Below are 144179 nucleotides of genomic sequence, written 5' to 3'. Positions count from 1 at the left end.
ACAGTAACAAGGGTTGATTTGTAATTACATTTTTTGGGGACACAAATGTTCTTTCATCGTTCCCATTAAATGTGTCTGTAACATTAATATTCTATGTTCTGAGAACATGGCAATCACGTGCTGTGTATGTTTGGTGGGACGTTGATGGAATATTCTCCTAACCCCTCAGAAAACTGGACACATGAATATTCTTGCAACGTTCACAAGAAACGTGTCTAGAACTTTAATGTCTTATATTCTGAGAACATGGCAACCATGTTCTGTTTTGGTGTGATGTTGGTGGAATATTATCCCAACCCTCAGAAAACAGGATATGTGAATGTTCTTGCAACCTTAACATGAAATCTGTCTAGAATATTAATATTGCACAGAAAAAAAAGGGAAAAAGAAGGAAGGGAAGCGTTGCTAAGGTACACAATAGTCGGTTTTGCTAGACAGAAGGTGCTCTTTGGTAAAAGGGGTAAATTGGTTATTGAAAAGAAAGGAGGACCAAGGCACTCAATTAATTGAAATGCCTTTATTTGTATGGCATGATCAATGGAAAAAAAGCTGAAAAATTCTGATGCGTTTCGGCTACATGGCCTTCGTCAGGGACTACATGATAATACAATGTCCTCTTTTGAACAGCTTTTTCCAATCAACCCTATTTTGAAGAGGGAGTGGTTACAGATTTCATTGGACAACACCTAGTATGCAATACTATACACATTAAAAAGTGAAATACTGTAGATATGTTATTAAAAATGCTAATCAACGCTAGAAGCATCAGAACCCCAAGAAAGGTACTTCTAACCTTGAATATGACTGGGCAAAGTTGTAAGAAAAGGAGAGCCATCTATTTTACAGTATACTAGATCACAGCAAACATGGGCTCCCGAGTGATGCAGCGGTCTAAGGCACTGTATCTCAGTGCTTGAGGCGACACTACAGACACCCTGGTTCGATTCCAAGCTGTATCACAACCGGCTGTGATTGGGAGTCCCATAGGGCGGCGCACAATTGGCCCAGAGTCGTCCGGGTTTGGCCGGTGTAGGCCGTCATTGTAAATAAGAATTTGTTCTTAACTGGCTTGCCTAGTTGAATAAAGGTTAAATAAAAAATAAAAAAAAATAAACATGGTCCACAAGAGTCTAAACATGGCTGAGGGCAATAGAGCAATATGGCCACTAGATGACAGCAAAGGGACTTCTCACGACCCTACAGGAAAGGTGAGAAGTCCATATGTTCATTTAAACCAGGATACTTAGTGTTCTGTAGTTTATAAGTCCCAAAACGTTCCCTTTGGTTTAGCTGTTTAAGATGGTCCCCTGATCTAATTGAGGCCTGAACATGATCAAAACCTATAGCTTGTAGGGAGGCTGGGATGCCATCGTTTAAGGACTGCCTTGCCATAGGGTAGTCTTCATTGCCTACCCATATGGTATACTTGTGTTCCGCTAAGCGGTCTTGGAGGCGTCTCTTTGTTCATCCAATGTAGAACACCTTGCACTGTGGACATTCCAATCTGTAGATGACATGAGTGGATTTGCAGTTAATGAAATGCTTGACTTGAAACTACATTTTAGAAGCTGTCAAAAAAAAAAATATATTCATTATTTCTGCAGTGGTTGCACTGGTAGCATTTAAAAGAGCCCCTGGGTTTGTTGTCTAGCCAAATTTTTTGAGAATCACCAGGAAGATAGCTGTTGACTAAATTATAATTTAGGGTTGGACATCTCATAAAGCTTATGACGGTGGCTCTGGGAAGACTTTGCGTAGTAGCGTATCACTGGATGATGCACCAATTATTTATTATGATTATTTTAATGTTCTCTGCTTCAATGCTGTATTTTGTAACAAAGTACACTCTTTCTGGTGCATCACAAAGCACTCCCCTTTGCAACAAGTCTTCTCTGTCAAGTGCGGTGGCAAATTTCAGCATGTACATCTTGGTGGGGAAAAAAATGCAATAAGTGGGATGCATGCAAGTAAAGCCACTACACAACACAACACTAAACAATATATTAATTGCACTACAACGGTGGCAAACGGTGCCCACAAACTGTTAGGGCCTACATAAAGCTATCCAAACAGCAGTCCCAATATCTTGCCACTGTTACACCTGGCTATCAGCGGACCCTTGTTAATTCAGCCTCATTTACTGCCTTCAAAAAATATATAGCTGACTTTCTTAAACAAACGTGGTTTCTAATGACAATTGAGATGTACAAACTATGGCATGGGGGGGGGGGGGGACGACAAGCGGATAAGAGGCAATCCGTAATTTCGATTAAGACATTAATGAGCGAGTTAGGACGAAGATAGTCTATATAACTATTTGTTTAGCACTTTTGAAATGTACAGCGACAGAATATTGGCTGTTCTTACAGTGTTTTCCCTGTACACCAAGTCAGAACCATAGGATAAATAAAGGGGGAATAAAAGCAGACAATGAAAGCCCTTACAAAATTTGATGTTTACATTTCTAAAACAGGTTATATGTGCACCACCAAGTCAGAACAGTAGGCGAAATTAAAAGGAGTAAATAGACCAAATGATTAGGGTGAGGCATATGGGCAACTATCAGCTTACTACACAACATACACTTAGTATAACTTTATTAACTACAGTATACATATCTCCCTGGTATATTACGTAATTTATTCAGCAGCATACAAGATATTTTTGCACACCTTGTTGTGCTGTACTCACTTGAACAAGAAGGTGGTACGTGTCACGGCTGTCTGAAGGATCGGACCAAAATGCAGCGTGTTCGTAGTTCCACATATTTATTTATTCCGTGAAACTAAATGCAATACATAAAATACTTGAAATACAAAAATCAAACCGTGACGCAGAGAGGATAACACACTACTCAAAATTAATCACCCACAAAAACAGGTGGGACAAACATCAACTTAAATATGACCTCCAATTAGAGGTAACGAGGATCAGCTGCCTCCAATTGGAGATCAACCCAACCACCAACATAGAAATACAAAACTAGAAACTGAACATAGAAATACAAAAACAGACAAACACCCCCTGTCACGCCCTGACCTACTCTACCATAGAAAATAACAACTTACTATGGTCAGGACGTGAAAGTACCCCCCCCAAAGGTGCAGACTCCGACCGCACCTAAACCCCCCCCCAACAACAACTCCCCCCAACAACAAAACACAAAGGGGGGGGGGGGGGTAGGGTGGGCGACTAATGTCTATGGTAGAGGTTCTGGGCTGTTGGCCGCCGCTGAAGGCTCCGGGCCACCGTCGGAGCCGCCGGGCTGGGGAGCGTCGCTGGAGGCTCCGGACTGAGGAGCGTCGCTTGAGGCTCCGGACTGAGGAGCGTCGCTGGAGGTCTGATGCGTGGGGCTGGCATAGGAGGCGCCAGACTAGTAACACGCACCTCAGGGTGAGTGAGAGGAGGCACAGGACGTACTGGGCTTTGGAGGCGCACTGGAGGTTTGGAGCTTAGGGCTGGCACACCCCGTCCTGGCTGGATGGTTATTTGAGCCCAGCAAGGGCAGAGCGCTGACACAGGACGAACTGGCCTGTGCTGGTGAACGAGGGGTACTTTGCGTAGAGCAGGCGCAGGATAACCTGGGCTGTAGAGACGCACTGGAGACCAGAAACGCTGAGCCGGCGCACTTCTTCCTGGCTGACGGCAAACTCTAGCATGGCAACGGTGAGGAGCTTGTACCGAGCGCACCGGGCTGTGAGTGCACATTGGCAACACAGTGCGCATCACCGCATACCACGGTGCTTGTTCCGTCACTTGCTCCCCACAGTGAGCACGGGGAGTTGGCTCAGGTCTTAAAACCGCCTTCACCAATCTACCCGTGTGCCCCCCCAAAATGTTTTAGCCGCTGCCTCTCGGGCCTCCGTTGTTGCCTTGCCTGTTGATCTCGTCGCTGTACCTCCCTCGCTGCTTCCACCTGTTCCCATGGGAGGCGATCCCTTCAGGCCTGGTTCTCCTCCCACATCCAGGATCCTTTTCCATCCAGGATGTCCTCCCATGTCCAGTTCATCGGCCCACGCTGCTTGGTCCTTTGGTGGTGGGTGATTGTGTCACGGCTGTCTGAAGGATCGGACCAAAATGCAGCGTGTTCGTAGTTCCACATATTAATTTATTCCGTGAAACTAAATGCAATACATACAATTCTTGAAACACAAAAAACAACAAACCCTGACGCAGAGAGGAAAACACACTACTCAAAATTAATCACCCACAAAAACAAGTGGGACAAACATCAACTTAAATATGACCTCCAATTAGAGGTAACGAGGATCAGCTGTCTCCAATTGGAGATCAACCCAAACAACAGCAACATAGAAATACAAAACTAGAAACGGAACATAGAAATACAAAAACAGACAAACACCCCCTGTCACGCCCTGACCTACTCTACCATAGAAAATAACAACTTACTATGGTCAGGACGTGACAGCACGGCGGTCCTTCGTGGGCAAATTGGGTCATCAAAGTCCGGCATTCTTTGGATTTATGGTGCTTTCAAGACAACTGAGAACTTTGAAATAAACAAGGTTGAATTATGATGACGTCATTGATCTTCCGGTCGAAAGAGTTCCTGACTTACATTTCAGAGTAGGATGACCGTTCAAAACGTATTTCCCAGTCGGAGCTCGTTTTTTTCCAGAATTCCCTGTTGTCTTGAACTCACTGAAGTCAAGTTTTCTCAATTCCAAGTTAACAGTTGTTTTTAGCGCGACACAAATCATGCTTCATTGACAGCATGGCCAATGTTGAATGTTAATCATTTTAAACTTGGAAAAGAGACACTTATTCCCAGATTTGGGACCACACAGCCGCACCACTGTATAGCAGGTAAGTGATTGCTTTGCCATGCTTGCAGTTAGCCACTGTCACTGATTCCTTCCAAACTACTCATTGTTTGGCAGTGAAACAGTTCATTCAGCCTCCTTTTCTGCCTTTAAAAAAAACATAGCTGATATGGCTTACTATATGGCTTGCTAAAACAAGTGTGGTCTCTACAGACAATTGAGATGTACAAACTATGGCATAAGGGGACGACGAGCGGATTAGAGGCAATCCGTAATTTCGATTAAGACAGCCCCCCGCACCTCTCTGATTCAGAGGGGTTGGGTTAAATGCAGAAGACACATTTCAGTTGAATGCATTTAGTTGTACAACTGACTAGGTACCCCCTCCCTCCCATTTCTGTCTTTTCTGTAAATGTTATATAGGTATTGTCTAAGTGAGTGTCAGAGATAGTCAGAATATTAATGTCATCTTTTATTAATTTCATTAACCTTGTTTCTTAAGCTACATATATAAATTGGACTATTGTGGGATGATTGCTTGTTTCATTGCTTTACTCTGAAGCTTAATAGGGCACACCGCCTCAGTGCTAACAGCATAAATCTGGTTCATAGGCACATGATTGTGCATACAATAGCTGTAGGATCAGCAGAGGCATTAAGGGAAGTTAGAGGGACATAAAATAGGTTACCTACATTGTGTCTACCAATGCCCCTGGTATAATGTACATTTGTTAAAGCATTGCTTTAACAAAAAGCATTGCTTTCATTCCAAACCACTCATTGTTGAGTTTGCGATTTCCAAGTTGTTGTGTAATGTTTATGTCCAATGGCCAATGAGTACCAATACTTTTTATCTATAATTTCTCTTCATTATTTATCTTCATATGACAAGGACTAAAAATGATTTGCCAGTAGATTGTCGACTTGATTCATTATGATGACTGCTAGCTAAGATTTGGAAAGTATTATGTTGATATGATCAGTCCAATCAAAGCTACTGTAGATATAACGTGACTTGACGCCATTGATTTGACCTTGGTCTTCTTGGATGGGCACTTCTAATGTAACTCTAAGGGGCTTGAATTGAATAACTCAAGCCAAGGGGTTTTAATTTTCAAGGTCTACCCTTAGACTTGGCAGTGACGTACTGTCCGCATGAGTGACAGAACACTGAGCTAATCATGACGCAACTAGAGAAGATTACCAACACCTACGCTCCGTATTTTCCGCTGGCTGACCCACCACCACAGAAATCACTGAGCTAAGCTGAAACGCCTGCATTTTAGAGCTGCCTTACTCAAGCAAAAAAGAGACCATGTTTGTATGCGGCTTTATTAACTCATTAATACATTTTTTATTTTTACATTGTTTGCAAACTGATATGTGACAAGTATTAATGCCAAAATAACATGAAAAACAGGTAAGCCCATGTGGGACTCAAATGTGGGGATCAAAACAGGTGGAGCTCTGCCCCACCTGCCCTGAATGACGGGTCGCCATTGGTCAAGTCGTCCGGCCCTTATACCTTCATCTTTCAGGTCCTGAGCGCTGTATCCCCGATTCTAGAAGCGATTCTCCAATTCAGCAGATTTTGCACTGTAGTCTGTTTCCTGATCGCATATTCTGCGGACTCTTTGGATTTGGCCATATGGAATGTTCTCTTTTAGCCTTGTGGGGTGGAAGCTGTCTGCCCTCAGAATGGTATTCCCATCTGTAAGCTTCCTAAAGATCGATGTGTGCAAACAACCTTTGCTATTTTTACTGATGTCAAGGTCCAAAAAATGTATGTTATCCTTGTTGTACTCCATAGTTAGTTTGATGTTAGGGTTAATGCTGTTAAGGTATTGGTGGATGGAAATACGTTCATCTTCTGGGCCAGTCCAGAGCAGGCAAACATCATCAATATAGGGTCCCCACCATATAATCCGGTCCAAGAACTGGTTTTTAGAAGGATCCAAAAATAAGTCATTTTCCAATACTGCTTCTGCTAACAGATCCCTCTGTGCATATTACATTATAGTTTTTCATTCTGTTGCTGAGTTAATAGTAGTTAATGTATGGAGGCTAATTGTAAAGCTAAGAGGCTATATTTTTGAAGATCGACTGAGGTGAATGAAGATACAGCAACCAATGTGATAATAGCGGGATCATTTTTGCTTGTTTTTGCTATTCTCCAAATTTGTTGTTTAAGTGGACCTCACTAAAACTTAGACCCTGGCAATCCCAGTTAGTCTCGTGGGGTTTTAGACTACAAGGCTGTGATTTGTATATGAAACACAAGGTGGGGTTAGATCATTGGCAACCAGCTGTGCCTTGTTGAGATGTTGTTTACTTCACCACTAAGCCATGAGCAGAATAGGTGTAGCAGTAATAGTTATTTTAATAAATTAAATCATAAATAACTTGAGCTTTTTATAAGACTAATATATTGCATGTAAATGGGTTGTGAATAATCAAGGGTTTCACAGTTTCAGTTATTGGTATAAAATTGGGTGTGACATTAGTAAATCATGTAATGGATTAAAAAATAATTAGTAGATTGTTTATGTTTTACTGTGGTTATAGCAAATTACCTAATTGATACCTAGGTTTATGTAGTGCATTATGAGGTAAACATTTGGCAGATGCAGACCTGCCCTTTCTAAATATCTGGAATGTGAACGTGACAGAAAAATAGCTAAGACATGGTTGGAGATTACTTCATCCATGGTTTTCCCTGCAAAGCTGACAAACATATGGTGGAAGTTGAAACAGAAAGAGAACAACTTCAACAGGCAGGGATGAGGATTAGCTCGGCTGCAAGTTCATTCTCCGCCAATTTAATTTGCATGAATTTCTCAAAAGGCAGAAAATATTTGTCGTTAGATGACTGTGTTGATAGGGGAAAACGTTACACAAACCATTATACAGTGTACTCGGAAAGTATTCAGACGCATTGACTTTTTCCACATTTTGTTACGTTACAGCCTTATTCTAAAATGGATGAAATTGTTTTTTCCCTCATCAATCTACACACAATACTTCATAATGACAAAGCAAAAACAGGTTTTTAGAAATGTTATCAAAGTTGTTAAAAATAAAAAGCTGAAATATCACATTTACATACGTTTTCAGGGTCTGAATACTTTCCGAATGCACTGTATGTATGAATCTAATTCCAGTAGCCCTTTCCTGCAGTCAAATGACCAAACAGCCCTCTAGTGGCCTCAGGTGGAATGTTATTCATATTTTTCAAAATGTCATAATCATTTTTTGGGGGTGGGTCCGGTGTTTCTATGTTCAATGGTTTTGTTATAGTTCAGTCTTTTGTGATGTATATAAAGTGTAATATTGGGATGCAAACTGAAAATTGAACACATTTCAACTCTATATGTGACATGGTACATGTGTCTTATTTTTCTTAAGCCCATAACCATGTGTGTGAAGTGTATACTTTTGTTTCAAAGTACATTTGTTTAAGACTACCAAGAAACAGTCGGTGTGACACTGATTTAGCCCACTGCAGAAAATTAAACAAACAAACAGTTTTAAGCAGGACTCAGTTTTCAGCTATGGTCCAACAAGAATAAGCAGTGAGTGTGAGCCACCATTGGGTTCTGTTGTGGTTGGTGGTGCTGAAGGACAGCTCCTGGTACAGAGGTCACACACAGAACTCATCAAGGACACAATTCAAGAGGCCAACCAATGGAAACCAATACCCACACATTCCGAACTGAATACTGTATTATAGCAAGTCTAAATATTTTGCTGCATTTACAAATATACCATATGCTCCATGCACCATTGAAATTAGCAACATTTTAATTTGAGGCATTTTAATTTGCAGGCAGCAGATGTTTGGGAAGAAAATATAATTGAATGCAACAGATGGCCAGAGGTACACAGTGCACATTATATCCAAGGCCACCAGACCCCATTCAGCTAAGTTTCCTTGACAACCAAGGATGACACGTCAATGGTCTCCTCAACTGTTCCTGTCTCCCTGGTGATTACCGCTCTCTGCTATTAGTGGCCTACATTTAAGCATAATAACGGAAAGGGGCAATTCCATGGACTTGGAATTACGCTGAGATTCATATTGTTCACAAAATGTTGCCAAACAAAAACCATAGATTTTTGCACAAGGACTAATTTTAACAATTTAACTGAACATTTTACAAAAAAACATTTACTGGAGGAACTGTGCATGGTAACAGAATTGTGATAAAATTACCCTCAGTTTTTTATGTGACCTGTTTTCCAAAAAGATCAAAGATCTCTACAGAAAGAATCGGGTGTCAGCTATGACATGACACCTTGACTTTTGAACTACAGTAAGTGAAGAGGATTTACGTACTACATCCGGTAACAAAATGACACATGATTCCATATATATATATGGCAAGTCAGTTAGGACATCTGTATATATATATAGACTCTTAGTTTTTATTTGACACACTGTTTGACATACATGCTCCTATGAACTTCACATGTTGGTGCTCATGGGTCCTTTTACATGGAAATGCCCAAAGCACAACAATGAAAATTGGAGTTATTTACTCGTATCCAAAAAGAAAAAGAGACATTTTCCATTTTCTATCTTGACCTTCCTTGAATGAGCACTTTAGGACAGCTTCCTGGCTTCTGTCAGGCTTTTCAAACAGTTGCCCGTTGTTGATTTTTATTTATTTATTCAAGTCCCCCTGCAAAAGTGCAGCCTGGAGGGTCCATAGCTCTGCTGTGAGGATGATGTCACAGTTACAGTGTGAGTAGAGACAGATGTGTTGAAGACAGAGTCTGTCATGAATGTGGACACGGTCAGAGAAAAAGACTCTACTGTACTGCAGCACTGAAAGCCTCCTCAGTCCGCTCATAGACGGCGCATTCACATCTCAAAGTGTATGTATATACAAAGAGCATGATGTCTGAGGGTGTTGTAGGGTGGTGTGTTATATTACTGTAATTGTGTTATAATGTTGTTCAGCGTAAACGTAACATAGTAAATGTAAATCGGAGACACTCAAATTAGTATGATATGTTACATTTGGTATGGTTGCATAAGACAGAAGGCTAATTAAGGCAAAAAGGAAAGTGGTTGGTTGGGGTGGATAAGTAGGCATATACCGCAAACGTCTAGCAACCCAAAAGTTGCGTGTTAGAATCTCATCAGGGACAATTTTTGCATATTAGCAACTTTGCAACTACACTATATATACAAAAGTATGTGAACACTTTCAAATTAATGGATTTGGCTATTTTAGCCACACCCATTGCTGAAAGGTGTATAAAATTGAGCACACAGCCATGCAATCGCCATAGACAAACATTGGCAGTAGAATGGCCTAACTGAAGAGCCCAGTGACTTTCTACGTGGCACCGTCATAGGATGCCACCTTTTCCAACAAGTCAGTTTATCAAATTTCTGCCCTGCTGTTATTGTGAAGCGGAAACCTCTAGGAGAAACAATGGCTCAGCTGGAAAGTGTTGTGTGGTTTTATTGTTGTGTAGACCCATAGGGAGTTGGTGTGTCTATCTGAAGACGTTGTGTCTCTCCAACCTCTTTCTCAGCGTTTCCTGTTCTACGAAACACAGCAACAGGTACACACACATACAATTAACTGTATTAGTCCATTCAATTTATTAGTCCATTCAAATAATTAGTCCATTCAACAATCCAGTTATTTATAATAGCGACATAATGAGTTCACAATGCTAAGATGACCAGACATCCCAGAATCTTCAGGGACAGTCCCTGATGTTGATGTCCTGTCCCCAGCTAGACCTGTCCCATGACAATGTCTCCAATTAGCTTAGCCTTCAGAAAGAAAAAAGCAACTCTGTCTCTGAAGTTAAATTGAGGCTGATATTAATAATCAAACACTGTATGCAATCAGATTTGATGGCTATTCCTGTACAAAAACTAGTTTGCAGACCTTAAATAAGAACGTTTGATCAGTATGCATTGTAAACATTGTATGAACAACCATTCCCATGGCCAGAAAGTACATGGGCTAACAAACTTGGGCGATTCTAAAATGACTAGATAGGCTAAGATTAGGGAAACTGTGGAGGGGTAATGCATTTCTGTGTTATAATTAATACAAGTATTTGAAAGGACTATAGTGAAAGGACTATAGAAGAATATAGTTCGATGTCATTTTTTAAATATATTCGCTTAGCTACACCCAGATTTTAATTTCCAAAATCTGGTCACCTTACACCCCAATGGGCAAAAACTGGTTCAATCAACGTTGTTTCAATGTAATTTCAACAAAAGAATGATATGTGATGACGTTGAATCAACATGGAAAACTGAAAACTCAACATAAGATTATTTCTTTCTTTTTTTTCACCCAACTGTTAACCTAAATCCAATGACATGGTGATTTTTTTTTGATTTTCCGTTGAATTCAGATTAGTTGACAAATCAACCAACTAGACATTGAGCTGACGTCTTTGCCCAGTGGGACAATACTAGCATTGCCGCTAGTATCAATTAATCAACCAATGTATGTCTCCTGCTAAGAACTCCTAACAATGACCTCATGTGCAGTCTTAAAATATACTGCTTTCACTCAGCAAAAAATATACTGGCCAGTGCTGGTATCAGGGCTGAAACCAAGTCAAAGACACCGTAAACCCTACATCTAGAGTTCCACTTCCGAACCAAACCCCACACCCTGACCCCAGTGCTGCTCCTGCCACTCTTGCCACTCACTCATAGAGACCCCCCCCCCCCCCCCCCCCAAAACCCTGCAGCAGACAGAGGCCTCCCTGTCGCCCACAACAGAGCAACCAGTGTCACCCCGGGCCCTAGTGCAGACTGTGACTCCAGTAAGACCCCCAATATAGCTCCACCTGCTGCCAGCGCTCCTATGGTGCGTATCCCTGCTCCCAACTCCTTCTCACCAGGTCGACAGGACAACTCCACCTTCACCTCCAGCCCTAACCAGACTCATCCCTAAAAACACAATTCCCATAGCACCATCTTCTTTTATGCCCTCAACATCTCATCCCACTGGGCACAAACTGGTTGAATCAACATTGTTACCATGTAATTTCAACAACAACAAAAATTATGTGATGACGTAGAATCAACATGAAAACTGATTGGATTTGCAAAAAGTCATCAACGTAAAGGAATTTTGGGAACCTAAATTCAATGATATGGTACATATTTTTGTTGATTTCACTTTGAAAACACTTTAGTTGACAACTCAATCAAACGTAAATTAAAACTTAATGTTGAACTGGTATATGTTGGATAGCTCTGTCCTGATTTTAAAAACACACCTACTTCATTATCAACTATCACATTGCCTTAAAACCTGTAGCTATATTACAGTCCTTCCTGGTACATAACAATGATTTAATCTTCAACGTAAATAACTCAACTGTGAGGTGTCAAAAGGTGTCAGATAGTGTTATGCCATGATGTATACAGGAGCTATATGTGGGGAAGCTACAGTAGGCTAGGCCATCTTGAGACATGTTTAGTGGCAGGGATCAGCTTATCCAGGAGTCATAAGTAATGACCTTACAAGGAAACGTAGTGATTGGCATTTGAGGAAACCCCTGTCATGACGTGGCCCTCTTTGGGTATAACGAGTGCCTTCCCCCTCTCTCCTCTCCTACACCCAGGTTCTCTTATCTCAGGTCGTAAATTCCTGGAGGAGACTCTCTCCCCCTGGTCATGCAGAAAGAGACACATAGAGAGAACAAAGGAACTTCTTCTACCTCACAGAACTTGAGAACTGAACATTCTCCATGTTTTGCAGAATGTGTAAATGGTCGGTGGAGAAGCCAGCTTCGACCCGATCCGTTTTGTTTCATGTTTGTGACCTCATGAAAGACAATACAGCCACATTACCATAACTCTGTTTATACAGGTGCCCCCATTATGAGGTTTGCGTCTAATTATTGTATAAAATGAATGAGTTAAGATGAAACTATTTGTGAAATGATGTAATGATGTTAATGTGAGAGAATTGTATTCCCTTTAAAGTTTAACTAAGTCATTGGCCCACCCCCATGAGCACAGACATTGATCTGGCGTCATGGGACAGCTCTTTTCTACTGTTCCGAATAAAACCCCCACCTGAAGAAATCCTCTTCAGACCATGCATACCTCAGTCAGCAGGTTTGAGTAGAGACCCCAAAAACCTCAGTTTAAGCTAAGGTTGTAATGGTTGATGAACACTTAACCATACCACGTGGAGCATTGGCTACACGGTGGAAATGGTTAAACTCTGAGACTATCGATCCCGACAGAATAAGAGCAAATCTTCGATACTAATTACTAGTCTGCAGCTAGAAATTATGTGAACCTGGGATGCGAAGACCGACAACCGCCGAAACATCTATTCTATCAGAACATTTCTGAATGGTACTCTGAAGTATCCATCCTAACCACAAAAGACTTCAGGGAAGCAGAGAGAGAGACGTGCGGATGAACTTTCCAACAGAAAGACGGACGATTCCAACAGAGATCACGACGACACACTGAGCGTAAATATATATTGATTGCAGTTATTCCCGAATGAATGAGCGTTCATGTGCAAAGGATTAGCATTTCAATTAATATAATTATCAACTGTGTAGTGTGTCTTTTGTCTTTCCCGCTCTTCTCAGTCCACACCCACTTCCCTTTGTCCACCAAGCCGTCATATCGGCTTAGCCCACTAGGAAACCTCCCTTATCATTTCCTTGTAACCATATCTACTGTTTGTTTGTTTATGCATTTCTGTGATTATTTAGTTAGTTAGTAAATAAATGATTAAGACAATTGGTGTATGGATGATTCATAGTAAAGGCTGGGTTCGTGCAGATAACCAACAATTTACAATGTTTGGAATGAGACTAACATGAGATAAAGAATAATTCATTAATTAGAAGACTAATTGATCAGATATTAAAATATCTGAAGAGTTATATTAGGAAAATTATAACTTTGTAATCTGAAGATTTTCCTGGGTGCCCCAACTTCCTAGTTAATTACATTTACATTTACACTGAGTAAACCAAACACTCCTCCCCTTCATCTTTTACATTTTATTTAACCTTTATTTAACTAGGCAAGTCAGTTAAGAATTTTTATTTATTTACAATGACGGCCTACCCCGGCCAAACCTGGACGATGCTGGGCCAATTGTGCGCCTGGTGTCTGGTGTGACCACCATTTGCCTTATGCAGTGCGACACAACTCCTTCGCATAGAGTTGATCAGACTGTTGACTCTGGCCTGTGGAATGTTGTCCCACTCCTCTTCAATGGCTGTTCGATGTTGCTGGATATTGACAGGAACTCGAACATGCTCTCATACACGTCGATCCAGAGCATCCCAAACGTGTTCAATGGGTGATATGTCTGGTGAGTATGCAGGTCATGCATGGAAGAACTGGGACATTTTCAGCTTCCAGGAATTGTGTATATCCTTGCATTATCATACTGAACAAACAAAATTATCTCCACAGTACAGACGGCTATATCAGTCCGCTAATACAGGACTGGTAAAGGACCAGTGCTTTTGTAAAAAAAAAAAATTATAATGAAATGTTTCATTTGATTAATATACAGTATTTGTTTAATTCTTCCCGTGGCTATAGTGCTTTTCAACGGGGTAGGGTAGCAGGAGCCAGGCCAGGCACACTGGTTAGTGTCTGCAACGGTGCTGTTTTTTTCATGCTCAACAGTTTCCCATGTGTATCAAGAATGGTCCACCACCTAAAGGACATCTAGCCAACTTGACACAACTGTGGGAAGCATTGGAGTCAACATGGGCCAGCATGCCTGTTGAATGCTTTCAACACCTTGTAGACTATAGCACATGGTTACTAACAGGCTACCTAACATAGACTACAGTACACACAGTGCAGATTAAAGATGAGCAACAGCACCATAACAGAGACAATTAATTGGAACACCGAAAGGCATAATTGGTGACTATTGGAAAAACGAGGCATCAAACGGTGCTCTGTGCACACTAAAAAGTGAATCATTTATATTAAAATAAAATACTTCGTAAAAAGTTTGATGTAGCAAAGAACATAGCTATTCATTAATTTGTTTACGTTCTAGCGATGCTCATTTGGGTTATCAATGAGAACAATAACACCAGGAAACACACATTATATCGCTACAGAGGGTATGTAGAGTTACAACTAGCTCTGACACATGGAACAAATAACAGTCTACAGTAGGAGGACACCTCATCACCATGGTGACATGTTGCTTTATCTAATGTAACACCACCAGCCTCACTGCTGTGTGTGTGTGTGTGTGTGTGTGTGTGTGTGTGTGTGTGTGTGTGTGTGTGTGTGTGTGTGTGTGTGTGTGTGTGTGTGTGTGTGTGTGTGTGTGTGTGTGTAAGCGTGTGTGTAAACTTGTTTGTATTTAGCCGTGCACAGCTGCCAACCAGATTTGACATGGCCTTCACGTCGTCGTCTGCTTTATTTGACTGTGGGTCAGAGCCAATGACAACATCCGTTACTGTCGGGAAAATCAATAGTTTGGAGTAAATTGTCCCTTATCTTGTTATACACTGACTTTGAAAATACACCACTGGTTCACCCAGATGTATATTATAAACTACAGAAGACACACAGATATTATTTGACATTATATACACACAGTATCTGGTCGTTTTTCTACATTAAATGTTTTCAAGCTTTGTTTCTGTTCCCCGATTATACAATTAAGTATGTGTTTAATATTAGCCTGTACTGAATGATAAGTACTATAGGCTGTCTGCCTCCTGACTTTACACACAATTACACTGAACTCTATGTGTACTCATGTAGGAGTTGTATGTGGAATATGTAAGGTATTGCACCTGACTGGACGACAGGCAGATATTGTTATCATAACAGACACCACACTCAAATACAAGCCTATATTTTGTTAGGATTCCTCAGTTAAGTATTTGGGTACTGAATTGGAGAGAATGTCAAAATATCACATTACCTCAAGAGCAACTGTCACTGCTAGTGACGCATAAACCAAGCTCTGTGAAGCATTAAGTAACACATTCAGGACTAGTTACTCTCGTCCTGTTCCTCAATGGCCCCCAGGCAGTCAGTGACAGTACTTACTATTTAATACATTCAGTTCATTAGTACGGCTTGCTAGAAACATCATTCAAACTTTAAGACGAGCAGAGCGGTCAGGACCAGTGGGCTTGCATACAACTTTTTATTATATATTATACTTTTTAAATGATTAAACTTTTTGTCCATCTTCATTCACTCTCATCGGATTTCTTCAACATTCTAAAGGTCCCATTGTGACATAATCAACTCCCAGACTTCCAAATTCCATTCTAATAAAATACAATTGTATTTGTCACATGCTACATAAACAACAGGTGTAGACTAACAGTGAAATGCTTACTTATGAGCCCTTCCCAACAATGCAGAGAAAAAGAAAATTGAGAAAAAAATAAAAGTAATAACAAATACACAATAAGTAATGATATCTTGGCTATATACCAATACCGAGTCGATGTGCAGGGTACGAGGTAGTTGAAGTAGATATGTATATATAACTAGGAATAAAGTGACTAGGCAACAGGATAGATAATAAACAGAGCAGCAGCATATGTGATGAGTCAAAAAAGGGTGTGCAAAAGGGTCAATACAGATAATCCAGGTAGCTGTTTGGTCAACTATTTAACAAATTATTTTGCAGTCTTATGACTTGGGGGTAGAAGCTGTTCGGGGTCCTGTTGGTTACAGACTTGGTGCATAGGTACCGCTTGCCGTGTGGTAGCACAGAGAACAGTATATGATTTGGGTGGCTGGAGTCTTTGACAATTTTAGAGCCTTCCTCTGACACCGCCTGGTATAGAGGTCCTGGATGGCTTGATGTACTGAACAGTATGCATTACCCTCTGTAGAGCCTTGCGGTTGGATGCCAAGCAGTTGCCACACCAAGCGGTGATGCAGCCAGTGAAGATTCTCTCAGTGGTGCAGCTGTATAACCTTTTGAGGATCTGAGGGCCCATGACAAATCTTTTCAGCTTCCTGAGGAGAAAGACGCGTTATCGTGCCCTTTTCATGACTATGTTTCTGTGTGGGGCTTTCGACCCACTCTACTACAGCCCCATCGATATGAATGGGGGCGTGCTCGGCCCTGCGTTACCTGTAGTTCACGATCAGCTCCTTTGTTTTACTGAAATTGAGAGAGAGGTTGTTTCCCTGGCACCACAATAACAGGCCTCCTCCCTATAGGCTGCATCATCGTTGTCAGTGATCAGGCCTACCACTGTCATGTTGTTTGCAAACTTAATGATGGTGTAGGAGTCGTGCCCAGCCACACAGTCATGGGTGAACAGGGAGTACGGGAGGGGATTAAGCACACACCCCTGAGGGGTCCCGTGTTGAGGGTCAGCGAGTGTTGATCCTACCCTCACCACCTGGGGAGGTACAGGATCCAGTTCCAGAGGGAGGTATTCAGTCTCAGGGCCCTTAGCTTAGTGATGAGCTTGGAGAGCACTATAGTGTTGAATGCTGAACTGTAGTCAATGAACAGCATTTTCACATAGGTGTTCCTCTTGTCCAGGTGGGAGAGAGCAGTGTGGAGTGCAATAGAGATTGTGTCATCTGTGGATCGGTTGGGATGGTATGTGATTTGGAGTGGGTTTAGGGTATCTGGGATGATGGTGTTGATGTGAGCCACGACCAGCCATTCAAAGCATTTCATGGCTACACATGTGGGTGCTACAGGGCACAGGGACTATGGTCTGCTTGAAATATATAGGTATTACAGACTTGGTCAGGGAGAGGTTGAAAATGTCAGTGAAGACCCTTGCCTGCTGGTCAGCGCATGCTTTGAATGCATATCCTGGTAATCCATCTGGCCCTGCGGCCTTGTGAATGTTAACCTGTTTATTAAAGGTCTTACTCATATCAGCAACAGAGAGCGTGATCACACAGTGGTCCAGAACAGCTGGTGCTCTCATGCATGGTTCAGTGTTGCTTGCCTTGAAGTGAGTATAGAATGCATTTAGCTCTTCCAGTAGGCTCGTGTCACTGCGCAGCTCACGGCTGGGTTTACCTTTGTAATCCGTGATAGTTTGCAAGTCCTGCCGCATCCGACAAGTGTCAATTTAAAGGATTTGATTTTAGTCCTGTATTGATGCTTTGCCTGTTTGATGGCGCAGAGGTCGTAGTGGGATTTCTTATAAGCGTCCAGATTAGTGTACTGCTCTTTGGACGCGGCAGCTCTAGCCTTTAGCCTACTGCGGATGTTGCCTTTAATCCATGGCTTCTGGTTGGGTCACTGTGAGGACAACGTCGTCTATGCGCTTATTAATGAAGCCGATGACTGATGGGATAATCTCCTCTATGCCATCGGATGAATCCCGGAACACATTCCAGTCTGTGCTAGTGAAACAGTCTTGTAGCTTAGCATCCATTTCATCGACCCACTTCCGTATTGAGTGCATCACTGGTCCTTCCTGTTTGATCATAACTCTATCAGGAGGATAGAGTTATGGTCAGATTTGCCAAATGGAGGGCGAGGGAGAGCTTTGTATGCTTTTCTCTATCTGGAGTAAAGGTGATCTAGAGTTTTGTCGCTGCTAGTTTCACAGGTGACATGCTGGCAGAAATTTGGTAAGACGGATTTCAGTTTCCCTGCTTTGAAATCACCGGCCACTAGGAGCACTGCCCCTGGATGAGCATTTTCTTGTTTGCTTATGGCCCTATACAGCTTGTTGAGTGTGGTCTTAGTGCCAGCATCGGCTTGTGGTTGTAAATAAGACAGCTACAATATAGATGAAAACTCTCTTGGTAAATAATATGGTCTATAGCTTATCATGAGGTATTCTAACTCCGTCCTTAACATTAGAGATCGCTCACCAGCTGTTGTTAACAAAGAAAAACACACCTCCCTCTTGAGCTTATCTGAGGGTACCGTTCGATCATGCCAATGCATAGAAAAACCAGCTAGATGTACTATATATTATCCATGTCTTTGTTCAGCCACGACTCAGAGAACATAGTTTAATACAGTTGTTCAGGTCCCGTTGATAGTATAGTCGGAGCTCGTCCAGTTTGTTCTCCAGTGATTGTATGTTCGCCAATAGAATGGAGGATAGAGACGGTTTACTCGCCGACATAGTTTCATCATGGTGCATGTTCGTCGGCCTCTCTTATGAAGGTGGTCAATTACCTTTTGATGGCGTCAGACCAAGGCTCTGCATCTGTCCTCGAGCTCCTAGACCTTAGTGCTGCTTTTGATACCATCGATCACCACATTCTTTTGGAGAGATTGGAAACCCAAATTGATCTACACAGACAAGTTCTGGCCTGGTTTAGATCTTATCTGTCGGAAAGATATCAGTTTCTCTCTGTGGATGGTTTGTCTTCTGACAAATCAACTGTACATTTTGGTGTTCCTCAAGGTTCGTTTTAGGTTCACTATTGTTTTCACTATATATTTTACCTCTTGGTGATGTCATTCGGAAACATAATGTTAACTTTCACTGCTATGCGGATGACACATAGCTGTACATTTCGATGAAACATGGTGAAGCCCCAAAATTGCCCTCCCTGGAAGCCTGGGAAAGAAGAAGAAACGCTGATGCGCTTTCTGACTGAGTGACAGCAAATGTGTCTGCCCCACTGCAAGTTGAGGACAGGGTACACAGACACAGTCACACACACCCACCTCCGCCCGCTGCTCCTAATCTGCAACTTTTTGTCTATAAACCTGCAGGGAGATAGGTATCTACTTAGGCATAACAAACACTTAAATTTGTCTGGTAATTTACGGATACAATTATGAAAATGAGTATAGTCAGGTTGTCACACCCCTAATAACAACAAAGTAGATTCATCTGATAAGTAGGCTAAAAGGGAAAACCATATCTTAGTTGTTGTTTTCTTGCATGTGAAAACTTCAGACTTCAAGGCATTTTTCTGAAACAGGACAGGAATGCTCCTGTCGTGTGTAAGTGTGGTCCGCACTATTAGGATCAGTCAAAGGTTTGGACACACCTACTCATTCAAGGGTTTTCTTTATTTTTACTATTTTCTACATTGTAGAATATTAGTGAAGACATCAAAAGTATGAAATAACACATATGGAATCATGTAGAAACCAAAAAAGTGTTAAACAAATCAAAATGTATTTAATATTTGAGATTCTTCAAAGTAGCCACCCTTTGCCTTGATGACAGCTTTGCACACTCTTGGCATTCTCTCAATCAGCTTCACCTGGAATGCTTTTCCAACAGTCTTGAAGGAGTTCCCACACATGCTGAGCACTTGTTGGCTGCTTTTCCTTTACTCTGCGGTCCAACTCATCCCAAACCATCTCAATTGGGTTGAGGTCGGGTGATTGTGGAGGCCAGGTCATCTGATGCAGCACTCCATCGCTCTCCTTCTTGGTCAAATAGCCCTTACACAGCCTGGAGGTGTGTTTTGGGTCATTGTCCTGTTGAAAAACAAATGATAGTCTCTCTAAGCGCAAACCAAATGGGATGGCTTATCGCTGCATAATGATGTGGTAGCCTTGCTGGTAATTTTATTTTAGTTATTATTTAACCTTTATTTAACTAGGCTAGTCAGTTAAGAACAAATTCTTATTTACAATATCGGCCTACCCTGGCCAAATCTAGATGACGCTGGGCCAATTGTGCACCGTCCTGTGGGACTCCCAGATGTGATGCAGCCTGGATTTGAACCAGGGACTGCGGTGACCCCTCTTGCACTAAGATGACCCCTCTTGCACTGAGTGCCTTAGACCGCTTTTCCACTCGGGAGCCCGAGTGGTTATGTGTGCCTTGAATTCTAAATAAATCACTGACAGTGTCACCAGCAAAGCACTCCCACACCATCACACGTTCTTCTCCATGCTTCACGGTGGGAACCACAAATGTGGAGATCATCCATTCATCTAGTCTGCATCTCACAAAGACAGTGGTTGGAACCAAAAATCTCAAATTTTGACTCATCAAACCAGAGGACAGATTTCCACCGGTCTAATGTCCATTGCTTGTATTTCTTGGCCCAAGCAAATCTCTTATTATTATTGGTGTCCTTTAGTAATGGTTTCTTTGCAGCAATTCGACCATGAAGGCCTGATTCACGCAGTCTCCTCTGAACAGTTGATGTTGAGATGTGTCTGTTATTTGAACTCTGTGAAGCATTTATTTGGGCTGCAATTTCTGATGCTGGTAACTCTAATGAACTTATCCTCTGCGGTAGAGGAAACTCTGGGTCTTCCTTTCCTGTGGCAGTCCTCACGAGAGCCAGTTTCATCATAGGACTTGATGGATCTTGCAACTGTACTTGTAGAAACTTTCAACGTTTTTTACATTTTTCGCATTGACTGATCTTCATGTCTTAAAGTAATGATGGATTGTCATTTCTCTTTGCTTATTTGAGCTGTTCTTTCCATAATATGGACTTGGTCTTTTACCAAATAGGGCTATCTTCTGTATACCAACCCTACCTTGTCACAACACAACTGATTGGCTGAAATGTGTTAAGAAGGAAAGAAATTCCACAAATTAACATTTGACAATGCACACCTGTTAATTGGAATGCATTCCAGAAAAATCCTTGAATGAGTAGGTGTGTCTAAACTTTTGACTGGTAGTGTATGTCTACACTTGTGTGTCCCCTCTGGGGGAAGAGGTGCTCTGAGGCAAGGGGATCCCCCTTTCCGGCCTGTAGTCCCTCTTCCCACTAATCCCCCTCTCTAGTCCAGAGAGGACTTCATTATCATCCCACTGTCATCTAAATACATATATATATATTTAAATATTCAACAATGCCTTGTATTCTGTACTCTATTATTACAATTTGAATATACTGTGGTATTCTAGTAGGAGAGTGTATAAAAGTGTAGTAGTCAGTGTGTAGTTATTTCTGATGAAATGTGTGATCTAACTGTCCAACAATCCATAGTAATAAGGTTGATATAGTAGTCTATCAAAGTAATCAGACCAATTATTTTACTACATTAAACTTTGACTATATTTAACTGCTTGGCTTAAGAAAATGTTTTAAACTTCTTCCACTACCACAATTTTTTGGGGGAGTTAAAGCAAGTCCCACAATAGTTACTATGTAATAACTAATGATGTGTCGACATCAATCAAGCAGTTACAATGTAGGAGTAGGACTCATTAGTAATTAATTACCTCGAGCCTCAACAGTGCTGGTTGAACCCATCATTACTAACCCTTGTAGCTTTTACATGTGCATTATGAGTTTACCTAGAGTACTTTAATTCTGCATTAAACCAAGCTAGATGGGACCATGTAAAGTATTTATTGATCGTAAATGTCATATTTCATTTGCCTGATTTATTGCCCTTGTGCTTTTAGCTGTGGTTAACCTTCAGACGCGTTTGAAGACAAATGTTTGGACATGTTTTGCATGCTCTATACTCACTGTTGGCATAGTGTTAAACAGTTTATAATCTTGATCAGCAAGGGTAGATGGATTGTTAATACAGTGCTACACTTCCATGCATTCCCCACGTGGCACTAACATGTTTGTGGGATTGGAGGTTAAGGAAGGGAAAAACCTCAGAGGATTACGTAGACCACTGTCTCCTAGTTTCACCTCTGTCAATCAAACAACATAGTTAATTTGTTCAGTGTGCTTATATGTGTTAACCATCCTCAAGAGATTTTTTGGTCAGGCCAAAGACAAAGCCGCCCATACTGGGGAATAAGAATGATTATAGAGACTAAACAAAATGATTCATAGTGAGGCCATCTGATATGAATACAGTTTTCCACAGTGATCCTTCAGAACCAGCATTGGGAGATTACTATCAGGTTTAGGGGAAACTGGCATGCGCTTTTCGTTGGCTGGAGACCTACCTCGGTATACTTCATTTCCTATTCCATCTCATTCACTTCCTCATTGGCTGAATGAATCTAGCTACTGTATGGGGAGGCGGAGGTTGTGCTGGTACTATCTGGCTTGTTTTCTTGCATCATGGCCTACATGTACGTTGAGTGGATGGAAACATCTGCAGAGTGGACGGCACTCTAGCTGAACTGCACTGAACCATGCTATCTCTCAGGAGTTCGCTTTATGACAGCCTAACACTTAGACACGTTCTCAAAAGAGAAGAGACCAAAATAAAATAATGTATTAGAGTATTTTGTTCTTCTAAAGATTTTTCATTGTAATTTGGACCACTTTATAGGAATGCATATTAATAATGAAAGTATTTGACAAATGTTTGACATACCTGTACAGGAGTCAGTCCCTATCCTGCCTTACTTTTTGTCATTCCGAACTTGTTGAAAACCTTACAATTTCAAAAGTGATCACAGCAATGAATATGTACTAACTGATAGTGTGGAAAACATCATGTTTAATTGCCTTAAAGTATATTGCCAAAATAATGGAAACACTTGAGTAAATGAAGGATACAAAGTATATTGAAAGCAGGTGCTTTCACACATCCCATCATGCTTGGGTCATGTATAAAAATGCTGGGCAGGCCATTATTTTGGTCATTGTTTTGTCTACCAGGGCTATGCCCCCATAGGATGACAATGCCCCCATTCACAGGGCACAAGTGGTCAATTGAGTCATTTGATGAGCATGACAGCAATGCTAACCATATGCCATGGCTCAGTCACCAGATCTCAACCTAATTGCAGACTTATGGGAGATTCAGGAATGGCACTTGACACAGCATTTTCCACCATCATCAACAAAACACCAAATTAAGGAATTTCTCATGAAAGAATGGTGTCTCATCGCTCCAATAGAGTTCCAGACACTTGTAGAATCTGTACCAAGGTGCATTGAAGCTGTTCTGGCTCGTGGTGGCCCAACACCCTGTTAAGACACTCTTTGTTGGTGTTTAATTTATTTTGGCAGTTACCTGTAGATACAAATACCGCTCAAATCTGAACGAACTATACTTGACATTGGACGTTGGACTAACACTACTATAGTGACTATTTTAAAGCATAATTAATCAAAACATTTATTTTCAATGCAGAAGAATTACAGGTTCCTTTTAGAGATAATTACTAATTGATGTGGCTTTTAATAGGACACCTTGTTCCATTTAAATCATGGACAAAAGTTCAAGGACTGTGTTTCAGGGGAGACATATGGTACACAGACAGCTATTTAAGTGCTGGCAAATAAATGTTCGGAAAGAATATGCAGCCATTGCAAAACTGCTTTGACACTAATGAACTGAACACAAATAAGATCACAGGGCCAGTCCTGCATTGCACAGGACATATCGTTAACCATCTGCTTCCTAGTAATCACTTTGACATTGTGTTATCTCAAAGATGCTACATCTAGACTTTAGTCCTTGTTCCAGTCATGCTGTTCAAGCAAGAATGAAAACTATAGAAGACTGGATTTGGGCAGATTCTAAAATGAATCAGTTTCAAAACGACAGGCATTTTACAAGTATTTCAAGACTTTCTGAATATTTATTTTAGGTGATTCTCATCCATCTAAGCGAGAGACAAACTTGTGTGTCTCATGACGTGATGTTGGCTTAATAATAAGTTAAAAGTGTACCGAAATCATTCCAAGTGCATAGCCCTTTAGGTGCTGACAACCACTTTTGAAACCACTGAAAACATTTCACATAGCTGAACATAGCTGCCATAACAAATGAGCACCAAAGTCCTCACTTAAGAACATCTCCTCAAAGTCCTATTACTTGCACTGCAAAACAGAGCCACAGTGAAACCTAAACCATATGTTGCTTGTGTGGAGTGTACTGTACAGTACCGCCTAGTTTATAATGAGAGCCATGCTGGACGTCTTCTGGACATGAACATGAAGACATGGCAGAACAGGAGGGTCGTCTGCAAAGGCCTTAGTGAGAAATGAAAGATTGTACTTTCAAGCAGCAAAGTCACCAGGGGTTGTGTGTCTAATAAGTATCCCACTCCAGCTTCAGGGATGGGACACGTTGATATGACAATCCAACACGCTCTAACAATTCGTGTGATGGATAACATTGGGGGAAAAAAGTTTCAAATGAAAAGCCTTCTCCTTTTGCCACAATACTGACAACAATGACCTGGTAACAAGTAGTTGCTGAATGACAAAACTGTCAAATGTATTTAAAAAAGGTAGTCTATGGCCTTGCATTCCATTCAATTCCAGAAAGTGGTGTATTTGGCCTGTTGTATTTAACCTAGTGGCTGACATGGAGAGAAGTGTTGACTATCAAATACTCTGTTGCTTGTCCTCCATCTAAATATTTTGACGTTGCAACCTAGATCTACTCTCTGGTCCTGGGTTCCAGTTACCTTACAAGGAATGCCTCGATCCTGGGCAAGAAGTGAGCGCATATAAGCCACATTTGTTGACCTTTGTCACATGTGAATTGTAAAAAATAGACTGTAATAATTCTCAGGGCTGTTTACAGTGGCTACAGGAGAGACTCTAGGAGGTGTTAAATCTGTCAGTGATGTTATTGATTAGGCACATTAAAGCAAACCTTCCCACCAATCACACTGGTTGCAAACTTCCACTGTTCAATGTTCTTGAATGTAACCTAACTGTAGTTCCTTTTTCCAGCCCTACATTTCCAGTTTGTCTTTCAGACAATGCAAGACACTTAGGATATATTTAGGAAGTATTTACATTCAGTCTTGCCTGCCTTCTAATATTTTTATATCTGGAAAGAGATGGGCCTCCGCTAGTGCATGAGTCATGCCACAGTCCCTCAGTTCATTACCCACATCTCCATTCCATTGATGATCCATCGTTCCTACATTCTCTAGCCCACTGCACAGCATCAAAGGCCAGACTAGATGAAGACTAAACTGGATTAATAAAGCGATTAAAGTCTTGAGTTAGAGAGGCGGCCATAGTGCCAAAATATTCAAAGCATGACAATTGTGAACTAAAGTGATGAAAAAAACCAAGATGGGTGAGCGCTCAGTGAGCGAGAGTTCAATGTGAGGGAGTTCAGATGTAAAGTGGTGTTTGCCACAACAAAACAAAGATGAACACTTGACTTGTGAAAAAGTCAACATTAGTATATGAACACACTGTAAGTCGTATTTCACAAGTCAGTTACTGCAACAATGACGAGCAAAATAGAATCTTTGGAAAGCATTGACACAGCCCTGTTTTCACTTGAATGTGCCTTAGGATGATTCCACAAACATCTAACGGTTTTCCTGTAACCTTGTGAGTGTATGGGTGTTTTGGGGACTACAGTTCTGTGGGGCCTCAATATCATTCAACAGGGACTGTTAACTCCTATTTCTCACCATAATTTGGCTGGAGGGATGGAGTGATATTTGACTATCTCCTGTTGAGGATCATATGATGCTCTTCTGTTTCTTTGTAATGTTTTGCACATGGCCACAGGACCAGGGTCCAAACACTTGGCTGAATGGTGTGTTTGTTCACCCTGGTCCCTGCAAAACAGGCACATGGCTCTCTCAGTCAATGCTGTCAAGATGTCCTCGGAAGGCCTCTCACCAACACACCCTACTTGGCAGCTGTTGCCAGTCTCTATTCAACAAATAATCTACTGGAGAGGGAGGTGTCAGTCAGTGCTGTCAGTGCTGTATTTACAGCCCTATACGTAAGAAAAAGGAAGAGATGCACCCTAAAATCTAGGGACATCTTTGGACTGGACTGTGGCTGAGGCATAGTGGCACTCTAATGTTTCTCCTCTCAAGGCAAAATCGTTGTTTTACAGATCATGTATAATTCAATACATGTCTCCTTGTGGATAACATCTGTGTAATGTCATACATTATACAGCATTATTCTATGCTAGTTTTAAGGGTATCTATTCTGAGGAGCTGAAATGGTCCAACCACACAGACACTGTGCGGACACTGTGGTGAAGGCACGACAGCGACTCTTCAACCTCAGGAGGCTGAAGAAATGTGCGGCCTGTCCCAGAGGGCCCTCACAGTGTTCTACAGGAGCACCACTGAGAGCATTCAGTCGGGCTGCATCACAGCCTGGTACAGCAACTCCACCGCCGCTGACCGCAAGGCACTACAGAGGGTGGTACGCTCAGCCGAACGCACCATTGGGTGCACACTGCCTGCCCTCCAGGACACCTACAACATGAGGTGTCGCAGGAAGGCCAAGATCACCAGGGACCTCCCCCCCCCTTACCCCCTCCCCTAAATAAAAAATAAACAGGTTATTTTTTTTAATTTATACTTGTTGTTGACTGATGCAGTCCCTTTCAAAAGCGTGCCTAAACCACATGCTGTACAGAGAGAGTTATTCCACTCCAGGCCATGCTGTTCTACATGTTTACAACACTCCTCCTGTTATCAGAAAACGCCCAATCATATTTTCCAAGCCAAGTGATCAGGTGGCCTGTAGCACCGTTAATAATAAATGTAATAGCCACAGGGGGTCTCCATCATAGATGAAAACATCCTCCAAGTGCGCTGTTATTCTCTTTGTATTCCTATTTCCTGAGCCAAAAGTGTTTTTGTCAATTTTCCTATCAATAAACTGTCCAATCCATCATCAGAAATGTAGTTTTTATGCTTTAAAGATCTAATAAATTGTACATTTTGTCAAGTAAAGGCTGCTGTCATTTTTCTCTGATTTCCATTCTGTCATTGTGCTTGGGATCACTAGTGACAGAAACAGCTGACAACAACTGGACAAGCAGAGACGGCTAAAGAATGGCTGTTTTAAACAAACTCGCCTGTCAGTCAAACACGTGTCTAGTTAACCAGTATGGCTTCAAACAGTGTATTATTAACACCAATGCTCTTAGCCAAGCTACGTATCTGACAGCCGGCTTGTGACATGCATTATGTAACAAGGAAGGTGATAAGGAAAATTCTGAGAGGTTGCCCATTGGGAGCTGAGGCTATGATGATGCCATCTTGGCATGGCTGGACCCAGACACTGCTGAGCAGACCTACACTGTAACAAGTGGCTCGTTTGCATGTCAAATAAAACCAACAAAGAACTACCATTTTCTTTGGGTAAAAATGGAAGCCAGTGCTCATCATTCCTACATTGAATGATAAAAGTCTACAAAAGCACGTGTTTGTAGCTTTTGTTTCACCCCTCACTTCACCTGTAGTCAAGTGTGGTAGTCTACAAACGTGCTTTCGTAGACTTTTATCCTTCAATAAGCTCCCAATGGGCACCTCTGCTGTCTTGGCATCCTCAATGAATTTCTTCAGCTCCGGCCAATGGGCATCTTAGTTGCTCCGCAGTCAAACCTTTCAAAATACATCAGTGTTCAAAATTGGCTCTTATGAGCATAGCAAAACCCAATTGGTTTTTGCTATACTCATGAGAGCCAATTTTGAACAAACACAGTCATAGAGATATTGTTATCCACGTCGGCACCAACGATGTTAGGATGAAACAGTCAGAGGTCACCAAGCGCAACATAGCTTCAGCGTGTAAATCAGCTAGAAAGATGTGTCGGCATCGATTAATTGTCTCTGGCCCCCTCCCAGTTAGGGGGAGTGATGAGCTCTACAGCAGAGTCTCACAACTCAATCGCTGGTTGAAAACTGTTTTCTGCCCCTCCCAAAAGATAGAATTTGTAGATAATTGGCACTCTTTCTGGGACTCACCCACAAACAGGACCAAGCCTGGCCTGTTGAGGAGTGACGGACTCCATCCTAGCTGGAGGGGTGCTCTCATCTTATCTACGAACATAGACAGGGCTCTAACTCCTCTAGCTCCACAATGAAATAGGGTGCAGGCCAGGCAGCAGGCTGTTAGCCTGCAGTATTGAGAATTTTGAAAAAAATATGTGCCCATTTTTAACTGCCTCCTACACCAACTCAGAAGCTAGGATATGCATATTATTACCAGATTTGGATAGAAAACACTCTGAATTTTCTAAAACTGTTTGAATGGTGTCTGTAAGTATAACAAAACTCATATGGCAGGCAAAAACCTGAGAAAAAAAAATAATTTTGTGGCTGTACTATTTATTTTTTGTCATTGTTATTAGATACCACAGTGAGAAATGTTTCATTTCGCACTTCCTACGGCTTCCACTAGATGTCAACGATCTTTATAAACTTGTTTGAAGCGTCTATGATGAACAGAGACCGGATGACAAGGAAGAGAAGTTGACCTCCCTGGGATGTCGTCACTTCATTATTGGCTGCACCTGCGTAATCATGTGATGCGATACATTTTTCAAAGACGTTTTTCAAGACACAGGAGAGGTCGGGTTGAAACAGTACTGATGTTTCACGTTAAAAATGGCTCTAAAGATTGATGCTAAACAACGTTTGACATGTTTGAACGAACGTACATAGATTATTTTTTTTACTTTTCGCCGCGACTCCCCCCCCCCCCCGCGCTACTTTTTAGTAGCCTACCGAAGCGCTAACAACTTGGAGTTATTTGGACATCAATTATGAACTTTGTTGAAATAAACCACATTTGTAGTGGACCTGGGATGCCTGGAAGTGCCAATGGATGAAGATAATCAAAGGTAAGGGAATATTGACAATAGTAATTTTGATATTACATGGTTACAAGATGGTGCTAAGCAGTATAGCCTAGCCTATTGTTCTTAGCACAGCACCCGGTTTATTGCAAATTGTGATTTCCCAGTAAAGTTATTTTGAAATCTGGCAATGCAGTAGCATTTACGAAATGTTAAACTATGAATATTTGAATGACAATATTATAATTTACCAATGTTATCGAATAGTAATTTTGTAATTTGTAACGTTGTTCACCGGAAGCATTTGAGAGAAGAAAAAAAATCAGATTTTCACCGCTTCGGTAAAATGCTGTTTTTGGATATAAATATGAACTTGATGGAACAAAAAATGCATGTATTGTGTAACATAATGTCTTAGGAGTGTCATCTGTGGAAGATTGTGAAAGGTTAGTGCATAATTCTAGCTGGTTATCCGCTTTTGGTGACGCCTGTCTTTGAATTGACAAAACATTACACACAGCTATTTTCAATGTACTCTCCTAACATAACCTAACTTTATGCTTTCGCCGTAAAGCCTCTTTGAAATCGGACAATGTGGTTGGATTTAGGAGATGTTTATCTTTCAAATTGTGAGAAATAGTTGATTGTTTGAGAAATTGAAATTATTAGATTCTTGCAGTTTTGAATTTCCCGCCATGGTCTCTTGACAATGAATCCCTATACCGGGATAACATCCCCAACAGGTTTTAACATTCACATGGAAAAGTCCACAGACCCACTCCAAAAGGCTTTCGGAGCCATCATCGACTCAGTGGGTTTTGTCCAACATGTCTCTGGACCTACTCACTGCCACAGTCATACTCTGGACCTAGTTTTGTCCCATGGAATAAATGTTGTGGATCTTAATGTTTTTCCTCATAATCCTGGACTATCGGACCACCATTTTATTACGTTTGCAATTGCAACAAATAATCTGCTCAGACCCCAACCAAGGAGCATTAAAAGTCGTGCTATAAATTCTCAGACAACCCAAAGATTCCTTGATGCCCTTCCAGACTGCCTCTGCCTACCCAAGGACGTCAGAGGACAAAAATCAGTTAACCACCTAACCGAGGAACTCAATTTAACCTTGCGCAATACCCTAGATGCAGTTGCACCCCTAAAAATTAAAAACATCTGTCCTAAGAAACTAGCTCACTGGTATACAGAAAATACACGAGCTCTGAAGCAAGCTTCCAGAAAATTGGAACGGAAATGGCGCCACACCAAACTGGAAGTCTTCCGGCTAGCTTGGAAAGACAGTACCATGCAGTATCGAAGAGCCCTCACTGCTGCTCGATCATCCTATTTTTCCAACTTAATTGAGGAAAATAAGAACAATCCGAAATTTCTTTTTGATACTGTCGCAAAGCTAACTAAAAAGCAGCCTTCGCAAATGGAGGATGGCTTTCACTTCAGCAGTAATACATTCATGAACTTCTTTGAGGAAAAGATCATGATCATTAGAAAGCAAATTACAGACTCCTCTTTAAATCTGGGTATTCCTCCAAAGCTCCATTGTCCTGAGTCTACACAACTCTGCCAGGACCTAGGATCAAGGGAGATACTAAAGTGTTTTAGTACTATATCTCTTGACACAATGATGAAAATAATCATGGCCTCCAAACCCTCAAGCTGCATACTGGACCCCATTCCAACTAAACTACTGAAAGAGCTGCTTCCTGTGCTTGGCCCTCCTATGTTGAACATAATAAACGGCTCTCTATCCACCGGATGTGTACCAAGCTCACTAAAAGTGGAAGTAATAAAGCCTCTCTTGAAAAAGCCGAATCTTGATCCAGAAATTATAAAAAACTTTCGGCCTATATCGAATCTTCCATTCCTCTCAAAAATTTTAGAAAAAGCTGTTGCACAGCAACTCACTGCCTTCCTGAAGACAAACAATGTATACAAAACGCTTCAGTCTGGTTTTAGACCCCATCATAGCACTGAGACTGCACTTGTGAAGGTGGTAAATGACCTTTTAATGACGTCAGACCGAGGCTCTGCATCTGTCCTCGTGCTCCTAGATCTTAGTGCCGCTTTTGATACCATTGATCACCACATTCTTTTGGAGAGATTGGAAACCCAAATTGGTCTCCATGGACAAGTTCTGGCCTGGTTTAGATCTTATCTGTCGGAAAGATATCAGTTTGTCTCTGTGAATGGTTTGTCCTCTGACAAATCAATTGTAAATTTCGGTGTTCCTCAAGGTTCCGTTTTAGGACCACTATTGTTTTAACTATATCTTTTACCTCTTGGGGATGTCATTCGAAAACATAATGTTAAATTTCACTGCTATGCGGACGACACACAGCTGTACATTTCAATGAAACATGGTGAAGCCCCAAAATTGCCCTCGCTAGAAGCCTGTGTTTCAGACATAAAGAAGTGGATGGCTGCAAACTTTCTACTTTTAAACTCGGACAAAACAGAGATGCTTGTTCTAGGTCCCAAGAAACAAAGAGATCTTCTGTTGAATCTGACAATTAATCTGGATGGTTGTACAGTCGTCTCAAATAAAACTGTGAAGGACCTCGGCGTTACTCTGGACCCTGATCTCTCTTTTGAAATATCAAGACTGTTTCAAGGACAGCTTTTTTCCATCTACGTAACATTGCAAAAATCAGAAATTTTCTGTCCAAAAATGACGCAGAAAAATTTATCCATGCTTTTGTTAGTTCTAGGCTGGACTACTGCAATGCTCTACTTTCCGGCTACCCGGATAAAGCACTAAATAAACTTCAGTTAGTGCTAAATACGGCTGCTATAATCCTGACTAGAACCAAAACATTTGATCATATTACTCCAGTGCTAGCCTCCCTACACTGGCTTCCTGTTAAGGCAAGGGCTGATTTCAAGGTTTTACTGCTAACCTACAAAGCATTACATGGGCTTGCTCCTACCTATCTTTCCGATTTGGTCCTGCCGTACATACCTACACGTACGCTACGGTCACAAGACGCAGGCCTCCTAATTGTCCCTAGAATTTCTAAGCAAACGGCTGGAGGTAGGGCTTTCTCCTATAGAGCTCAATTTTTATGGAATGGTCTGCCTACCAATGTGAGAGACGCAGACTCAGTCTCAACCTTTAAGTCTTTACTGAAGACTTATCTCTTCAGTAGGTCCTATGATTAAGTATAGTCTGGCCCAGGAGTGTGAAGGTGAACGGAAAGGCTGGAGCAACGAACCGCCCTTGCTGTCTCTGCCTTGCCCGTTCCCCTCTTTCCACTGGGATTCTCTGCCTCTAACCCTTTTACAGGGGCTGAGTCACTGGCTTACTGGTGTTCTTCCAGGCCGTCCATGGGAGGGGTGCGTCACTTGAGTGGGTTGAGTCACTGACGTGGTCTTCCTGTCTGGGTTGGCGCCCCCCCTTGGGTTGTGCCATGGCGGAGATCGTTGTGGGCTATACTCGGCCTTGTCTTAGGACGGTAAGTTGGTGGTTGGAGACATCCCTCTAGTGGTGTGGGGGCTGTGCTTTGGCAAAGTGGGTGGGGTTATATCCTGCCTGTTTGGCCCTGTCCGGGGGTATCATCGGATGGGGCCACAGTGTCTTCTGATCCCTCCTGTCTCAGCCTCCAGTATTTATGCTGCAGTAGTTTATGTGTCGGGGGGCTAGGGTCAGTCTGTTACATCTGGAGTATTTCTCGTCTTATCCGGTGTCCTGTGTGAATTTAAATATGCTCTCTCTAATTCTCTCTTTCTCTCTTTCTGTCTTTCTCTCGGAGGACCTGAGCCCTAGGACCATGCCTCAGGACTACCTGGTATGATGACTCCTTGCTGTCCCCAGTCCACCTGGCCATGCTGCTGCTCCAGTTTCAACTGTTCTGCCTGCGGCTATGGAACCCTGACCTGTTCACCGGACGTGCTTGTTGCACCCTCGACAACTACTATGATTATTATTATTTGACCATGCTGGTCATTTATGAACATTTTAACATTTTAACATCTTGACCATGTTCTGTTATAATATCCACCCTGCACAGCCAGAAGAGGACTGGCCACCCCTCATAGCCTGGTTCCTCTCTAGGTTTCTTCCTAGGTTTTTGGCCTTTCTAGGGAGTTTTTCCTAGGGAGTTTTTCCTAGCCACCGTGCTTCTTTCACATGCTTTGCTTGCTGTTTGGGGTTTTAGGCTGGGTTTCTGTACAGCACTTTGAGATATCAGCTGATGTACGAAGGCCTATATAAAAATAAATTTGATTTGATTCAAAATTGTGCACATATGTACACAATTTTGAATGACAGCGTTTCTTCAGTCTACCAACGGATAATTTGTACCATGCTATATATAGACTAGGCCTACCTGACACCAGTGGTGTAAAATACATAAGTAAAAATACTTTTAAGTACTACTTAAGTAGTTATTTTGAGTATCTGTACTTTACTTTACTATTTGACTCCTTTTACATTTACTTTACATTCCTTAAGAAAATATTGTACTGGTTACACCATACATTTTCCTTGACACCGAAAAGTAATCGTTACATTTTGAATGCTTAGCGGGACAGTAAAATAGTTAAATTCACACACTTATCAACAGAACATCCCTGGTCATCCCTACTGCCTCTGATCTGGCGGAATCACTAAACCGACATGCTTTGTTTGTAAATTATGTCTGAGTGTTGGAGTGTGCCCCTGGCTTTCATTAAATAAAAAAAACAAGAAAATGGTGCCATCTGGTTTGCTTAATATAAAGTATATAAAAATATATTTGCTTCAAATTTTAAATGATTTATACTTAAGTATATTTAAACCAAATACTTTTAGACTTCTACTCAAGTAGAATTTTACTGGGTGACTTTTACTTGAGTCATTTTCTATTAAAGTATCTTTACTTTCACTCAAGTATGACAGTTGGATACTTTTTCCACTTGTCAGGTTGTGCGCTACTGGTATAGAAGTCAGGTGCAGGAGAGCAGAGAATTGTGATCAGGCGCACACTTTATTTGGCAGAAGCAACAACAGACGGACGCAACTGCGTCAAAAAACCTCCAGCCAATGGCAAAAGTGAAAAGCGCGACAACAGTCACAATGATGCAAATGTTTAACAATTAAACATACTTCGGGTTAAACACGGTACCCGGGGAAAAACCAGCCTGGCGCTTCACACAAAACACGTAACAAAACAATTCCACACAAAGACATGGGGGGGATCAGAGGGAATATATACTATATGTAGTGTGATTAGGGAATGTAAACCAGGTGTGCGAGGAAACAAGACAAAACACATGGAACACTGAAAAGTGGAGCGGCGATGGCTAGAAGACCGGTGACGTCAACCGCCGAACGCCGCAAGGAGAGGAGCCGACATCAGCGGAAGTCGTGACAAACCGCGGACCCAGCTTCCGGCAGGGCAGGCGGAGGGGCAGGTTTCGGGTCGAGAGCCAGACCCAGTCCCCCGGTGCGAACACCGGGGCCTCACTGTGTTGACGGTCCGCGCTGTTTTTATTGGGCGCGGCTCGCTGGAGGTGAACATGGGCGGCTTCCCATGTCTCCTCCGTGCGCCTGAACCAGTCGTCCACCGCAGGAGCCTCGGTCTGACTCTGATGCCTCGGTCTGACCCTGATGCCATGGTACCCCAATATGCACTGGAAGGGGGAGAGGTTGGTGGAGGAGTGGCAGAGCGAGTTCTGCACCATCTCTGCCCAGGGCACGAACGCTGCCCCCGGCTGGTCCTGGCAATATGACCGCAGAAACCTGCCCACATCCTGGTTTACTCTCTCCACCTGCCCGTTACTCTCGGGGTGAAAACCTGAGGTAAGGTTGATCGAGACCCCCAGACGTTCCATGAACACCCTCCAGACTCTCGAAGTGAACTGGGGACCTCGATCAGACACTATATCCTCAGGCACCCCGTAGTGCCGGAAGACGTGTGTAAACAAGGCCTCCGCAGTCTGTGGGGCCGTAGGGAGACCGGGCAGAGGGAGGAGACGACAGGACTTAGAGAAATGATCCACAACGACCAGGATCGTGGTGTTTCCCTGTGAGGGAGGAAGAACGGTCAGAAAATCCACCGACAGGTGTGACCAAGGCCGTTGTGGAACGGGTAAGGGATGTAGCTTCCCTCTGAGCAGGTGTCTAGGAGCCTTACACTGGGCTCAAACCGAGCAGGAGGAAACATAAACCCTCACGTCCTTTGCCATGGTAGGCCACCAGTACTTCCCACTCAGACAGCGCACCGTCCGACCGATCCCCGGATGAACAGAGGAGGGTGACGTGTGGGCCCAATAGATCAACTGGTCACGGACAGCAGACGGAACGTACCGATGCCCGACGGGACACTCGAGGGGAGCGGGCTCTGTACTTAACGCCTGCTCAATGTCCCACACGACCGGCGCTACCAGGCAGGAGGCCGGGAGTATGGGAGTCTGATCTATGGGCCTCTCCTCTGTGTCATACAGCCGGGACAGTGCGTCTGCCTTCACATTTTGGGAACCTGGTCTGTAAGACAGGTTGAACTCAAAACAGGTAAAAAACATGGCCCACCTTGCCTGACGAAGATTCAGTCTCCTCGCTGCCCGGATGTACTCCAGGTTGCGGTGGTCAGTCCAGATGAGAAAAGGGTGTTTAGCCCCCTCAAGCCAATGTCTCCACGCCTTCAAAGCCTTAACCACAGCCAACAGCTCCCGGTCCCCCACATCATAGTTCCGCTTCGCCGGGCTGAGCTTCTTCGAGAAGACAGCATAGGGGCGGAGCTTCGGTGACGTGCCTGAGCGCTGAGAGAGCACAGCTCCTATCCCAGCCTCGGACGCATCCACCTCCACTATGAACGCCAAAGAGGGATCCGGATGGGCCAGCACGGGAGCCGAGGTAAACAGAGCCCTTAGGTGCCCAAAAGCCCTGTCCGCCTCAGCCGACCACTGCAAACGTACATGACCACCCTTCAGCAGTGAAGTAATGGGAGCCGCCACCTGGCCAAAACCCCAGATAAATCTCCGGTAGTAATTGGCAAACCCTGAAAATCGCTGCACCTCCTTTACCGTGGTGGGAGTCAGCCAATTACACACGGCTGCAATGCGGTCACTCTCCATCTCCACCCCTGATGTGGAAATGTGATACCTTAGGAAGGAGACGGCCTGCTGAAAGAACGAGCATTTCTCAGCCTTGACGTACAGGTCATGCTCCAACAGTCATCCAAGCACCCTGTGCACCAGGCACACATGCTCGGCGCGTGTAGCGGAGTATATCAGAATGTCATTGATATACACCACTACACCCTGCCCGTGCAGGTCCCTGAAAATCTCATCTACAAAGGATTGGAAGACTGATGGAGCATTCATCAACCCGTATAGCATGACGAGGTACTCATAATGTCCTGAGGTGGTACTGAACGCCGTCTTCCAATCGTCTCCCTCCCGGATACGCACCAGGTTGTAAGCGCTCCTGAGATCCAGTTCAGTGAAGAAGCGCGCCCCGTGCATTGACTCAATCGCCTTGGCGATGAGAGGTAGCGGGTAACTGTACCTCACCGTGATTTGATTCAGACCTCAATAGTCAATACACGGGTGTAGACCTCTCTCCTTCTTCTTCACAAAAAAGAAACTCGAGGAGGCGGATGAAGTGGAGGACCGAATGTACCCCTGACGCAGGGATTCAGAGACATATGTCTCCATAGCCGCCGTCTCCACTTGTGACAGGGGATACACATGACTCCTGGGAAGTGCGGCGTCTGCCAGGAGATTTATCACACAATCCCCCCCGTCGATGGGGTGGTAATTGAGTCGCCTTCTTTTTGGAGAAGGCAAGAGCCAAATCGGCATATTCAGAGGGGATGCGCACGATGGAGACCTAGTCTGGACTTTCCACCGTGGTAGCACCAACGGAAACCCCTAAACACCTCCCGAGCACTCTCGCGACCACACTGTGAAAGCCCTCTGTTGCCATGAAATAGTGGGGTCATGATGAGCTAACCAGGGAAGGCCTAGTACCACGGGAAACGCAGGAGAGTCAATGAGGAAAAGACTGATTCTCTCCTTGTGACCCCCCTGTGTCACCATGCCCAGGGAGATGGTGGCTTCCCTAATTAACCCGGACCCTAATGGTCAACTATCCAGAGCGTGTACCAGGAAGGGTCTAACCACAGGAACAATGGGGATCCCTAAACTAAGGGCGAATGCTCTGTCGATAAAATTCACAGCCGCGCCTGAATCGATGAGTGCCTTATGCTGGGAATGCGGGGAAAACTCAGGAAAAAAACATGCACAAACAGGTGAACAACAGAGGGCTCTGGATGAGAGTGGTGCAGACTCACCTGGGGTGACGCCAGAGAGCCCTGCCTGCTGCCTCGACTCCCAGAGGCACCAACCCGGCACCGACCGGCAGTGTGCCCTCTGCGGTCACAGATGGTGCACGTGAAGGCCCTTCCTCCGGCCTCCCTGAGCGCAGCCCCTCCCAGCTCCATTGGCACTGGAGCAGAGGTGCTGGAAGCGGGAACCGACAGAGCCCTCTCTGGATGTCTGCGGGTGACCAGCAGGTTATCCAACCGAATGGACAGATACACCAGCTGGTCAAAGGTGATGGTGGCATCCCTGCAGACCAATTCCTGATGGACATCCTTGCGCAGGCTGCATTGGTAGTGGTCGATGAGGGCCCTGTTGTTCCATCCTGCTCCGGCGGCCAAGGTCCGGAATTCCAGGGCGAACTCCTCGTCCCCTTCCTCAGGGTGAACTCCTCGAAGTGGTCCAACGCCGCATCTCCTTTTCCCCACACGGCATTTACCCACTCCAGAGCTCTCCCCGAGAGGCACAAGACGAGGGCGGACACCCTCTCCCTTCCTGAGGGAGCCGGGTGAACGGTGGCCAGGTATAGGTCCAGCTGTAATAGGAACCCCTGGCACCGTGCTGCCGTCCCATCATACTCCCTGGGAAGAACGAGACGCATCCCACTGGGACCGGATACAGGAGGGACGGGTAGTGGTAACCCCGGTTGTGCTGGTCGAGGCGCTGGAGAGACTCCCTGTCTATCCTAGCGGTCCATGGTCTGGACAACGCAATCCATCGTGGCGCCGAGATGTTGCAGCATCGCCGAGTGTTCTCGGACGTGCTCCTCGACCCCTCAGACCGGGGTACCTGCTCCTGCTGACTCCATGGTGGGTGTGGAATTCTGTCAGGTTGTGCGCTACTGGTATAGAAGTCAGGTGCAGGAGAGCAGAGAGTTGTGATCAGACGCACACTTTATTTGGCAGAAGCAACAACAGACGGACGCAACTGCGTCAAAAAACCTCCAGCCAATGGCAAAAGTGAAAAGCGCGACAACAGTCACAATGATGCAAATGTTTAACAATTAAACATACTTCGGGTTAAACACGGTACCCAGGGAAAAATCAGCCTGGCTCGTCACACAAAAGACGTAACAAAACAATTCCACACAAAGATATGGGGGGGAACAGAGGGAATATATATGTAGTGTGATTAGGGAATTTAAGCCAGGTGTGCGGGGAAACAAAACAAAACACATGGAACACTGAAAAGTGGAGCGGCGATGGCTAGAAGACCGGTGACGTCGACCGCCGAACGCCGCCCGAACAAGGAGAGGAGCCGACTTCGGCGAAAGTCGTGACACCACCACTGACTGACAGTGAAAGTGCAACCAAAATCAGAAGTTGTGCGTACTGTAGGCCTACTGTAAACTGAAATTAACAACTGGTGCAGGTTTATATTTACACTGATATCATTAATTCATATCTTATTAATAAATATCTACCTATTAGGATAGGCACAATGAGAATTGCAATACAGAAAAAACACAGGGAAAGTAAATGATCATAGCACATCCATCTGGTGAAATTTTTCTTTACTTGAATGTAGCATTTGGGGAAGAAGAGCTCCCCAGCTTGTAGTCCTAAAAAAATGTATTAGTTATCTCAGCCTTTCCTATGGGGAAAATGAATGGGGAGAGAATAGGGTTTTGGGATAAATGCTGAAAATAAGGTCTGAGGTTAACACAGGTTTAGGAGATCTTATACATTTTGTTCTATGAGATATCAGTCAGTTAACATGACCTTTACGTGCATTATGTGTTTTGTTATTACTTAAATGCTTCAAACTTCACAAAAAGTTACATTAGTTGATGAAGATTATCTCATAGAACAAAATGTATAAGATCTCCTAAGTCTGTTTACCACAGACCTTATTTTTGGCATTTATCAAAAAACCCTACAAAAACTCAATTAATTTCCCCATAGGCTTTGTCCAACGAACCATAGCGAAGTTAGTGCCTACAAAAATACATCATTAATATAACTCTCTATTGACAATTGACCATAAACATTAAAACCAATTGACATACACTACATGACCAAAAGTATGTGGACACCTGCTCATTGAACATCTCAATCTAAAATCATGGGCATTAATATGGAGTTGGTCCCCCCCCTTTGCTGCTATAACAGCCTCCACTCTTCTGGGAAGGCCTTCCACTAGATGTTGGAACACTGCTGCGGGGACTTGCTTCCATTCAGCCACAAGAGAATTAGTGAGGTCGGGCACTGATGTTGGGCGATAGGCCTGGCTCGCAGTCGGCGTTACAAATCAACCCAAAGGTGTTCGATGAGGTGGAGGTCAGGGCTCCTTGCAGGCCAGTCAATTTCTTCCACACCAATCTTGACAAACCATTTCTGTATGGACCTCGTTTTGTACACAGGGGCATTGTCATGCTGAAACAGGAAAGGGTCTTCCCCAAACTGTTGCCACAAAGTTGGAAGCACAGAGTTGTCTAGAATGTCATTGTATGTTGTAGCATTAAGATTTCCCTTCACTGGATCTAAGGGGCATTGCCCGAACCATGAAAACCAGCCCCAGACCATTATTCCTCCTCCACCAAACTTTACAGTTGGCATTATGCATTCAGGCAGGTAGTGTTTTCCTGGCATCGGCCAAACCCAGATTTGTCCGTCGGACTGCCAGACGGTGAAGCGTGATTCATCACTCCAGAGAACGTGTTTCCAATGCTCCAGAGTCCAATGGAGGCCAGCTTTACACCACTCCAGTTGACGCTTGGCATAGCACATGGTGATTTTAGGCTTGTGTGCGGCTACTCGGCCATGGAAACCCATTTCATGAAGCTCCCAACTAACAGTTATTGTGCTGACGTTGCTTCTAGAGGCAGTTTGAAACTCGGTAGTGAGTGGTGCAACCGAGAACAGACAATTTTTATGCGGTACGTGCTTCAGCACTCAGCGTTCTCGTTTTGTGAGCTTGTGTGGCCTTCCACTTCACGACTGAGCCGTTGTTGCTCCTAGACATCTCCACTTCACAATAACAGCACTTACATTTGACTGGGGCAGATCTACTGTAACAGGGCATAAATTTGACGAACTGACTTGTTGGAAAGGTAGCATCCTATGACCGTGCCACGTTGAAAGTCACTGAGCTCTTCAGTAAGGCCCTATCTACTGCCAATGTTTCGCCATGGAGATTGTATGTATGCGTGCTCAATTTTATACACCTGTCATCAATGGGTGTGGCTGAAAAAGCCAAATCCACTCATTTGAAGGGGCGTCCACATATTTTGTATATATAGTGTAGATTGCAGATGATTTTAGCTATTAAATTTAAGCTGTATTCACACAGGCAGCCCAATTCTGATATTTTTCCACTAATTTGTCTTTTGACCAATCACATCAGATCTTTTCAAAAGTCCAATTAGTGAAAAAATAAATGCATAATTTGGCTGCCTGTGTAAATGCATCCTAAGGTAGCTACAAGTAAATTGGTGGAATTTCCCCGCATTTGCAAAACTATGTACACCGTTCAGATTTCCTGTAGCTGGTTTCCTCTCAGTGCATGCTGGTTTTGGGCGCGCTAGGATTGTTTACCGAAAAATGCGGTCATTTAGGCTATTGTCGACTTCAAAAGAAGAAAAGTTGGAAGGCACCTTCCTCGGTAGTATCGACAGTGTTAATGGTTATTCTTGAAGCTCCACCTCCACTTCCACCTTTTATGTTAATGTCAACGTTATTCTGCGCTGCGTGTGGGACTGCTTTGTAGCCTATCTGCCGCGGTCCAATGTAAATCGGCTTGGACAGCCACCAACTACACTGAGGGTAAACGGTGTTTGGAGAGAACGAAATCGTGATTATCTGATTATGTTGACAGCCAAGGAGCGCATGTCTGTGAATATTTTATCTAACAAAACCAGAGAAGAGGAACTCACCTTGTATTTAAACATGGGAGGTCAGATAACAAGACATACCTTGTACGGTAAGGATATTTTACTTTTGGGGGGGAGGGGGTAGCCTATATTCGATTATTGATTGCGTATATTTAGCAATAATAAAAACGTTGCTGATGGGATATGCTACAATGAAAACCTAGAGGCAAAAATTGCATAATTTGAGGATGATTCTAAATTGATTAAGTGTCAGTTTATCCTTCACAGAAAGAAATTAGTCAGCAAGAAAATGAGTTAAAGTATTATGAATGCTCTAGCTATGACTTGTGTGCTTTTTTTATGTTAGATGCATGCTAACGTTCAAACACAATTATAACGTTGCAATATTCTGTTATGTGCAGCAACATGAATGTTCAAGAATTAACTTCGTGTTTGCATAGTTGCAAATTGTCTGATGGTATTTATATCTCTTATTTTTTATTTGCTACATATTTTCTTCAGATGACAACTTATGGTTAAGTATATGTGGGATGATTGAGCCAAATAACTGGACTTTGAAACTGGATTTTGAAGTTATCAATGTGGAGAAATTGTGTTCCTTAATTATTATTATTTAAATCGTTTACCTTGCCTAGTATTTGTAAACAGTGTGCCTCTCATTGACTGGCCAAGTGTCCAATCAGTTGTCTGATTCTCCACAAGACCATATGCATTGACATAACTAATCTAATTAATCATGTTATATTACTCTAAATTAATGCATGTAGTCTGCAGTTCTACTCTGATTATTTTTTATTTTAACTAGGCAAGTCAGTTAAGAACAAATTCTTATTTACAATTGACAGCCTCATAGTGTAATACATTGTATTTGTTTTTTCTGCCCTTTTTGTCCCTTGTCAGATAGATCTCTATGATGAGGCAATAATAAGAGGTTCTAAACTTGTATAAACATTCATATTTTATTGGTCGCATACACATATTTAGCAAATGTTATTGCAGGTGTAGCCAAATGCTTGTAAAGGAGCCTGAAACAAGGTGTCTTGGCGCCATCTTGGTGAACGTCACAAACAGCTTTCCTAGCTATGCAATCCATCTTTCTTGGCTATGCAATGATACAGAGATTGTGTGTGCAATGTACAGTATATGATATACTTAAGCAATAAGGCCCGAGAGGGTGTGGTATATGGCCAATATACCACGGCTCAGGGCTGTTCTTAGGCACAACGCGGAGTGCCTGGACACAGCCCTTAGCCGTGGTATATTGGCTATATCACAAACCCCCGAGGTGCCTTATTGCTATCATAAACTGGTTACCAATGTAATTAGAGCAGTAAAAATAAATGTTTTGTCATTCCTGTGGTATACCACGACTGTCAGCCAATCAGCATTCAGGGCTCAAACCACTAAGTTTATAGTTTACATTAGACCTCACAGGTAGTAGAAGTCTATTACAAATGTGAAATTATAGTTGTGACAGCCAGGGTATTACATACCCTAGGCTGCCCAGTGGCCCTAGGCAGCCAGATGCCCTTAGAGTCAGATCTAGGAACATCTTACCCAAACCCAGTTAAACCTTAACCATCAGCAGGTCAAATGTAAAACTGACATTAGATCAGTGCTTAGGGCCAACCTCCACCTGTCTCTTTCAGAGGTGACACATTGTGACAACCAAGCTGCTGTAACACTCTTGCCCTGTGCTCTCCAGGGCTGCTGCCTCTGAGCTTTTGTCCCACATTAGCAGGCCACTGAGCCCTGATGTTTACGTAATGTCAAGTCTGGAAAAAAGACTCCAGAGCGGGGCAGCGGGCCAGGTGTGACTGCCTATGGCGGTCTCTGGCTCTGTCTATCCCGTCTTCACTGTTTGGTTGCCCTGACCAATCAATGACGATTGAGCTCTGAGTAATATTCCCCTTCCTTAACCTGAGTGCCTGATCCTTGTCGTGGCGTTTCTCTTTATCATGCCCAGTCTCTGCTCAATGTTAAGCTTGACATCTCTGTCCGGTTGCATTGCTCTCGAGACATGCCCAGAGAACCTCTGTGCAGTTGAGGAGGTAGGCATTGACCTTCTCAGACAATACAATGTAATGCTGAAGGTAAATAAGCATAAAGAATTCAACTCTATCATTGTGGCAGCAGTAGTAGCAACAAGCAAAATGCATTTGGCATTTGCGAGGTCTTTTGTAAACTAATTTTAGACCTTGAGTCAACCAAAAGTGTTTGTTTTGTATGTTCTGGCATGTCATGCATTATCATTTGCTTGGCCAGTGGTTGAATACAATACACCCTTTTATGTTGCCATCAAACAATCTGACATGTTGAATAAAGTATGGTTACTTGATTTATTATGACTTAATTTAGGACCATTGTTGTACATAGAGAACCACTCATCATTTATATGTAGCCCAAGGACAGACATGTGAATACCTCAAGTCAGTAGTGTATACTCTGACAAATAAGTTGTACTTTTCCTATGCCAGTTCAGCCTGAACAATTCATTGGAGTTCTCTTGGCAGCCATAATCTAAAAGAGTTTCAACAATGGAGAAAATAACTCTGTAGAAACACATGACAAATTCTGTGCTGCTTTATCTTTGGTTAATTTCCTGGTCAAAATGTGTTATTCAAATGATGCTATACAGTGGGGGGAAAAAGTATTTGATCCCCTGCTGATTTTGTACGTTTGCCCGCTTACAAAGAAATGAACAGTCTATCATTTTTATGGTAGGTTTATTTGAACAGTGAGAGACAGAATAACAACAAAAAAATCCAGAAAAACGCATGTCAAAAATGTTATAAAATGATTTGCATTTTAATGAGGGAAATAAGTATTTGACCCCTCTGCAAAACATGACTTAGTACTTGGTGGCAAAACCCTTGTTGGCAATCAGAGGTCAGATGTTTCTTGTAGTTGGCCACCAGGTTTGCACACATCTCAGGAGGGATTTTGTCCCACTCCTCTTTGCAGATCTTCTCCAAGTCATTAAGGTTTCGAGGCTGACGTTTGGCAACTCGAACCTTCAGCTCCCTCCACAGATTTTCTATGGGATTAAGGTTTGAAGACTGGCTAGGCCACTCCAGGACCTTTAATGTGCTTCTTCTTGAGCCACCCCTTTGTTGCCTTTGCCGTGTGTTTTGGGTCATTGTCATGCTGGAATACCCATCCATGACCCATTTTCAATGCCCTGGCTGAAGGAAGGAGGTTCTCACCCAAGATTTGACGGTACATGGCCCCGTCAAATGATGCGGTGAAGTTGTCCTGTCCCCTTAGCAGAAAAACACCCCCAAAGCATAATGTTTCCACCTCCATGTTTGACAGTGGAGATGGTGTTCTTGGGGTCATAGGCAGCATTCCTCCTCCTCCAAACACGGCGAGTTGAGTTGATGCCAAAGAGCTCCATTTTGGTCTCATCTGACCACAACACTTTCACCAGTTGTCCTCTGAGTCATTCAGATGTTCATTGGCAAACTTCAGATGGGCATGTATATGTATTCTTGAGCAGGGGGACCTTGCAGGTGCTGCAGGATTTCAGTCCTTCACAGCGTAGTATGTTACCAATTGTTTTTTTGGTGACTATGGTCCCAGCTGCCTTGAGATCATTGACAAGATCCTCCCGTGTAGTTCTGGGCTGATTCCTCACCGTTCTCATGATCATTGCAACTCCACGAGCTGAGATCTTGCATGGAGCCCCAGGCCGAGGGATATTGACAGTTCTTTTGTGTTCCTTCCATTTGCGAATAATCGCACCAAATGTTGTCACCTTCTCACCAAGCTGCTTGGCGATGGTCTTGTAGCCCATTCCAGCCTTGTGTAGATCTACAATCTTGTCCCTGACATCCTTGGAGAGCTCTTTGGTTTTGGCCATGGTGGAGAGTTTGGAATCTGATTGATTGATTGCTTCTGTGGACAGGTGTCTTTTTTTACAGGTAACAAGCTGCGGTTAGGAGCACTCCCTTTAAGAGTGTGCTCCTAATCTCAGCTCGTTACCTGTATAAAAGACACCTGAGAGCCAGAAATCTTTCTGATTCTTATTTCCCTCATTAAAATGCAAATCAATTTATAACATTTTTTACATGCGTTTTTCTCTATGTTTGTTGTTATTCTGTCTCTCACTGTTCAAATAAACCTACCATTAAAATTATAGACTGATCCTTTCTTTATCAGTGGGCAAACGTACAAAATCAGCAGGGGATCAAATACTTTTTCCCCCCACTGTATGTACATCCATGGATGGATACGAGAGTGTTTACCTTGCAGAATAGTTCTGTCTTGAAATTGAAGTGACTGCATTCGTAGAAGCCCCATGATGCTCTGTTGCCAATATAAGATGCCTAATTGAAATGTCTCCTGGGCACACTGAAAGTTCTTGACCCCTATAGGTCATGAGCAATAATAACTTTCTATCCCTAAGAGATTAGGCTTGGGATACTCTCCTTCACACACACACACACACACACACACACACACACACACACACACACACACACCCCTCTTAATTAGGCAAATGTGCTCCTCTGGTTGTTGATCCTTAGACGTTTTGCTTTTCAGTGCAGTGACCTGGTGACAGGTCAGTGTTGACCTGCTCCCAAACCTCTCCTGGTTTATACTGTAGGTTTGTAAAGAACAGGTATTTGTGATATTATCTTCATATTTTTCTATATTATTTGTGACTGTTAATTTGACAATCAGCTAAGTGCAAGTCATAAAACAACATTTGGTACATATGCCTCATTCCCACACAATTGTCTGTTGAATAAGTCATTATTTGGGATGATCTCACCAGAAATATCTTCATGACAACTCAATGTCCTTGGCATTGTTGTATTGCTTTGAAGGGAGATGTGAAAATGTGAATGGGGAAAAGGAGATTAGGGGAATAGCCTAACTGTTGATTTTTAGCGCTTACAGTGGCACAACCCACGCTTTATCAGTCTACAAAAAGGTAGATGTGAGAAAAGTAGATTTGGAGTCAATTAGAGCTGCATTGAAGAATGTGTTTATAGGAGCTGGTTATTACCCATGATTCATTCTTTGGTATTTACAACAAGTCAGTTACATCCCAAAGTAGGTTTGTAGTCATTTTTTTCGTGTTATACTATTCTTTGACCCTCTAACTTTCTCACTCATTATTATTCACAATTCATTCAGGATTATCCGTAATCATGGTAGCATCCACATCCACATGTAGACGTGTTTTGTTCATATTATATTCTTATTTGCAATAAAAGTGACTCCAAAATGACACAATACATTATTTACTATTCATTTCTATTGGGCACTAAATAATCTGATACACAACCAAAACTAACTGCAAATGCATCCAACAAGTTTGTAGAGTCAATCAATCAAATGTATTTATAAAGCCCTTTTTTACATCAGCCGATGTCACAAAGTGCTATACAGAAACCCAGCCTAAAACCCCAAACAGCAAGCAATGCAGATGTAGAAGCATGGTGCCTAGCAAAAACTCCCTAGAATGGCAGGAACCTAGGAAGAAACCTAGAGGAACCAGGCTCTGAGGGGTGGCCAGTCCTCTTCTGGCTGTGCCGGGTGGCGATTATAACAAAACATGGCCAAGATGTTCAATGTTCATAGATGACCAGCAGGGTCAAATAATAATAATCACATTCGTTGTTGAGGGTGCAACAGGTCAGCATCTCAGGAGTAAATGTCAGTTGGCTTTTCATAGCCGATCATTCAGAGTTAGAGGCAGCAGGTGCGGTAGAAAGAGAGAGTCGAAAACAGCAAGTCCGGGACAAGGTAGCACATCCGGTGAACAGGTCAGGTTTCCGTAGCTGCAGGCAGAACAGTTGAAACTGGAGCAGCAGCACGACCAAGTGGACTGGGGACAGCAAGGAGTCATCAGGCCAGGTAGTCCTGAGGCATGGTCCTAAGGCTCAGGTCCTCCAAGAGAAAGAGAGAGAGAATTAGCGGGAGCATACTTAAATTCACACAGGACACTGGATAAGACAGGAGAAATACTCCAGATATAGCAGACTGACCATAGCCCCCCGACACAAACTATTACTGGAGGCTGAGACAGGAGGGGTCGGGAGACACTGCTGTAATCATTGCATGCTAGGAATATGGTATCAAATACTGAACTTTTGACTACTTTATTTATAAGAATCTTTAGGGGTGTCAATAATTTTGACACCTACCTTTTTGAGAAAAAAATGGTTACTTGATAAACAAAATCTCTTTCTCTGAGCAATTGTATTAGTATCAAATATAATTTCCCCCAAAAAATGTACCATACAATATAGCTCAGTATTTGATTTATTTATTTCAGACAGTCGATTATTGCTCATCTTTATCAAGGGTGTCAATAATTGTGGACCCCAGTGTATATATTGTTGCTATATTCAATATATATATATTACTTTAGCTTCCTTCCTTCCACAAACACACGCGCATGAGCAAGCACACGCACTCACACACACACCTTTAGGCTTTGGTTAAAGATATAGCACTGGTTTGATCATGAGTCTTGAATGAATATATATATATATATATATATATATATATATATATATATATATATATATATATATATATATATATATATATATATATTCAAGACTCATGATCAAACCAGTGCTATATCTTTAACCAAAGCCTAAAGGTGTGTGTGTGAGTGCGTGTGCTTGCTCATGCGCGTGTGTTTGTGGAAGGAAGGAAGCTAAAGTAATTCCACTGCCTAAAAATAGTAAAGCACCCTTTGCTGTCGCCAACAGCCATCCAATCTGTTTGCTGCCTGTTCTTAGTAAACTGATGGAGAGAATTGGGTTTGGCCAAATGCAATGCTATTTTCACAGAACAAGTTAACTACTGACTTTCAGCATGCATACAGAGAAGGTCACTCAACTTGTACTGCACTGACTTAGATGACTGATGATTGCTTAAAAGAAAAGCATAATAAGATGATAGTTGGAGCTGTACTGTTAGATTTCAGTGCAGCCTTTGATATTATTGATCATAAACTGTTATTGAAAAAACTCACTTGCTTTGGATTTCAATCACCTGCCATCACATGGTTGGAGAGTTATTTATCCAATAGATCCCAGAGAGGGTTCTTCAATGGAAGCTTCTCTAACATCAGATATGTACAGTGCGGTGTCACTCAGGGCAGTTGGCTTGGGCTGTACAACAAATAATAAATTAACAAAATAGCTGGTTAGGAGCCCGTAAAACAGCTATCCATTGCAGCGTCAATCTCCATGCAGCACTGGTCTCTCTGCCACTGCACTGCAAGCGGTACCGATGCACCAAGGCTGTGACCAACAGGACCCTGAACAGCTTTTACCCCCAAACCATAAGACCGTTAAATAGTTAGTCCAGGTAGCTAATTGGTTAACTATTTAACTATCTGCATTGACCCTCTTCGCACTAACTTTTTTGACTCATCACATACACCGCTGCTACTGTTTTTTATCCGTCACTTTATTCCTAGTTATATGTACATATCTACCTCTTACCTTGTACCCCTGCACTTCGACTCGGTACTTGTACCCTGTGTATATAACCAAGTTATCATTACTCATTGTGTATTTATTATTACTTTTATTACGTGTTTTACTTTTCTGTTATTTCTCTTTTCTTTCTATCTGCATTGTTGGGAAGGGCCTGTAAGTAAGCAATTCATTGTTGTTTATGAACCTTGTGACTAATACAATTTTATTTGAGTTGTACATAAAGAGTGTCACCATTGAGCAAACTGAGGAAGCTAAACTCCTAGATATAACATTGTATGGTCAATTATCATGGTCAAGTCCTATTGATAAAGTTGCTGGGGAGGGGTATATCTGTTATAAAAAAATATATTCTGCATTTTTGACACAAATCAACTGTACTAGTTGTTCAGGCTCTGGTCTTGTCCCATCTTGATTACTGTCTGGTAATAATGTCAATTGCAGCAAAGAAAGACCTAGCAAAGCTGCAGCTGGCTCAAAACAGAGCAGCACGCCTTGCCCTTAACTGCACATACAAAAGTAACATCAACATCATGTCAGTCTTTCCTAGTTGAGCGTTGACGAGAGATGAACTGCTTCTCTTCTAGTTTTCATTAGAAATATTACTGTGGCCTCTCGGGTGGCGCAGTGGTCTAAGGCTAGCTGTGCCACCAGAGATTCTGGGTTCGAGCCCAGGCTCTGTCGCAGCCGGCCGCGACTGGGAGGCCCGTGGGGCGGCGCACAATTGGCCCAGTGTCGTCCGGGTTAGGGAGGGTTTGGCCGGCAGGGATATCCTTGTCTCATCGCGCACTAGCGACTCCTGTGGCGGGCCGGATGCAGTGCACGCTGACCAGGTGTACGGTGTTTCCTCTGACACATTGGTGTGGCTGGCTTCCGGGTTGGATGTGCATTGTGTCAAGAAGCAGTGCGGCTTGGCTTGGTTGGGTTGTGTTTCGGAGGACGCATGGCTCTTGACCTTCGCCTCTCCTGAGTCTGTGCGGGAGTTGCAGCGATGAGACGACTGTAACTACTACCAATTGGATACCACTAAATTGGGGAGAAAAAAGGGGTAAAATAAAAAATATTACTGTGATAAATTCCAGTCTGCATAATCATATAACATACAGCTCAGAAACCCATATATACCCAACAAGACATGCCACTAGGGGTCTTTTCACAGTCCCCAAGTCCAAAATGAATTCATGGCAACGCACAGTATTATACATTCAACTCCCTTCCATCTCCAATGACTCAAGCAAACATCTCGTGGCACAATAGAGACTGAAATGACACAGACACACAATCTACACACACATTGTTCTTTAGTTGTTTGTATATTGTTGTATTTTAAATTTGTGTAACTGTTCTTGTCTATCAGTGTCTTACTTGTTGTTTTTGTGTGAACTCCAGGAAGAATAGCTGCTGCTTCGGCAAAAGCTAATGGGGATCCGAATAAACCAGTGCCAAATTGGCAAAATGTGGAATAACAAAAGATGAATGGTGTGACAGGAGTTTACCAGTTACTGATATTACCTAATTTTGTGAGTTTTTTTGCAGCTGTACAATTTCTCTCTGGTTACCAAGCAGCTCCTATCTCAGGGTGGCAGGTAGCCTAGTGGTTAGAGCATTGGGCTAGTAACCAGAAGGTTGCTAGATTGAATCCCAGAGCTGACAAGGTAAAACTCTGTCCTTCTGCCCCTGAGTAAGGCAGTTAAACCACTGTTGCTAGGACGTCGTTGTAAATAATAATTTGTTCTTAACTGACTTGCCTAGTTAAAAAAAATATATGTATTTTCATCCAAGAAGAAAATCAAGATTACTAACAGACCTATCTTTTTGTTTGCACTCGTTGGATTTCTGAAATAGAGTGAGTTAAGTGGTTCTTAAAGAAACATACAGGTAATAATAGAAATGAGTGAGGGATACAAAGTACAGTTGAAGTCGGAAGTTTACATACACCTTAGCCAAATACATTTAAACTCAGTTTTTCACAATTCCTGACATTTAATCCTAGTACAAATTCCCTGTTTTAGGTCAGTTAGGATCACCACTTTATTTTAAGAATGTGAAATGTCAGAATAATAGTAGAGAGTATTATTTATTTCAGCTTTTATTTCTTTCATCACATTCCCAGTGGGTCAGAAGTTTATATACACTCAATTAGTATCTGGTAGCATTGCCTTTAAGTTGTTTAACTTGGGTCCAATGTTTCGGGTAGCCTTCCACAAGCTTCCCACAATAAGTTGGATGAATTTTGGCCCATTCCTCCTGACAGAGCTGGCGTAACTGAGTCAGGTTTGTAGGCTTCCTTGCTCACACACGCTTTTTCAGTTCTGCCCACAAATGTTCTATAGGATTGAGGTCAGGGCTTTGTGATGGCCACTCCAATACCTTGACTTTGTTGTCCTTAAGCAATTTTGCCACAACTTTGGAAGTATGCTTGTGGTCATTGTCCATTTGTGACCAAGCTTTAACTTCCTGCACGATGTCTTGAGATGTTGCTTCAATATATCCACATAATTTTAATTCCTCATGATGCCATCTATTTTGTGAAGTGCACCAGTCCCTCCTGCAGCAAATCACCCCCACAACATGATGCTGCCACCCCCGTTCTTCACTGTTGGGATGGTGTTAATCGGCTTGCAAGCCTCTCCCTTTTTCCTTTAAATATAACGATGGTCATTATGGCCAAACAGTTTTATTTTTGTTTCATCAGACCAGAGGACATTTCTCCAAAAAGTAGGATCTTTGTCCCCATGTGCAGTTGCAAACCGTAGTCTGGCTTTTTTATGGTGGTTTTGGAGCAGTGGCTTCTTCCTTGCTGAGCAGCCTTTCAGGTTATGTCAATATTGGCCTCATTTTACTGTGGATATAGATACTTTTGTACCTGTTTGCTCCAGAATCTTCACAAGGTCCTTTGCTGTTGTTCTGGGATTAATTTGCACTTTTCGCACCAAAGTACATTCATCTCTAGGAGACAGAACGCGTCCCCTTCCTGAGCGGTATGATGGCTGCGTGGTCCCATGGTGTTTATACTTGCGTACAATTGTTTGTACAGATGAACGTGGTACCTTCAGGCATTTGGACATTCCTCCCAAGGATGAACCAGACTTGTGGGGGTCTACAATGTTTTTTCTGAGGTCTTGGCTGATTTTCTTTTGATTTTCCCATGATGTCAAGTAAACGGGCACTGAGTTTGAAGGTAGGCCTTGAAATACATCCACAGGTACACCTCCAATTGACTCAAATGATGTCAATTTGCCTATCAGAAGCTTCTTAAGCCATGACATCATTTTCTGTAATTTTCCAAGCTGTTTAAAGGCACAGTCAACTTAGTGTATATACACTTCTGACCCACTGGAATTGTGATACAGTGAATTATAAGTGAAATACTCTGTCTGTAAACAATTGTTGGATCAATTACTTGTGTCATGCACAAAGTAGATGTCCTAACCGACTTGCCAAAACTATAGTTTGTTAACAAGAAATGTATGAGGTGGTTGAAAAACGAGTTATAATGACTCCAACCTAAGTGTATGTAAACTTCTGACTTCAACCGTATATTTTAAAGCAGGTGCTTCCGCACAGGTGTGGTTCCTGAGTTAATTAAGCAATTAATGTCCCATCATGCTTAGGGTAATGTATAAAAATGCTGGACAGGGCATTTTGGCAACTATGGCTCTGCCCCCGTAGGATGACAATGCCCCCATGCACAGGGCATGAGTTGTCACTGAATGGTATGATGAGCATGAAAATGATGTAAACCATATGCTATGGCCGTTTTTCAGCCATCATCAACAAAACACCAAATTATGGAATTTCTCATGTACAAATGGTGTCGCATCCCTCCAATAGAGTTCCAGATATTGTAGAATCTATGCCAAGGTGCATTGAAGCTGTTCTGGCTCTTGGTGCCCAACGCCCTATTAAGACACTTTATGTTGGTGTTTCCTTTATTTTGGCAGTTACCTGTACACCCAGTCATCATCACAACATTGAGGAAAGGCAGTTTTTATTGATTGTGTGAATGCTGCTAATGCATTGTTATTTTGGCTTCGTGCATATTTAAACAGTGGATGCCATAGTAATATTCTTTGTAGATCTGTATATCTACAGTAACTCCCCCTATGCTTCCTCCTTTTCAGATTCTCTGGGTGGCCCCTTCCCCACCACATCCCACCGCTATCACCGTAAGCCCACCAAGCAATGTCTGCCCATCCTGCAGTGTGGGAGCAGCCTGTCCTCTTTTCCCCTGCTCTTCCACCCCAGTGCCAAGGGCTCCCAGATCATCATGGACGTGGCCCAGAGGACCGTCAAGAGGCAGGCCAGCTTCTGCAATGCCATCACCTTCAGCAACCGGTCCATTGCCCTGTACGAGCAGGTCCGCCTCAAGGTATGGACAGACTGGGCAGTGGACCATGGTTATCAGCACACTGTCTTTCCTTCCTTTCTTTTAGCCTAACTGTTTTCCATTTATTTGTTTGTCTGTCTCTCTCACTCACTGTGCGTTTTGTCCTTCATTATTCCCCTGATTCTGTGTGGGCCAAAACAGCTTAGCCAAAGTTTCCACTTCACCTATCAGTCCATCTATGTCTCAAGTGAAAGAGCAGGGGAAGCATTGCCATGTGAGTCACAGGCCTACTGTTATCTTGCATGGTGAAAGAAGTGTAAATAGAGGTTTTAAATGAGACAAGACAAGAATATCCAGTCTGATGATAAACAGACATACAGTATGTGTTTATTTGTGTTGTTGTTTACCATTTGGTTTGTAAACATTTTAAAATATGGCCAACCATAATGTATTTTGGTAAATTTTAGGTTAACACGACTAATGGAATGGACTTTAGGTCGTTCACCAGCTTAACTCCCTTCATCAAAATTGAATTGGGGTGGCAGGTAGCCTAGTGGTTAGAGTGTTGGGCCAGTAACTAAAAGGTTACTAGATCGAATCCCAGAGCTGATAAGGTACAAATCTGTTGTTCTGCCCCTGAACATGGCATTTAACCCACTGTTCCTAATAAAGGATAAATAAAAAATGGTACAAACCCATTACCTGTTCCCCTAAAGATCACTAAGAAGCAGTGCTGCTGGAGCGGAGCCCTGCGTCTGGGCTTCACCTCCAAGGACCCGTCCCGCATCAACCCAGACAACCTGCCCAAGTATGCCTGCCCAGATCTGGTCTCCCAGAACGGCTTCTGGGCCAAGGCCCTGCCCGAGGAGCTGTCCAATGAGGGCAATGTCATCTCCTTTTGGGTGGACAAGAAGGGTCGGGTGTTTTACCGCATCAATGGCTCCAGCCCCATGCTGTTCTTCAGCGGCGTCCATGCCTCCGAGCCACTCTGGGCTCTCATAGATGTCTACGGCCTGACACGAGGGGTCCAGCTACTGGGTGAGTTTCACACGGAGAAGGGAAAGTGTTATGGTGGTTAATGACGTTCCTTGCCATATATTATTCCAATTCATTTTGATGTATTTCCCAAATTGACTAATGACATCAAGTGGTGGTTGAATGTTAAATGTTGTATGTGCTGGTGGGTGTGTTTGCGTGAGGTTGGTTGTTTGGTGATGTTACTTTTGTAGTACTGCTCTACCATTCCCACACACCATCATACCAAAATAGTCCAATGGAAAAAAGATGGAGAGAGATTAGAAAGGTTGCGTAGTTACACTGTTAGCATAAAGGAAATGCCACCACAGTGGAATTTGAGAACCACTGAAAAACAAAGCATCTATTCTGAAAGGCCCTGTTTGATGGGTTTACCCCAAACACTTGAAACTAATTCAGGAAAAGTTTCCCATCCAACAGATTTTGAAAAGTTGAAGAACGTTTTTGTAATATGTAGGTAAAAAAAAATTTTACCAGTAAAGTTTTATCCGGTTTGAGAGCTGATCAGCTGATTCAAATTGATAGGAGCGCAGTCAGATTTTTTTAACTGAAAATAACTACAGTGCTGTGAGAAAGCCTAATCCACTATTTTGTATAGTGTACTATTTCAGCCACACCCGTTGCTGACATGCAATCTTCATTGACAAACATTGGCAGTAAAATGAGATGAGCCTGAGGGGTCTCCTAGACCAACATTGCTGCCCCTGCCATTTAAGTAAGATCTGTTACATCACTAGGCTCTCTTCCTACACAGATATCAATACAGAAAGGCTTGGTTATTGTAGTTATAAACTGCCGATGTTAATGACTCACTTAGCTAAGGCTCATCCAAAGCCCTGAGAAAAGGTTTTCTCTAATACAGTAGAGCACACCAGCATGGGCGTTTTTGAATTGTTCAGTATATACAGAATATTATCACGGTTGAGTGCCATCTCTATTCAGTATGCTCCTGCATGCAATCGTATACATAACCACTGTGTTTTTAGAGCAGAAATGGAGGGTAATAGGAGTATATTCTGGCAAATAAGTTGGTTGGTGGAGTTGTTTTTACAAGTGATCAGTTATGTTGCAATGAGTCCCGTTGTAGTGAATATGCTGTCTAACGTTCCCCTTCTGGAAATAAATTAATTTAACTGTATTTCAAGTTTGTTTTGACTTTAAAATATTTCAATTTTCTAGAGTAATGATCAAAGCATGTTTAAAAAGGTTCACTCCTTTTATTTCACAAGGTCAAGCTAACCTTTTTTATCTGAAGTTCCTGAATGAAAAGCCTATTAAGGGAACTAAAACCCTAAGTCTCACTCTGATGAGATGAATCAGTGAGTTCTTGTCAGAAAAAGATAACAGCACCCCTAAATATAATGATTCAGGTCATTATACACGATATATACAAAAGTATGTGGACACCCCTTCAAATTTGTGGATTTTGCTATTTCAGCCACACCCGTTGCTGACAGGTGTATAAAATCGAGCACCCATCCATGAAATCTCCATAGACAAACATTGGCAGTAGAATGGCCTTACTGAAGAGCTCAGTGACTTTCAATGTGACACTGTCACAGAATGCCACCTTTCCAACAAGTCAGTATTAAGGACCTGAGCCCTAGGATCATGCCAAATGACTACCTGGCCTGATGACTCCTGACTGTCCCCAGTCCACCTGGTCGTGCTGCTGCTCCAGTTTCAACTGTTATGCCTGCGGCTAGGGAACCCTGACCTGTTCACCGGACGGGGTTCGCTACGTGCTACCTCTCTCTCTCGCTACGTGCTACCTCTCTCTCTCGCTACCTCTCTCTCTTTCTCTCGCTACCTCTCTCTCGCTCTCTCTACTGCACCGGCTGTCTCGACATCTGAATGCTCGGCTATGAAAAGCCAACTGAGATTTACTCCTGAGGTACTGACCCTCTACAACCACTGATTATTATTTGACCCTGCTGGTCATCTATGAACGTTTGAACATCTTGAACAACAATCTGGCCTTAAATGGCCTTGTACTCTTATCTCCACCAGCACAGCCAGAAAAGGACTGGCCACTTCTCAGAGCCTGGTTCCTCACTTGGTTTCTTCCTAGGTTCCTGCCTTTCTAGGAAGTTTTTCCTAGCCACCGTGCTTCTACATCTGCATTGCTTGCTGTTTGGAGTTTTAGGCTAGGTTTCTGTATAGCACTTTGTGACATCTGCTGATGTAAAAAAAAAAGCTTTATAAAGTTGAATGCCCATGATGTTGGAATGAGATGTTCGACGAGCAGGTGTCCACATACATTTGGTCATGTAGTGTATTTGCCCCCTTTCAGATTTTCTCTATTTTTGCATATTTCTTTATACTGAATGTTATCAGATCTTCAACCAAAACCTAATATTAGATAAAGGGAACCTGAGTTTACAAATAACAAATTAAATTATTTTATTTATTTAGTTAACAAATGTATGCAACACCCAATTCCCCTTTGTGAAAAAGTAATTGCCCCCTTACACTCTAACTGGTTGTGCCACCTTTAGCTGCAATGACTGCAACGAAATACTTCCTGTAGTTGTTGATCAGTCGCTCACATTGCTGTGGAGGAATTTTGGCCCACTCTTGCATGCAGAACTGCTTTGTGTGTTTTCAAGCATGAAAAGTTATACTTTCAACCCAAAAGTTATACTTTTGACTCATCTGTCCATAGAACATTCTTCCAAGAGTATTGGTGATCATCCAGGTGCTTCCAGGTGCTTTTTGGCAAACTTGAGTGAACTTTTTGGATGACATGGGTCCCCATTATGCCTGGTGAAAACCAAACACTGCATTCCACAGTAAGAACCTCATACCAACAGTCAAGCATGTTGGTGGTAGTGTGATGGTTTGGGATCTTTGCTGCTTCAGGACCTGGATGACTTGCCTTAATAACCTCTACAGGATTGGTGGGTCCCTCGCGGGACGGTTGAGCTAACGAAGGCTAATGTGGTTAGCATGAGGTTGTAAGTAACAAGAATTTAAGCTTTCTGACAATATCAGATATGTCTATGTCCTGGGAAATGTTCTTGTTAATCTAACTGTACTGTCCAATGTACAGCATCTATTACAGTGAAAGAATAACATGCTATTGTTTGAGGAGAGTGCACAGTTATGAACTTGAAAATTTATTAATAAACCAATTAGGCACATTTGGGCAGTCTTGATACAACATTTTGAACATAAATGCAATGGTTCATTGGATCAGTCTAAAACATATAGTGGCCAAAATCTAAATTGTGCCTGGGCTGGCATAATACATTATGGCCTTTCTCATGCATTTCAAAGATGATGGTACAGAAAAAATACTCTGTTCTTTGTATGATCTTTTACCAGATCTAATGTGTTATATTCTCCTACATTAATTTAACATTTCCCCAAACTTCAGTGTTTACTTTCAAATGGTATCAAGAATCTGCATATCCTTGCTTCAGGTCCTGAGCTACAGGCAGTTAGATTTGGGTATGTCATTTTATGCGAAAAATAATTCTACAGGATAATGTCAGGCCATCCATCTTTGAGCTGAAACTGAAGCACAGCTGGGTCATGCAGCAATACAATTATCCAAAGCACCCAATCAAGTCTACATGAAAATTGTTAAAAAGCAACAAATTGGAAGTTTTGGAATGGCCTAGTCTAAGTCCAGACCTAATCCCAATTGAAATGTTATGGTAGGACTTGAAACGAGCAGTTCATGCATGAAAACCCACAAATGTCGCTGAGTTAAAACAGTTCTGCATGCAAGAGTGGGCCAAAATTCCTTCACAGCGATGTGAGAGACTGATCAACAACGACAGTAAGGGTTGCAGTCATTACACCTAAAGGTGGCACTAACAGTTATTGAGTGTAAGGGGTCAATTACTTTTTCAAACAGGGGAATTGGGTGTTGCAGTTCTTTGTTAATTTAAATAAAATAAGTATATATTTTTGTTATTTATAAGCTGAGCTTCAATTTATCTAATATTGGGTTTTAGTTGAAGATCTGATAACATTCAGTATCAAAAATATGCAAAAAAAGAGATAAAGGGCGAAATACTTTTTCACGGCACTGTATATTACTGTAAAATAGTGGTAGTATCTCTTCCTAGATTTCACTTAATCCTAAATTGCTCTTGTCAGAGTACAATTTTGTTTACTAAACATAATCTTCACCCCTCATGGATTTTTTTTTTCAAACATCCCAATAATTCAATCAACATGGACTCATTTCCAATAATGATCCTCCCTCTCTATAAGGAATGTAGACTGTCATCACCATTAATAAAAATAGAAGAGGCTCCCATATATTATAGATAATACCATTTAAACTCATTTCTGGCAGTGCTACTTGACAGCAAGCAGTGTGCTATCTGCTGTTTGGTATCCAGCGCTAAAGTGAGACTATCTGGAGTGGGCTCGCGATGAGCTGTGATGACACACGGTGCATAGCTCTTGTTCCTCGACAGACATTAAGGAAAGATGATGTCAGGAAAATGGCGTGACTGAAGCCATTTTCCCAGACAAGAGAACAAATACAATGTTCTCACTGCTAACTGCTAGCTTGCCAGCCCCGGTCTGCTAATTGCTAGCTTGTTTATCCCCGGCCTACTAACTGTTAGCTTGTTAGCATCGGCCTGCTAACTGTCTGAATCGCCATGTCCCCAGTCAGCCCAACCAATCACTGGACTCATATGTTCACTTGGCTACGCATGTCTCTCTCTAATATCAATATGCCTTGTCCATTACTGTCCTGGTTAGTGATTACTGTCTTATTTCACTGTAGAGCCTCTAGCCCTGCTAAATATGCCTTAACCAACCATGTTGTTCCACCTCCTACATATGCGATGACATCACCTGGTTTAAACGTCTCCAGAGACTATATCTCTCTCATCATTACTCAATGCCTAGGTTTAACTCCAATGTACTCACAATCTACCTTACCTTTGTCTGTACACTATGCCTTGAATCTTTGCTATCGTGCCCAGAAACCTGCTACTTTTACTCTCTGTTCCAAACGTGCTAGACGGCCAGTTCGTATAGCCTTTAGCCGTACCCTTATCCTACATCTCCTCTGGTGATGTGGAGGTTAATCCAGGTCCTGCAGTGCCTAGCTCCACTCCCACTCCCCAGGTGCTCTCATTTGTTGACTTCTGTAACCGTAAAAGCCTTGGTTTCATGCATGTTAACATTAGAAGCCTACTCCCTAAGTTTGTTTTACTCACTGCTTTAGCACACCCTGCCAACCCAGATGTCTTAGCCGTGTCTGAATCCTGGTTTAGGAAAACCACCAAAAACCCTGAAATCGCTAACTAGAACATTTTCCGCCAAGATAGAACTGCCAAAGGGGGTGGTGTTGCAATCTACTGCAAAGATAGTAATACAGATCTCTGCAGGCTATCCAAGTCTGTACCCAAAAAATTCGAGCTTCTACTTCTAAAAATTCACCTTTCTAGAAACAAGTCTCTCACTGTTGCCGCTTGCTATAGACCTCCCTCTGCCCCCAGCTCTGCCCTCTACCATATGTGAATTGATTGCCCCCCCCCATCTATCTTTTGAGCTTGTGCTACTAGGTGACCTAAACTGGGACATGCTTAACACCCCGGCCATCCTACAATCTAAACTTGATGCCCTCAATCTCACACAAATTATCAATGAACCTACCAGGTACAACCCCAAATCCGTAAACACGGGCACCCTCAGATGTCATCCTAACTAACTCGCCCTCCAAATACACCTCTGCTGTTTTCAATCAAGATCTCAGTGATCACTGCCTCATTGCCTGCATCCGTAATGGGTCTGCGACCAAACGACCACCCCTCATCACTGTCAAACGCTCCCTAAAACACTTCTGCGAGCAGGCCTTTCTGATCGACCTGGGCGGGGTATCTTGGAATGACATTGACCTCATCCCGTCAGTAGATGAAGCCTGGCTATTCTTTAAAAGTGCCTTCCTCACCATTTTAAATAAGCATGTCCCACTCAAAAAATGTAGAACTAGGAATAGATATAGTCCTTGGTTCATTCCAGACCTGTCTGCCCTTGACCAGCACAAAAACATCCTGTGGCGTTCTGCATTAGCATCGAATAGCCCCCGTGATATGCAACTTTTCAGGGGAGTTAGGAACAATTATACACAGGCAGTTAGAAAAGCTAAGGCTAGCTTTTTCAAACAGAAATTTGCATCCTGTAGTACTAACTCAAAAAAGTTCTGGGACACTTTGAAGTCCATGGAGAATAAGAGCACCTCCTCCTAGCTGCCCACTGCTCTGAGGCTAGGAAACACTGTTACCACCGATTTATCCACTATAATTGAGAATTTCAATAAGCATTTCTCTACGGCTGGCCATGCTTTCCACCTGGCTACCCCTACCCCGGTCAACTGCCCGGCACCCTCCACAGCAACCCTCCAAAGCCCCCACCATTTCTCCTTCACCCAAATCCAAATAGCTGATATTCTGAAAGAGCTGCAAAATCTGGACCCATACAAATCAGCCGGGCTAGACAATCTGGACCCTCTCTTTCTAAAATTATCTGCCGAAATTGTTACAACCCCTATTACTAGCCTGTTCAACCTCTCTTTCGTACCGTCTGAGATTCCTAAAGATTGGAAAGCTGCCGCGGTCATCCCCCTCTTCAAAGGGGGTGACACTCTAGACCCAAACTGCTACAGACCTATATCTATCCTACCCTGTCTTTCTAAGGTCTTCGAAAGCCAAGTTAACAAACAGATTACCGACCATTTCGAATCCTACCGTACCTTCTCCGCTATGCAGTCTGGTTTCAGAGCTGGTGCACCTCGCCATGCTCAAGGTCCTAAACGACATCATAACCGCCATCGATAAGAGACATTACTGTGCAGCCGTATTCATCGACCTGGCCAAGGCTTTCGACTCTGTCAATCACCACATTCTTATTGGCAGACTCGACAGCCTTGGTTTCTCAAATGATTGCCTCGCCTGGTTCACCAACTACTTCTCTGATAGAGTTCAGTGTGTCAAATCGGAGGGCCTGTTGTCCGGACCTCTTTAGACACTGTGTTAACTAACCTCCAGACGAGCTTCAATGCCATACAACACTCCTTCCGTGGCCTCCAACTACTCTTGAACACAAATAAAAAAAAAATGCATGCTATTCATTCGATCACTGCCCGCACCTGCTCGCCCGTCCAGCATCACTACTCTGGACAGCTCTGACTTTGAATACGTGGACAACTACAAATACCTGGGTGTCTGGTTAGACTGTAAACTCTCCTTCCAGACTCACATTAAGCATCTCCAATCCAAAATTAAATCTAGAATCTGCTTCCTATATCGCAACAAAGCATCCTTCAATCATGCTGCCAAACACACCCTCGTAAAACTGACCATCCTACTGATCCTCGACTTCGGTGATGTCATCTATAAAATAGCCTCCAACACTCTTCTCAACAAACTGGATTCAGTCTATCACAGTGCCATCTGTTTTGTCACCAAAGCCCCATTCACTACCCACCATTGCAACCTGTACGCTCTTGTTGGTTGGCCCCCGCTTCATACTCATCGCCAAACCCACTGGCTACAGGTTATCTACAAGTCTCTGCTAGATAAAGCCCCGCCTTATCTCAGCTCACTGGTCACCATAGCAGCACCCACTCGTAGCACGCGCTCCAGCAGATATATCTCACTGGTCACCCCCAAAGCCAATTCCTCCTTTGGCCGCCTTTCCTTCCAGTTCTCTGCTGCCAATGACTGGAACAAACTGCAAAAATCTCTGAAACTGGAGACTCATATCTCCCTCACTAGCTTTAAGCACCAGCTGTCAGAGCAGCTCACAGATCACTGCACCTGTACATAGTCCATCTGTAAACAGCCCATCTATCTACCTACCTCATCCCCATACTGTATTTATTTATTTATTTATTTATCTTGCTCCTTTGCACCCCAGTATCTCTACATGCACATTCATCTTCTGCACATCTACCATTCCAGTGTTTAATTGCTATATTGTAATTACTTCACCACCATGGCCTGTTTATTGCCTTTACTTACCTCATTTGCACTCACTGTATATAGACTTTTTGTTTTCTTTTGTTCTACTGTATTATTGACTGTATGTTTTGTTTTACTCCATGTGTAACTCTGTGTTGTATGTGTCGAATTGCTACGCTTTATCTTGGCCAGGTCGCAGTTGCAAATGAGAACTTGTTCTCAACTAGCCTACCTGGTTAATTAAAGGGGAAATAAATCTGAGCTAAGAACGAGAATTTTGTGTTAGCACTGTGGAAATCACATCTTTAGCATTGGATCTCCAGTGGGCTTTGTGACTTTACCTAAACATAATCATATGCAATCCCCATTTTAAAAGTGATCTACAAACATTCCATTTCAAATATATCCTAGATTTTTTAAAATGATAATACATTTGAATGTCCAAGTAGATTCTGCCTCTACTGTAGGTTTTCAGAAGAGCAGCTCTCCATATTACTGTTACCTACGAGAGACTCAAGCCTTGTTGCCCCCTACATGTCTACACTGACTATACATGCCTACACTGACCTACAGAAACAGCAGAGCAGCCTTAGCACTCAGTCAGCTGAAGGGTACTTCACTCTCAGGCTTCTTCTATAGCCTAAGAACGTCACCAGTCAAGAGCATGGTATATCTCAAAGCCCTAGTATTGCCCCGTTGGCCGCAGTTCAAGCAGCACTTAGTGCCTGAAATATGGGGCGGCCACATCAAAGACTGCCCCGGTGAACTGGCACATGTGCTCAGTTTCCTAACGGGGGACATTTTGATTCTTAATGATGCTTACACTAGGAGCTGACATTAACGCTAAGCCAGCTGATAAAGGCAGACAAATTTCACCTGTTGTGAGTGAAGCTATTTATCATACAATCTGTTGGGAGGTTGGTCCTATAGACTAGCTCCAGCTGTTTTCTGCAGGGACCAAATGGGGCGAGTTTAGCGAACAAACAATGCTTTGGAGTAAGTGATTTTGGTTGTTCAAGTAAACACGTTAAACAAATGGAAAATGTGGGAAATGAATGAGGACCATTTTCACATTGATCTCACACTTTATAGTCTATGGTGACCTACATTACGTGAGATATATATATATATATATCTCAGGAAATGTATATATATATATATATATATATATATATATATCTCAGGAAATGTATAAAATATGAGTAGCTTAAAATTTGATCTAATGTGACCAATTCCATCTCCTAAATCTTGAGCAGCTCCACCACCAAGCCCTGACTCTCTTCCATCTGCGTGACAATATCTTGTCTTCAAATGAACTTCAATCCAATTTTCACTCTGTGTTCCAGTCAGAGACGCATACTCAGTCTCGGTGCATAAATGTAGCTACCCATTTCCTCTCTGGTGCCTTGCCTTTCACGTTTGATGGATTGATTTTAAAAGTGTCCCTGATCACATGTCTGGCCAGATCAGTGTAACCGTAGCAGTTCCTCAGTACCAGCCCCAAGGAGACTGCTCTGTGCTATAAATGCATTTCCCATCATATTTGTTGTGAGGCGAGACTTGAGTGATGTGGGTAGTGGCACACTGCTATAGTCTAAGATACCGTAGATCGTGTGTGTGTAAATAAAAGCAGTACAGTAGAGAAGGAGTGGAACGTACTAGAGTTGAATAAGTCACTGCCTGTTCAATTCAGTTCAATTCCACATCATATGCAGACACCATTGCCCCTAGGGTCATGTAGTGATCTGGGTCTTTGCTTTAACATGTCACATAGAGATAAAGTAAACAAATTTCTGCAATAAATCAAATCAAGCTTTTTTCATAAAGCACATTTCAGACATGGAAAGCAACTCGATGTGCTTCACAGGAGAAAAAAAACTAATAAACAATGAAAATAAAAAGTTACATATATTTATTACACAACAAACATAAGAGGATGAAAAAAACGAAAGAATAACAATAAAAACTGAAATACTAAGGAAAAGCAAAGCTAAAAATGTGTGTGTTTTAAGATCTCTTTTAAATGTGGCCACAGTTTCGGCCGCCCCCAGGTTCTCTGGCAGGCTATTACAGAGGCTGGGGGCAAAGTAACTACAGGCTGCATCTCCATGCCTCTTAGTCCTAGGCTTTGGGATAGTTAAAAGGCCAGTGCCAGAGGACCTGAGGGACCTACTGGGTACATAACTCCAAAAGCATGTCTGACATGTATTGGGGTGCACAATCGTAAATTGATTTAAAAACCAGTTGAAGAATCGTAAAAAATTCTAAAACTCACAGGCGGCCAGTACAGAGACTGGTGTGATCTCCGTCTGGTCTTGGTCAGTACCTGCTCGGCAGCATTCTGTATGTTTTTGCAGTTGACCAAGGACTTTCTTGGGCATACCAGACAGGAGAGCATTACAGTAGTCAAGCCTGCTTGTAATAGAAGCATGGATGAGTCTCTCTGTATCAGCCTGAATATACAGAACAGTAGTAGTACATAAAATATCCAAAGAATACATTTCTGTTGAATTGACCAATGAGTTCAGTGATTTCGGGCTGTTATCTTGTTTTTAGTACCAGTAGTGGTGTTCATGTTGTCTGACTTCGTGGGGTGTTACGACACAGGATCTAAGGCTCTCTAGTTCTGTTTCCTCTAAGGCTGCTACAGTAACCGGGCAGTGTAGCTCAGTAGCTAGCCACCCATGTGAGAATTCAAAGGTGATCCAGAGACTGGTGAGACTACTTGAAAGCCGAGGTGGTGTTGCATAACCGGTGAAGCTAAATTAATCTGCCGGAATCAAACTGAGCCTGAGGGGTCTTCTAGACCAACATTGCTGCCCCTGCCATTTAAGTAAGATCTGTTACATCACTAGGCTCTCTTCCTACACAGATATCAATACAGAAAGGCTTGGTTATTGTAGTCATGAACTGGCGATGTTAATGACTAAGGCTCATCCAAAGCCCTGAGAAAAGGTTTTCTCTAATACAGTAGAGCACACCAGCATGGGCGTTTTTGAATTGTTCAGTGTATATACAGAATATTATCATGGTTGAGTGCCATCTCTATTCAGTATGCTCCTACATGCAATCGTATACATAACCACTGTGTTTTTAGAGCAGAAATAGAGGGTAATAGGAGTATATTCTGGCAAAACATTCAAATAAGTTAGTGGAGTTGTTTTTACTAGTTATCAGCTACTGTATGTTGCAATGAGTCCCGTTGCAGTGAATAACTTTCCCCTTTTGGAGATAAATTAATTTAGCTGTATTTAAAGTTTGTTTTGACTTTTAAAATATTTCAATTTTCTAGAGTAATGATCAAAGCATGTTTAAAAAGGTTCACTCCTTTTATTTCACAAGGTCAAGCTAACCTTTTTATCTAAAGTTCCTGTATGAAAAGCCTATTACGGGAACAAAATCCTAAGTCTCACCCTGATGAGATGAATAGGATAGTTCTTGTCAGAAAAAGATAACGGCACCCCTAAATATAATGATTCAGGTCATAATACACTATATATACAAAAGTATGTGGACACCTCTTCAAATTAGAGGATTCGGCTATTTCAGTCACACCCGTTGCTGACAGGTGTATAAAATCAAGCACACCGACATGCAATCTCCATAGACAAACATTGGCAGTAGAATGGCCTTACTGAAGAGCTCAGTGACTTTCAACGTGGCACTGGCATAGGGTACCACCTTTCCAACAAGTCAGTTCATCAAATTTCTGCCCTGCTAGAGCTGCCCCGGTCAACTGTGAGTGTTGTTATTGTGAAGTGGAAACGTCTAGGAGCAACAAGAGCTTAGCCGCTTAGTGGTAGGCCACATAAGCTCACAGAATGGGACCGTTGAGTGCTGAAGCGCGTAGCGTGTAGAAATCGTCTGTCCTTGGTTGCAACACTAACTACCGAGTTACAAACTGCCTCTGGAAGCAACTTCAGCACAATAACTGTTTGTCGGGAGCTTCATGAAATGGGTTTCCATGGCTGAGCAGCCGCGCACAAGCCTAAGATCACCATGCACAATGCCAAGCATCGGCTTGAGTCGTGTAAAGCTCACCACCATTGGACTCTGGAGCAGTGGAAATGCTTTCTCTGGAGTGATGAATCATGCTTCACCATCTGGCAGTCCGACGAATCTGGGATTGGCGGAGGATAGGAACATGCTACATGCCCCAATGCATAGTGCTGTTTTTTTTTGTTCAGGCTTGGCCCCTTAGTTCCAGTGAAGGGAAATCTTAATGCTACAGCATACAATGACATTCTAGACAATTCTGTACTTTCAACTTTGTGGCAACAGTTTGGGGAAGGCCCTTTCCTGTTTTTAGCATGACAATGCCCCTGTGCACAAAACGAGGTACATACAGAAATTGATTGTCGAGATCGGTGTGGAAGAACTTGACTAGCCTGCACAGAGCCCTGACCTCAACCCCATCAAGCACCTTTGGGATGAATTGTAACGCAGACTGCGAGCCACGCTTAATAGCCCAACATCAGTGCCCGACCTCACTTATGCTCTTGTTGCTGAATGGAAGCAGGTCCCCGCAGCATTGTTCCACATCTAGTGGAAAGCCTTCTCAGAAGAGTGGAGGCTGTTATAGCAGCAAAGGCAGGACCAACTCCATATTAATGCCCATGATTTTGGAATGCGGTGTCTACATACTTTTTGTCATGTAGTGTACCTCCCTTTCGTGGCTGCAAATGGTGGGAAATCGCACAGCTTTTTAACGACATGAATGGATTATGTGCTAATCTGACTGAAACCAAAGTTCTGTTCTAGAACACAACTGTTTGTTTATGGGACAATCATAGACTTAGGAATTAGAATCATTTAATAGGATCTCTATAGATTCAGTGAAGGAGTCAATGTAGCACAGACGTTCCACTGACCAGATTGGCACACATTTAACAAATCTGATCTAACAAAGTGGATATTCATCAACTCTGTCATGATTTATGTATTGTAACAGGCCCACAATGTGGTTACTTAAGTCCGATTTGGATATATTTGGCAGTTTTCGCTGCATGTAGAAGTAATCCCTTTTCAGGTTTAGAAGAAGTGTCTGCTAAATGCTATCTCCCGTTCATATCAGCTAGTTAGCATAGCTTGCATACAGAAATCGGTGGTGGTAGTCAGTCGTTTTTAACTGTAATACAGTTAGTAATGATGACATGAACCTGTGATGGCGTTGACATCCATACAAGCGTTATAGTCAGATTTTTACCTCAAAATAGTGTGAAATACACATACTGTATAAACAGTAGCCTAAATGTAGGCACATGCTGTGGGACAATGAGGAGACTCTGAATCTTTCCCCCATGGTCCTTTCCCCCACGTGTTTCCATGGCAATTCCATTCTTTTGGTCGATTTCAATTGACCTCTTTACCATATCTATGGGAACAATGCTCATGAGACTGTGGCATTCAGGCAGTGTCTCACAGGCAGGGTTGCCAGGTTTAGCTAAAATTGACCTCTGAAAACCTGCACACAAGGCCTGAAAACTATCCCAAATGTTTCGCAGTAAGAGAAGAGTTTCCACATTTATCCAATAAACCCTTTTTATTGAGGGAATTTAGAAGGAATATCAACGTCATTTTTAACAACGTAGGCTAAGAAGCAAAATGTGGATTTCCATCAAAATAATTATTGCGAGTTTAAGAATGTCGCGAGAGAAGATAAATCGCCCTTATTAAACTCTCCAGATCATTTTAATCAATGTATGTCGATTTAACATCTTTTGACTGCTATGATTAAGCAACATGGCCCGAGAAGGTGTGGTATATGGCCAGTATACCACTGCTAAGGGCTGTTCTTAGGACATAGCCCTTAGCCGTGGCATATTGGCCATATACCACAAAGAATATAGTGGCCACATATCACAAACCCCTGAGGTGCCTTATTGCTATTATAAACTGGTTACCAACGTAATTAGAGCAGTAAAAAGTATGTTTTTGTCATTCCCCTTGTTCATGTCTGATATACCATGACTTTCAACCAATCAGCATTCAGGGCTCAAACCACCCAGTTTATAATTGTAAATAAATCCCATTTGTGCATAACTATAGATAAACCCGACAGAGTTGGAGTGATGAAAGTTGGACAAAGGATCTCAATCTCTGTGCAAGAAACACTTGGACAAACTTCAAAAAACAAATGTTAGGCTATTTTCTGGCATTTATGCTATTATTATGTGCCAGATGTTAAGAGTACAAACTGTTATAAATGGCCTATTTGCGAGATTGACTTGTTATTTCAATAGGCATAGGATACAAAAAAATCTGCGTTTTATAATTGTAACTCAACTTTGCCATGGTTTGCTGAGCTAGATGCAGGTAGCCTATAGCCCCTGATAGGCCAACATCAATTTCAGGGAAATGTCCACAAACTGACATTAAATGTGGAGAATGATACATTTGCGATTGAGCTGTGACCACAATAATAATTAATCACTTCCAATTTAATGAACTAAACATGGCCATTTAAAAATGGCATAATACTACAAGGCTACAACAACAAACTGAGTTAAATGCTATTATTACATCTGTTTGCCAGCTCCAGGTAGGCTACACAAGTGGCATAAATGGATTTGCATTGACTCCAGTGATATTGTCATTTCAATATATATTTATTGTATAAAATAGTAGGCTACAGTAGCCTGCAATGGCATAGAAATGAATAGCCTACTTGATGGTCAACAGATGCAAATGTAGCCTATCATTCTCCACATTTAATGTCATTTTCATTGTGGACATTTTCCCCGTAACACAAGCACGCGAAGGAGTTCCATAACTTCCATTTCAAATTTCCACTCGCGCAGCGCTCCAGACCCTAGAACTGAGCATGAGTAAAACCCTTCCCTTGATACTGTTATGCATAAGAAAAGTCAACATTAGAATGCAGTTTACTTTAAACCACCTCTGAGCGAATTTATATAAAGAGCTCTAGTGCGCCTAAAGTTGTTTTCCAATGCTTTGTCGCCATTCTATCAGTTCTAGTGCGTTAATGTTTTATGGAAAAAGGGTGTCTCCATAAATCTAAATAGCCTACCTACAACTGCTAAAAATTTGTCACGACTTGCACGTGTGATGGCTCTGTCTCCGTGACTCAGCTGCTTCTGCTGCAGAACCTCTCAACCAGTGCTCCCAATGCGCACACACCCCTCCGGGCCCTCCCCCTCTCCACCATTCACTCACTCAATAATGAACAACATGCACATGCCTGATAGTCATACGCAGCAGGTCACAGTTAAAGCTATATATATACATACAGTGGCGACCCATTCAGGGCAGGTGGCCACAGATCATTTTATGTCAAACCACATTATATCTACAGTAGCTTTGATTGGACTGATCATGTCAACATCATACTTTCAAATCTTAGCTAGCAAGCTAGCAGTCATCATTATGAATTATGTCGACAATCTACTGGCAAATCCTTTTCAATCCTTGTCAAATGAAGAGAAGTTATAGATAAAACGTATCGGTGCTCATTGGCCATTGGACGTAAACATTACACAACAAGTTGGAAATTGCAAATTCAAAATGAGTGGTTTGGAATGAATCGATGGCTAACTGCAAGCAAAGCAATGCTTTAACAAATGTACATTATACCAGGGGCATTGGTAGACACAATGTAAGTAACCCATTTTATGTCCCTCTAACTTCCCTTAATGCCTCTGCTGATCCTACAGCTATTGTATGCACAATATGAACCATATTTATGCTGTTAGCACTGAGGCGGTGTGCCCTAGTAAGCTTCAGCAATGAAACAAGCAATCATCCCAGAAAAGTGCTCAAAATAGCCCAATTTACATATGTACAGTCATGGCCAAAGGTTTTGAGAATGACACAAATATTAATTTTCACAAAGTTTGCTGCTTCAGTGTCTTTATATATTTTTGTCAGATGTTACTATGGAATACTGAAGTATAATTACAAGCATTTCATAAGTGTCAAAGGCTTTTTGACAATTACATGAAGTTGATGCAGAGTCAATATTTGCAGTGTTGACCCTTCTTTTTCAAGACCTTTTTCAATTAACTTCTGGGCCACATCCTGACTGATGGCAGCCCATTCTTGCATAATCAATGCTTGGAGTTTGTCAGAATTTGTGGGTTTTTGTTTGTCCACCCGCCTCTTGAGGATTGACCACAAGTTCTCAATGGGATTAAGGTCTGGGGAGTTTCCTGGCCATGGACCTAAAATATCGATGTTCTGTTCCCCGAGCCACTTAGTTATCACTTTTGCCTTATGGCAAAGTGCTCCATTATGCTGGAAGAGGCATTGTTCGTCACCAAACTGTTCCTGGATGGTTGGGAGAAGTTGCTCTCAGAGGATGTGTTGGTACCATTCTTTATTCATGGCTGTGTTCTTAGGCAAAATTGTGAGTGAGCCCACTCCCTTGGCTGAGAAGCAACCCCACACATGATTGGTCTCAGGATGCTTTACTGTTGGCATGACACAGGACTGATGGTAGCGCTCACCTTGTCTTCTCCGGACAAGCTTTTTTCCGGATGCCCCAAACAATCAGAAAGGGGATTCATCAGAGAAAATGACTTTACCCCAGTCCTCAGCAGTCCAATCCCTGTACCTTTTGCAGAATATCAGTCTGTCCCTGATGTTTTCCTGGAGAGAAGTGGCTTCTTTCCTGCCCTTCTTGACACAAGGCCATCCTCCAAAAGTCTTCGCCTCACTGTGCATGCAGATGCACTCACACCTGCCTGCTGCCATTCCTGAGCAAGCTCTGTACTGGTGGTGCCCCGACCCTGCAGCTGAATCAACTTTAGGAGATGGTCCTGGCGCTTGCTGGATTTTCTTGGGCGCCCTGAAGCCTTCTTCACAACCATTGAACCGCTCTCCTTGAAGTTCTCGATGATCCGATAAATGGTTGATTTAGGTGCAATCTTACTGGCAGCAATATCCTTGCCTGTGAAGCCCTTTTTGTGCAAAGCAATGATGAGGGCACGTGTTTCCATGCAGGTAACCATGGTTGACAAAGGAAGAATAATGATTCCAAGCACCACCCTCCTTTTGAAGCTTCCAGTCTGTTATGCGAACTCAATCAGCATGACAGAGTGATCTCCAGCCTTGTCCTCGTCAACACTCACACCTGTGTTAACGAGAGAATCACTGACATGATGTCAGCTGGTCCTTTTGTGGCAGGGCTGAAATGCAGTGGAAATGTATTTTGGGATTCAGTTCATTTACATGGCAAAGAGGGACTTTGCAATTAATTGCAATTCATCTGATCACTTTTCATAACATTCTGGAGTATATACAAATTGCCATCATACAAACTGAGGGAGCAGACTTTGTAAAAAATTAATATTTGTGTCATTCTCAACTTTTGGCCACGACTGTAGCTTATGAAACAATGTTCATGAAATTAATAACAGATGACATTAATATTCTGACTATTTCTGACCCTCACTTAGACAATACCTATATAACATTTACAGAAAAGACAGAAATGGGAGGGAGGTGGTACCTAGTCAGTTGTACAACTAAATGCATTCAACTGAAATGTGTCTTCTGCATTTAACCCAACTCCTCTCAATCAGAGAGGTGCGTGGGGCTGTCTTAATCAAAATTACGGATTGCCTCTTATCCGCTCGTCGTCCTCTTATGCCATAGTTTGTACATCTCAATTGTCAGTAGAGACCACATTTGTTTTAGCAAGTCAGCCATATCAGCTATGTTTTTTTAAAGGCAGAAAAGGAGGCTGAATGAACTGTTTCGCTGCCAGACAAGGCTCTGCTGATAGCCATGTGTAACAGTGGTAAGGTGATGGGACTGCTGTTGGGACTCTGTTGTTGTGACAGCTTTATGTAGGCCCTAACAGTTTGTCGGCACCGTTTGTCACCGTTATAGTCCAATTAATGTATTGTTTAGTGTTGTGTTGTGTAGTGGCTTTGCTGGTATGCATCTACATTTTTTTGTTTGCCTCACCAAAATCACCACTGTATATATATTTTAAGACAAATGCAATGGTGGCCACGACATCTTTTTCAAACTAGCCCAATTTAGCGAGAAAACCGTGAATATGGCAACACTGCTCACAGGTGTTGCTGTGTTCTTACACAACCTGGTCTCAGAGCATTTCGTATTATTCTGTAAGTAAATCCAAGACACTCCATTTAGTACGATACAGTGCATTCGGAAAGTATTCAGACCCCTTGACTTTTTCCACATTTTGTTATGTTACAGCCTTATTTGAAAATGTATTAAATAGATTTTCCCTCATCAATCTACACACACTACCCCATAATTATAAAGCAAAAAAAAAAAATATGAATTTTTGCAAAAGTATAATAAAGAACTGAAATATCAGTTTTCAGACCCTTTACTTAGTACTTTTATTGAAGCACCTTTGGCAGCGATTACACTCTCGAGTCTTCTTGAGTATGACGCTACAAGCTTGGCACACCTGTACTTGGGGAATTTCTCCCATTCTTCTCTGCAGATCCTCTCAAGCTCTGTCAGGTTGGTTGGGGAGCGTCGCTGCACAGCTATTTTCAGGTGTCTCCAGAGATGTTCAATTGTGTTCATGTCCGGGCTCTGGCTGGGCCACTCAAGAACATTCAGAGACTTGTCCCGAAGCCACTCCTGCATTGTCTTGGCTGTGTGCTTAGGGTCGTTGTCCTGTTGGAAGGTGAACCTTTGCCCCAGTCTCAAGGATCGCTCCGTACTTTGCTCCGTTCATCTTTCCCTCGATCCTGGCTAGTCTCGAAGTCCCGGCCGCTGAAAAAGATCCCCACAGCATGATGCTGCCACGCACCATTTTTATAATTTTTATTTCACCTTTATTTAACCAGGTAGGCCAGTTGAGAACAAGTTCTCATGTACAACTGCGTCCTGGCCAACTGCGTCCTGGCAAAGCAGTGCAACAAAAAACAATAACACAGAGTTACACATGGGATAAACAAAAGTACAGTCAATAACAGAATAGAAAATCTATATACAGTGTATGCAAATGTAGTAAGGAGGTAAGGCAATAAATCGGCCATAGTAGCGAAGTAATTACAATTTAGCAAATTTACACTAGAGTGATAGATATGATGATGATGATGATGTGCAAGTAGAAATACTGTTGTGCAAAAAAGTTAATAAAATCAATATGGGGATGAGGTAGGTAGTTGGATGGGCTATTTACAGATGGGCTATGTACAGCTGCAGCGATCGGTAAGCTGCTCAGATAGCTGATGCTTAACGTTAGTGAGGGAGAAATAAGTCTCCAACTTCAGCGATTTTTGCAATTCGTTCCAGTCATTGGCAGCAGAGAACTGGAAGGAAAGGCGGCCAAAGGAGTTGTCGGCTTTGGGGATGACCAGTGAGATATACCTGCTGGAGCGTGTGCTACGAGTGGGTGTTGTTATGGTGACCAGTGAGCTGAGATAAGGCGGAGCTTTACCTAGCAAAGACTTATAGATGACCTGGAGCCAGTGGGTCTGGCGACGAATATGGAGCGAGGGCCGGCCGACGCGAGCATACACGTCGCAATGGTGGCTGGTATATGGGGCTTTGGTGACAAAACGGATGGCACTGTGATAGACTGCATCCAGTTTGCTGAGTAGAGTGTTGGAGGCTATTTTGTAAATGACATCGCCGAAGTCGAGGATCGGTAGGATGGTCAGTTTTACGAGGGTATGTTTGGCAGCGTGAGTGAAGGAGGCTTTGTTGCAAAATAGGAAGCCGATTTCTAGATTTAATTTTGGATTGGAGATGCTTAATATGAGTCTGGAAGGAGAGCTTACAATCTAGCCAGACACCTAGGTATTTGTAGTTGTCCACATATTCTAAGTCAGAACCCTCCAGAGTAGTGATGCTTGTCGGGCGGGTGGGTGCGGGCAGCGATCGGTTGAAGAGCATGCATTTAGTTTTACTAGCGTTTAAGAGCAATTGGAGGCCACGGAAGGAGTGTTGTATGGCATTGAAGCTCGTTTGGAGGTTTGTTAACACAGGGACCAAAGAAGGGCCAGATGTACACAGAATGGTGTCTGCGTAGAGGTGGATCAAGGAATCACCAGCAGCAAGAGCGACATCATTGATATATATACGGAGAAAAGACTCGGCCCGAGAATTGACCCTGTGGTACCCCCATATAGACTGCCAGAGGTCCGGACAACAGGCCCTCCGATTTGACACACTGAACTCTATCTGAGAAGTAGTTGGTGAACCAGGTGAGTCAGTCATTTGAGAAACCAAGGCTGTTGGCCAGGTCGATGAAGGCGGATGCACAGTATTGTCTTTTATCGATGATATCGTTTAGTACCTTGAGCGTGGCTGAGGTGCACCCGTGACCAGCTCGGAAACCGGATTACACAGCGGAGAAGGTACGGTGGGTTTCGAAATGGTCAGTGTTCTGTTTGTTAACTTGGCTTTCGAAGACTTTTTAGAAAGGCAGGGCAGGATGGATATAGGTCTGTAACAGTTTGGGTCTAGAGTGTCACCCCCTTTGAAGAGGGGGATGACTGCGGCAGCATTCCAAACTTTGGGAATCTCGGACGACACGAAAGAGAGGTTGAACAGACTATTAATACGGGTTTCAACAATGGCGGAGGATAATTTTAGAAGGAGAGGGTCCAGATTGTCTATCCCAGCTGATTTCTACGGATCCAGGTTTTGCAGCTCTTTCAGAACATCTGCTATCTGGATTTGGGTGAAGGGGAGGCTTATGCAAGTAGCTGCGGGGGGTGCGGAGCTGTTGGCCGGGGTTTGGGTAGCCAGGAGGAAAGCATGGCCAGCCTTAGAGAAATGCTTATTGAAATTCTCGATTATCGTGGATTTGTCGGTGGTGACTGTGTTTCCTAGCCTCAGTGTAGTGGGCAGCTGGGAGGAGGTGCTCTTATTCTCCATGGACTTCACAGTGTTCCAGAACTTTTTGGAGTTAGAGCTACAGGATGCAAATTTCTGTTTGAAAAAGTTAGCCTTTGCTTTCCTAACTGACTGTATTGGTTCCTGACTTCCCTGAAAGTTGCATATCGCGGGGACTATTCGATGCTAATGCAGTACACCACAGGATGCTTTTGTGCTGGTCGAGGGCAGTTAGGTCTGGAGAGAACCAAGGGCTATATCTGTTCTTAGTTATACTTTTTTTGAAAGGGGCATGCTTATTTAAGATGGTGAGGAAATTACTTTTAAAGAACAAACAGGCATCCTCTACTGATGGGATGAGGTCAATTTCCTTCCAGGATACCCGGGCAGGGTATCCTGGAAAGATATGGTCACCTCCCTGACCAAGACCTTTCTTCCCCGATTGCTCAGTTTGGCCTGGTGGCCAGCTTTAGGAAGAGTGTTGGTGGTTCCTAACGTCTTCCATTTAAGAATGATGGAAGCCACTGTGTTCTTGTAACTTCAATGCTGCATACATTTGTTGCTATCCTTCACCAGATCTGTGCCTCGACATAATCCTGTCTCGGAGCTCTACGAACAATTCCTTCAACCTCATGGCTTGGTTTTTGCTCTGACATGCACTGTCAAATGTGGGACCTTATATAAACGGTTGTGTGCCTTTCCAAATCATGTCCAATGAATTGAAATTACAACAGGTGGACTCCAATCAAGTCTTAGAAACATCTCAAGGATGATCAATGGAAACAGGATTCCCCCAGGCTCAATTTTGAGAGTCATAGCAAAGGATCTGAATACTTACAGTTGAAGTCGGAAGTTACATACACTTAGGTTGGAGTCATTAAAATGTGTTTTTCAACCACTCCACAAATCTCTTGTTAACAAACTATAGTTTTGGCAAGTCGGTTAGGACATCTACTTTGTGCATGACACAAGTCATTTTTCCAACAATTGTTTACAGACAGATTATTTCACTTATAATTCACTGTATCACATTTCTAGTGGGTCAGAAGTTTACATACACTAAGTTGACTGTGCCTTTTAAACAGCTTGGGAAATTCCAGAAAAGTATGTTATGGCTTTAGAAGCTTCTGATAGGCTAATTGACATAATTTGAGTCAATTGGATGTTTACCTGTGGATGTATTTCAAGACCTTCCTTCAAACTCAGTGCCTCTTTGCTTGACATCATGGGAAAATCAAAAGAAATCAGCCAAGACCTCAAAAAAACATTGAAGACCTCCAGAAGTCTGGTTCATCCTTGGGAGCAATTTTCCAAACACCTGAAGGTACCACGTGCATCTGTACAAATAATTGTACGCAAGTATAAACACCATGGAACCATGCAGCTGTCATACCGCTCAGGAAGGAGACGCGTTCTGTCTCCTAGAGATGAACGTACTTTTGGTGCGAAAAGTGCAAATCAATCCCAGAACAACAGCAAAGAACCTTGTTAAGATGCTGGAGGAAACGGGTACAAATGTATCTATATCCACAGTAAAACATGTCTTATATCGACATAACCTGAAAGGCCGCTCAGCAAGGATGAAGCCACTGCTCCAAAACCGCCATAAAAAAAGCCAGACTATGGTTTGCAACTGCACATTGGGACAAATATCATACTTTTTAGAGAAATGTCCTCTGGTCTGACGAAAAAGAAATAGAACTGTTTGGACATGATGACCGTCGTTATGTTTGGAAGAAAAGGGGGAGGCTTGCAAGCCGAAGAACACCATCCCAACCGTGAAGAACGGGGGTGGCAGCATCATGTTGTGGGGGTGCTTTGCTGCAGGCGGGACTGTTGCACTTCACAAAATAGATGGCATCATGAGGGAGGAAAATGGTGTGGATATATTGAAGCAACATCTCAAGACATCGTTCAGGAAGTTAAAGCTAGGTCGCAAATGGGTCTTCCAAATGGACAATGACCCCAAGCATACTTCCAAAGTTGTGGCAAAATGGCTTAAGGATAACAAAGTCAAGGTATTGGAGTGGCCATCACAAAGCCCTGACCTCAATCCTATAGAACATTTGTGGGCAGAACTGAAATGTGTGTGCGAGCAAGGAGGCCTACAAACCTGACTCAGTTACACAAGCTCTGTCAGGAGGAATGGGCCAAAATTCACCTAACTTATTTTGGGAAGCTTGTGGAAGGCTACCTGAAACGTTTGACCCAAGTTAAACAATTTAAAGGCAATGCTACCAAATACTAATTGAGTGTATGTAAACTTAACTGACCTAAGACAGGGAATTTGTACTAGGATTAAATGTCAGGAATTGTGAAAAACTGAGTTTAAATGTATTTGGGTAAGGTGTATGTAAACTTCCGACTTCAATTTTATGTAAATAAGGTATTTCTGTTTCATAATTTTTGCAAATGTATAAAAAAATTCCAAACCTGTTTTTGCTTTGTCATTATGTGGTATTGTGTGTAGATTGATGAGAAACAACATGTTTTGTTTCATCCAATTTAGAATAAGGCTGTAACCTAACTAAATGTAAAAAAATGGGAAGGGATCTGAATACTTTCCGAATGCACTGTATGTCACGTTTGGTAGTGTTACATGATGGTGGTGGTTACTTAAGGCAAAAATCCACAGATAGTTACTTAACCCTTTAACCTAACTCCTAAACTTAACATTTACCCTAACCCCTAGCCTAGCTAACGTTAGCCACCTAGCCAGAATTCGTAACATACAAGTTTAGCAAATTTGTAACATATAATATGAATTGTAATTTGTAAAAAATATCATATGGATGGTGGACATCCACAAATTAATACATACCATACAAAATGTAGTGGTTCTGATTTTAAGTACAGACAAATACGAAATGCTCTGAGACCAGGTTGTCTTACATGGTAAATAAGCAGTTTGTTCATCAGTGAATATAAGTAAGCCTTTTATGGATGAGGGGTGTTTGGAGCTAGAAGTTAGTTTACTGGAGTTAGATTAATCACTTTATCACTGGCAAAGTGCTAGTGGTTGGTGAAGCTAGAGGTAGTGTCCCTGTAGTCATTAAAGAAGATATAAAATGATGTCCAGATTCAGGGTAAAATATAATCTTGTGGAAGCTAAGGACTAGCTTCATATCATGGTGTGTATTGCCTTACATTATATGTCATGGTGTGAGAAATAGAATACTGGTAGTCTCATGCAAATAACATTGGGAATGAAGATGAAATTGAATTAAACTCGCATGGGAAAAGAATATTGCTCTCTAGTAAAAATGGACAAGTGGTCAACATGTACTGGATGAAATAACTCATTGTAACATTTGATTAAAACATAACATCTATTGTGGAAAAGACACCTTTTTACTTTTTTAAATCACTCATGCCTGTTATGCTGGTCAATGTGAACTGAAACTCTTTGAATATTTTTTTTTAGCAATTCGATTTTTCTAGTGCTTTCTTGACCCTATTGTACACAGCTTTCCTAACCTGTTTGTTTTTGTCAACAATCACACGCACATAGAGCTTACTTTTTTGTTTTACTTGTCACCGTAGATGTTATCTGGGGCTGCACATGGTCTCCATCTGTGGATAGGAATAGTTTTCAATCAGGCTAGATCAGATATGTACAATCTGGCCATTGCAGCAGCCAGCCAAACAGGCCAGGGTTTATTCAAGGGAGACGCAGGTGAATGTAGGTTTGTTTAACCTCTGGTCATTCTAAAGCAGCACTGGCGACAGTATTGAAACAACATTTACACTAAAGAAAATAGGATTGTCTATCTGTATATCTTTGAGTGGCACTGCTTACAGCTTATGTATATTCACCGATACCCACTTGTCTGTTGCATACTACAGTTGCGGCCAAATATATAGATACCCTTTTCTTAAATAATTCCAGATTTCTTCTAAAATAAAATAAAGCAACTTTGTGACCACACCTCGTTATTGGAGTTTCAATGTTGCAGAACCTATTTTATTTTTGTAAACTTAATTTGACCATTTTAATTCAAAGAATAAAGATTAATGACGAGAACAAAGTTGTAGACACCCCCGTAGCTAGTACTTGGTTGCACAGCCTTTGGCCGAGACAACTGAAGACAAGCGCTACATGTAGCCAACAATGAGCTTGCTGCACCTTTCTACTGGCAATTTGGCCCACTTTTTGGCCTAAAAATTGCTCTAATTTAACCCAGTGTCCAAAACATGTGTCTCTGATGAAGGTTGTGGGTCTTCCAGCAGGACAACAACCCCAAACGCACATAAAAAAAACATCCAGGAATGGTTCAAAAGAGATGCTGGAGAGGCCAGTGAAGTGTCTAGGTCAGAATCCCATCCTAAACCTATGGCAAGATCTGAAAACAGCAATTGATTGAGGGCACCCCGCAAACATTGAAGAATTAGAGCAGTTTGCTACTGAAGAGTGGACCAGTAGAAAGGTGCAGCAAGCTCACTGATGGCTACAATAAACATTTCTTGGCAGTTTAACTTGGCCGAAGGCTGTGCACCAAGTACTAGTTCCGGGGTGTCTATAATTTTGTATGTGTCAAACTTACGTTTACAATAATTGAATTGGTTCTGCAATGTTGAATATCCATAACGGGGTGTGAATTTCAGCAGTTTTTAGACGAAGAAATAGGGAATTATTTAAGAAAAGTGTAAAAGTGTCTGTACAGTATATCCAGATGCATGTGTTAAGAATTGTTGAGTTTGTGGACCCATTAAACCTTACATTTTCATAGATAGAACACTAGGTTCTGTTTACCATCTCCATGAGGCGAGATACAGATAACTGCCAAAATAAAGGAAACACCAACATAGTGTCTTAATAGGGCGTTGGGCCACAACGAGCCACCAGAGCTGCTTCAATGCCCCTTGGCATAGATTCTACAAGTGTCTGAATCACTATTGGAGGGATGCAACACCATTTTTCCACGAGAATTTCCATAATTTGGTGTTTTGTTCATGGTGCTGGAAAACGCTGTCTCGGGCGCTGCGCCAGAATCTTACATAAGTGTTTAATTAATCCCACTGTTCTTTGTGATACATCAGAAAGTTGAATAGTCTTCGTCACTGAAGCTCCTGCCAAACGTGCCCCAACAATCACCCCTCTTTCAAAGTCACTGAGATCTCTTCTTCTAGCCATGGTTGCCAAAATAATGGGCAACTGGGCATTTGCATACATGACCTCAAGCATATTGGCATGTTAATTGCTTAATTAACTCAGGAACCACACCTGTGTGGAAGCACCTGCTTACTGTGTTTGCCCCATTTACTCAAGCGTTTCCTTTATTTTGGATGTTCACCTTAGTAAAGGAGAGCAGAACTAAGCTCCTTTCTTAGTTGTGATTGGTGGATGCATTTGATAGGCCTGAAGGCAGGGTCTATACCCAAGTAAGCAAAGGCTGTACTAATACCTCTAATTATGGGTCTGCTGCTTACGAATGGATCATCCAAAAACAGTGAAGCTTGGAGTTCAGAGTGGTAATAATAATGTGCAGATTCATCTGTTAAAGGTCTGCTCTGACCCAAAGGACAATGGAGGGAAAGGCGGGGGAATGCTAAGTGCCTCCACATTAACATTTAGCTAATTCACTGAGCTGAAATTTTTTGGCATGTTAAAATCGTGAAACATTGTACAGCCCTTTCTCTCTCTCTCTCTCTCTCTCTCTCTCTCTCTCTCTCTCTCTCTCTCTCTCTCTCTCTCTCTCTCTCTCTCTCTCTCTCTCTCTCTCTCTCTCTCTCTCTCTCTCTCTCTGACTGCTGATCACACTAATACATAATGTACATATTCCCTGCTGTTTTGTTGATTAGGTGGTTAAAGTTACATTTGAACTTTGTAAGAGTATGGATCCTGCTCCAGGATTCCACATTTTGGAAAATTGCCATTTATTCTTAGACCTCATGAGGTTAAGATGTGTATCATGTTGTTACCTTTGTCCTGAGGTTTTTGATTAAATGGAGTGTATGTGTGCACTACAGTGAATTATATACATATGTTCTTAGACCCCAGAATCCAGGCCAAGGCCAAATAAACCATTATTCAAATAACACAGATGGATCAGCCATAGAGTACAGTATAAGTGCCCTCCCTTAGAAATGATCTAGTCCCCATGGCAACCCTATTCTCAGGTATGTTGCCCAAGATACAACTCCAAACATTTCACACTGGACAATGAGGACAAGTAGAAACTAGAATGTGGGATGGCCCTCTTTCATCAACATCATGCTATACACATGCAAGGTTTTAGCATATTTAAATCTAGCTTTATTTCAGATGACCTCAGCGCTTTATATTCATTTGATTTGTTAAGAAAAATAAATGTCTCTAGACAGGGCCAGTTGTGTCAACCATGATTTAATCAGTCCGGATGGAATCAAAGAAATTTGCAGTGAAATCATAATGGAAATGGTAATAGAACATGTCAGCTCGGAATCTGGGGAGCTCAGCTATACAGTACAGGGGGAGAAGCTAACCACTTTCAGATGGCCAGAGAGTCCATTATCAATAATGAGCTCATTGTGTGTGGATGTTTCACTGGGGGTTACCCTGGGTTTCCTTGACCAAAACAAGGAGATGAGACTAATTGAGGAAATCTGTTTGTGATTAGAGAGAATCAACAGAGACCCTATTGCCCCCCCCCCCCCCATAGCCCCAAAGCAAAATATTGTTGATTCACCAGAACCATCACACAGATGAAAATGTTTACATTTCAGCCGTAGAAGTGCAGTGACATAAGTAACTTTTTGCTGACACAATACAACTTTGAGGTATGATTAATGTTGGAGTCATCAAAGAACCTTAAGATATTTCAAGTGTCTAAAACATAGTTGTTGTTTTTTTGTCCTTGGTAATGAAATGATTCGCAGAAGGTGTGTGTCAATAGTTTAGCAGTCACCTGAAGCATAATGTCTACAGAAGGGGTTCTCAAATGCCTGACGACTTAGACTGAATTCTTCCTCAGCTCGATGTTCGCTACATACTTCAGTCTGAGACTGCAATCATTAAAATTGTTTGTGGTGACTTCAAACGTCCGTGGTGGTGGCGCAGCGTTTGGCAGGCAAGCTTCTCTGCTGACCTAGGGGACATAGGGGACATGCCCTTAGCAGCACAAAGTGCTGACCCTGCCTGCGTAGATATTTGTCACCTCAGGGAGTTCCATCTTCTTTCCACTATGGAAGGAGGTCCAAGAATCAGAAACATCTGGCTTTGGGCCAGAGAATCCAACTTGGTGTTCCATTTTTACATTTCCATTTTAGTCATTTAGCAGACGCTCTTATCCACAGCAACTTACAGTAGTGAATGCATACATTTCATTTCATGCATTTTTTTGTACTGGCCCCCCGTGGGAATCGAACCCACAACCCTGGCGTTGCACACACCATGCTGGCGTTGCAAACACCATGCTCTACCAACTGAGCCACAGGGAAGGCTATGTTCCAAAATGCTACGTACACAGCTCATCTTACATTTGGCATCTCCGAGGCTGAGAGTTCATTGAAACATATAGCCTCCCACTACACACCAGAGGAGCTATAGGACGACGGGCTCATTATAATGGCTGGAATGGAATAAATGGAACTGTATCAAACAAATGGAAACCACATGTTTCACTCTGTTCCATTTATTCCATTCCAGCCATTATAATGAAACCGTCCTCCGATAGCTCCTCCCACCAGCCTCCTCTGCTACACACCAATACAGTGCCCAACCCCCCCACCCCACTATACACATACTGTACACACATACACCTATGCACCACTATCTCAGCTGGGATAACACTCCTTAAAAGCTCATTGATGTGTATTCTCCCCAGAGCCCTCACCCTTTCTTCCCCTGATAAACGAAAGCCCCTCTCTCTCCTTTTTGGGACAGACAAAGCTGCCCTTCTCCCCCTCTCTCTCTCCCCCAGGCAGCCCCTCTGTTTCATGATATATGACCTCACTTACTCAATCTGGACAGAGCATAGGCCCTTGAGTCATGCATACTTACTGCAAATCCCCCCACCACACACACACACAAAGACACACGCACACAGGCCACTTGGGAGCACTGACCTTGTAGAGGTTACAGCCTTACTCTCAGTAAAGCCCAGTGAGCCCCCTAATCCAGCTCCACTACGCCAAGGAATGAATCAAACGCTCTCAGGCAACTCACAGCTGCACACCACTGTCTCAACTGATGTTTTAAAAGTCTATAAAAGGTATAGGATTCCTGAATTACTGTGAATGATTTAGCTTTAATTGCCTTTAGTGAACTGGACTGTACTCTATCTTTCCTGCTATTGCATTTGCGTCCTTCTGAAAATATGCCAGTGTGAATGAAATTTAATTTAGTTAGAGGACGTTTTCCGCTTTCCAAGTTGGAAAGGTTGTTTAAATTGGCTGGGGAATATAGGAGAACATTTAGAATCTGGGCAGCATCAGACTAATCATGTGTTTCTATGTTAGCAGGTGCTCTCTGTGTTTAATGAGTGGGAAATAGTAATCAGTGGTCCAGACCTACATTCCTGCATTAGTATAGGCTAAACTATCATCCTCCTCCCTTTCACCCTCGAGCCCAGCACACAGCCCAGACCAGAGTGGACTAACAGCACCAGAGACCAATGCTTGATGGGCGTTTTATGCATCTTCCTCCATGAGGTTAAATAACCCTTATAGGTACAATATAACGGTAATGTGTTTATTGGCTGATTTATTTTTTTTTTTCCTGCCGTATCCTGGAGTTTCTACCTCCCAAAATGTCACATTCTAATCCTTCGAAACTGGTTTTACTAGGGTGTGCTCAGTCAGTTAGTCCCTCAGTTTCTGTTTGTTCCTCTTTTTATATTTGGAGTTTTGGGAAGGGTCTTACGTGGATTAGAACTAAGCAGCTTTCCAAAGTGACATCTCAAATCAAATTGTATTTGTTACATGCGCCAAATACAACAGAAATGCTTTCTTACAAGCCCTTAACCAACAATGCAGTTTTAAGAACATAGAGTTAAGAAAATATTTACTAAATAAACTAAAATAAAAAATAAAAAAGGTAAACAATAAAACAAGAAATGCCTCCTTTACCTTTTTGTTTCATGTTTGCAGTTCGATGATTGACAGGCTGTGGTTTTAAATGGCCACAAATTTGAGAACTACAAACATTTACTTTTTGGAGTTTTGAAGTTTGCCCCAAGGATTAAAATCTATGGTTTTAAATGGCCACATTCATGAGGTCAACCACTGCACCAACCACTGTTAATAACATTAGTGTATAATGTGTTGTTCACCTGATTTGAGTGGAGTTCCGTTTAACTGGAGTAAAGGTATAAGGATCCCTCGCGTTACAAAAGCAATTGTAGACACTTAATCACGTCTATTTTCTAATTTACTCAAAATGTGATCACAATTTTCTTTTGCTATTCAGAAACTTCAAAGACTTGAACTTTGCTGTTTTTTGTGAAACGTTTTTAAATAGTGGATAATCACCATTAGTTCTCATATGCCCTATTATAAAACCATTGGAGCGTATCCAAATGAACCAGTAAAAAATGGGAACGCCAAAGTGGCACTCGTTAGGCGACAGTGAATGTCTGAATGCCTTTGCCTAATTTTCTGGCACAATGGCTTCAAACGGGTTCCAGAGGACAAAAGATGCAAGCCTGCACCTGTCTGTGTGTGATTGATGTTTTAATGAGTGAGCTTGTGAAACACCAAGGCACTCAGTCTGAGAGGAACCAAGCTCTAAACCCCCAACTACGAGGGTAATCACACTTGGCTTAGGATCAGCTCTAATAAAAAAAACATTGGCCAGTGCTATGGTCTGTGTGCCATGGAAATAATGTAAAGTCATACATCAAATAGTATGAATGGTTTTCGTGAAGAGTTGCAAAATCGAAGAGGGAGTTGAGAGAGGCTGTACCCTGGGTCTGGGTGCTGTTGCTAGGGAGCTTTGTTTGTTGTGAAAAATACTGTATATGTTGCTCTCTTGCATACAATCATGTCCTATACCTGGTGTGAGCCCAAATTGACCATTATATTAGTTTGGTGAAGATCTCATTGTGTGACTTCAGGCCTTGGTCTTCCCCTCGTGTCTCATGTCTGTAGTTCCAAAAATCTGGTAACTTTCACAAAATCCCCAGGTTTTCCAGAAATTCCTGGATTTCCTGCTTATTTTTGCCATATTCTAGGAATGTTCCAACCAGGATTTCTGGAAAACCTGGGAATTTTGAGAGTTACCGGAATTTTGCACCCCTACTCATGTCATTCTAGCCCAATCTCCTTTGTAATCTAAATTGAGAGGATTCAGAGGATTTATAGGTGTAAATGATACTAATATGTAGTGTATTTTAACCGTAGTCACTGTTGGGGAGACTGAATGTGTATGTGAACTGTAGTACAGTGGCACAATTATTTTGGGGCCCCATCACGACATGGACAGAAATAGTGGTGCTAAGTATAAGACTGTGGCTGTTGTTAGTGGACACCGTTCACACAGGAAGTAATTACGACAAAGGAGTTTATCATCTAGGTCCAACCTACCGGAGATTTGCTGCCTCCGTGTGATAAAGAGGGAGTGTGAGGTGGCAAGTCTCCTCTGGCTCTCCTTCTCTATTTATCCCTCTTTTTTTTTTTTACTTCCTCTCTTCCTTTCTCTAATTCTCTCCGTCACACACACCCTCCCACTGTCTCTCACACTTCCCTTCGCACGCTATCCTTTGCGCTCTCTCTTTTGTACAGTGAATGGACCCTGCCTCTTATGTCAGTCAACTCCTTTCCACTCTTCTCACATGTCCAATCTGGCTAATTTTAGCCCAGGTTTAGAGGGGCAGGTTAATTTTGGCTGCTGCCTGTCCCCTGTCCCTTAGCATGCTATGATGCAGATCCGTTTGTACCAACCAGAGGTTTGTTTTCTCTGCTAAGGCGGTCTATGAACGGCCATGTGACTCTCACTCAACGGTTTGCCAATTTAGTTCAAGGGAGGCTATTTATTAGTGTTGAGCACAGCCAAAGGAAAGGTGATACTGTTGGCTCTTCAGAATGTCTGTCCCTCTCAGTTGCAGTATTGGTTATCTCTTTAACACCCAAACACATAGTTCACTGGCTACAGTGGACATACTGTACATAAAGTCACTATGATTGTGTGTTATGTAAAGTTGTCATATAGCTTTTTGAAACGTATTTATGCCTACATGTGCTTTACTTGTAGTGGCATGAGAAGATACTGTACCAACCCAAATACTTTCACATTAAAGCATTAAGTTCCAGTACATTGTGTGTACACTCACATTCCATGAGGATTGTTTGAGGCTGATGAATAAGGATATATACTTTAACACTTTTATTTCTAAACACAGAAAAATGCACATTTAGGTATTTGCAAGAGGCAAGTAGCCTAGCGGTTAGAGCGTTGGGCCAGTAACTAAAAGGTAGCTGGTTCAAATCCCCGAGCCGACAAGGTGAAAAATTTGTCTGCCCTTGAGCAAGGCACTTAACCCTGATTTGCTCCAGGGGTGACGTATTACTATGTCTGACCTTGTAAAACAACACTTTTCACTGCACCTATCCGGTGTGTGTGAAAATAACAAAAATATTCAATTGTTTTATTTGTGCATTTATGTGATAGTATGTTTCATAACATTGAGTTAAGTGGATCTTGAATGTGAAAGAAAGAAAACCGAAAAGCTTTTAGTAAACAGCTCATAATACCAGTATTCCAAAAAACTCCACTTCAGTGTACAAATTTGAGGATTGTAGTAATATAGCAAGTTCTTTACAAAGCTTTGACCATTTGCTGCATATTATAAGACAAGTGTTAATCAGATGATTGATCACTCTGTGTTTGTGTCTCTCTCTCTGTCCCTACAGACAGTGAGATGGTGCCTCTAGAATGCCTGCGTCCTCGCTCCTTCACCACCGCCCACCGAGCATCGCTACGGCGGGACCCAGACGACCTTTCTATTAGCCTGTGTGACCTCAGCCTCCAGGAGCAGGAGGAAGAGGAGCGCCTGCACCCCCTCAGCCCCACCTCTTGTTCCATCCCCCAGAACTCCCTCAACTCCCAGCAGTGCTCCCTGCTCCCCTCGCTCCTCGACAGCGACCTCCACTTCCACCAGCTCCGAGGCGCCCACATCAAGGCCCTTGATGAGCACACAGTGTCCCGGGGCGTGGAGCATCGCAGCGGTGATGAGAGGACCCTGGTGTTCACCAGCCGGCCCCTGCGTTGCGGAGAGAGTGTGTTCGTGAAAGTGACTAAGACAGGTGCCACACGTCTCGGTTCACTCTCCTATGGCGTGACGTCGTGCGACCCGGCTTGGCTTCGTCCGAGCGACCTACCATACAGCCCGGAGTCCCTGGTCGACCGCAAGGAATTCTGGGCGGTGTGTCGGGTGGGGGCGCCCCTGCAGAGTGGTGACATCCTGGGTTTCGTGGTGAACGTGGAGGGGGAGGTGTTTCTGAGCCACAATGGAATCAATGCAGGGATACAGGTGTGTGTGGACAACTCCAGACCTCTGTGGATGTTCTTCGGTCTGCATGGAGCCATCACACAACTCAAGATTCTAGGTGAGTTCACTGAACAGTTTTGTAAAACAGTTATAATATAATAATACAATATATAATTCTGTTTGACATTCATGTCATTGTTATTAAGTGCTTAAAGTGAGATTACAGTATAAACTGGGTTAATACATGCTAATCTGTTGCTATATAGTCATTCTCATTGACTCAAAGACATCATATTAATCTTTGTTCAAGTTTATCTGAAAATCGTGAGACTTTTCAGTCTTTTTTCCCATTAAGAAACAATTTCAGTGTCTGATCCTTGAATGACCTGTGGAGGATGGATTCTTACATTGGCAAGTCATGAACTAGTTTTCCTTTTCCTCCGTTCCTTGTTGCACTCTGACTTTTTATCAACTCGTATATCTCACTTGGCATTTACAGTGAGGGAAAAAGTATTTGATCCCCTGCTGATTTTGTGTTTGCCCACTGACAAAGAAATGATCAGTCTATAATTTTTATGGTAGGTTTATTTGAACAGTGAGAGACAGAATAACAACAAAAAAATCCAGAAAAACGCATGTCAAAAATGTTATAAACTGAATTGCATTTTAATGAGGAAAATAAGTATTTGACCCATCTGCAAAACATGACTTAGTACTTGGTGGCAAAACCCTTGTTGGCAATCAGAGGTCAGACGTTTCTTGTAGTTGGCCACCAGGTTTGCACACATCTCAGGAGGGATTTTGTCCCACTCCTCTTTGCAGATCTTCTCCAAGTCATTAAGGTTTCGAGGCTGACGTTTGGCAACTCGAACCTTCAGCTCCCTCCACAGATTTTCTATGGGATTAAGGTCTGGAGACTGGCTAGGCCACTCCAGGACCTTAATGTGCTTCTTCTTGAGCCACTCCTTTGTTGCCTTGGCCGTGTGTTTTGGGTCATTGTCATGCTGGAATACCCATCCATGACCCATTTTCAATGCCCTGGCTGAGGGAAGGAGGTTCTCACCCAAGATTTGACGGTACATGGCCCCGTCCATCGACCCTTTGATGCGGTGAAGTTGTCCTGTCCCCTTAGCAGAAAAATAGCCCCTTAGCATAATGTTTCCACCTCCATGTTTGACGGTGGGGGATGGTGTTCTTGGGGTCATAGGCAGCATTCCTCCTCCTCCAAACACGGCGAGTTGAGTTCATTTTGGTCTCATCTGACCACAACACTTTCACCCAGTTGTCCTCTGAATCATTCAGATGTTCATTGGCAAACTTCAGATGTGCATGTATATGTGCTTTCTTGAGCAGGGGGACCTTGCGGGCGCTGCAGGATTTCAGTCCTTCACGGCGTAGTGTGTTACCAATTGTTTTCTTGGTGACTATGGTCCCAGCTGCCTTGAGATCATTGACAAGATCCTCCCGTGTAGTTCTGGGCTGATTCCTCACCGTTCTCATGATCATTGCAACTCCACGAGGTGAGATCTTGCATGGAGCCCCAGGCCAAGGGAGATGGACAGTTATTTTGTGTTTCTTCCATTTGCAAATAATTGCACCAACTGTTGTCACCTTCTCACCAAGCTGCTTGGCGATGGTCTTGTAGCCCATTCCAGCCTTGTGTAGGTCTACAATCTTGTCCCTGAAATCCTTGGAGAGCTCTTTGGTCTTGGCCATGGTGGAGAGTTTGGAATCTGATTGATTGATTGCTTCTGTGGACAGGTGTCTTTTTATACAGGTAACAAGCTGAGATTAGGAGCACTCCCTTTAAGAGTGTGCTCCTAATCTCAGCTCGTTACCTGTATAAAAGACACCTGGAAGCCAGAAATCTTTCTGATTGCGAGGGGGTCAAATACTTATTTCCCTCATTAAAATGCAAATCAATTTATAACATTTTTGACATGCGTTTTTCGTTGTTATTCTGTCTCTCATTGTTCAAATAAACCTACCATTAAAATTATAGACTGATCATTTCTTTGTCAGTGGGCAAACGTACAAAATCAGCAGGGGATCAAATACTTTTTTCCTTCACTGTAGCTTCTCCTCCCAGAGTTTGTAAATTAAGGCGAGCATTCCATCTTCAGTTCTACTCCTTTTCTATGAACTCACTTGTTATCGGAAGTGGCTCCAACAGATGGAAGTTTACCACAGCTCACTTGCTGATTGGGAAATGAATCCTAGCCTAGCCTAGTTGACTGAATCCATTCAGTTATGACTCTAGGCAACTGTAAAGGCCAATTAGAACATGGTGCAATAACGTATTTGCATAGTAGTTGAGCACATTAAAAAGCTGTTTCTCTCCACATGCACACAGACACACACACACTTACTGTATGACCATAAGAACACTCTAATTCCCTAACTGTAAGTCATCTCAGGTGCAGACTAACACATCATGCCCAATCTGTACATACCATGACAAGCTTGTCCGGTGAGGAGGCCTAAGGGGGAAAACCCTGTCTTGATTGAATCCAGCAAAATGTTGGTTTTAGGACCAGCCCATGATAAATGAACAGTAGAATAACATGTTATAAATAATGGCTGACAGGGAAGGGTGCTGTTGGAAATGGGGAATTAATGGCGAACTGCATGTGGAGGTTTGTGGTCGTATTTAATTTCACTTGGCTTTGCAGTGATTCTCCTGTTTGTAAGTGGATTCTAGGGCTGGAATTTAAAGGGATCCTGCAAGATTTTGGCAATTAACCTTTAGACTTCCAGTCATTGCACTAACGCTAGCCAGCATTGGCTCGGGAAACTATCTCTAACTTCCTTCATACTGTACGCAGAGACATAAAAAATGTATCCACAAGTTAATTTGACTCTGGGTAAGTAGAAAAACTGAATTGACAAAATCTTGCAGTGTCCCTTTAGCAGACCTACAATGTGGTACACAGAGAAATGAGGAAATACAGATTTGAAGAAAGAGTATTTGTTAAGCTGTGTTTACAGGTTGAAACAAATCATAACTCACTGAAGATGTAAGCATACATTATAATAATGCAGGATCATGTATTTTTCTGGTTTGCAAGCAAGTTCATTACTAGATGTTCATGACTTTGATACTGGCTGTGAGGCAGAATGCAGTTTAAGCACAGATGTGTGTGCTCTCTAGGTTGTTAACAAGCTCCGCTGAGGCCAAGGATATTTGTCATCACGCCCTGAACACCCTGTTCCCCCTGCTTGGCTTTGTTTTCTGGCCAACTTGTTAATAAGAATGATCGTGTCTCAATTCGTTTGATTATTCTCCAAACTGAATGCTAGAATAGAGTGTTTGAGAGGAATATTGCAATGTCTTTAAAGACGACTTTAAAAAAAAAAATGTGATGGAACTGATCATGAGCTGCTTTGATATTACAAGGTAGTTTGTGTGTCCTATCTGTTCCACTGTCATACCCCCTCTCCTCTTCTCCTCTCCTGGGTTGAGGAGGTTATTTCTGTCCTACGTGGGCCCAGCAGCAGCATCAGACAGCTAGCAGAGCCCCCTGTCCATTAGGGGGGCTCTGCTAGCTGCTGTACTAACTGTTTATGATGCCTTCCATATGCATTATTAAAATGTAATTGCGTCTCACATTCAGGAGCCAGCGTTTTCCCCCATACCTTACTATCCTAGCAGTGGCCTCCTCTCTCTCTCTCGTTCTCTACCTCCTCTCTCTCTCACTCTACCTCCACCCCCCCCTCTCTTTCTCTCTCCCCTCTTATGACTCTGACAGCGCGTCTCATTACCCCCTCCAGCTGTGGGGAGGGCAGCTCTGACGTTTCTCTCCGCCCACACACTGGCGCCACATGCCACACGTTGCCATGGAAACGTACCGCCACCTTTTGAAAGTGGCACTTGTCCGTGGTCGGGTGTCGTTAGAGCTGTGAAATGAAGCAGATGGGAGTTCATCACTATTACATGGTCATGGAGTCTGTGTGAATATCTGAGTTTGCTTGTATAAGCTTCATAAACGTACTTGTTTATGTCTGAATTCCCATTGCAACTCCACACATACATTCTAGATGGGGCTTAAGCGTGATAATATAAACATGGTTTGAAACATATGTTAATATTATGTAAGTACAGTGGCTGATGTCCCTACAGCACCAATGGAGTAGCAAACTGAACGAGGCCGTATATGATAATATATGCCATTTAGTACACGCTATTATCCAAAATGACTTAGCCATGAGTTTATACATTTTATATTCACTGTATGGGTGGTCCCGGGAATCTTACCCACTCGCCTGGTGTTGCAAGACCCATGCTCTTCCAACTGAGCTATAGAGGACAACAAATGAGACCTCAAATATAATCCTAGTATTTATTGTAAGGTCAGGCATTGAAAAGTCTGTCTTAATGAGTATGTTTATGTGGTTTGATGCAGTAAATCTGTCACATAAAAAAAAAAAACAACCATGGCGGTGTGGCAAAGATCACTGCCAACGATAAGAAGGTGATATAATGCACTAAATAACCACAGTGGATTTATCTGGGGCACCATGCAGACCTCCCAGGCTTCCCTACATACTCAAATGCCCTCAGATGTTGTCCATTCCAGATAGAAGGGCCAGGAGTGCATTCATATGATGGCAGGATCTGAACCTAATCCTGGATGAAAGGGTTTATGAATAGACATGAAGGGTATCTGTCTGTCTGTCTGTCTTTCTGTCTGGTCTCCTATTAGATGCGACCAGGATGTTACCAGACAGCTGTGCAGCCGGTCAGTCACACAGGTCAGGTTAACGATCATGAGAAAGTTTGCAAGCAAACCTATGTAACTATAGTAGTCTACCACAATGTCCCTGTCCTTGTTGCTAGTAATGCTGGGGATGTATTTGGTTGACACGTTTTAAAGATGATACTGTGTATCTGCAAGTGGTACATTGATCCATTTGTCACTAGTGTAATAACCAACTTTGGTTTTACAAGTTACTTCTTTACACTCCAAACAGTTTCCCTACGGCTCGGAGGCGCCTGCATGGTCCTAAAGCACACTGTTGCCTTGTTTTGTATCACATTCCAATGATAAAACTGGGCGGGACAAAAATGCGATTTCAGAATGTGGGGGGGGGGGGGGGGGGGGGGGGACATGTCCCCAGTGAATGTTGCGCCCCTGGTAATAACCATGCAAGAAACCAAACATGGTTGAGTGTAACCTTGTTCAATACAACAATAAACACTAGTAAGACTAGGGCTAGGATAGCTTTTAAAGGCTCCAAGCCTGTGAATTTACTCTCTCTTCTCCTTTGCCATTTCCCTCAGCCCACAGTACAGTGTGTCTGTTAATGTTTGAACATTTTGAACAGCAACCTGGCCACCATATGAACCACTGTTTGCAGAAGCTAACAAGGCTTGTTTATTTAGATTGAAACTGAAACCACAGCAGTAAGGGTGGTCCAAGAGAGATGGGAACTCAGGGGAACGGATAGGGGAAAGAATAGGGGCACCCCATTGTCAAGGCTCTATAGCATTAGACCCCGCTCAGTTTTTTTCAGGTCTCATCGACTAAAGCACAGCTGTTTGCAGTTGTTTTTAATCTTAGGGAGTGAAGTCACAGATCTCTGCCATTTCAGGGAGACTTGGGGTACGGGATCCGGAAAAAACTGGGTAATGTGTAGGTTAGTTGCGTATGCTTGCTGTTGCTTGCAAACTGACAGTGTTGTTTCATTTGGCACATAAGAGATGCGTTATGCCATGCCTATACCAGTGCAAGAGGAGTTTTATGGCAGACATCAAGTTGTGTAAACATAAATGGTTTTATGCCATTCAGACATAGCCTACTAGGTCTGTGGATTTGGAACTGTCAGAGCTTTTCTCCTCTGCGGAGAGAGATGTCAATGTGAGGGCTGATGTCAAATAGGGCTGCCGGTGCTGCTGTTCAGAATAGATGGAGATGGCACAGGACAGACACAGTAGACTCTCTCTTCCATGGCCAGAGGGATTGTATATGTGGGGGGATGGTGAGGGGGGCGAGACTACAATACCTCAAGGGCTCCTGACTCACTCATAGACACACAAAAATGTGTGTGCTTTAGTCAGCTTTAGCCAGACTCTCAAAGTTGAACTTCGTCATATTCTGACATAGTGTTATTACACCATATCTATGGAGATCCGCAAATAACTAGACCCAGCGTTTTCCTTTCTGAGGTATTTGTACGTACATGCGTTCAGAGTAGTTTGCATGTGACACAGTGCTTCTCTGTGCCCTCAGGCTCGTCTCTGAATGCAGACCCTCGGGGACTGTCAATTCCCAGCTCCCCCAACACCCCCACTCTGCGTTGCAGCATCAGCTCCGAGCCCAACTTCAACTCCAACCTGAACATCAACCTCAACACCAGTCTCAACGCCAGCAACCCACCAGCCTTCAGCAGCTCCACAGGTAAACCTTCTTTCCATTAGTACCTTGTGTCTCACTCACCAGGTTATCCCTGTGTTGTCTTTCACTCTCTTTTCTCTCTCTTTTCTCTCTTCTCTCTGTAGGATGTAGGATCTTAATTTGATCAAGGAATGTGACAGAACAGTCAACATACCATGACCAAGAAAGGCAACGTCAGTTGCAGTAAACGTAACCAGCATTTGTTGAGAGTTTCTTTTGACTTTAATAGGCTGGAAATGTGATGTTTATATTGCACAATATCACACCTGTTATGATGGTTAAGCCCCTCTCAACAGGATGAGCACAAGTTATTTGATGCAATATCCTGTAATATGTAAACAAAGAAGAGAGCATTCCAGAGCAGATACAGTATAGATAGTCAGAAATTGAAAAACTATTAAGTACAGTTTCCAAGTTATACTGTATGCAAATGATCCACCTAACTCTAAAACCTATTCCATTATCTCCCAGGTACGAGCCCCAGCTCGCCATTCTCCAGCCACTCGGAATCCCCCACCTTCCCATCATGCTCTGGCTCGTGGAGTGACGAGTGCACCATCTGCTATGAGAACGTGGTGGACACGGTGCTGTACGCCTGTGGTCACATGTGTCTCTGCTACGCCTGTGGCCTCAAACTGAAGAAGATGGCCAATGCCAGCTGCCCGATCTGCAGGAGGACAATCAAAGACATTATAAAGACCTACCGGAGCACGTAGGATCTGCCTGGCTGTGTAATATCAAGGCTCATTCATCAAAGAAACCATTGAGATCTATTGGAGCATGAACGTTTGGCCTGACTGTCTCAATATTGCTCAGTAACATTATGAGATTCAGCATCATGCAGTTGGACCATCAAAGATATCAGAAAAACATGTTGGGATATGAATACATTGTAAAGATTAACAGGAAGAGGTAATACTGGCCTCCAGTGTGTCACTGTGGCCCAGATACTGGATTGGGTTCAGCCACCATGGAGCTGGACTTAACCAGGAGGGATCTGGCTCACTCTCTGCAGAACAATCATCATTCATCCCACTGATGATATCATTGCTGCTAGGATGTTTCAGAGACATGAATCTCTCCAGAGCCTTGAAGGCAGCAAGGGGAATTATCTATCTATGGTTTTATCAGCACCCTGGACCTATCATTCAGAATGTTGCAGTTATAAATGTATTGTACAGCACAGACATTCAATATCATGAAAGATGGAGAATTGTGTCTGTTAGGACTGTGATGGTCATTGAATTTTGGATAACGGTATTTGGCCAGCCAAATGACCGCGGTCACCATAATGACCGTTCGAATAGAAGAAAAAAAATAATGATTTTAGACTGACATTTTATCCACCGCCCATGATTGCATGTGCTGCCACATAATTTAATGAATTGAACGGGCTTCGCCACTCAAGTCAGTGATGACATAATAGGTGGACTGGCGGCCATTGTGAGTGTACCAATAGGAGCAAAGCAGGAAGTAAAATATGTGCTGTGATTTGTTGATTCAACTGAACTGACATTACAAAAAATACATTCCATTGCATGAGCCACATCAGTTAACATAATTTAAATGAACATTCTGCATTACCATGAAAATTATTGCATCCCAATACCAGGCAGTCATTGCGAGTAGTGTACCCATGAGTTTACCAGTCAAATTGCAAGGGTTTAAGGTTCCAAGCCCATTATATTCATTCTATGTGTACTGCTGCTGCATTGTGGGGGGCGTTGCCTAGGCAACCAAAGACTAATTCGCTTGTTTTAGCAAGTTGTTAATAGTCCACGTTACATCCAAAACGGACTCAACCGCATGAATGCCCTGCCGTCTCATTTTCAGTCAGCAGTTCGTTATGACAGTTATTTTATTTTCATGACGGTCTTCATACATAACTGTCAGTTATACAGTAATTGTGGCAGCCCTAGTGTCTGTGCAATTCATTTCCATCTGTGACGCTCTGAATGTTCCACCTGGTTGAATAATAACGTTACCCTTTGGACAAGTGACTCATGAATGAAGAGGACATGCAGTTTTTAGTTTGTTTGGTTGGAGAAGAAAGTGAAAGATATCGCCATGTAAAAGGGATGGTGTAATCAGCGGAAGTATTGTACCTGTGAAAAGTAAGGAATATAGTAATTAGCTATGTGCCTATGTTGCATGAATAATCCCTTACATGCATTCTCTACCCAGTCTCAACGACACTCTAGGGAAGATCACATGCAGGCAAAAATGTGAGAATACAGTCAGCTGGTCACCATAGAATGTTATAGATTCAAGGTGGATGTAAATCTGTGTGGCTAGAGCAGGGGTGTCAAACTCATTTTGCCCCGGGGCCGCATTCGGTTTTCAACAAGGTACGGATAGCTCCACTGAAAATGTGTTATTTCCTTACCATCAAAATTGACAAATTGTCTTTTGGAATTTTCAATGCTCCTTGACTGTCTAGCTTTCATTTAGATGATTATTAGCGAACTGGACACAGTAAAAAAAAAAAAACTACAAAAAAATGTATGAATGTAGATTCATTGTTTGTCCTGTTTGTCCTGTTTGTCCTGTCCGTCTGTCCCCCCCCTCCCCCAAAATGTTTTGTTACTCAAACCACCCGCGGGCTGGATTGGATCCCCCATGGGCTGTATGTTTGACATCCCTGGGATAGAGGATGTTCTGTGTATAGTGAGGGGAGACGTGACCATAGACTTCGTTACACAGTGTAGGGGCACTTTGGTCCTGTGTATGTGTCTGCACAATGTTCAGTGCACAGAAACCCTTAGCAAAGACGCAACATGTATATCAAAGCTCTAACTGTCTGAAGGGTCGTAAAATGCCGACTCTATTGTATACAGCCATCTTCCTGACTCTCTTCTAACTATCTCTGGTTAATTATTGTGCCATTTCCTGGGTGTATTGGAAGTAATCGCAGGTTGAAGTTTATTGGGATGAGTCTTGACCTTCAGGCAGAACTGAGCGATTTCCACTAGATGGGTAAACTCCAAAGTCAAAATGGGCTATATTGTAAAAATTCATGAACACAAAACTGTGACCCACCACCTTGATTTGGTCCTATCTAGCAACATTTTTAATTGTGTTTTTTACATTGGTAGAGACTCAGAGCTAAAAAGGTTTTATATCATACACTGCAGTTGAGGAACAATGGGAAAGTAATCTTGCTTTGAAAGTTGATGAACTTGTAACCCCACTTTTGAGAAAATAGCCATTGAATGTTTTGGTACACCTACTGGAGAGCTCTTCTATGTCTACACCTATTCAGCATCGTTCACACACTCTTAAGCCTTAGCCCCACCCATCTCTTTAAAGATTCACGTGTGAGGCTGTGCTAAACAGAGTGAGTAAGGTTGTGAAGTAAACAACCAAAGATTAAGACTAAAAGTATAGAAAGTAGTAGTCAAATAAAATAAAATAAAATGTTATTGGTCACATACACGTGTTTAGCAGATGTTATTGTGGGTGTAGCAAAATGCTTGTGTTTCTAGCTCCGACAGTGCAGTAATATCTAACAATTTCACAACATATACTCAATACACACAAATCTAAGTAAAGTAATGATGAATTAAGAATATATACACAACCGTTCAAAAGTTTGTGGTCACTTGGAAATGTCCTTGTTTTTGAAAGAAAAGCACATTGTTTTGTCCATTAAAATAACATCAAATTGATCAGAAATACAGTGATTACATTGTTAATGTTGTAAATAACTATTGTAGTTGGAAACAGCAGAGTTTTTTTTTCATGGGATATCTACATAGGCATACAGAGGCCCATTATCAGCAACCATCACTCCTGTGTTCCAATGGCACGATGTGTTAGCTAATACATGTTTATAATTTTAAAAGGCTAATTGATCATTAGACTGGTGTTTTGCAGGCACTATTTAATGAAGCTGCCAGTTGAGGACTTCTGAGGCGTCTGTTTCTCAAACTAGACACGCTAATGGGCTTGTCCTCTTGCTCAGTTGTGCACCGGGGCCTCCCACTTTTTCTATTCTGGTTAGAGCCAGTTTGCGCTGTTCTGTGAGGGGAGTAGTACACAGCGTTGTACGAGATCTTCAGTTTCTTGGCAATTTCTCAGAACAAGAATAGACTGACGAGTTTCAGAAGAAAGTTCGTTGTTTCTGGCCATTTTGAGCCTGTAATCCAACCCACAAATGCTGATGATCCAGATACTCAACAAGTCTTAAGAAGGCCAGTTTTATTGCTTCTTTAATAAGCACAACAGTTTTCAGCTGTGCTAACAAAATTGCAAAAGGGTTTTCTAATGATCAATTAGCCTTTAAAAATGATAAACTTGGATTAGCTAACACAACATGCCATTGGAACACAGGAGTGATGGTTGCTGATAATGGGCCTCTGTACGCCTTTGTAGACATTCCATAAAAAATCTGCAGTTTCCAGCTACAATAGTCATTTATAACATTTACAATGCCTACACTGTATTTCTGATCAATTTTATGTTATTTTAATGGACAAAAAATGTGTTTTCTTTCAAAAACAAGGACATTTCTAAGTGACCCCAAACTTTTGAACGTTAGTGTAAATATATGGACTAGCAATGTCAGAGCAGCATAGACTAAGATACAGTAGAATAGAATACAGTATATACCTATGAGATGGGTAATGCAAGATATGTAAGCATTATTAAAGTTACTAGTGTTCCATTTATTAAAGGAGCCAGTGATTTCAAGTCTATGTATATAGGCAGCAGCCTCTAATGAGCTCCCAAGTGGCGCAGCAGTCTAGGGCACTGCATCTCAGTGCAAGAGGCGTCACTACAGTCCCTGGTTCGTTTCCAGGCGGTATCACATCTGGCTGTGATTGGGAGTCCCATAGGGTGGCGCACAATTGTCCCAGCGTCATCCGGGTTTGGCTAGGGTAGGCTGTCATTGTAAATAAGAATTTGTTCTTAACTGACTTGCCTAGTTAAATAAAGGTTAAATAAATAAAACATGTGCTAGTGATGGCTATTTAACAGTTTGATGGCCTTGAGCTAGAAGCTGTTTTTCAGTCTCTCGGTCCCAGCATGGATGCACCTGTACTGACCTCGCCTTCTGGATGATAACGGGGTGAACAGGCAGTGGCTCGGGTGGTTGTTGTCCTTGATGATCTTGTTGGCCTTCCTTTGACATCGGGTGCTGTAGGTGTCCTGGAGAGCAGGTAGTTTGCCCCTGTTGATGCGTTGGGCAGCGCACCACCCTCTGGAGAGCCCTGTGGTTGCGGGTGGCGCAGTAGCCGTACCAGGCGGCGATACAGCCCGACAGGATGTTCTCAATTGTGCATCTGTAAAAGTTTGACGGTTTTAGGTGCCAAGCCAAATTTCTTCAGCCACCTGAGGTTGAAAAGGTGCTGTTGCGTTTCTGGTAAACACACACTACATCAAATTAAAATCAAAGTTTATTTGTCACATGCACAGGATACATAACATGCGTACGGTGCAGTTAAATGGTTACTTGCATAGTGGATTCTTTTGTTTAGATCCATAATCCTATCCCATACTATGCATGAATCTGCAGGTAGCTAAAGCTAATCAACTAGGTTAAATGTTAGCTATCTGAGTAGCAATGCAAATGGATTTCTGAGATACTAATAATTACTACACAGTTCATACACGTAACATTAGCTAGCGAGCCAGCCAGCTAACATGTGCTAGCTAGCTAACAGTATGCTTTAACTTGCAATGAAAATGACTTTTTGACCAAATTAGAAACTTAAAATATATGAAAATGTAGCTAGACTCTTACCCATATACATGAATGAATGCTTCACCCTCTCTGTCATGGATGCCATGGTTGCCCTTAGCTAACCAACTAAGTTAATAACTATAACTAGCAATGCAAATGTCTTTCTGAGACTCCCCCCCCCCCCCCCTTTATTTAACTAGGAAAGTCAGTTAGGGACAAACTCTTATTTACAATAAATGCTTACACCGGTCAAACCTGGACGATGCTGGGCCAATTGTGCGCCACCTTATGGGACTCCCAATCACGGCCGGATGTGATACAGCTTGGAAACAAACCAGGGACTGTAGTGACGCCTCTTGCACTGAGATGCAGTGCCTTAGACCGCTGCGCCACTTGGGAGCAAAAATATGAAAATGAAAAGGACTTTCTGACTAAATTAGAAATGTATAATATCTGAAAATGTAGCTAGACTCTTACCCGTACATGGATGAACGCTTCTCCCTCACTGTCATGGATTTCATGGTTGCCCTTAGTTTGAAGATGTAATCCAGATACAGGGGTTTTATACAACAGCCTTCTGTGTTCTCTTTTCGACTCCCACCGCATTTACAATAATACTCTGCTTCCACCGGGCATTCCACTGATTTCAAAACTCGGTCAACTTCCGTGACAACAACACTGTTGATCTCCATTTTTTTCCCCCATCACTGTCATCATATTTTTACCTAAATCAGGGATTTCCTCATTGTCTGATTAATTTTCAGAGTCAGCATGGCATGATTGTTCTCCAGAAAGTAGTTCATCACAACTTTTTCCCATTGATCTTTGTCGATAGTTTTATGTTATCCAAAGTTACTCCTTGGCACCCCTGTTATCCAAGGTACTGTACATTACTGTCCTAATAATTGTTTTAAATACAAAACCATGCTTGACCTTCTTTCTCTGTTACTGTAAGGTTGCTTGCATCCATCAATATTGTTATGGTAAAGGTAACCTCATCCCCAGAATAATTGCAAAAGAGCCGGCTGGTGGACAATATTATAGTAAAGGAAAAAGGATATTTCTCCGCTGTTCCCCGGGACCCGAAGATGTGGATTAAGGCAGCCCCCCCGCACCTCTGATTCAGAGGGGTTGAGTTAAATGCTGAAGACACATTTCAGTTAAATGCATTCGGTTGTACAACTGACTAGGTATCCCCCTTTCAGTGAGAAATTCCCTGTGTGATACATATAATGCTTTCATGCTTTGTGTTTTTGCTGTTTACACAGGAAACTGTAAACATCTGTGTCATCACATGTGTGGAAGTCATGGATCTAGCTAGCTGATTATTGTTGCACAGTATGTGAGCTTTAGACTTGAAGTGCTGCTTTCTGTATTTTAGGCAAATCTTTTTAACAAACTAATCTTTAAGTTTTCATAATACAGTGTTTTTAATCTAAAATGTTTAAAAGACAACAATGGTCATGTATAGAGGAAAAACAAGCCATTTTTCAGGTTCATTAAAAAAAGGTTGAATTATATGTACATTTTCTTAAAGAATGTGTTGGTTTATGGTGTCAACATGTTCCATCTCATCCCTCTGTTACAGAAACTGATCAAGTTTGAATATGATAGAAGAGTATTTTCTTGTGTGCCTTTTGGAGAAGAGAACTTTGATCAGTTACAACACTGTAAAATGTTCAGGCAAATGAATATTCAGGTGAATATTTACCCCAGTTCACTCCTACATGGGAATGAAGACTTGCGTAAATTACACATCCCATCTATTGAAGTAAAAATATGGTGTTTAAAAGCCAACATTTGAGTGTGAGTAATGTGTGTATGAAGTTATTCAGTGCTGTTAATAGAAACTGTCTAAATAACACAAGCCCCCGCTGTCATTGTATTGCATAATACTGGAATTATATTGGCTCGAGAAGTGGTCCGCTTTGATTTTTCTAGTGGTTCAGTTTTTCTGACCACATTAGTACATACAGAGATCAACCATGGAGACATTTTAACAGAGAAAAAGTATGATAATGATATTGTGTTGTACAGTACGATCATTATTTATTTTGTTAATCATATTATTAATTATTATGTTTGTTTTATATATTGTACAGGATGTCAAAATAACAAATAAATGTAGAGGTCTTGTCAATTGTTTAATTTCTACTGAGGTAAAAATTACAAAACATAAAAGTTAACCTACTGTACTAGTGTGGGTTGAAATATGATTTTCCTTAGCAAACATTTGACTTTTTAGCCAAAAAGGTCTTTCCCAAAGACACTAGCTTTAGTTCTCTCCAATTTTACAAATGTTCAATCTTATATTGCAACATGTGTTGTACTGAAACATGGACAAAATGCACTCTCACACAATCTCTTCATCCCTTTATTTTATATTCAATATCTATAACCGTAAAATGGGACCAAATATTTACAGTCCAGACACAGCCATATGAGACAGGGTAGAAGTATTGCTTTTTGAAGCAGAAATCAAATCATTGTTTGTTCTTTCTACTTTTCAATTGATCATTTTGTCAAAACATCCCTCTGTGTGTACAATAATGATTAAGATAATTTTCTGAGTTGCAACATTATGTTCACTGTGCGAGTCAGATGGACATGACTTTCAATAAAGTTTAAGCGGTGTTTAAAAGCTAAATGCCTGGAACTACTTAACTTTTGTTACTAAACTAATTTACCTACACTTCACACAGATATGCATGGAATAATATGCATCATAACCTGTTATAACAAGCAATGTCAGTTTTGTCAACTTACTGGTCATGGTTATTACACTTGCCGGGATGCTGAGGTTGGCAAGTCCATTAGTGGACAAGTTACACTGAACAAAAATATAAATGCAACATGCAACAATTTCAAAGATTTTACTGAGCTACAGTTCATGTAAGGAAATCACTCAATTGAAATAAATGAATTAGGCCCTAATCTAGGTATTTCACATGACTGGGAATACAGATGTGAATCTGTTAGTCACATACCTTAAAAAAAGGTAGGGGCGTGGATCAGAAAAAACAGTCGGTATCGGGTGTGACCACCATTTGACTCAGGCAGCGCGACACATCTCCTTCGCATATAGTTGATCAGGCTGTTGATTGTGGCCTGTGGAATGTTGTCCCACTCCTCTTCAATGTATGTGTGAAGTTGCTGGATATTGTCAGGAACTGGAACACGCTTTCATACACGTCAATCCAGAGCATCCCAAACTGCTCAATGAGTGACATGCCTGGTGAGTATACAGGCCATGGAAGAACTGGGACATTTTCAGCTTCCAGGAATTGTGTACAGATCCTTGCGACATGCGGCCATGCATTATCATGCTGAAACATGAGGCGATGTCGGCGGATGAATGGCAAGCGACGGGCCTCAGGATCTCATCACTGTATATTTGTGCATCGATAAACTGCAAGTGTGCTCGTTTGTCCATAGCTTATGCCTGCCCATACCATAACCCCACCGCCACCATGGGGCACTCTGTTCACAAGGTTGACATCAGGAAACCACTGGCCCATGTGTCGCCATACACGCTGTCTACCATGTGCCCGGTACAGTTGAACCTGGGATTCATCGCTGAAGAGCACACTTTTCCGGCGTGCCAGTGGCCATCGAAGGTGAGCATTTGCCCCCTAAAGTCGGTTACGACGCCAAACTGCAGTCAGGTCAAGACCCTGGTGAGAACGATAAGGATGCAGATGAGCTTCCCCGGGACGATTTCTGACAGTTTGTGTAGAAATTCTTTGGTTGTGCAAACCCACAGTTTCATCAGTTGTCCGGTCTCAGACGATCCCGTAGGTGAACAATGCCTGATGTGGAGGTCCTGGGCTGGTGTGGTTACCTATGGTCTGCAGTTGTGATGACGGATGGACATACTGCCAAATTCTCTAAAAGTACATTGGAGGTGGCTTATGGTAGAGAAATTAAATTAAAATGAGCTGGAAACAGCTCTGGTAGACATGCCTGCAGTCAGCCTGCTAATTGCACGCTCCCTCAAAACTTGAGACATCTGGTACATTTTAGAGTGACATTTAATTGTCCCCAGCACAAGGTGCACCTGTGTAATGATTATGCTGTTTAATCAGCTTCTTGATATGCCACACCTGTCAGGTGTATGGATTATCTTAGCAAAGGGGAAATGCTCACTAACAGGGATGTAAACAAATTTGAGAGGAATATGCTTTTTGTGCGTATAATTTCTGAGATCTTTTATTTCAGCTGATGAAACATGGGACCAACACTTTACATGTTGCGTTTATATTTTTGTTCAGTGTAGATATGACTATAACAAAGCTGAGTTCATGACTGCTGGTAATATCTCTAATTTTACAGTCCCTTCAGAAACTATTCACACCCCTTGACTTTTTCCACATTTTGTTGTGTTACAGCCTGAATTTAAATACATTTCGATTTTTGGTCTCTGGCCTACACACAATACCCCATAATGTTACCAATGAATACAACATTTAAAGCTGAAGTGTCTTGAGTCAATACATATTCAACCCCTTTGTCATAGCAAGCCTAAATAAGTTCAGGAGTAAAAATGTGCTTAACAAGTCACATAATAAGTTGCATGGACTCACTCTCTGTGCAACAATAGTGTTTAACATGATTTTTGAATGAGTACCTCATCTCTGTACCCAACACATACAATTATCTTTAAGATTCCTTAGTTGAGCAGTGAATTTCAAACAGATTCAACCACAAAGACCAGGGAGGTTTTCCAATGCGTCTCAAAGGCACCTGTTGGTAGATGGGTAAAAAATAAAATATCCCTTTGAGAACGGTGAAGTTATTACAGTTTTTCCTCGATTGTTTACACACGTTTTCTGAAAGCATGCCTCATATTCTCAGAACTCTACACACAAATCAAAAAACACACACAATGGGCAAAACCACTCAATTCTCCAGCAAAATGAAACTTTACATTCAAAACAATGTTATTTCTTATCAAAATGGTATTTTGTTTTCAAATGACACACACAAACCATCATATGAATAGACACTTATAAGAACCAGTTGAACACTGATGTGCTCAATGTAAAACACTATGATGAATGGAAAACACTTCTTCTCCATTCATCATAATGACTTTTTTTGGTTCAGTGTTGCCATTACTACAGACAGTACATACATAAGTGTGTTGTAAAATATTTGAGAATATTGTTTTTATACTCAGAACACACAAATACACGGTAACAAATATTTTATTTTTCCCACATAAACAATGTACACAGTGTACATCCCATTCCCAACCAACACAAAGTTGCACATACAGTGGTCTACATACAAAACAGAAGAATGTAATGTATAAAGTTAAAATAAAAAAAATTATAATATATCTATTTTTTTAAACTATGCTGCATCCTCTCTTCTGTTGCGGTCTGGCCATAGCACCTCATCCACATCACAAGCAATGTTTTCCCTGGCCAAGCAGCGGGGGAAATATCGCCTAGCATGGCGATTCCAGCCATGAAAAGCATCAGCTGCTATATCTCCACATGCGTCTTCCATAGCTTGGAGAAGAGGTATACGCGTTTGTGGATTTCGGTCATACACTTTCCATCTCCAGGCAGAAAATAATTCCTCAATAGGATTGAGGAATGGAGAATATGGAGGGAGATAAACAACTAAAAAGCGTGGCTGGGCAGTGAACCAGTTCCGAACCAGAGCAGCCCTGTGGAAACTTACGTTGTCCCAAATGACAACGTACCTGAGCTGCTCTGGGCCATCTACCTGATCTGGTGGAATGAGTGTGTTGTGTAGGGTGTCCAGGAATGTGATCAGATGGGCGGTGTTGTAGGGGCCAAGGGTAGCATGGTGATGGATGACGCCGTGGTGGGTAATCGCTGCACACATTGTGATGTTCCCTCCGCGCTGGCCAGGGACTTGAACAATGCCACGCTGGCCAATGATATTCCTTCCCTCTTTCGTCTTTTTGTGAGGTTGAATCCAACCTCATCAATGAAAATGAACTGGTGCTCCACTGCAGCCACCTCTAGCTCAAGGACTCTCTGAAACACACATGACCATATCAGAAATAGACATGGAGTGGTCACTATTGTGAAGCACAATCATTATGATTACAATACTGAAATATGTATAATTTATACAGTGTTGAGAGTATGCATCAATTGTGGGATTGTATAGGACTCACTTGCACATAGTTATATCGCAATTCTTTGACTCTTTCTGAATTGCGTTCAAATGGCACCCTGTAGACCTGCTTCATCCTGAGATTATTTCTGCGCAAGACACGGTCCAGTGTTGATAAGCTTACCCTATCAATATTTTGAAATATCTCATTGTTTTCTATTATTTTTCTTTGTATTTGCCGTAATGTTATGGCGTTATTTTCTAGGACCATGTTCATGATTTCAGTTTCCTGTTCAGGAGACAGAACACGTTCCCGACCACCTTGTGTTGGTAATCTTTCAGTTATGCCAAACAAATAGTAAAATACTGTAAATACAAAGTAGGAATACATTTCCCAAATACTTGAAACATACTTTATTTTTTACAGTCCTACAGAACAGTCCACAAGCAATACTGTACTACTGTACTCATTGAGTACTGTATTGATATGCAGTACTGCAATTTTCTAGTGAGAGTAGATTTCTTACCTATTCTCATTTCGGAATGTCCGGATGATGGATGCTACAGTGTACCTGCTCAAATTTGGCTATACTCTTTGCCCAGCCTCCCTCACTGTTAGACCATGATTGACCACATGATCAACCAAAGTGGCTCGGATCTCATCAGAGATTACGGTCCTTGGCCTTCCTCGTCCTCCCCGTCCTCCTCCTCTTACTCTCACTCCTCTGGCTCTGCCTCTGTTTCCAATGTTGGCATCCATTGCTCCAAAACAGAAGAGCTCACCTGTTGCCCTTTTATGCTAAAGCTCTGATTGCTAATTGTAAAACTGTGTGACAGGTGTTTGCCCATGTGATGAGTCAATGTGCATATTTGAATTGCAGTGTGTTCATTGTGAAAACAAGAGATTTTCTGCATGAAAATTGTGCCAAATGCAAAGAATTGTGTGTAGTGTTTTGAAAAAAAGTGTGTTTTAGAACTGCAATTTGAGTGTAAAGCAGGAATTGTGCTTGTAGTTTAGCAGAATTGGTTCAGGGGGTTGGTGCATGAGTTACATGTTGTGGTCATTGTGTCTCAAGTACCAGTATTTGTGTGTAAACAATTGAGAAAAACTGTAATTACACTTTGGATGGTGTATCAATACACCCAGTACAAAACAAAAATGCAGGTGTCCTTCCTAACTCAGTTGCCGGAGAGGAAAGAAACCGCTCAGGGATTTCACCATGAGGCCAATAATGGTGACTTTAAAACAGTTACAGAGTTTAATGGCTGTGATTGGAGAGAACTGAGGATGGATCAACAACATTGTAGTTACTCCACAATATTAACTTAATTGACTAATTGAGGGAAAAGAAGGAAGCCTGTATAGAGAAAAGTCATAGTCAATCAATATATAATATAATAATACACTTAGCAAAAAAAATGTTTTTATTTACAATTGTAGAAACTATGAGAATAGAAAGGTTCAGAACCTTTGTGAAACATCACAGCACAGTTGAAAAATATATGGCAAATATATATCAAAACTGGATGGTCTTCAGAGATAGATGGGAGGGGTTGATGATAGCTGATGGATGGGACTAAAAACAAACAAAACATAACTAATGTAAAATATACCTTGGTGGTAAAATGTATATAGGATGTATAAGCTGGAAGTAGAAGCCTAAGTGTTGTCTATTAGTTTACTCCAATTAGGGGAGTGGTGGTAGGGTTAGAGGAAAATAAAGGAAAATATTTTTAAATATATATAATATGGAGGATTGGAAATGATGCAGACAATTACATTGATGGAAGCAACAATCTATTTGCAATATTAAAGCTGATCTACCCCTAAAAATATATAAATAAAAAAGACTCACAAATGGGCTTCTACAATGTATTGAGTCAGGGGTGTGAATACTTATGTAAATAAGATACTTCTGTACTTCATTTTCAATAAATTTGCAAACACTTCTAAAATCATGTTTTCACTAAGTCATTATGGGGTATTGTGTGTATATGGGTGAGAAAAAAATCTATTTAATTTTGAATTCAGGCTGTAACACAACAAAATGTGGAATAAGTCAAGGGGCATGAAAACTTTGTGAAGGCAGTGTATGTGTTGAGTGCACTCTATGATGGAGAGGTGTGTTAGTGTTCAATATGTACATCTCAATCAGCAATATTAGAGCAATTCCTCAAAAATACAAACAACCCACTGGGCACACACTGGTTGAATCAACATTGTTTCCAAGTAATTTCAATTAAATCACGTTGAACCAACATAAAATAGATGTTGAATTGACGTTTGTGCCCAACCATAGGCCTACTTACTATTTAACACAATCATGCTGCACGTAGTATTCTGGTCTTCAGTCTGTACATGTGAAAAACAAAGCACAGGGCTACAGGCATAACTCACATAGTCTGTTTAGAGTGGAGGCATGTAGGCCTGGCCAGAGTGAACATCATCTGTTATTTACTATCCTGCCTTAGCTGGGCTGGCTGCACCAGTGTTTTATACTGCAGTCTAATACGCACAAATACAGTCTGTGACGGCTGGACATGAAACAGGCAGAGGCAGCCATTGCTAATGGACAAGTTTCTCAGAAGTGAAGGGAGACGCACAGCCACCGTGTGTAAAAATGACATGAACACAGTATATATCTCACTGTTGTGTACACACAGACTTTCCATGTAGACCTCTGAGTGAACCTGGGCCTCATTCAAACTGCCGGTAAGTTAAGAAGTTTGGCAGCAGACATTTTAAATGTATCTGATTCCCCCCACCCCGTTGGGTACGGTTGTTGGGGAATGAATGTAAAAGTAAACTGATTTGATAATGGCTCACTATCAAACACTTCACATCAAAGTTGTGCACTGTTGGTTCAATGTAATTGTTGGACACTTGAGCTTCAAAAGTCTAGTGGTAGTCACCAAAGGTGTATTTTCATTGGCATGTACTTGTCTGGTGTGTAAAGCTGTTGTCTATTTCAGATCCATACTTTCTGCTGGCTAGCAGAGTGGAACACTTGAAAATAAAGGAGAGCCGCACACTCTAGGAGTTCAGATGCAAAAATGTAATGTCCAACGTTTCGACAGACAAGCTGTCTTCATCAGGGTGATGAAGATCAAGACAGCTTGTCTGTCAAAACGTTGGACATTACATTTTTGCATCTGAGCTCCTAGAGTGTGCGGCTCTCCTTTATTTTCAAGTGTTCCACTCTGCTAGCCAGCACGTCGCCTAAATAGGTGTGTTTCTTTCACCTCTACACCATGCTTTATTCTTAAAATAATACAAATTAAAATTCTGTATCTTACTCTAATGGCATAGTGTTGACGTAAGAACGTGATAGTTGAAGGCCCTGTTCAGTCAAATATGTGATTTCCCTGTGTTTTATATATATTTCAACACTATGAGGTTGGAATAATACTGTGAAATTGTTAAAATTATGATAATGCCCTTTTAGTTTAAGAGCTGTTTGAAAAGACCATCTGAAATTTCAGCCTGTTTTGGTGGGATGGAGTTCTGGCATGTCTGGTGACATCACAGACAGTAAATTAGTTAATAGACCAATAACAGTCCTAAACCTCTGCCAATAACAGCTAGTTTTCAGTTTCCCCCTCCCCACTCCGAGACAGTCCAAGAAAAATTATTGCTTGAGAATTTGTTCTTTGCTAAATAGCTATTTTTGCTTCTTTTAACCATTTTAATTTAAAATAAATCACTGTAAGGCACTTAATTGTTACCCAGAAATGATTTGATAAAAACGTCTGCATTGGACCTTTATGTTTGGGCTGAGCTGTTCTGGAGTGCTCATACTGCCCCCTTGAGGATATGGGATCATACACTCCATATGGTTTTCTTTGCCTGTGGCGGTATTAGGTATTATATTAGGCCATATAGCTTGTTCTCCTTCTTTTTAAATAGTGAACCAACATGTTTTCAGCACTTCTATTTCCATGAGTCATCATGGCTTTCTCGTCTCTCTGCAGAAGACATATGTTTGGAACATCAAAATCTTATCGGCACGTAAGTATTGGGATATCGTATTGTGGGGTCCTTTGCAATTCCCGGCCCTAGTTACAGCCCTGCACACACACCAACCAGATCAGACAGCCATAAGTCACTGCTAAGCTGAGGAGTATAGCCTGAGGTTCCCAGTGGGAGGAATGGCCCAATGGGGAGAACATATTTCACAGGAAAAGCCTATCGGTTGTAAATATTGTCATGTTTGAGAGACAAGGACTTGCTAATACAGCATAACACACTGTCTGACATAGTGAACTCCAATGGCCATTTATACACTAGGAGCTGAACAGTAACCAGACAAATGTGCACTTAATCCATATTGGGCCATTGGGTAAATAGCCATTACGGTAAAGCCAAAACTAAATGTGCTGAGTCAGCAGAGGCTTTATATGAACTATCATTGTTTCAAAAGTAATGTACCCACATCGTAATAATTACGTATAACCTCAATCAGTTCTTAGATGGCAAAGGAAGGATTTATATTATAATGTACAAAACTTTGCATTTATAAAATTGCAGTTACTTCAGGCAAAGTTAATCTGCAAATTTTCTCAATATGTAACAAAATGGTTAACATGTGTTACAAATACACACTGTAAACATATGTTTACAAATGGCAAACCAAACACAACTGAATACATGAGGCTTCACTGATTGCTAACACACTTGCATTTGCTCAATTTTAGAATGTTTTAGAAACGTTATAATTTTTTTAATAAAATGTATCCATATAAATTATTCGTTTTTTATACAAATAAAACACATTTTTATTGACAATATTTATCTTGTCCTTACAGTAAGATGTTGTATGTATTGTAGTATAGGCTGTAATGCACAAGAGGGTGCTCTTGGTCAGATTCTTGCAGGAAAATCCACTTTACTGCTGTGAATCATAACAGCATCATTACCCAATCTATTGCATCTCTTTGCTTCACTGCTTTGAATTATACGTTAAGGTTTAAGGCACTTTAGTTTGCTTTATGCCTGGGCTGTCCCATACCTTGAATTATACAAGTTGCAGAAATTGAAAGAATCATCAATAATTCTGTAAAACAATGTGGAATCTGGTAATGCAGAAAGTGCATTTATTCACAAAAACACACTTAATTCATCATTATTGTTCACATGTAATCATAAAATGAACATTTTCTCTGCTGAATAATATAAATACAATTTCTGCAATGTAGCAGGCTATAAAACTAATGTTAGATACAATACTGTCCAGCAGACAATGACAAAGGAAATATTAATGGGACATCAAGCTGGCAAAAGAGGATCCTTCACTAGAACCATATTTCAACAGTCTTGAACATCAGCCATAGCAGGTCCAGCTTCATTAGCAGAATTTGAGAATTTAGTGCTTGGGCAAAAAAGTATGTAATGTGACCTATAAATTGATAAGTCAAAGTTTTGTATACCGCAGGGTAAGATTAACTCAATGTAACTAGATATTACTTCATTAGAAGGAATTAATTTGGGAATTTGAAATACTTAAAACTAAGTTATGTAGCTAGAATAGATGACATGTTCAAACATTAAAATTAATACTGCACAGCAATATTAAGAGTATACATTTGTAAATGCTGTATGTTCCTCCTTTTTCAAAGGGGCGTGAGTATCAAGTCTTTCCAGATATGAGTAGCACCAGATGGGTCATTGTTTATGTATTTGCACTGCTGCCTGCAAGCCCCTTGTGGGATAAAAGTATGTATTGAATTAATTTGCAATGAGTTTTCTCTCAGATAAGATCACAATTTATGTTCAATTGCTATTCTACACATCCCTGGGGTTTGGTTTTGAAAGCAAATGAAAAGCCTCAATTCCAATATTCCTCAAGTCAAATATTCCTTCCTCTGGTAGCTTAAATGGAATAATGGAAATACATAAGCAGCTCATCACTTTTTTGTTTACAACCTAGCGAACACCTTAAAAGGTAAAGTTCAATGTGAAAACAATCTTCAAATTTGATTCAAAAGAACTAAACAAATCATAACCATATGATATCGGTCTTTTATTTTATTCTAAATATGATCGGTCAAATGGAGCCATGGGAGAAATCTGTTGATAGAAAACATCAACATTTACTAGAAGAAGACGATTCTAGAGCGCAAAAAAATAGCTGATTTACCACTCCTTCAAATAGACTGACCTATTTTGTGTCACAAGACCAGAGCAGAAATACACTTCTATGGTGGTGAAGGATACATACTGTATGTATAAGACATTGGGTAGAGTATCATCAAGAAAATCATGAAACATTCATAAAGATTTACAGCTACAGTCTGCAACTGGGGAAGCTGTTTAATTGTTATTACAATTCTTCATATTTACCCATTGATTACTGAAGAATATACTTATAAATGCCTCATGAGCTACAGCACAACATGTCTCAAAATTTCCCTAGCCCTATCCTTTAGCTGTATACCAAAACAGGTGGCAGGGACCCCGTAAAAAAATTGCAGACTGTAGCTTTAAGAGATTTAAAATGACTTACATACTGTAATAAATGGACAGAATATACACTTTACAACAAGATGACATACACACAAAGCTATATAAAAGTATTACATAAAATATACATTAAGCTTCACAAAAAAAGTTACGTAAAAACATGCACAAGACATTCTGCAGATGGCATTTAACATATGAGAAGGTGTAGCAACAGATCTTTTAAACACAACATACAAAACATTTTAAGAGAAATATTTACTTAAAATGGGCCCAAGGCTTGGTCAGTATAGAAACATTTTAACCATGCAAAAAGCTTTAAAAAGTAAATGTTTAATGATCAAATGTCATTAGAAGTGAGTAATGTTTTGCCCATTGGAAATCATTAAGTAAGTAATGTTATCATATTACAAACCCTCTCTCGTTGTTATAAAGGATCATCATCAGCCAAAGCTGTCCAAAGCTCCTCTTCTCGTGTCCAAGTCCCATTATTCTTCCATTTTGGATTAAAAAGCACGTTTCATCAAATCAACCACTTTTGTTGTTTAATTCTTCCATTTAATATGGTTGACCTTCTGCTGATTTTAATGCCTAAGGTATTTGTTCTGTCCACCCGGGCTGTCTGTGAATATAAAAAATCCTGTCTAAAAATTGCACGTTGAAGTGCTTTCTCTGTCACTTTAGATGAGATTAATAAAATGGCAAGAAATGACATGCCAGGATGGGTTGGCAACCCTCAGTTTAGAAAATACAAAGGATGCCACTTAGATGATGCATTGTCTCTTCTGATTTCCATCTGTAAAATGTAAAAAAACAGTGTCTTCTTTCCATTTCCATTTCCACTGTCTTTCATGGTCTCTGACCTGACAACCTGATTGCACATGCACTGAACATAAGCGTGTTACTAGTTCTTCCTTTCCAGGTAGTTCGAGGGGACCCAGCCTTTCCGAGGTCGACCTCCATCCAGGATCTGGCAGTACCACCACCCATTAGGGTTCCTCTCCAGAACCTCCAGAGTTGTTCCTTCAGGGAACCCCATGGTCTCCTCATCACCATGGTAATCCGCTATGGAGACATACACCTCACGGAGGTTGTTGTGGATGAGGTGGGGTTTGGGTTTCACAGTGGAAACAGGTAGACCGTTCCTCGGAGACCCAAGGCCCAGTGATTCGGAGCTGCCCGTGCCGGGTCTGTTCCGGTTCGCCATGTTACCGTTTGGCGCTGGGCTCCGTGGGGCTGTACCGAAGGAAGCGTTGCGGCGCACGGTGGGACTAGAGCGTGGGTGGTCGGTGGAGTTGAGTGACTCACCTCTCCTAAGGGAGCCGACTAGGTTTGGGCCGTCGATGATCGGCCCGGAGATGAAGACAGACTGAGGCCTGACCACCTGTTGTTGCTTCGTACCATTCCTCTGCTTATGCAAGCTGTTGAACAGGTCAAAGGGCTTGGAGAGCCCCCCCGGAGGTTTGGAGGGGATGGGAGGTGTGCTCCTCTTCAGGCTCTGGTTGATGTTGTTCAGAGCCTGGACCCTCTGCTCGTTCTTCTCCAGGCTGTTGGACTTGCTCAGGCTGCCTGGCTTGGTAGGGGTGCCATCGGACTCGGACCCAGCTGTGTCGTCCAGCTGCCTGACAGGCTCCAGGTAGTAGGTTGGAACCCAGCCCTCAGTGTCGCCCCAGCGGACGTACCACCAGCCGCTTTCCTGCTTCTCCAGCACCTCCACTTCCACCCCGGCAGGGAAGCTCATCTCTGAGTCCTGGACCTTCTCATAGGTGTCTGTGGTGCGGTAGAAGCTGCAGCCCTCGTCTGAGTCTCCACGGCTGCCTTTGGAGTAGATGGAGGAGAGGTCAGAGGTGCTGTGGGAAGACACAGAGTCCTCAGAGGAGATGACAGAGGCTGTTTCAAAGTCTTCTCCTCTGGAGCCCTTCTTCAGCTGGCCAGTTGGCCTCAGCTGTCTCCGGAGGCTGCTGATGTCCATCTTCTCTGCACTGGAGGCCTTGGCCACCTGGGGCTTAGGCCTGACCACTGGCTTAGGTTTGGTGGATGACTTGGTGGAACCCATTTTGTGTTCCTCTTTGTCCTTCTTGGACCTGGACTGCTTGGATAGATCTGGGATGGACTCTGTGGAAGCAGGTTTGGGGCTGGACTCCCCAGCCTCTGCTTTGGTTCGAGAATGGGACTGGCTTCCGTTGAGTTCCAGCTGGATATTCTTCCCTTTTCTCCTTGCCCCCAACGTGGAGTGAGAGTTTTCAGCCTTGCTAGTCTCCAATGGGGCGCTCGTCTTCGGGGAATCCGAGTCGCCACTGGATTGTGCATCAGGCTTCTCTCTGAAAGGCCTGAAGCCGTCATTCTCATAGATACACTCCTCTCCCTCAGGCTCCTCCTCTTCCTGCCCCACGTCCTCTGATGACTCACCCATCTTGAAGGAGGCGCTGTGGAGAGAAGAGGCCGGAGACGGCTTGGAGGACAGATGAGAGCCCTTACCTGAGGAGCCATCCTCATTCTTCCCATCCACTGAGGACCTATCTGTCCTGAGGAACTCAAACTCTGACTCCAGATCAAACCCAATGGCAGGAATGTCATATTCTGGCTCCTCGTACACAGGCCTCCCGGGAGATACAGGGGACTCTGGAGCCTCGGACCCAGGGCTGCTGGGAGGGGCGATCTCCTCAGAGTCCTGCTTCTTGACAGGCGGGGCTGGGGGTGGGACTTTGGGGCGGCTCAGAGTGCTGGTTCTGCGGTTTAGGTTGGGTTTCTTTCGTTTGTCGATGTAGGAGCAGGGAGCCCACCCCTCTTTCTCCCCGATTTGGACATACCACCAGCCACCAGAGTTCTTCTCGATCACCTACACGACAGAACAGAGAGAATAGATGGGGAGAAATTAACTACATGCAGTATCTGTTCATTTAAATAATTTACCTGAACAATAAAACAACTATTAACATGAAAAAAGCTTACCTCTGCTTTCTGCCCTCCATTAAAACTAATGCCATCCGAAATGACAGACTGGAACTCTGCAATGGTGTAGTACTCTGCTTCAACAGTAGGGGGCTCTGGTGGTGAGGGTAAATTAGATCCCTGAGTGGAAAAAAATGTTCCAGCATTATGAATATTGCACAGCTGATACTGTTAACAATAGAACCGCCTGGCCTTTGAGCCTATAAGTACCCGCTACGGAACCCTGAGAATGTTGCCGTGGATGACTCCTTTAGCATACACATCAGATGCCTATCAACCCACAAGGTGCGCAAACATAAGCACCCTTGCTTGATAAATAGTTCTTAAACAATTGTAAATCATGAATTGCATGAATACATATTTGTGGAAATATATCCATGTAAATATATAACAACAGTTATTTATTTAGATAGAATATCCTTTACTCTATGTTTTGTATAATTCTACAAAGTCCTAGTTAACAACATAGGCCAAAAGCCAATTTGGAACACTTCGAGCCATCAACAACACTCCAACAGTCTAATAAATGCATTTCATATATGCTATCAGAAGAATAATAATAATTTGGTTGTGTTTATAAAGGTCTTAGGTAACATTAGAATACAAAAAAAAAAGATTATTTCAAAGAACATGATAGCATTTTCATTAGTTTATGTTACTCTAGGCTATAGGTAAAAACCACTAGGTTAAGTCCATCACAAAGAAGTCAGTTTTGGCAGGTCAAAAGAAACATTGTGGAAATAAGAAATTGTATTTAAATGAAAACTGAATAACATACTTTAAGTTTATTATGTTAGTAGTCTTTGCTTAGTAGCCAGAGCAATGCCACAACACAAGTGGTCATGTGCTGATGCCATGGACAACGCAGATATTCTTGGAAAAAGTTACATTTGGAAATAGAGCTGCACCTCTTGAATTTCAAGAGTTATTTGACAAACTGCAGAATATGATCTTTCTGACACTATATAAAAATCAAAACATTTTATCTGCATGTAACTCTGAAGTAAGATTTGACAAAGTGATGCTCCTTTCCATGCAACAGTCAATTACAAGCTGCGCCCATCACAACATGTACAATTTCACAGCTGATAATATCATCACTCAGACTATTGTCAATGTACTAGTCTTTAGGCTAACTCTTATTATGTGTGAAATTAGTTTCTATTTACAGTGCCGACGGAAATATTCAGACCCCTTGACTTTTTCCACATTTTGTTACGTTTCAGGCTTATTCTAAAATGGATTAAATTGTTTTTTTCCCTCATCAATCTACACACAATACCCCATAATAACAAAGCAAAAACATTTTTTTAGCATTTTTTTTGCTAATTTATATTTTTTTAAAACAACAGAAATATCACTTTTACATTAGTATTCAGACATCTTACTCAGTACTTCGTTGAAGCACCGTTGGCAGTGATTACAGAATCGAGTCTTCTTGGGTATGACGCTACAACCTTGGCACACCTGTATTTGGGGAGTTTCTCCCATTCTTCCCTGCAGATCCTCTCAAGCTCTGTCAGGTTGGATGGGGAGCTTTGCTGCACAGCTATTTTCAGGTCTCTCCAATGATGTTCGATTGGGTTCAAGTCCGGGCTCTCGCTGGGCCACTCAAGGATATTCAGAGGCAGGTACCGAAACGACTCCTGCGTTGTCTTGGCTGTGTGCTTAGGGTCGTTGTCCTGTTGGAAGGTGAAGCTTCGCCCCAGTCTGAGGTCCTGAGCACTCTGGATCAGGTTTTCATCAAGGATCTTTGTACATTGCTCTGTTCTTATTTCCCTCGATCCTGACGAGTCTCCCAGTCCCGGCAGCTGAAGAACATCCCAACAACATGATGCTACCACCACCATACTTCACCGTAGGGATGGTGCCAGGTTTCCTCCAGAAGTGACGCTTGGCATTCAGACCAAAAGAGTTCAATCATGGTTTCATCATACCAGAGAATCTTGTTTCTCATGGTCTGAGAGTTTTTAGGTGCCTTTTGGCAAACTCAAAATGGGCTGTCATGTGCCTTTTACTGAAGAGTGGATTCCTTCTGGCAACTTTACCATAAAGGCCTGATTGGTGGAGTGCTGCAGAGATGATTGTCCTTCTGGAAGGTTCTCCTATCTCCACAGATGAACTCTAGAGCTCTGTTAGAGTGACCATCGGGTTCTTGGTCATCTTCCTGACCAAGGCCCTTCTCCCCCGATTGCTGAGGACCTTCAATGCTTGGTACCATTCCCGAATCCTGTCTCGGAGCTCTACGGACAATTCCTTTGACCTCATGGCTTGGTTTTTGCTCTGACATGCACTGTCAACTGTGGGACCTTATATAGACAGGTGTATGCCTTTCCAAATCATGTCCAATCAATTGAATTTACCACAGGTGGACTCCAGTCAAGTTGTAGAAACATCTCAAGGATGATCAATGGAAGCAGGATGCACCTGAGCTCAACTTCGATTCTCATAGCAAAGGGTCTGAATATTTATGTAAATAAGGTATTTCTGTTTTGTATTTTTTATACATTTGCAAACATTTCTAACAATCTGTTTTCGCTTTGTCATTGTTTGGTATGTTTTGGTATTTTATTAGGATCCCCATTAGCTGTTGCAAAAGCAGCAGCTACTCTTCCTAGGGTCCACACAAAACATGAAACATAATACAGAATGACATAATAGAGAACATCAACAGACAGCTCAAAGACAGAACTACAATTTATTTTTTAAAGGCACACGTAGCCTACATATCAATGCATACACACAAACTATTTAGGTCAAATAGGGTAGAGGCATTTGCCATGAGGTGTTGCTTTATCTGTTTTGAGATCGAAGGAAGTTTCATGCAATTAGGGCTCTATATGATACTGTATGCTTTCTTGAATTTGTTCTGGATTTGGGGACTGTGAAAAGATCCCTGGTGGCATGTCTGGTGGGATAACGTGTGTGTTGGAGTTGTGTGTAAGTTGACTATGCAAACAATTTGGGATTTTCAACACATTAATGTTTCTTATAAAAAGAAGAAGTGATGCAGTCAGTCTCTCCTCAACTCTTAGCCAAGAGAGACTGGCATGCATAGTATTTATATCAGCCCTCTGATTACAATTAAGAGCAAAATGAGCCGCTCTGTTTTAGGCCAGCTGCAGCTTAACTAGGTCTTTCCTTGCAGCACTGGACCACACGACTGGACAATAATCAAGATTAGACGAAAACTAGAGCCTGCAGAACTTGCTTCTTGGAGTGTGGTGTCAAAAAAGCAGAGCATCTCTTTATTACGGCCAGACCCCTCCCCATTTTAACAACCATTGAATCTTTTTGTTTTGACCATGACAGTAACACCAAGTAATTTAGTCTCCTCAACTTGTTCAACAGCCACACCATTCATTACCATATTCAGCTAAGGTCTACAACTTTAAGGAATGATTTGTACCAAATACAATGCTCTTAGTTTTAGAGATGTTCAGGACCAGTTTGTTACTGGCCACCCATTCCAAAACATACTGCAACTCTTTGTTAAGGGTTTCAGTGACTTCATTAGCTGCGGTTGCTCATGCATATATGGTTGAATCATCAGCATACATGGACACACATGCTTTGTTTAATGCCTGTGGCAGGCCATTGGTAAAAATAGAAAAGAATAGAGGGCCTAGAGAGCTGCCCTGCGATACACCACACTTTACATGTTTGACATTAGAGAAGCTTCCATTAAAGACAACCCTTTGAGTTCTATTATATAGATGGCTCTGAATTCACGACATGGCAGAGGTTGAAAAGCCATAACACATACACTACCGTTCAAAAGTTTGGGGTCACTTAGAAATGTCCTTGTTTTTGAAAGAAAAGCTAATATTTTGTACATTAAAATAACATCATATTGATCAGAAATATAGTGTAGACATTGTTAATGTTGTAAATGACTGTTGTAGCTGGAAACAGCAGATTTTTTTATGGAATATCTACATAGGCGTACAGAGGCCCATTATCAGCAACCAACACTCCTGTGTTCCAATGGCACATTGTGTTAGCTAATCCAAGTTTATAATTTTTAAAGGCTAATTGGTCATTAGAAAACCATTTTGCAATTATGTTAGCACAGCTGAAAACTGTTGTGCTGATTAAAGACGCAATAAAACTGGCCTTCTTAAGACTAGCTGAGTATCTGGAGCATCAGCATTTGTGGGTTTGATTAGAGACTCAAAATGGCCAGAAACAAAGACCTTTCTTCTGAAACTCGTCAGTCTATTCCTGTGCTGAGAAATGAAGGCTATTCCATGTGAGAAATTACCAAGAAACTGAAGATCTCGTACATTAAATAGTACCCGGCAAACACCAGTCTCAACGTCAACAGTGAAGAGGCGACTACGGGATGCTGGCCTTCTAGGCAGACTTGCAAAGAAAAAGCCATGTCTCAGACTGGCCAATAAAAAGAACAGATTAAGATGTGCAAAATAACACAGACACTGGACAGAGGAACTCTAGAAGGCCAGCATCCCGGAGTCGCCTCTCCACTGTTGACGTTGAAACAGGTGTTTTGCGGGTACTATTTAATTAAGCTGCCAATTGAGGATTTGTGAGGCGTCTGTTTCTAAAACTAGACACTTGGATGTACTTGTCCTCTTTCTCAGTTGTGCACTGGGGCCTCCCACTCCTCTTTCTATTCTGGTTAGAGCCAGTTTGCTCAGTTCTGTGAAGGGAGTTTTTTCAACAACAGGTTATAGTCAATAATATCAAAAGCTGCACTGAAATCTAATAGTACAGCTCCCACAATCTTCTTATTATCAATTTCTTTCAACCAATCATCAGTCATTTGTGTCAGTGCTGCACATGCTGAGTGCCCTTCTCTATAAGCATGCTGAAAGTCTGTTGTTAATTTTTTTACAGAGAATTAGCATTGTATTTGGCAAACACAATTTTTTCCAACAGTTTGCTAAGAGCTGGCAGCAAGCTTATAGGTCTGCTGTTAGAACCAGTAAAGGCCGCTTTACCACTCTTGGGTAGCGGAATTACTTTGGCTTCCCTCCAGGCCTGAGGACAAATACTTTCCTCTAGGCTCAGATTAAAAATATGACAGATAGGAGTGGTTATAGAGAGCTACCATCCTCAGTAGCTTTCCATCTAAGTTGTCAATGCCAGGAGGTTTGCCATTATTGATCGATAACAATACTTTTTCCACCTCTCCCACACTAACTTTACAAAATTCAAACTTGCAATGCTTTTCTTTAATTATTAGTTTTTTTTATGCATGAATACAATTGCTCACTGTTCCTTGTTGGCATTTCCTGCCTAGGTTTGCCCACTTTGCCAATGAAATAGTGATTAAAATAATTGGCAACATCAAATGGTTTTGTAATGATTCTGGTTCGATGAAAGATGGAGTTGAATTTGTCTTTCTGCCCATAATTTAACTTAAAGTACTCCAAAGTTTGGAGCTATCATAGATACTTAGCTTCATAATACAGTTTCTTCTTCTTTTTGTTGAATTTAGTCCTGAACCAGATTACAGGCACTGGTTACAGTAAGAAGCTTCCTCTGAGCGGACAGCTTGATGAAAACCAGTCAATATTCAGGTCCCCAAGAAAGTAGACCTCTCTGTTTATATCACATACACTGTAAAGCATTTCACACATATTTAAATACTGACTGTTAGCACTTGGTGGCCTATAGCAACACCCCAAATGAATTTTTTTTAGATGTGCCAAGTGAACCTGCAACCACAACACTTCAATAACACTTGACATAAGATCTTCTCTAAGCATTACAAGGTTATGGCTCTGAATATATACAGCAACACCTCCCCCATAAGCATTGCTGTCTCTTCTATAGATGTTATATCCTTGTATTACTATTGCTGTATCATCAAATGAGTTATCTAAGTGAGTCTCAGAAATGGCTAATATATGAATGTTATCTGATGTTAGCAAGAACTTGATTTCATGAACCTTATTTCTAAGGTCACATTTATTAATATGGGCTATTTTCAGCCCTTTCCTGGGGGGCTTATCAGAGATAGACATAATACTGAAAAGAGCAAACAAAGCAAGAGAAAAAAAATATACATTCAGCAGTCCATTAATCAATTGGTGTGTGTGTGTGTGTGTGTGTGTGTGTGTGTGTGTGTGTGTGTGTGTGTGCGCTGCGGGGTTGACGCTACGAACCCATAGGCTTGGCTCTCTCATCCCTTCCAGGCTTCTGGGAGGGAGGGTGGACAATGAGCTTGTCATGGCAGATGTAGGCAATGTCCCCACGCGCTCTGGCAGTTTTCATGGCTGGGATCAGTTCTTTCATCTTCTGACGCACAGCTTCAGGATAGTCCTCGTTGAGGAAGATATAAGTTCCTCTTAAGTTCTTGGCTCTTTCCAGAACAGCTACCTTGTCCTTGAACCTCAGGAACTTGACCACTATTGGCTTGGGCCTATCACCTGGGCCGGTGGTGGGTTTTCCAGTCCTGTGGGCGTGCTCCACCTCAATCTTCCTGTGGTCCATCTTCAATTCCTCAAAGATCATTTCCATCAATTTGTCCTCAGACTCCGTCCAGGTCTCATGTGGAGATTCTGCAATTCTGTCCACAACCATGTTGTTCCGCCTTGATTGTCCCCCGAGATGGTCTGATTTATCTGTCATTGTTATCCTGGATTCACACACAGAACTTATGTCCTCTCTTAATGACTTACAGATTGCTGTCATCTTGCCATTCTCCTGTTTCAACTCATTGAGCTGACTCTGGGAGAACTGCAAACTGTTCTTCAGGTCCTGGACCTCACTGGTCAGGACTAGAGGGCGACCGATTAATTGGCATGGCCGATTAATTAGGGTCAATTTCAAGTTTTCATATCAATCAGCATTTTTTTACGCCGATTATGGCCGATTACATTGCATTCCACGGGGAAACTGCGTGGCAGGCTGACCACCTGTTACGCGAGTGCAGCAAGAAGCCAAGGTAAGTTGCTAGCTAGCATTAAACTTATCTTATAAAACACAATCAATTTTCACATAATCACTAGTTAACTACACATGGTTGATGATATTACTAGGTTAACTAGCTTGTCCTGCGTTGCATTTAATCAATGCGGTGCCTGTTGATTTATCATCGAATCACAGTCTACTTCGCCAAACGGGTGATGATTTAACAAAAGCACAATCGTTGCCCGAATGTACCTAACCATAAACATCAATGCCTTTCTTAAAATCAATACACAGAAGTATATTGTTTTAAACCTGCATATTTAGTTAAAAGAAATTCATGTTAGCAGGCAATATTAACTAGGGAAATTGTATCACTTCTCTTGCGTTCAGTGCAAGCAGAGTCAGGGTATATGCAACAGTTTGGGCCGCCTGGCTCATTGCTAATTTGCCAGAATTTTACATAATTATGACATAACATTGAAGGTTGTGCAATGTAACAGCAATATTTAGACTTAGGGATGCCACCCGTTAGATAAAATACGGAACGGTTCCGTATTTCACTGAAAGAATAAACGTTTTGTTTTCGAAATGATAGTTTCCGGATTTGACCATATTAATGACCTAAGGCTCGTATTTCTGTGTGTTTATTATATTATATTATAATTAAGTCTATGATTTAATGTTTGATAGAGAAGTCTGACAGGCAGCAGCAGACTCATAAGCATTCATTCAAACAGCACTTTACTGCGATTGCCAGCAGCTCTTCGCAATGCTTGAAACAGAGTGCCGTTTATTACTTCAAGCCTATCAACTCACGGGGAAGATTGAAAACAACAAACAGCAGGGATCTAGACAACCACAAACCCGGGACAATCCGCAGTCCTAGCCAGAATGGCTAACCGCGTCGCGGGCTGCGTTCAAGAAAACCCCACTAGCTTGATATGCAGCTAGCTAGCAGCTAAGCTAGCTGCAACGCCAAATAGCTCCTCACATAGATCCTTGGTCGGCAGGATCACTGGAAAGAGACAAGCAGTCCCAGAAACTGATTCCAACTGAATCACAGGATCCAAACTAAGAAGCTAGCTAGCTATCAATAACTTTCAAACAACAAACTTTCCAAACAAACAAAACCAAGCTCTTCTGCGTTATGGGGTATTATGTGTAGATTGATGAGGATTTGTTTTTGGCAATTTGCTGCCTTCGACCACAAGGCACTACAAAGGGTAGTGCGTATGGCCCAGTACATCACCGGGGCCAAACTTCCTGCCATCCAGGACCTTTATACCAGGCTGTGTCAGAGGAAGGCCCTAAAAATTGGTAAAGACTCCAGCCACCCTAGTCATAGACTGCTCTCTATGCTACCGCACGGCAAGTGGTACCGGAGTACCAAGTCTATGTCCAAGAGGCTTCTAAACAGCTTCTACCCCAAGCCATAAGACTCCCGAACAGCTAATCAAATGGCTATCCAGACTATTTGCACCCCCCTCCTCCTCTCTACGCTGCTGCTACTCTGTTATTATGTATGCATAGTAACTTTAATAACTCTACCTACATGTACATATTACCTCGACACCGGTGCCCTCGCACATTGACTCTGTACCGGAACCCCCTGTATATAGCCCCGCTATTGTTATTTACTGCTGGTATTTAATTACAAACTCATTATTACACGATTGTCTTTCTAAATTAAATCAATATCTTCACACAACTTATCATTCAGGTCTAATTTAATTTCAATTGTGAAGTAACTTGCACAATTATCGCGATTCATCCATTTGTCATTCATTTCAGTGAGGAGAGAGAGATGCATTAGTAGTTGGATGGGTACCAACGTCCTACAGTGCATTGTCTTAGAGGGTTAAGTTGGGAATAGATGTGTAAGAAAAACAGTTTAAAAGGCTCTTAATATTTGTGATTTGTGATTTTAAAAAAATATAAAAAATTCGGACAAATCGGCAATGTAAAATATATACAAACATTTTGGAAAAGTTAGGGAAGGAGCAGGATGTTGCATTTTTTGGGGGGCATTTTTTTACTATTTTTTTATCAAATCTAAAGTCAGTGGGCGTTGGCCTTTGGCGGATTTAGTGTAAAAAGGAAACAATAACATTTGGCCATGCAGTCCAACTTCCAATTTAAGCTAAGTACAGTTGAAGTCGGAAGTTTACATACACTTAGGTTGGAGTCATTAAAACTCATTTTTCAACCACTCCACAAATTTCTTGTTAACAAACTATAGTTTTGGCAAGTTGGTTAGGACATCTACTTTGTTCATGACAAAAGTCATTTTTCCAACAATTGTTTACAGACAGATTATTTAACTTATAACTCACTATATCACAATTCCAGTGGGTCAGAAGTTTACATACACTAAGTTGACTGTGCCTTTAAAAAGCTTGGAAAATTCCAGAAAATTATGTCATGGCTTTAGAAGCTTCTGGTAGGCTAATTGACATCATTTGAGTCAATTGGAGGTGTACTTGTGAATGTATTTCAAGCTCTACCTTCAATCTCAGTGCCTCTTTGCTTGACATCATGGGAAAATCAAAAGAAATCAGCCAAGACCTCAGAAAAAAAATTATAGACCTCCACAAATCTGGTTCATCCTTGGGAACAATTTCCAAACGACTGAAGGTACCACGTTCATCTGTACAAACAATTGTACGCAAGTATAAACACCATGGGACCACGCAGCCGTCATACCGCTCAGGAAGGAGATGCATTCTGTCTCCGAGAGATGAACGTACTTTGGTGCGAAAAGTGCAAATCAATCCCAGAACAACAACAAAGAACCTTGTGAAGATGCTGGAGGAAACAGGTACAAAAGTATCTATATCTACAGTAAAACGAGTCCTATATCGACATAACCTGAAAGGCTGCTCAGCAAGGAAGAAGCCACTGCTCCAAAACCACCATAAAAAAGCCAGACTACGGTTTTCAACTGCACATGGGGACAAAGATCGTACTTTTTGGAGAAATGTCCTCTGGTCTGATGAAACAAAAATAAAACTGTTTGGTCATAATGACCATCGTTACGTTTGGAGGAAAAAGGGGGAAGCTTGCAAGCTAAGAACACCATCCCAACCGTGAAGCACGGGGGTGGCAGCATCATGTTGTGGGGGTGATTTGCTGCAGGAGGGACTGGTGCACTTCACAAAATAGATGGCATCATGAGGCAGGAAAATTATGTGGATATATTGAAGCAACATCTCAAGACATCAGTCAGGAAGTTAAAGCTTGGTCGCAAATGGGTCTTCCAAATGGACAATGACCCCAAGCATACTTCCAAAGTTGTGGCAAAATGGCTTAAGGACAACAAAGTCAAGGTATTGGAGTGGCCATCACAAAGCCCTGACCTCAGTCCTATAGAAAAATTGTAGGCAAAACTGAAAAAGTGTGTGCGAGCAAGGAGGCCTACAAACCTGACTCAGTTACACCAGCTCTGTCTCTGGAGGAATGGGCCAAAATTCACCCAAGTTATTGTGGGAAGCTTGTGGAAGGCTACCCAAAATGTTTGACCCAAGTTAAACAATTTAGGCAATGTAGTTTAAATGTATTTGGCTAAGGTGTATGTAAACTTCAACTGTAATTATTTTTTTCATACTGACCAGAGTTGCATCTCTTCGAGGAGGTGGCTTTTGTCTGAGGATCGGGGAGCCTAGAAAGAAGAAAATTAGATTGTGATTTAAATTCTGTGAGTGTATTAGTTTAACAAACCGCTATGCCTTCCAATTCCATCTCTGAATGACAACTCACCAATCTCTATTCTGTGAGGAGTGATGCGGGCTATGGCTGGAGAGGCCGGTTCTGCTTTGCCCTTTCCGTCCACCAGGGCGGCACCAGGGCTGAAGTCCGAGCTAGAGCAGGGTATGGGCAGGCTGATCTGCCTCTTGGCCAGGGAGAGGGTGGTCAGGGGGGTTTCCTCTGTCTGGCCGTCCGTCTGCACGTCCTTCTCACTCAGGGCCTTTTTGTTGAGCAGGTTGCTGATCTCCATGATGTTGCCAATTATCTCCACAGGGCCAGTTAAGGGGTTCTTCTTATTACTACTACTACGGGGAGAGAAATCCTCCTTCACCTTCTTCAAATAGGAGGCTGGGGCCCAGCCCTCCTTATCCTGGTACCTGAGGAGAGAGGGAGGATGGAGGTAAAGGGAAGAGAGGAGGTGATTATGAGTGAGAATAACCATAATCAAGAGACAGCATAAACAGGCAACAGTTTATATTGTGGTTGGAGCACAAATCATGGCCTTACCTGATGAACCACCAGCCCTCCAGGTTCTTCTCGATGACCTCCACGATGACTCCTTTCTCAAAGGCGATCTCATCCTTCCCCTCGCTGGTGTATGGCTGCACCGTCATATACTTCTCCTCTGTCGGGCCACAGAGAGGGCGTGGGAACACAAGAGACTCACGTCAGTTTCATACTTACTACACTGCTTCAATAACAAAACATTACTCAAACAAATGTAAAATATGTAAACATTTTATAGGAGGTAGGGGAGACTGGGGTTGATTGTCACATTTTTTATCAATAAGTGTATTTCTCAGGACCAGTATATCTTACAAGACTATTTTCAATATTTGGAGAGACTAAGGTCTTGAGTTGAAATGGGGACCATTTTAATCCTCATAACGTATTCCAACATAGAATTATAAGCCATTAAACCCACGCTGCCACTTGTGACATCCGGCCCCATCCCGGGGTTGGTTGTCACACACTATAGGGTTGGTTGTCACAGTGTTTGCCATTTGTTTTTCAGCAACAATTGAGCCAATTTACGAAGTTTTAGAAAAAGTGAAGCCTTTATCTGAGAGAAAAAAAGTAAAGCCTTTATTTTTTGGACAGTATTTCTAACATAATAAAAATAAATACATTCAAATAAATTCAACATAATTTAGTATTTGCTTTGACATTGTAGTTCTTACTCCACTCAAATTGTAATATCAATGCTTAATAAAACAACAGTAACCATCTGATATTTGGATGAAAATGAAATATTTTAATAAAGATTAAAAAAGTAAAGCTGTAAACATTTGTGTTAACTACATTTTTTGCTGAAAACAAGAAATGCTTTTTCAAACAGGAACAGTTTGAAAAAAGTGTGTGTGAATGTGTGTGTGTGTGAATGTTGCTGACTCTCAGTCGGAATCGCATGACTCACAGTTTTGACAAGTAGGTACAGATTGGACCAAATCTGAACCAATCATAGAGTTTCACAAGTTTGGACAGAACAGTATACAGTGCAGTACAGTACAGTACAGTAGGATACAGAACAGTAAAGAAAGGTAAAGTAGACTATAGTTCAGTACAGAACAGACATGTAGAGTACAGCACAGTAAGGTAGAGTACAGTAATGTACTATATTATATCCTACGGTACTCTACTGAAATAAACTCAACTGTAGTGTAGTGTACTTTGTTCTACTGTACTGCACTATACTGAATTCAACTGCACTGTAATCTTATACGCTACTTTACTGAAATAAACTCAACTGTACAGTACTTGCTCTACTGTACTCTACTGAATTAAACTGCACCGCACTGTACTGTACTCTTATATACTGTACTCTACTGAATTAAATTTACATTTACGTCATTTAGCAGACGCTCTTATCCAGAGCGACTTACAAATTGGTGCATTCACCTTATGATATCCAGTGGAACAACCACTTTACAATAGTACATCTATATCTTTTTTTTTTGGGGGGGGGGGGGGGTTAGAAGGATTACTTAATCCTATCCCAGGTATTCCTTAAAGAGGTGGGGTTTCAGGTGTCTCCGGAAGGTGGTGATTGACTCCGCTGTCCTGGCGTCGTGAGGGAGCTTGTTCCACCATTGGGGTGCCAGAGCAGCGAACAGTTTTGACTGGGCTGAGCGGGAACTGTGCTTCCGCAGAGGTAGGGAGGCTAGCAGGCCAGAGGTGGATGAACGCAGTGCCCTTCTTTGGGTGTAGGGACTGATCAGAGCCTGAAGGTACGGAGGTGCCGTTCCCCTCACAGCTCCGTAGGCAAGCACCATGGTCTTGTAGCAGATGCGAGCTTCAACTGGAAGCCAGTGGAGTGTGCGGAGGAGCGGAGTGACGTGAGAGAACTTGGGAAGGTTGAACACCAGACGGGCTGCGGCGTTCTGGATGAGTTGTAGGGGTTTAATGGCACAGGCAGGGAGCCCCGCCAACAGCGAGTTGCAGTAATCCAGACGGGAGATGACAAGTGCCTGGATTAGAACCTGCGCCGCTTCCTGTGTGAGGCAGGGTCGTTCTCTGCGAATGTTGTAGAGCATGAACCTACAGGATCGTGTCACCGCCTTGATGTTAGCGGAGAACGACAGGTTGTTGTCCAGGGTCACGCCAAGGCTCTTAGCACTCTGGGAGGAGGACACAATGGAGTTGTCATCGGTGATGGCGAGATCATGGAACGGGCAGTCCTTCCCCGGGAGGAAGAGCAGCTCCGTCTTGCCGAGGTTCAGCTTGAGGTGGTGATCCGTCATCCACACTGATATGTCTGCCAGACATGCAGAGATGCGATTCGCCACCTGGTTATCAGAAGGGGGAAAGGAGAAGATGAATTGTGTGTCGTCTGCATAGCAATGATAGGAGAGACCATGTGAAGATATGACAGAGCCAAGTGACTTGGTGTATAGCGAGAATAAGAGAGGGCCTAGAACTGAGCCCTGGGGGACACCAGTGGTGAGAGCACGTGGTGCGGAGACGGATTCTCGCCATGCCACCTGGTAGGAGCGACCTGTCAGGTAGGACGCAATCCAAGAGTGAGCCGCGCCGGAGATGCCCAACTCGGAGAGGGTGGAGAGGGGGATCTGATGGCTCACAGTATCAAAGGCAGCAGATATGTCTAGAAGGATGAGAGCAGAGGAGAGAGAGTTAGCTTTAGCAGTCTCTGTGACACAGAGAAGAGCAGTCTCAGTTGAATGACCAGTCTTGAAACCTGACTGATTTGGATCAAGAAGGTAATTCTGAGAGAGATAGCAAGAGAGCTGGCCAAGGATGGCACGCTCAAGAGTTTTGGAGAGGAAAGAAAGAAGGGATACTGGTCTGTAGTTGTTGACATCGGAGGGATCGAGTGTAGGTTTTTTGAGAAGGGGTGCAACTCTCGCTCTCTTGAAGACGGAAGTGGTCAAGGATGAGTTGATGAGCAAGGTGAGGTAAGGGAGAAGGTCTCCAGAAATGGTCTGGAGAAGAGAGGAGGGGATAGGATCAAGCGGGCAGGTTGTTGGGCGGCCGGCCGTCACAAGTCGCAAGATTTCATCTGGAGAGAGAGGGGAGAAAGAGGTCAAAGCATAGGGTAGGGCAATGTGAGCAGGACCAGCGGTGTCATTTGACTTAACAAACGAGGATCGGATGTCGTCAACCTTCTTTTCAAAATGGTTGACAAAGTCGTCCGCAGAGAGGGGGGGGTGGGGGGGTGGAGGGGGAGGAGGATTCAGGAGGGAGGAGAAGGTGGCAAAGAGCTTCCTAGGGTTAGAGGCAGATGCTTGGAATTTAGAGTGGTAGAAAGTGGCTTTAGCAGCTGTACTGTACTGCACTCTGCTGAATTAAACTCTACTCTACTGTACTGTGCTGTGCTGTGCTGTGCTGTGCTGTGCTGTGCTGTGCTGTGCTGTCCAAACTTGTGAAACATTTATGTCTTTTCAACATCCAGAAAACAAGTCTTCAAGGCGTTTTTCAATGTCATTTAGCTTTTGGGTACATTGTTACAATGGGGACGGTTGTCAGATTGTGACAAGCAACCCAAACATCAATGTGACAACCATCCCTAACCCCCCCAATGCTAATTAAGATGTAATTTAGAAGATGTGATGTGTTTTATGACTGCTGCAAGATGAATTTGCCTCTCTGAGGACATTAAAAGTTTTCTGAATCTGAATAACCTTGGAACTCACAAATAGGCTTGGAATAAAGCTCTCCCTTTCCTCTCTTCAATAAAAGTTGAAGAATGGATAATATTCCTTAATTAACTATTAATTAAAGAAATAACAAGCATTTTAATATTTACTTTCACCAATGAAAAATGTTCCTCTCACCTCAATGTTTTGTGATCCTGACCTGAATTGACCACACGGACGACCTCTCCTATAGAGGATGCACATTTTTATCTTGAAATTATAACATAGCACCCAATGGATTTTGAGTAATAAACATTGTGACAACCAACCTGTGAGACAACCAACCCCAGTCTCCCTACTGCAACAATGGTATAAACATCTCAGAGGAAGTGAAATGAAATCAAGACATATCTAGGAAAACTCAAGGGGTGTGAATACTTTCTGAAGGTACTGTATCTAGGCTACAAATATAGACATCTGTAGACTTCATGAAATGTCTCTGTGTGTAGTTCAGATGTGATTGATTCTGTCAGATCCACAAAGATATCCAGCATTTTACTATCAAAGGCTTCCAAGAATCAGGGACACTGTAATTAAATGCCTAGTTAAATAAAGGTAAAAAATAATACAATTAATATGATGTGAATCACTTCATACTGAAAATGCCTTCCTGCAGCAACTGACAATTACCTTGACTTGATGTCATGATAGTTGATTACTCAGTGTAAATATGGGACAAAATAAACTCACAAACACTAGTCTTTTGAAATGAGGAAAACAGTTCTAACCCACTGGGCACACACTGGTTGAATCAAAGTTGTTTCCACGTCATTTCAATTAAATTATGTTAAACCAACGTGGAATAGACGTTGAATTGATACCTGTGTCCAGTGGGTAACGACAGAGTGGACTAATGGCATGGTGGCGGTCAGCCTCTGTAAACTCGGCTGATGATAGAGAGCAGAGACGCCATCTTGATTTGTAACTTCCCAAAAGTCCAGAGGGCACGCTCAGTGACAGTACTTCCTGTCATTACAGACCAGAGGTCTCATCTCATCACACCGTAAAACACAGGCAGGAGGAAGGAATGTTGCCCAGCAGAGTAAAGAGAGAAGAGGGGATATCCTGTCTGCATGTCAAGACCATTTGAATACCTCTGGAATCACTGGATTCCTATCTGATATCTGTCTCCTTTCCTCTGCCCATGTTGAGTCTCACTTAGGGATTTAAAAGAACCGAATAAGGATATAGTTAAAATTCCTATTACTTTCAAAGAAATAGGTCCATGTACAGCCGTGTAAATAGAACCGAAAATGCCTCTTCCTGTATGCTTTGTTTTCCTCTGCACTGACCTATGGGACCTCCGGTCTCTCTGTTTAAGGCCTGGTAGGGCTCTCTGTACAGGGGCAACCCTGTTCAACCTTCCTGAGCTCACATTCACCAGCAGGGGGGAATCTCTGAATCAGATATTATGTTAACCACAACATGCATCGCTTGCATAACTTTTATACATTATTTTCCTGCAGTCAGCACTATTTCAGCTTTTCTTTTTTTACAGGCGAGATTTCGTTCCTGCAGTGGAAAAATCTCTTTTTACACCAGAGGCCGTACATTTTTTGTGTGCACTGTGGACACTGTTGCCAAGCACAAACCTTGGGCTGGACTCAAATAGCTTATCCTCACTCTGCTGTCAGCAATCCAACTGCATCCCCTGTCAAAAAAACCTGGCTCGAGGCAAGACTAATGTGTGCAAGCACAAACACTTTTCACACATTCTCCGAAAGATGAATAAAACTCTTTACTGGCCCGTGTCCATCGGCAGACCTGCTCGCTCTTAACACCTCCAGTCGATAAACGTCTGTCTTTTTAACTCCTTTTGAATAGTACACACAGTGTATTTTGAAAGAATTCAGACCTCTTGACATTTTTCACATTTTGTTACGTTACACTCTTATTCTAAAATGGATCAAATATTTTTTTCCCCCTCATCAATCTACATACAATACCCCACAATGACAAAGTAAAAACAGGTTTTTAGAAATCTTTGCAAATTTATTACAAATAAAAAACAGAAATACCTTATTTACATAAGTATTCAGACCCTTTGCTATGAGACTTGAAATTGAGCTCAGGTGTATCCTGTTTCCATTGATCATGCTTGAGATGTTTTTACAACTTGATTGGAGTCCACCTGATTGGAGTCCACCTGATTGGAGTCCACCTTTCCATGATTTGGAAAGGCACACACCTGTCTATATAAGGTCCCACAGTTGACAGTGCATGTCAGAGCAAAAACCAATTCATGAGGTCGAAAGAATTGTCCGTAGAGCTCCGAGACAGGACTGTGTCGAGGCACAGATTTGGGGAAGGGTACCAAAACATTTCTGCAGCATTGGTCCCCAAGACTTTATGGTAGAGTGGCCAGACGGAAGCCACTAATCAGTAAAAGGCACATGACAGCCCACTTGGAGTTTGCCAAAAGGCACCTAAAGGACTCTCAGACCATGAGAAATAAGATTCTCTAGTCTGATGAAACCAATATTGAACTCTTTGGCCTGAATGCCAAGCGCCACGTCTGCAGGAAACCTGGCACCATCCCTACGGTGAAGCATGAGGTGGCAGCATCAGGTTAAAGTTAAAGGTTAAATGAAAAATACAAAATAAATGCTGTGGGGATGTTTTTCAGCGGCAGGGACTGGAAGACTAGTCAGGATCAAGGGAAAGATGAACGGAGCAAAGCACAGAGAGATCCTTGAGCACTCGGGACCTCAGACTGGGGCGAAGCTTCACCTTTCAACAGGACAATGACCCTGTACACACAGCCAAGACAACACAGGAGTGGCTTCGGGACAAGTCTCTGAATGTCTTCGAGTGGCCTGGCCAGAGGCCGGACTTGAACCCAGTCGAACATCTCTGGAGAGACCTGAAAGTAGCTGTGCAGCAACGCTCCCCATCCAACCTGACAGAGCTTGAAAGACTCTGCAGAGAAGAATGGGAGAAACTCCCCAAATACAGGTGTGCCAAGCTTGTAGTGTCATACCCAAGAAGACTCAAGGCTGTAATCGCTGCCAAAGGTGCTTCAACATAGTACGGAGTAAAGGGTCTGAATACTTATGTAAATGTGATATTTCCTTTATAAATGTTTAAATTTTTTTGCAAAAAAATTATAAAAAATCTGTTTTTTACGTTGTCATTATGGGGTAGTGTGTGTAGATTGATGAGGAAAAAAACTTTTATCAATTTAAGAAGAAGGCTGTAATGTAACAAAATGTATAAAAAGTCAAGGGGTCTGAATACTTTCCGAAAACACTGTACGTGTTCATGTTTAATTTGCTCGTAAAAAGCCAAACAAAGTGGCAAAATATTTTATGTGGCCTACCAAAGTCAATTATGCTACGACTTTTAGATTGTTGTGTAGCTATAGCTGTAATTCAGAAAAGATTGGAGTTGCACATACCGGTGAATTAAATTGAACTGCTTACATGAGGCAATCTTATTATATACTGTAATATAATTTCACTCAATTTCCAACACTGAAATAAAAGTTGCTGACTTCATCATTGATTTCAAGACTACTACAGTTGTGGCCAAAATTCTTGAGAATGACACAAATATTAATTTTCACAAAGTTTGCTGCTTCAGTGTCTTTAGATATTTTTGTCAGATGTTACTATGGAATACTGAAGTATAATTACAAGCATTTCATAAGTGTCAAAGGCTTTTTGACAATTACATGAAGTTGATGCAGAGTCAATATTTGCAGTGTTGACCCTTCTTTTTCAATTAACTTCTGGGCCACATCCTGACTGATGGCAGCCCATTCTTGCATAATCAATGCTTGGAGTTTGTCAGAATTTGTGGGTTTTTGTTTGTCCACCCGCCTCTTGAGGATTGACCACAAGTTCTCAATGGGATTAAGGTCTGGGGAGTTTCCTGGCCATGGACCTAAAATATCAATGTTTTGTTCCCCGAGCCACTTAGTTATCACTTTTGCCTTATGGGAAGGTGCTCCATCGTACTGTAAAAGCTGTTGTTCGTCACCAAACTGTTCCTGGATGGTTGGGAGAAGTTGCTCTCGGAGGATGTGTTGGTACCATTCTTTATTCATGGCTGTGATCTTAGGCAAAATTGTGAGTGAGCCCACTCCCTTAGCTGAGAAGCAACCCCACACATGAATGGTCTCAGGATGCTTTACTGTTGGCATGACACAAGACTGATGGTAGCGCTCACCTTGTCTTCTCCGGACAAGCTTTTTTCCGGAGGCCCCAAACAATCGGAAAGGGGATTCATCAGAGAAAATGACTTTACCCCAGTCCTCAGCAGTCCAATCCATGTACCTTTTGCAGAATATCAGTCTGTCCCTGATGTTTTCCTGGAGAGAAGTGGCTTCTTTGCTGCCCTTCTTGACACCAGGCCATCCTCCAAAAGTCTTTGCCTCACTGTGCGTGCAGATGCACTCACACCTGCCTGCTGCCATTCCTGAGCAAGCTCTGTACTGGTGGTGCCTCGATCCCGCAGCTGAATCAACTTTAGGAGACGGTCCTGGCGCTTGCTGGACTTTCTGGGGTGCCCTGAAGCCTTCTTCACAACAATTGACCCACTCTCCTTGAAGTTCTTGATGATCTGATAAATGGTTGATTTAGGTGCATTCTTACTGGCAGCAATATCCTTGCCTGTGAAGCCCTTTTTGTGCAAAGCAATGATGACGGCACGTGTTTCCTTGCAGGTAACCATGGTTGAAAGAGGAAGAACAATGATTCCAAGCACCACCCTCCTTTTGAAGCTTCCAGTCTGTTATGCGAACTCAATCAGCATGACAGAGTGATCTCCAGCCTTGTCCTCGTCAACACTCACACCTGCGTTAACGAGAGAATCACTGACATGATGTCAGCTGGTCCTTTCTTGGCAGGGCTGAAATGCAGTGCAAATTATTTTTGGGGATTCAGATCATTTGCATGGCAAAGAGGGACTTTGCAATTAATTGCAATTCATCTGATCACTCTTCATAACATTCTGGAGTATATGCAAATTGCCATCATACAAACTGAGGTAACAGACTTTGTAAAAAAGTAATATTTGTGTCACTCTCAAAATGTTTAGCCACGACTGTACATTCAAGTGCAGAAACTGAGTAACAACAAGATGATAATTTTTTTTGGTAAGTTTATCTTCTAGCATAAGGTTAAATCTGTAACTGCTGCAAGCCACCATAGTGGATGTGAAAACCTGTTTAGCATTGTAATGACATGGCTGGACTGTTAATTCGCTGGATAATAACGATGTTAGTGATTATTGGGTGTGGATCATGACGGTGTAGCAGACAGCATACAAGACAATACAGTAGGCATCAGTTGTAGGGTGGCAAAGCGAGGGTATTTTACTAGAAACTTTAGAAGTTTATCAGTAAACTACCAGGTAACTTTCAAGGATTTTATGTAATTTATCACAAGACATCTAGTGGCCCTTTTGGGTACGTCAGATTATCACAGGTGTCTGTAAAATGATTTAAAAAAACTAAATAATAATAATAGAATGACAAAGCCGTAAAACATTATCCTAAATATAAACCATCAACTTAGTGAATACCATTGGTGTTTAATATGAGGGTTTGACACACTTTTATGGATTTTACCATGTAAATATGTCTTTGTTGTAAATGTTATGACGCCAAACTGATAGCAGTTGTGAAAAAAAGTAAATAGTTGGAAGAATGAATTGAAAATAATGCCATTATTGATTAGATGCTTTTTTAAAATTAATTAGGCTATTTTCTCTTTATATCCACTAGAAACTCAAGTATAAATTATCTAAATTAGCATAGATTGCCATAGATTACTTGAAGATTCTGTAAACTTTGGTGAATTAAAGGTAGCTTTGCAACCCTAATCAGATATGAGAGAAGACAGGACAAGGTACAACGGGGACAGGAGAAGAGGACAGGTGAGGGGTCAGAGGATAGAGGGATGAGGGGTGTAGGAAGATGAGGAGGTGGGCACCCTGTCTCAGATCACCTCGGCTCTGCTGCCTGCTGACCATTCCCCCCAGGGTCCATCTCCGGTCCAGCCTCTTCAGACGGGCCTTGCGTCGTTTAGTGACTGAACCACGCACATGGTGACCAGACACAAACACACACACAAATGGGGACAGAACATAAAAGGCAGGCACATATTTCACAAACGACATGGATTCAACTGTTATTAGTTAGTCACATGGCAAACATGGAAACAAAAACACCACATTGCAATGGAAGGACTGGACAGTGATGGGGTGAATGAATGTTACACAGGAAATGTAAGCCATGGACATCTTCTCTGTGGCTGGTAATTAGCGTGGATTGTTAGCATGGTTTTCCCATCCTGTCCTGCAGGAGCATCTGGGGAACACATTGCTGCTTGGGAATAGTTTGCAACTAATAGACCAGCTGAATTCCTTTGGCAGCAGCCACAACAGGTCTATAATTGTTGAGAGTTTTTGTTAGTTAAATGCAGGAGACGGGAATGATTAGGAGCTTCGGAGGGATCTTTTGTCACATTCCAACACTATAAACGGCAAGGCTTATATAATTATCTAGTTCAAGGAAAAGATTTCCATCACTAAACCAGAGCACTAATCTCAACGTTTAGCATGAAGTTGAGATTTCAGGCAAAAATTGAGAGGTACGTACACTGGGAGCTGAAAAACTGAAATTACAAACTTGTATTTTTCAAAGTACCTGCTCAAAAATATAAAACATCTGACCCACATACTCCTCCAGAACACTAATGTCAGAAGACAGATTGATAACCATTATATTGGATGAGTCAATCTGAGAAGGCCTATCATAGGTATTACAGAATAAAAACAAATGATAAAATATGACCACCCCAAGTAGGAACATATCCAAGTGTTTCTCATTAATGTGACAGTCTTTCTCCAATGAGGAAGAAATTCCCCATTTACACTGTCATATCCTCCAGTCCAAAAGTCAACATCTTCAGCTGAAGCCATATAATGTGTTCCAAGTCCTGTTCGCCACAAGAGCCCCATCTCAATGAATGTGTCTTACAGAGTGCTATGGAGCACAATCCACAGGGCTGACAGAGAGAGTTTATGGATCCTGAGGTATTCCCATGACTGATTAGACACATAAATGCTAATTACACTGACAGATTGTCCCCTGACCGCTCTGGCAGCGTCTGCTATGTGCGTGTGTGCGTGTGCGTGTATGCATGTGTGTGTGTATGCCTGCGTGTGTGGGGGCACAGTTGTGAGGTTTGCGTAAATGTGAAAATCCAGAAAGCTGTCTCACTAACAGAGAGATTCATTTTCATTCTTTAAAAAAAAAAAGTTTATAAGGAATGGATATGCATTTTGGATGCATGCCTTGAGAGAAAGAAGCCCATTGAGAATACTTTGTAACTATTGGACTAAAGAGGCTAATTCATACATTATGTGCTGTATGCCATCTCCTCTCTCCTCCAGTCAAAAGATCTACAGTGCCAGAGGGGATGTACAGGGCTGGCGCTAGAACGAATCAGTTGGACGGGCATTTGATTTCCATAGGGAGGCACGTTTTTATTTTTTATTTTGGTATGGGTTTTATAGTAAAGATATGTAATTTAACTGTAAAAATGTATTACCTTTCAATGTGGCATGAACACAACCAGTCATGATGTTTTCATTTGATTGTCAAACAAATCACTTCAAAAAGTAGGTTACCTTCGGACGTTCATCCAAAATAATTCCACAATCAAAACAGTGCACTTGCCAACTTTCCTTATAAGTGGCTGAAACTTTGTCCCCGGAGAAAGCATCCAAATGAGTGAAACAGCGCCCCACTGCCTTACTATATGTAGCCCATGTATCTGATGCCGTCTGGCGAAAAACAGTATGACATGCCACAGTCCTTTTAGACAGACAGCATAAGATACATGGGCTACAAATACTGAGACAGAAGGGTGCTATTTCGCTCGCTCAGATGCTTTATCAGAAAATTATTTGTCTTTCTGTCGGCGAGCATCTCAGTCAAATAAATTATCAATATTTATATATTTTATTGTGAAGGGCAAGAAGGTACGGTAGGGCGAGCCAGGCCCCCTAAGGCCCGCCCATAACGCCGGTCCTAGGAATGTGGGTCACAGTGTTTTGGAGTCGACACTCGTTACAGTAAATGCTTGTTTTGCCAGAGTGCTGGAAAATCTGAATGTTTGCTTGGAACAGTAAGATGCAAGTAAATGATTTCCATCTTTAAAGTTGCCTACTGTAAAATAATGACTAAAACAGTTGTGGCCTTTTCCAAGATACTTGCACTTGTCTGTGAGAGAGTGGAGAGTGAAAATGCTAAGGCACTGATCAGTCTTTATGAATTTATCTCAGGGCCTGGAATAATTAACATCAGACATGACTTTACTAGCAACAGACTCACATAAACATCTTCCTCACAGCTCAATCCCTACACTGAACCAAACACCTCTTTCATTCGTTCACCATCCAAACTCCAAGGAGGTAACCTCTTTTTAGTATAGAATTTCTACACTGCTACTGTAGAGTACAGTATGTCACTCAGTGCACCTCAGCCCAGAGTTGTGGCTTAGGCCCTGGCAATCCTTCTCCAGCCTATTTACTCAGGGCTGAATCTGGAGCTTGTTTAGGGGTGCTTATAGTGGATAACAGCACAGAGAAGGGTGTTCTCACTGGACGAGGGACGTGAGCGTCAGTCAGCGGTGGGTCGGGGGTGGGAGTCAGACTACTGTACCCTTTTAGAGATGGGTGGGGGGGAGGTTGTAGGTCCCTAAATGTCACCATGTTGCTAGAAGTGACGAAGGCTAACATGGTCGGTATTGTGGTGCAGCTTGAATACTAGATGTATTGTACAAGCTTTCTTCCTGTATTCAAAGTGGTGTGGAGCTCTTACCTTCCCCGGACTTGGAGGCGCCCAACTCCAGGTCATCTCGTGTGTTGCTGTGGGTGTTCAGGTAGGTGGCAGGGACCCAGCCCTGCTCTTCCGCTGTACTGACAAACCACCAGCCTGGGGGCGCAGAGAGAGGGAGGTCAATGGAGGTACTGTAAGGTAAAAAGTGATCATACAGTACCTGGTAAATTACTGGTTATTCATTGCCTATTGGAATAGACCCCTACCCTGACAATTCCAATTATAGAACAGTTATTTAGGATTAAATCAATTACCGTTGGGACTTGCCTTAAACAAGACAGATTTTGTGGGATGTTCGTTCAAAATGACTAGCACAGCATCTTTCAGTACGGTTTATAAAATAATCTGATAAAGGACTTTAGAGGAGTTTTCCTCCTCCATTTCAAGAAAAATGTCTGTTCTAGTTTAATAGACCCTGATTCAATTATTATTTTTTTACCTTTATTTAACTAGGCAAGACAGTTAAGAACAAATTCTTATTTACAATGACGGCCTACCCACCCGGCCAAACCCTCCACTAACCCGGACGACCCTGGGCCAATTGTGCACCGCCCTATGGGACTCCCGATCTACACAAAATACATGTGTACGTGTGTGTATAGTGCCTACAGTATGTTATCATGTGTGGGTGTGTATTTGTGTGTCTGTCCCTGTGTGTGTGTGTGTGTCTCTTCACAGTCCCTGCTGTTCCATAACGTGTATTTATCTGTTGTTTTTTTTATCAGATTTTACTGCTTGCATCAGATACTTGATGTGGAATAGAGTTCAATGTCGCCATGGCTCTATTTAGTACTGTGCGCCTCCCATAGTCTTTTCTGGACTTGGGGACTGTGAAGGGAACTCTGGTGTCATGTCTTGTGGGGTATGCATGGGTGTCTGAGCTGTGTACTAGTAGTTTAAACAGACAGCTTGGTGTATGTCAATACTTCTCACAAATACAAGTAGTGCTCAAGTTAATCTCTCCTCTACTTTGAGCCAGGAGAGATTGAAATGCATATTATTCATGTTAGCTGACTGTGTACTTTATAGTCTCTATCCCCAAGCCCAACAACATCACATCTGGTTTGGGATGTCTTTGTGACGACATAAATCCTGATTTGGCCTTGTTAGCCCTGACTTTCATCAACATCAATCATAATTTAAATGGGTGGGACGTTACTGGCAAAACAGCTTAAACCTCCTCAACGTCTTGCTTGATTTTATTTATTTCCTTGGGATATGACTGAATTACTCAGTCAGTTGGATACCAGACAAAGGTCTGAGTGAAAGGTACAGTACTGAGCATACACAGCACAGCTTCATCGAACAAATAATGTAAGAAAATATTGATGTTCTAAGTGCATGGAAATAAATGATGTATTAAAATGAACAGTGAGATTTAAGTTCCAGGGCTTGCGAGTCACGCGTGTTTGGGTCCATTTCTGAGCGATACGGTCACTCACAGAGTGGATGTGAAACAATACATAGACCAGTGTTTTCAGTGCCTGACTGGCTACAGCCAGTAACCTTGATCGCTATTAACTTTTTTGCACGAACCCCAGGGCTGCTGCCACGTAGGCTAATCAATACCATTTCTCTGTCGCTTTGCTCTGGAGAGGTCATGGCTGTTCTCTGCAGGAGAATGAAGTGACAAAACCCCCTCGTTAAACCTCCCCTGTGATGTGGCGCTCCACGAATGCTCTATTTGTTGTGGTAACCGGAATCCAAGATGGCTGACAGCTCTTCACAACCCTCATAAAGAAGACTGGAGGGTTCCATGGAACATTCACTGCTTCTCCAACCTCTAGGAGTTCACTGACTGTCTTGTGGAGCAATGCTGTGAAATGTAAATACTTACTTGCCTAACAATATTTATTAGAGCTATGTAAGCTAAAACTATGTCAATAGCTATGTAGACTATGCGGAGTTGGAAGAAACTGGAAGACACAGTATCTTCAACCTAGTTCCGTTTCCCCTGAAAACCGGGTGTGGGGACTACACTCAGATGTTTCTTTTATGCCTGCTGCATTAGCTATGAACCTATGTGATATATCACAAAACACTGCACTTTACAAACATGTAAACAGACCACAGAGAGCTGAGGTACAGTACACTATGATGTTGGTCATGTCTGATATGCAAGTCTGTAACCTCATGAAAGCCTATGGGACAGTCCTCACCCAAACCAATCATGGAACATAATGTTTTCAAGATCTATTATGCAATTTTATATCGTCCAATCAGGATTATTCGATAACAGACAGACAGATAGCAATTATAGGTATCAGGGTTAACCATGAGTTGATGATGACGAGAGTCAGGGTCATTTAGAGGGAGAGGACTGCACTATAACACTTTGCTACACTACAAGCGGTTTAATGTCTTTGCCACATTCAATGAAACAAGTTGACAGGCAACAGTTGCAGTGCTTCAAGGACAGAGAGCAGGGATAATTATTAATAATTACAAATAATTTGTAGATGGCAAATTGACCGCAAGAAGCCCAAACAGATATGTTTGACTAAAACATAATAATTTCAAACCTTGCTTTCATTTGTATACGATCACGTGTCTCTCTATTTTGTGTGGGAATACTTGAGAACAGATTTCTTAAATTAAAATCACTTGGAGCTGATTTCCTGGTGTTTTTAGTCTATTATGTCCCCCCCAAAAAACTCGCTCAGAAAACTTTGAGGGACAAATAAAACCATGCGCGGGCCAAAAATCGGCCTGCGGGCCACCAGTTGGGAAACCTGACAGAGGCTGGGGCTAGGTTGAATATTGATTTAAAACAGGGAATTGCTTTATAATTTACAGAACTTACAAGCTGTTAGTTTGATGAAGAGGGATCCAAAACAATTGAACAGAGTGGTATTAAGATAGATTAACAACAAAGATGTTATTTGCCAACCTAGAATATCACCTATTTAATCTATATACATGGGTGAGTTGTTTAATTTGAATTTACCAATTCAACCACACATGCTGCAGCAGCTTTTAAATGTACTTTACATTGACTTTGTGTGGGTCCAGAGACTAGAAGGCTGTTTAGATCTGGCCCTGCGCCCCCACATTGGCAAAGGCTCAAGGCCCTAACAAGCCATGTAATGTGTTCATTCTTTACACCAAAGCTGTGGCTTCATACAAATCCTGCGCCAATAAATTAAACGGAGAACTGAGAGCTAAAATAAATAAAATCTTGTCTACAGTACTTAGGACCGGAGCCTTTAAAATTCAGCCGTTTTGCTACCACTTGTATAAGGCACGGTCGGAAGCTTGTCCAGTATACTGTCATAGAAATACATATTTTCTTCTTCTGCTATATCTGCAACAAGGAGCCAAACACCCAGCGTCAATAACTATCACATGGGTATCTCATGTTGGCAGTGGTCAAGTGTCTCAATCCAGCAAACCGGAAACATTCCCAGAACATTAGCTAAGATTCCCATTAAGTTCCAGTTAGGGTTTTATCTAACATTAAGATGTTTTTTGTTTAAAATGAAATATCCTTGAAATATTCCCCTAACATTTACTAAAATGTTGTGCACAACATCTGTAACAACCACCAAAGTACATTCCCCAAAAGTAATCATTAGGTTTCTAGGTACACACAATGTACCAGTAATATTGTCCAAGCAAACCAAAATTGGTCCTGTAAAACTTCCCAAAACATTCGTTAGGCTTCGGGCAAATGTTCTCAAAACCTGTCCAGTCGTGCTAATGATTATACAATGATTATACAATATTTATATAAAACATTTGCCTGATGTTGCAAGAACGTTCCCAGAACACATATTGTCTGTTCTTTAAAGGTTCCCAGTATCTTTCTTTAGGTTGTCGAAACATTGTATTGATATGACGAGCTAGGTTCCCAAAACACTAAAACTGTGTAGTTATGCTGACATTCAGCAGATGTTTGTATCAGGGTGCACAACATTTTATTTTGATGTTGCTATAATGTTTACAGAACAGACTTTCTGATTTCTTTAAAGGTTCCCAGAAGATTTAATTAGGTTGTGGGAACAGTGTGGGTACATTACAAGAGAGAGGTTCCCAAAACACAAAATATGCTGAGTCGTTTTGTCATAAAATACACAGTGTTACAAGTACACCTCATATGAAGAGGATGGGAACATTTTAATAACTCAAAAATGGTGTTGTGTCCTGATTGACCATATTAGACAACAACAAAAAACTACATCACAGCTATCCCTTGGTGGTGCAGAGTTAATGATGTGACTGCAGAGTTGAAGACTACAGGTTCAATTCCACATCGTCTTTTACCATGTTTTCTTTAGACCTTTTAAAAAAAAATGTTTTTATTGAGGCTCAGATATAATCTACTAAAAGATAGGATGTCTTTATTTCATCCAGATGTATTAATCCAGTCATAAATGCAAAATTTAGACAAACTTTACCAAATTAAACTGTGTAAAAGTGTACTGTTCAACTTTTTTAAAACACACCCGATATAATTCCTACTTCGAGTTGCTTGATATGTTCCCCCCCAGACTTATTTTACATCATCTGAAAAGCAAAAGCGACCCTAGATCAGCAGTCAGTCCTGAATACCTTATAAATATAGGCCCAGAAGTATGCAGCATTAAAAGAGGATGGGTGAAATGATGGTGAACAACCCAGTTAACATTATTTCCCTGGATTAATTACATCAGCAACATACCACCCTGCATTCCACTGCTGGCTTACCTCTGAAGCTAAGCAGGGTTAGTCCCTGGATGGGAGACCAGATGCTGCTGGAAATGGTGTTGAAGGGCCAGTAGGAAGCACTCTTTCCTCTGAAAAAATAAATAACCCAATGCTATAATAATATCCCAAAGCCCTCAGGCAGTGATTGGGGACATTACCCTGTGTAGGATGCAGTTTTAAGGTGGGATGTTAAATGGGTGTCCTGTGGTCACTAAAGATCCCATGGCACTTATTGTAAACAAAGGAAGCATGGAATTCCTGATTGACCATCCTGCAATGGCTATACTGAAAAAGAAGATGTACAGTGGCAAGAAAAAGTATGTGAAAACTTTGGAAATACCTTGATTTCTGCATAAATTGGTCATATCTTCATCTAGGTCACAACAATAGACAAACACAGTCTGCTTAAACTAATGAAACAGTTATACATTTGTCTTTATTGAACACACTGTGTAAACATTCACAGTGCAGGGTGGGAAAAGTATGTGAACCCTTGGATTTAATAACTGGTTGACCCTCCTTTGGCAGCAATAACTTCAACCAAACGTTTTCTGTGTTGCAGATCAGACCTGCACAAAGGTCAAGAGGAATTTTGGACCATTCATCTTTACAAAACTGTTTCAGTTCAGCAATATTCTTGGGATGTCTGGTATGAACTGCTCTTGAGGTCATGCCACAGCATCTCAATCGGGTTGAGGTCAGGACTCCAGAAGGCGTATTTTCTTCTGTTGTTGATTTACTTCTTCGTTTTGGGTCGTTGTCCTGTTGCGTCACCCAACTTCTGTTGAGCTTGAATTGGTGGACAGATAGCCTGACATTCACCTGCAAAATGTCTTGATAAACTTGGCAATTCATTTTCCCGTTGATGATAGCAAGCTGTCCAGGCCCTGAAGCAGCCTCAAACCATGATGCTCCCTCCACCACACTTTACAGTTGGGATTTGATGTTGGTACGCTGTGCTTTTTTTTCTCCATACATAGTGTTGTGTGTTCCCTCCAAAACAACT

General features: G+C 42.1%; 2 protein-coding genes across 4 annotated transcripts in view; one reads left to right on the top strand and one right to left on the bottom strand.

The window, feature by feature from the left end:
* The first annotated feature begins 40967 nt into the window (after positions 1-40967).
* LOC106577019 (E3 ubiquitin-protein ligase NEURL1) lies at positions 40968-101998 on the top strand. The gene is made up of 6 exons (XM_014154663.3): positions 40968-41386; positions 52891-53138; positions 53813-54134; positions 86693-87388; positions 93501-93668; positions 94137-101998. The coding sequence occupies exons 1-6, from the start codon at positions 41272-41274 to the stop codon at positions 94379-94381; spliced, it is 1794 nt and encodes a 597-aa protein (XP_014010138.2). The 5' UTR covers positions 40968-41271; the 3' UTR covers positions 94382-101998.
* Positions 101999-110519: 8521 nt separating this feature from the next.
* The window catches only part of LOC106577017 (SH3 and PX domain-containing protein 2A), a 102961-nt gene continuing 69301 nt past the window's right edge, over positions 110520-144179 (bottom strand). The window contains exons 8-14 of one of the 3 annotated variants that reach the window (XM_014154660.3): positions 138470-138583; positions 135573-135671; positions 125990-126107; positions 125495-125859; positions 125347-125396; positions 114857-114976; positions 110520-114743 (exon numbers count right to left, since the gene is read on the bottom strand). In XM_014154660.3, the coding sequence (XP_014010135.1) occupies positions 112809-114743; positions 114857-114976; positions 125347-125396; positions 125495-125859; positions 125990-126107; positions 135573-135671; positions 138470-138583 (2801 nt within the window). In that variant the 3' untranslated portion in view covers positions 110520-112808. The remainder of the gene's footprint in view (positions 114744-114856; positions 114977-125346; positions 125397-125494; positions 125860-125989; positions 126108-135572; positions 135672-138469; positions 138584-144179) is intronic. The other 2 variants (XM_014154661.3, XM_014154662.3) reach the window with 2 other exon arrangements.

The sequence above is a fragment of the Salmo salar genome, chromosome 18 (assembly GCF_965601325.2).
Source record: "Salmo salar chromosome 18, fSalSal1, whole genome shotgun sequence".
Taxonomy (NCBI): Eukaryota; Metazoa; Chordata; class Actinopteri; order Salmoniformes; family Salmonidae; genus Salmo; species Salmo salar.
The sequence above is the reverse complement of the archived record's forward strand: the minus strand, read 5'-3'. Positions and strand labels throughout refer to the sequence as shown.

What these genes read in the sequence shown, in the direction of transcription:
- LOC106577019 (XM_014154663.3), top strand. Translation starts at nt 41,272, where the DNA reads ATGTTGACAGCCAAGGAGCGCATGTCTGTGAATATTTTATCTAACAAA. An exon ending in AACAAGACATACCTTGTACG is followed by an intron (nt 41,387 to 52,890) that starts GTAAGGATATTT and finishes CCTCCTTTTCAG; the next exon opens with ATTCTCTGGGTGGCCCCTTC. An exon ending in ACGAGCAGGTCCGCCTCAAG is followed by an intron (nt 53,139 to 53,812) that starts GTATGGACAGAC and finishes GTTCCCCTAAAG; the next exon opens with ATCACTAAGAAGCAGTGCTG.